Source organism: Phascolarctos cinereus, unplaced genomic scaffold (assembly GCF_003287225.1).
Source record: "Phascolarctos cinereus isolate Bilbo 61053 unplaced genomic scaffold, phaCin_HiC Scaffold_2;HRSCAF=192, whole genome shotgun sequence".
Lineage (NCBI taxonomy): Eukaryota > Metazoa > Chordata > Mammalia > Diprotodontia > Phascolarctidae > Phascolarctos > Phascolarctos cinereus.
The window spans coordinates 293,869,362-294,013,540 of NW_027555625.1; the positions used below are offsets into that span (position 1 = coordinate 293,869,362).

General features: G+C 37.3%; 1 protein-coding gene across 3 annotated transcripts; it reads left to right on the plus strand.

Moving 5' to 3' along the window:
• Positions 1-2,294: 2,294 nt before the first annotated feature.
• Positions 2,295-119,426, plus strand: GARRE1 (granule associated Rac and RHOG effector 1). Of its 3 annotated transcripts, none has more exons than XM_020985016.2 (15): positions 2,295-2,398; positions 45,496-45,747; positions 46,108-46,802; positions 85,662-85,868; positions 88,797-88,937; positions 89,152-89,247; positions 89,369-89,530; positions 92,631-92,789; positions 100,348-100,445; positions 104,556-104,681; positions 105,891-106,903; positions 108,860-109,025; positions 110,213-110,350; positions 114,297-114,375; positions 116,719-119,426. In XM_020985016.2, the coding sequence occupies exons 3-15, from the start codon at positions 46,308-46,310 to the stop codon at positions 117,052-117,054; spliced, it is 3,216 nt and encodes a 1,071-aa protein (XP_020840675.1). In that variant the 5' UTR covers positions 2,295-2,398; positions 45,496-45,747; positions 46,108-46,307; the 3' UTR covers positions 117,055-119,426. The 3 variants fall into 3 exon arrangements, with proteins under 3 accessions (XP_020840675.1, XP_020840673.1, XP_020840674.1); XM_020985015.2 differs by adding an exon at positions 22,821-22,917 and having other exon boundaries at positions 2,337-2,398; positions 45,496-46,802; XM_020985014.2 differs by having other exon boundaries at positions 45,496-46,802.
• Positions 119,427-144,179: the final 24,753 nt, after the last annotated feature.

The window sequence follows — 144,179 nt, forward strand, 5'->3', positions numbered from 1 at the left end:
CTCCAAGCTGGGAATATCTTGCCATCTGAAACTCTGAGGCTTCTCTTCCTTCTCCTCCCTGCTTCTTCAGAAATGACACAAGTTTTAGAGCTTATCCTTCCCTCCCAGCTCATTACCTTTGTTTAAATTATATACCCCTGCATTCACCACTGTTATCCTGTTTGCCCTTCAGCTAGGTGGTGCGGTGAATAGAGTGCTGGGGAGTCGGGAAGATCTGAATTCAAATCCTGCCCCAGCCATTTCCTTAGCTATGTGGCAAGTCACTTTCAGCCTCAGTTTCCTTATCTATAAAATGGAGGTAATGATAGCACCTGTTTCACAGGGTTGTTTTGGTGAACAAAGGAGGCACCTAAGTGGTTTAATGGATAAAGTACTGGGCCAGATGTGAGGAAGACCTGAGTTCAAATCCAGCCTCAGATACTCACTAGATGTGTGACCCTGGGCAAGTCACTTAACCTCTGTTTGCCTAATTCACTGGAGAAAGAAATGGCAAACCATATCCTTGCCAAGAAAAACCCTATATGGGGTCATGAAAAGTTAGATATGACTGAACAAAAGAGCACTGTGCAAACCTTAAAGTGCTATTTAAATGCTATTATTTTTCAACTGATTTTCATATATTATAGTCTGCATTCCTTTGCACATCTTAGTTGTTCTCTATTGAATGAGTTCTAGATTCTCATTGTTCTTTCTCAAACGTGATGCCCAGAATTGGATTGAATACTCCATAGTGTCTGACTCCATATGTGACTCCATACGTGGCATCCATAGGAAAATAGGTAATATTTTGGGCATTCTGCTCTGATTTCAGTTCTTCCTCTGGACAGTGATGAAATCAATAATATCACTGCTTCAGGAAAGATTGTCAGTTGACCATTCTAAACATAAATCTACTATCCCTGTGATTCCCCAGACTAAAACTTTCTTCCCTAGATGCTATGCCCTCTCTATATGTTGCCTTTTACTATTAGAATGCAAGCTCTCCTTTTGTATTTGTATCACTAGCACTAGACACTAGCACAGTGTCTGATACACAGTAAGGGGTTAATAAATGTTCATTCATTCATTGTAACTATCTCTCATCCTATATATCTAATGTGTTAGCAAATCTTGTCACCTCTACAGTCACAACACCTTGCATTCTGTCCCCCTTTTGCTTAGCCACCACTAGTTCAGGCCCTCATCATCGCTATTGCTTGTTGCAATAGGTTCTTAATTGGTTTCCCTGACTCATCTCTCCCCACTCCAATCCAACCTCTTTATACAGCTGCCAAAATGATTTTACTAAAACACAGCTCTGATCATGTCACCTACTCAGTAAACTCCAGCGGCACCCTATTGTCTCTAGAATAAAATATAAATCCCCTTCTTTGGCATTTAAAACCTTTTCACAACCTGGTCCAAACTTATTTTTCCAGCCTTATCACACATTACTGCCTTTGGTGTACATTATGATACAACCAAATTGGCCTCCTACACAGTTATCTCCTCTCTCCATTGCCTTGGCACGGGCTGTTCCCCATGCTTGGAATACACTTTCCCCTCCCTGTTGCCTCTTAGAATACCTATTTTCCTTCAAGGGTCATAACAAACACCACCTTCTACATAAAGTCTTTTCTGTTTTCCCCAGCCTTTCCTCCTTTCTCCCAGATTACCTTGTATGTTTTGTGTATACCTATTTATGTACAGGTTGTGTATCTACTTATACGTATGTACATGTCTCCTCGGAATCGATTTTACGCTCCTCGAAAGCTGAGATTTTTCCACTTTTTTCTTAGTAGCCTCTTTTAAAAGAATGTTCATTTATTGATTGAGTGTTCGCATGTATGTAACTTGCAGTGTGCTACTGCATATTGAGCCCAGGGCTGGGAATCAGGCTCCGGCCCTGGCTTCCCGGTGTGAATCCTTCCTTTTCCTAAGGCTCAGTTTCCTCTTCTGTAAAATGGAGGGAGGGAGGAGGTTTGATTTATTTAATCCCAGGCTCCAGAATCTGACAGCTCCTGATTCCAGCATTTCGAGTCAGGTACAGCTGAGGGGAGAAGGGAATCCCCCAGGCTGACCCGGGGGGAGGGGGTCTCGCTCTCACTGGACCAGTCCATAATGTGCAGTTCCAGCCTGATACCCCAGAGGCACCCTCCTCGCGCGCCCCTCCCACCTCCGGGCACCGCCTCCGGGCAACTCGCTCCTCCTCGCCATCCCCCTCCAGGTCCTGGCTCCCCCTCCCCCGCGGCCCTGGCCTCAGTCCCGCCCCTTCTCGCGCTTCGTTCAGCCAGCCAGTCTGTCAGTCAGCCTCAGGGCCGCCAGCAGCCGCAAGGTGGGGCGGGGCTGGACGCGTGACGTCATTTCCGGTGTACACAGACTGGCCGTCGCGGGCGCGGGGGGCGAGGACGCGTCGCAGGTGAGGAGCTGAACCTCTGGGCTGGGTTGGGAGCCGGGTAGGGAGCCGGGTAGGGGTCAGGCCTTGGGTTTCGGTAGGGCAGGGCGTCTTCCCCTCGGTCGGTCGGTCCCTGTCTTCGGGAAGGAGAGGCCCGGGGCGGCGGTAGGCGCTACGCTGCGCTCTTGTGTCCTCCGCGGGGCTGGGGCCGCGGGGGGCGGCGGGAAAGGACGGAAGCCGGGAGGGGCTGTGCTGCCCGGGCTGTGGGCCATCTCGGGGCTGCTGTGAGCCCCCCCTCCCCCCCTCCCGAGGAGCTGGGGTCGGGAAGCCGGGAGCTGCAGCGCCGGGCCGAGGCGGACCCGAAGCGAGCGAGCCGCCCGCTGACACCTGTCATTGCACTCGACGGGCGGGCGGAGGGACAGGGGTGGGGGCCCGCGGCAACCAGGCGCCCCAGGAACCTGGGTGTGGAGGATACTTCGGGAAGGGGGGTGGGCCTGGGGTAAGGGGCACAGGAGTTATTCGCCCAGTTTTTTGCTGAGAGCTTCTCTAAGGAAGAAAGATAGGATTCGGCCCTCTTGGTCTTGTGCTGCCTCCCAATCTCCCATCTCTTCTTTGGCTTGGTCTGTCCCCAGACCCCCTCCTGTCTACCAGGGGCCAGGTCGATTTAGGGTTGTTGGGTGGCGGGTTTATCCCTTCCATGCTGGGTTACTATATAAACATTGTGTATCACCAGGGTACTGGGTCAGTAATGTGTGTATAGCTTGCTTATGCAGCGTGACTCATACCTGCTCAAATCTGAGTTTCACAAAAGTTCCTTCCCCTCCCCCCTCAAGAGAAGTCCCTAATCTTTCTAGTACTCCCTGGAATACCCGAGTCAGAGCTTTCAGAGCTGCCTGTTACTCAGTATTCTTTTACACGAACTAGTTAAAGTGCATATTTCCCAGGGAATCCCATAGAACTGTGCTGTGCCTGTTTGATCGGTGGTTTGGAGAATTCCAAGTACCCAAAGGAGAAAAACTGTTTTTCTTCCATTTTGTGGTTTTTCACCCCCCCCAAAAAAAAACACAACAAAGAAAACAAAGCAAAACAAAAAGAACTGTCTATTTGAGTAGTGGCCTTCTTTTAGATGGTTTCGCTGGTCCAAATATGAATGATGCCCTTTGGGGGATGGGTAGGGTTTTAAGTACCCTCCTGCCCTGTTTCCCTCCCTACTCTTTCTGCAATATTTAGTTTGTTTCCTTAAACTTTCAGCTTTTTTTTCACTTTGCCACCTGTACGTCTCAATTTATTTCTCCTTTCTATTTATCCTTTTCTTGTCCACATCCTGACACTTTTCCCTTTGCATAGCAAAGGGAACATGCTTTTCCTGTTCCAGTTAGGCGTGTTCAGACGTGTCATGTGCTGGTCCAAGTAGTGATTGCATTTTTCTATACTGCCCTTTTTTTTTGGTGGCTGAGAGCACCAACATGCACTGTAGGAGGTCTGGCCTGCCAGTGTTTAAGTATGTGCTAGGATATCGTTCCTTGCCCGTGTATGAAACAGAAAGCTTGAGTATAACATTCATAGTTTAATTAGTGAGGAGTCTTTAAAAAGGCACCGGCTGTGCAATGAATGACTATCCTAAGAAAAGGGTAATTGAATCAGTTCGTCTTTTCCCTGCTCCTAATACTGCCTGCTTGAAGTACTCTCTGAGTAAACTAAACATTTCTGCTTGGCATGATAAGAATTTTGTTTGTACCCACTCTAGAATTTGCCAGATGCAGACTTAAAGTTCCGAAGCTGTTACTAATTCTGTGTCTGTGGGTGTATGTGTGAGATAATGCCTTTGTATTTTGTTGCTTTCATATATATTAAGATAGTTCAAGATTTAACTGGATATAGTCTGCACTTCCTCTTTATGGTTTTTCTAAGAGAAGTTACTCAAAATATCCAGGGGAATCTTTAAACAAATGTTTCTAGAGATACTTTTTTTATTTGCTTAGGTCATTTATTGATATTTTCGTTGGTTGATTTTATTTTCTTGCAGACTTCATGAGCAACTGCCTTTCCATGTGAGGTGTTCAGGTTTTCGGTAGTCACTTTTCACTGTAGCATTTGAGATACTAATCTACCTCTATTTTTGCACACAAATACGTAGGTTAACATTGGAGACAAAGATAGAAAAGTCTTCTCAGATTCCCTTGGCAGGCTTAGAGTTTTTCAATCTAAAATTATCTCCATATTTGTGGAAGACGGACCATGTTTCAACCATTATCCTCTTTAACTAGTTAAATGTTTAAGCTGAATAATTTTGGAAGTGGTTATTCTGCTAAAGCATGATTTAAGTCAAGGTTAGTATACTGGAGCTTCTGAGTCCCTGGGAAAATAGCTTTGGTTTGAATGGGCGATTGATTTGTCTTGCTCTGCCAAAGTACACTTTTTTTTCTGATTAAAATTTTTTTGGTAGATGTGAACACAGAGAGCCTGATCTCCTTTATCAAATTTGACAACATAGACTAAATGACTTATCTAGGGGTAATGTAACAAGTCAGTGGTAGAGCCAGTATTAGAACTCAGATTGGCTGTACTTTGCTCTTGCCACAGTACCCTGCTTCTTCTGTTTGTTGACTTCAATTCAAAATCATTTGTCATTTTACATTTCATTTAAGGTTCACAGGGCATTTTATGCACTTTTTAAAAAAGTGGATTCTCATAACGGTTTTGTGATATAAGTATTCCCCATTTTATAAAGAAGGAAAATGAAGGTCAGGGATTGTGGTTTGTCCAAGATCAAACAGCATTTCTTTATGGTGAGGTAAAATGTGATAGATGTATGAGTGGTATAAACAAAGTACTGCCAACATTCAGAGGAAGCAGAGATCATTTCAGCTTGGAGTGATCTAGGAAGGCTTCCTAGAAGAGGTGATTGTTGAGCTAGGCCTTGAATGACAGGGTTTCAGAAGCCAGAGATTGAGATTTGAAATGACAGACCAAGGGCATAGGGGCTTGAGCAAAGGCATAAGAAAAGGAAAGAGGAAGTATCTTCAGGGAACAGTGAGTAATCTGTTTGACCTAAAGTGGAAGAATTTGAGAACCATCTGGAAAGGTAGTTTGGAGCCAAATTGTAGAGGGTCTTGAATAAGAATAGAGAGCCTTTGAAGGTTTTCTGAGTGACTGAAGAGATGACTTCTCCTGGGACTAGTTGGAAGAAGAAAAAGCTGATCTTGAGGGTGTGGAACAGCACAAAATATTTTGTGATTATAATTATAAGTAGCACCTCAGTTGGAGTCACACAGATTTTTTGGTTTCCCAGTGCATATAAAAGTTATGTTTACTCTATACTGTAGTCTATTAAGTGTGCAATAATGTCTTTAAAAAAACAGTGTGCATACCTTAATTAAAAAATACTTCATTGCTAAAAAAATGTTAATCATCATCTGAGCCTTCTGGGAGTGGTAATGTTTTTGCTGGTGGAGGGTCTTGCCTCAGTGTCGAAGGCTGCTTACTGATCAGGGTGGTAGTTGTTGAAGGTTGGGTGGTTGTGGCCATTTTAAAATAAGACAGCAATAAGGTTTGCTTTATCTGTTGACTCTTCTTTTTACTCAAACACTTAGGGGCTATTTTTTTTTAAAGTTTTAGGCAATTGGGGTTAAGTGACCTGCCCAGGGTCACACACCTAGTAAGTGTCAAGTGTTTGGTTTGAGGTCGCATTTGAACTCAGGTCCTCCTGATTTCAGGGCTGGTGCTCTATCCACTGCGCCACCTAGCTGCCCCAACTGAGGGGCTATTGTTAATTGGCCTAATTTAAATATTGTGTCTCAGGGAAGGGGGAGGCCCAAGGAGATTCAATGACCAGTCAATGACACACACAGTAGTTATCAGTAAAGTCCACTATCATAGATGGACACCATTTGAGGCACCCCAAAACAATTACAGTAGTAACATACAAGATCACTGATCACAGATCACCATAACAGATATAATAATGAAAAAGTTTGAAATATTGCGAGAATTGCCAAATGTGACATACATATACAGTTGATGCATGGTTGCCACAAACCTTAAATTTGTAAAACAAAAACAAAAAACCTCAGTATCTGTGAAGAGCAGTGAAATGAGGTATGTCTGTACATTCTGTCAATGGTAAGCATGAATAGTGAAAGTCTGCTTTTTTGGGTACCCAGTTGCATTGTTTTATTGTTAAGGTGATTTAACTGCTCCTTATTGATAAGAAGACAGGACTATGTAGATTGGGGTTTTTTTTGGTCTTGGGACCTAAATCATCAGTATATGAAATATATATATGTATATATGTGTATATATATATATATATATATATATATATATATATATGTATATATATATATATATATATATATATATATATATATATATATACACACACACACACATACTTTGACTGGAAATGGGGAGAACACATATTTCTTTGATCACTTGACAATGGTTAATTGCAATGAAGAATAATAATTTTCATATTATACAATAATTTTCATATTATACAGTGAATTCATTTGAACAAACATTTATTAAGTTTCTTTATGCCATGCACTGTTCTATGTACTGAGGATATAAATATAAAAATAAAAACAGTTCTTTGAGGAGCTTACATTCATTGTTTATAAGCTTTATGCATTATTTCCTAAACTCTGAAATTTATTTAAATATTTAATCTCTTGGCTAAAAGACTAGAGAAAGGTTATAGAAAATGAATGTTTGAGTCTGGGAAAACTATCTTGGGTTTCTTAAAGGGTCTAGCTATTATGATTGCATGTAACTTTTTACATCTGATCTTTAAAAAAAATTGAGTATGGGTAAGGTGGTACACACCTATAATCTCTGCTGTTGGGGGCACTGATGTTTTTGGGAGGCTGATGGATCACTTGAGTACAAGAGTTCTGAGCTTTGATAGGGTTAAAAGGCAATGGGGGGGACCCCCTCTAAGACCAACTCTGATATGGTAAAGGGTGGGAGCAGCCTATGGAGAGATAAATAAGTCCAGGTTAGAAATAGAGGAGGTCAGGGCAGCTAGGTGGCACAGTGGATAGAGCACCAGCCCTGAAGTCAGGAGGACCTGAGTTCGAATCCAGCCTCAGACCAGACACTTGACACTTACTAGCTGTGTGACCTTGGGCAAGTCACTTAACCCCAATTGCCTAAAAAAGAAAAGAAATGGAGGAGGTCAAAACTTACCTACTGGTCAGCACTGGTAATTGAGCCGGTGGGTGGCTGCTGCATCTCCAGCCTGGGAAGAGCCAGTTTCAAGAAAGAAAAGAAAAATTGAGGTAAAACTTGTATATTTTACAAACTTTTGGATCCCTGTGGTCATAGTAGCCTCAATTCATTTTCTAAAAGTGATTTTCTTCAAATGAAGTTTTTAAAAAATTTTTAAATTTTTTTCCAATTATATGTGTAAATAATTTTAAATATTTGTTTTCTTAAATGTTGAGTTTCAAATTCTCTCCCTCTCTCCCCTCTTGCCTCCTTAAGAAGGTAAGCAATTCCTCGAATGAAATTGTGACCATATTGGTTCCGTACTCAGGAAACTTCAGTGGCTCCCTGTTGCCTCCTAGATAAAAGACAAACGTCTCTATTTGGCAAAGTCCTTTACTACCTGGCTCCAGTGTATTTTTACAGCCTCATTATATGTACTCAATCAGTACTTCCCTTCCAACATTATATAGTTTAGACAAACTGTTCCTTACACATTGAACTCATCTCCAGTTTCTGACTTTGCACTGGCCATAGTCCATATCCCTCACTTCCTTCAAGACTCAGTTTAAGCACTAAATTGGACATGAAACTTTTTTGCATCCCCACCCTTTCTAGCTGCCTTGAATTTATTTTATATTCTTGTATATACTTACATATATACCTTTTATCGCCTCTTATAGAATGTAAGTTTCTTGAGAGAAGGGGTTGTTTCATTTTTTTGTTTTTGTATACCAATCAATTAGCCTCTGCATAATAGGCATTTAATAATTGCTTATTGATTGTTTAAATGCTTGTTGATTGATTACATTACTACTTATCAAGCCTTAAGGGTTTAAGTTGATTGGCTGGCCTTCCTCAGCTTTAGATTTTGCTAAAGCTAGATACCATTCCTTCCCCCCCAATTCCTAATTCTGTCTGTTTTCCTGTGGCCTAATAGGAGGACAAAGGAAGTGGGTAAATGATTCTAATGCTTAGAAACCAGGAACCTCACACAGATCCTCAAATAGGCAAAGAATAACAAACTCTCAGTACATTGCACATGTCTGAGCATTGTACATTGTGTTCTTACCTAAGATGTCCAAGCCATCTTCAACGTAGTCTGGATTGATGTTCGCATATACTTGTATATAGATGAATAATGGTAAGAGATATTTTTGTCTGCATTTATAAAAGATGCTGAGAAAGGAAAGGTTATGTTTAAACTGGGCTGTAGCCTGGTCTGTGCTAGTGGATATGGATGGACATCTTCAGTGGGTTTTTAATAAGCATATGAAATTGTTATTGGAAATCTTTTAATCTGACCCAGTTACCACTATCCTAGAAAATATTTAGTATGATATTGAATCAAAAAATTTGCTTTGCAGTTTCAGATGAAATAAATGATCAAATATGCTTTCAGAGAGCAGTTTAAAATCTAACTATATTGAAATAGAAATCTTTTCCTATAAATGGACATATTTCTTATAGGCTAAAGTATTTCTGGTGGATGGATGGCTTTTAGTAATGGTTTTTACTGGTTTGGCAGTGAGAAGGTTTTTGGATTTGGAACTGGTGATAATATTATCTTGAAAAATTATCTTGTGCTACTTGAGAATGAAATAGATTAGAAGAAATATATTGTAATGAAAGGAGCACTGGAATTGGACGCAGAGAGACTTAGGTTCAAATTCTGCCTCTGATGTTTCTTAGCTGTGTAATCATGAAAAAAGCATAGCCTCTCTGAGCCTTAATTTTCCTGTCTGTAAAATGGGGGTAATTTTGCTTTTAGTATCTAGCTCATAAGCTGTTAAACTTTTGTAAAGTTTAAAGAAGTTACAAATTATGTATATAAAGTACCATAAAAATTTTAAAGCTATATAATCAGTCATCAGCTGTGGTCATTCTGTTATGTCTAGACTGGTTTGTTGTGGTCTGGTTTTTTGTTTGTTTGTTTATTTTTTGCTTTGCAAATATAGGATTGAAGGAGGGACTAAAAACGCTTAATAAAAAGAAAAAAGTCTCTGTCTAGTACTATGTTGGAATAAAGAATTTCAAAAGTATTTAGATAGTATCCTGTAGGGAGATGACCTGAACTTTCTTTGCCTCTTCCATCCAGAAAGACTTAAGCTAACATACAGCTGTTATATTGCAGGAATTTAAACAGGTCTTTAGGATTAAGGAGCATTCTTATGTAATTGGATGCATAGATTCATCTTTATTGTTAGTGTGCCTATGTCAATTTCTGAGCTTTTTATAGACTTTAAAATGTTTAATTATTTAATTTGTAATGCCTTATGTTGATTGTTACCGTGGTATTTAATCCTAGATTTTCTACTATGGAAAATTCTACTACTGCTACTATCATTAGTTAATATTGCTCTGGAAGCAGCTAGGTGGCTCAGTGGATAAAGGGCAGCCTGGAGTCAGGAAGACCTGAGTTAAAATATGGACTCAAACATTAACTGTGTGTGTTCCTGCTCAAGTCACTTAACTTCTATTTGCCTTAATCCACTGGAGAAGGAAATAGCAAACCACTCCTGTTATCTTTGCCAAGAAAACCCCATGGAGAGTATTGGTATGCTGTGGTACAGGGGATCACAAAGAATCAGACAGGACTAAAGGACTGAACAACAAATATTGTTGTAGAGAGGCCCTATGGGGTAATGGATAGAGAGCAGGCTTAGAAGCTGAGAAGACTGGAGATTCTAATTCATACTGGTTGTACCTGGGACAAGTCATTTAACTCTGTGCTCTAGGCAACTCTGTGAGACTGTGAATTGCAGAGAAGTGTTGACTTAACTGGATAGAGGTATTTTTCCTTACCTGGGAATTCTGTGTACTAATGAAATCATGGGTCAGTCCCTTTGCCTATCCTAATGTTGTTCATTCAAATAAATGTAGATGCAGTTATGTGAATATTAAATCATTTCAAGCCTCTGATTAGTTCCAAGGTAGGAAATAGTTATTTTGTATAGCTCACATTTATTTGAATATTTTAAGATGAGGGATGCTTCTTTCACTCACTTTAACACTTTAAAGTGGGTGGTACAAATTTTGTTATCCCCCTTTTAGAAAGGAGGAAATTGAAGCTCAGAAAGATTACATGACTTGCCAGTGTCAAATGGCTAATAAGTGTAGGAACTAAAACTAGAATCCAGGTATTCTTACATCAGTGTTAGTGCACTTAATACTACAATATGTAGCCTTTTCACATTTGGTAAAGGTTCCTCTTTTCTTATATCATTTACAGTAATACTTTACTTATCTGTTACTATCTGGGAGCGAAGTGTTCTCCATAAATGGTTTCCAGACAATAGAAACTTATCTCTTTAAGTGCCCAAATTTTAATAATTTTTGTCAGAAATAGTTTGAAAATATGCATGCACACCTCAGCCTTCTGATGCTGTGTCCTTTGATAGATAATAATTTCATACTTGGACATCCTCACCTGGTCCATAATGTGACTCATACATTTTTTCTTATTGTTATGATTTTTTTCCTACATAATTCCATAAATATTCTCAAGAGGAGTTACCCAATTCATTGGAAGCCTTAATTTCTTTTAACATTTAATGGATCTATATGGTCATATGAAAAAATGATCTAAATCATTATTTATTAGAGAAATGCAAATTAAAATAATTTTGATATCTCATCTCACACCTATCAGATTGGCTAAAATGATAGAAGGGGAAAGTGACAAATGTTGGAGGGGATGTGGAAAAATTGGAACACTAATATTGGTGGAACTGTCAACTGATCCAACAATTTTGGAGAGCAGTTTGGGACCAAAGAGTTATAAAACTGTGTATACCCTTTGACACAGTAATACCACTATTAGGTCTCTTTCCCAAGGTGATTAGGGAAAAAGGAAAAGAACCTATATGGTCTAAAATATTTATAGCAGCTCTCGTTATGGTGGCAAAGAATTGGAAATTGAGGGGGTTCCTATCAATTGGGGAATGGCTAAACAAGTTGTGGTATATGATTGTGATGGAACGCTGCTGTGCTGTAAGAAATGATCAGCTGGTTGATTTTAGAAAATATGGAAAGGCTTGCATGAAATAATGAAAAGTGAAGTGAGCAGAACCAAGGGAACATTGTATACAGTAACAACAATATTGTTCAAAGAACAACTGTGAAGGACCATGTTATTCTGAGTATTGAAAATACTCAAATCAACCATGAAGGAAGATGCTATCCATCTCCAGAGAAAAGAACTGATAGATAGAAGTAAGTATGGGGGGGGGAGAGAGAGAGAGAGAGAGAGAGAGAGAGAGAGAGAGAGAGAGAGAGTGAGAGAGTGAGTATGTGTGTATGTAAGAGAGAGAGACAGAAATGGTGGCCTTGTCTAGTGCAGGGCAGGGAGAGAAGGAGATGGTTGGGAACTAAAATGTAACCAAAAAAAAAATTCCATGGATACTAGTGGCCCAGCATTGTGCTATCCATCTGTTAGCTCTCACTTGGTAACCAGCCCGCTTCTTTTTCTGATAATTTTTATAGTACATATGTGGCATAGAGTCTGGCTGATGGCAAGTGGATAGAGTGGTGGGCCTAGAGTCAGGAAGGCCTGAGTTCAAATATGGCCTTGTGACCCTGAGCAAGTCACCCTCTGTTTGTCTTAGTTTCCTCAACTGTAAAATGGGGATAATAATAGCATCTATCTTGCAGGGAATTTGTGAGGCTCAAATGAGATAATATTTGTAAAAAGCTCTTAGCAGTGCCTGGCACATAATAGGCACTGCATAAATGCTGATTTTCTTCAGTTCTGTGTGCAAATCATCATTGCTGTAGCTAACTTAAACACGTTATTTCCGTTGCCTTTTGAATTACCCACAATTTTGGTTCTTCTGAATTGTAGTTGTTGTTTTTTTTAATTTATGGGCTATATAACATCACTGAGAACGTTATTGTTAAAAAATGTGTGTCTGGGAGCAGCTAGTTGGTGCAGTGGATAGAGTTCTGGCCTTGGAGTCAGGAGGACCTGAATTCAAATCCAGCCTCAGACACGTGACACTTACTAGCTATGTGACCCTAGGCAAGTCACTTAACCCCGATTGCCTCACCAAAAAGTAAAAACAAACAAACAAACCCAGCATGTTAAAAATTGTTTGAAAAAAAAATGTGTTTCTGCATCAGGGAGCAGCTTAAAATCATTGAGAATGCTGCAAAGTGTCCCAAATGGCCAGACAGCAAAATATTCTCCTTTTATTCAATTCTTGGCCCCATGTCATTGCAACTATATGGTGCCTGCCCAAGATATTTATACTGATATGCTAATTCAGTAGGCTGCACAACCAACTGTATGTCTTAATCTGAGTGATGTACATTCTTCATTTGCTTAGTTTATAACTTTGTGGGTTGCTAGATAAATTTCTTTTCAGTGGCTTTGACTTTAATTGAGGAGGCCTGGTGGTATTCTGGGACTCTATGTAATGAGCGCAATGACATTTGAAAATAGAGGCATCCGGAGAACCTCACCATTTAATAGAGAATCTTCTCTTTATTTAGACTGTAAGCAGGTCATTCTCCAAGATACACACACACACACACACACACACACACACACACACACACACACACACTCTCTCTCTCTCTCTCTCTCTCTCTCTCTCTCTCTCTCTCTTGTGCTTTTCAGTCTTTAAAAATCAAGCAACAAATAGTGAATATTACTTGTACCTTTGTCAGTTGTGTAGTCATAATAGTAAGGATGTGGTCTGTAGAAGAAAATTGACTGTGAAAGTCATCCAATTTTAACAACCATATAAAAGATTGCTCCAAATAATAATAAGAGAAATGCAGATCAGAACAACTCTTAGGTTGCATTTCACATTCAGAAAATTGTCAAAGATGACCAAAAATGGGAATAGTTAATGTTGTAAGGACTATGGAAAAATCAGCATTCTTATACATTATTGGCGGAAACTTGAATTAATACAGTTGTTCTGGAAAGCATCTTGGAATTATACAAAGAAAATGGTTAAAATGCTCAGGACCATAAATCCACTGTTAGTCATATACCCCAAAGAAAGAGAAAAAGATCTTATATGTGCCAAAATATTCATAGCACTTTTATACAGTAGCGAAGGATGGGAAGCAAAGTAAATGTTGCTAGTAGATTGGGGATGGTTCAACAAATTGAGGTACATGAATATCATGACAAATTACTGTACCTTAGGAAAAGACATACAGAAAAGCGTGGGAAGACTTATATAAACTGATGCAAAGTAGAGTAAGCAGAACAGGGAAAATAATATGTATAATATAAATAGAGATAACAAAAAAAGAAACTGAACGCTGTATAATTATGCAGACTTGGCTTTGGAGAAAGAAAAGAGAAAATACTTCTCGCACTTTTTTGAAGAGGTGGGAGACTATGGATGTACTACATATATATATCTTCAGACTCAGTTGATGAGTTGGTTAGTATTAATTAACTGCTTTTTTTTCCTCTATCTTTCTTGTTACAAGGCATGGTCCTCTGGGTGAGGGGAGAGAGATATTTGAAAATAAAGGTGTTGTAAAAAGAAGATAGAAATGAGAGTCTACCTGTTTTCTTCTTATATCTTCATCATGTGTACCTGTGATGTGTAATAATAACACCAATAAATAAATAAATAAATGTTTTATACTTAAGAGAAGTTAAGCATATGAGTTAATCGTATCTGATATCTTCTCACTTATCTTTTTTTGCTAGAGGTACCTACATCTGTGATTTTTTTCTGTTCCTCTGGATTTTTCTCTTTGAGATACAGTTCTGGGCTAGGACTGCTTCAGGGAAGTCCCTTGGTAGGGGTTTGATATTGGAACAAAATCCAGTGACACTGGCCTCCTTTGCATTTTCTTGCACAAAATACTCCATGTCCTGACTCCATTCCTTTTCATTGGATGTCCTTCATGCCTGGAATTCTCCTAGAGGAAATGTATCCTGATCTGCTTAAATGTTAGTACTCCTGTCTGTTTTGTATCTCTAACTTCTTCTGTATACATCTTGTCTGTACATAGATTTTTGCCTATCTTTGTATCCTCAGTGCTTAGGTGCTTGTTGTTCAGTTGTGTCCAGCTCTTTGTGATCCTGTGGACCATACTGTCCATGGGGTTTTCTTAGCAAAGATTCTGCGATGGTTTGCGATTTTCTTCTCTAGTAGATTAAGGCAAACAGAGGTTAATTGACTTACCCAAAGTTACCCAGCTGGTAAGTATCTGAGGCCAGATTTTAGCTCAGGTCTTTTTGATTCCAGGCCCAGTAGTCTATGCACTGAGCCACCTGGCTGCCCAGCTTAGGTGCTTAAAGCATGCTTATTGACTGACTAACTGAATTGCTTGGAGGTCCTTCAACAATTAACAAAAGATTTACTTAGTCACGGCTGTAGGAAGATATTCAAGGAGGATAGACATTGAGTACACCCTTATTTGATTCAGCTGATTTAAATTCTTTTTGATGAGTTTCCCATTGTGAAAATAAAATTGAACTTTTTTTCACCTGAAGGGAAATTTCCCTTGGTCCTCATTGAGAAAGCAAGAAAAGAAAATATCCCCTGCTACAAACATGTATAGTACAGTCAAGCAAAACAAATACCACCATTGTCTATGTCCCCCCCCCAAAAAAAAAGTTCCAGTCTGTACTCTATCATCTCTCTTATTAGGAGATGGGTAACCTCTTTCATCAAGAAGAGCTTTTTGGAATCATGGTTGGTCATGGTGTTGATCCGAGTTCCTAATACTTTTAAAAGTAGATTATCTTTACAAAAAATTTATTTTGGTATAATTTTTTCTTCTGTTCTGCACACTTCACTGTGCAGCAGTATATACAAGTCTTCCCAAGTTTCTCTAAAACCATGTCTTTCATAATTTCTTATAGCACAGTACTGTTTGATCAAATTCATATACCATAACTTGTTCAGCTATTCCACAATTAATGGGCATTTCTTCAGTTTCCAATTCTTTGCCACCACAAAAAAGCTGCTGTAAATATTTTTATATACCTATGGGTTCTTTTCTTTGTTCTTTGATCCCTTTGGGATATAGACTTAATAGTAGTATTGCTGATTCAAAAGGTATTGCACAGTTTAATATCTTTCTGGGCATAGTTCAAAATTGCTTTCCAGAATGGTTAGATTAATTCACAGCTTCACCAACAGTGCATTAGTGTGCTTGTTTTCCAGCATCCTCTCTAGCATTTGTCATTTTCCATTTTTGTCATTTTAACCAATTTAATGGGTGTGAAGTGGTGCCTCAGAATTGCCTTATTTTGCATTTCTTTTATTATTAGTAATTCAGAGAATTTTATGTGGCTATTGATAGCTTTGATTTCTTCCTCTGAAATCTCCCTGTTCATGTCCTTTGACCATTTGTCAATTGGGAAATGGCTTTCATTCTTATAAACTTGAATCAGTTACCTATGTATCTTACCATTATCAGACAAATGTACTGCAAAGATTTTTTCTGTTTACCTTCTTCTCTGCTATAGAATTTTAGCTAAATTGTTTTTATTTGTGCAAAATCTTTTTAATTTTCATAATCAGAATTTTCCATTTCACCATCCATGACCTGCCTGTCTTTTTTTTGGTCATGAACTCTTCTTTTGTCCATAGGTCTGACAGGCAATTTCTACCATGCTTCTCTAATTTGTTTGTGATGTCACCTTTATGTCTAAATCATGTACCTATGTATCAGATGTACCCATTTGGAGCTGATCTTGATATGTGGTATGAGGTGTTGATTTATATTTAGTTTTTGCCACACTGCTTTCCAGTTTTACCAGCAGTTTTTGTTGACTAGTGAGTTCTTGTTCCAAGAACTGTGATCTTTGGGTTTTTGTTGAACACTAGGCTACTGTGCTTATTTGCTTCTGTATGTTGTATACCTAACATGTTCAACTGTTCCACTATTCAACCACTGCTCTTTCTTCTTTCTTTCTTTCTTTCTTTCTTTCTTTCTTTCTTTCTTTCTGTCTGTCTGTCTGTCTGTCTGTCTGTCTGTCTAGGCAATGGGATTAAGTGCCTTACCCAGGGTCACACAACTAGTAAGTGTCAAGTGTCTGAGGCTGGATTTGAACTCAGGTCTTCCTGACTCCAGGGCTGGTGCCCTATCCACTGTACAACCTTACTACCCTTACCACTCTGTTTCTTAACTACTACCAAATTGTTTTTAATGATTATGGCTTTGTAATATAGTTAAGATGTGGTTCTATCCCACTTTTTTCACTGATTCTTATCAGATTCTTGACCTTTCGTTCCTCCAGATGAATTATTACATTTTTTTCTAGCTCCTAATACTTTTTGAGGAAAAAATAGTCTAATTTGCATGGGGGCAGGATTTAGTATATTATTCTTATTACAGATTATCTTATTTTTAAATTAATTTATTTTGATATATCAGCAATCACTTCCATAAGCTTTTGCGTTTTAAATTTTTCTCCCCCTTTCTCCCTACCTCCCCCCCCAGACAGCATGCAATCTGATATAGGCTATACATATACATTCTGATTAAACATATTTTCACATTAGTGATGTTGTAAGTAAGAATTAGAACCAGTAGGAGGAACCAGCAGAAAGAGGAAACAAAACACAACAGAAGGAAAAAAAATAGCAAATAGCATGCTTTGATCTGCATTCAAACTCCATAGTTCTTTCTTTGGATGTGGATAGCACTTTCCATCATGTGACCTTTGGAGAGGTCTTAGATCCTTGTATTGCTGAGAAGGGTTAAGTCTATCAGTGTTAGTCATTGCACAACATGGCTGTTACTGTGCACAACATTCTCCTGGTTCTGCTCGCTTCACTCAGCATCAGACCATACAAGTCTTTCCAGGTTTTCTGGAAAATTCCAGATTATCTTTAATTTTTTTCTGAATCAGGAAAACCTAGGTTTGAATCTAGCCTTTGCCACTTACTAGCTGTATGACTCTGGGCAAGACCCCTCAGCTTCAGTTTCCTCATCTGTAAAATAAGAATAATAACACCTCATAGGCTTATTGTAAGAATCAAATGAGATAATATATGCAGAATACTTTGCAAACCCTTAAAGAGATATGTCAAGGTTAGTTATTATTAATTAATTATATTAATATATATACTATATATAATTATATTAATAATTAATAATAATTGACCTCATTTTCATAAGAACAGTGTGATATCACCTTGATTTTCTTAGTTAAGTAGGAAGCAAGGACATCTGTAGGAGAAGGAGTGAAGGTTGAGGGGGATAAAAGAGGTCTGAAATAGTTACTGAGGGTAGTAAGGTGAAAAATCAATAAGGTGGCAAAAAGTTGGAAAAAATTATGGTGTATGAATACAATGAAATATTACTGTGATGTAAGAAATGACAATTATGGTGAATTCTGAGAAGCGTGGAAAGATCTATATGAAATTGATGCAGAATGAAGTAGGCAGAGCCAAAAAAAAAGTATGAAAGGTAATTACAACAATGCAAGTGGAAAGAATCGCAAAAAAAAACCCAACCCACATCAAAAGTGAATGCTACAAAGTTATAAGAAACAAGCAGGACTTAAAAGAGGACTTTTGAGAAGACACTTCCATCCTATCCTTTTGCAAAGTTTGTTATATGGGATCTTCTCTGGGAGGTGGAGAGGGCTACTGAGGAAATTATGATGATATAAAAAAAAGACAGCAATAAAAAGTTATTTTTAAAAAAGAATCAATTAAGGAATAAAAGGTTTGTTAAATGCAAACAATGAGGGCATAATTGAGATTACATAAAATGATTTATAATGTACCAAGTTGTCATAATACTGTGACTTCTTCCTTCAGTGTTTAGTATTTGAGTACAAATAGATAAGGCAAATACACAATAGGAGTGATCTAGGTAGGACAAATTGCAACAGGACAAAAGAATAATAGAAGTGACAATATATAACTAAATTGATTACAGTGTCAAAGCTCAAAGGGGTGGTGGGAAGTGAAGCCAGAGCAGGAGTGATAGACTAAGAAAACAGGGAAAGATAAAATGACTAGAGGCTGTGGTGAGGATGAATATCAGGTTTAGGGGGAATGAGGTAGAGGGTGAAATAGCACAGTGTCAATTATGATGAGTGAAGGGAATTTCACAGTTCAAAATGAAAGAAGTGGTAATTATGGGCAATAATGAAATCTTAGTTATTACCATCCTTGTAAGTGGCTATGATAGAGTAATGCTGTAGAGGTCATGGGGGTTGAAGCAGTTCAAGTGGAATGCCACAGTCTTTGAGGGGATTTATATGTCTGTGTATGTGTGTGTGTGTATTCATGTAGTTTTTAAGTATGAGGTCACAAGTGGATAGAGTGGTAAACTTGGAGTCTGGAAGCCATGAGTTTAAATCTTACCTCAAAAATTTACTAGGTATGTGATGATAGGCAAATCACTTAATCCCTCTTAGCCTTAGTTTCTTCTTTGGTAAAATGGGAATAATAATAGTACCTGCCTCACAGGGTTGTTGTGAGATTAAAATGAGATAATATATATAAAGTGCTTTATAGACTTTATAGTACTGTATAAATGTCATGCATTCTTATAGGTGGTATTTTTCATGCTGACAATAGGATTCATTCAGGGATTATGCATTATCCAAAGTGTCTTAATAAATGTTTTTTGAAGTTTGAAGTTGAACAAGGCAAAAAATTATTAGTGATGCTATATTGCTTCTTCAAATTATTTTTAAACAGAAAAATTGGTATATACACCCCCAAAATAATTTATAAAATTGAAAAATGTATAGCTTTCATGCTGCTGGGTAATTTCATGGGAAAGCCACCAGTTTTTCAGATAGGTACACTTGTGCTCAATTTGAACTGTGGTGATCTTTAAAGATATAAAACCTTTCCATTTTTGTTAGTTCCAAAAAATCAATTTTTTTAGGAGGGGGGTAATGGGGTTAAGTGACTTGCCCAGGGTCACACAGCTAGTAAATGTTATGTGTCTGAGGCCAGATTTGAACTTAGGTGCTCCTGACTCCAGGGCCGGTGCTCTATCTACTGCCCTACCTAGCTGTCCCTCAAAATCACTTTTTAAAAGAAAGTATGTTGAAGTAAGTTGAGTTGACTCTTTAGTGCATTAGACAGTTTGTTTTGAGAAGAATTTTTCCTTGGTAAATCATTTTCTGTATTCTCCTTGCTTTTGTTTAACATATGCATTTAAAAGTACTTTCTTCTCCCTTAGATAAAACTCTATTGGATATATAGTCCTTTTACAAAGATATTGTAGCAGATAGTGAGGGCACCACCATTCTTCTACTTACTCCACTTCACCCCCTCAGAATCATTTTCTGTTCTGTATTCTCTTGGACTCCCTGTATCTAATCTATTTTTGCTCAGTCTTTTCAGTTACCCCTCTACAGCATCTTTCAGAACATCTGTTCCCTTCTCTCTAGTTACATGGCCTTCACCTTCGTTTGTCCCTCTAGCCGCCTGGACTTTTTTTTGGGGGGGGAGGAATTTTTTTAATATCTTTTATCTATTTACCCTCACTTACCTTTCCCAATATATAGCCCTTTCTCAGGTAACTATCCTTTATAACAAATAATAACAAAGGGAGGAAAAAAGCAGTTAATGAAAATTAACCAATATATTGAACAAGTCTGATCCTCTCCCTTGACCTTAGCAAAGAATTGGGGAAAGGACAGTGCCTTCTCATTGCTTTTCTTTGGAGCCAAGATTGGTCATAGCATTCAGTTTCAATTGTTTTGTTATTGTGGTTTTTTCAATTTGCATTGTTGCATTCATTTTTTCTGGTTTTGTCTACTTCTCTTTGCATCAGTTCATATACGTCTTTCTATATTTCTCTGTATTCATTACACTCATTGCTTCTTAAAACTATAGTAATATTCCATTACATTCATATACCATAGCTTTTTTAGCCATTTCTGAATTATAGCCATCTACTTTGTTTCCAATTCTTTGTTACTACAAAAAGTGTTGCTGTAAATATTTTCATTTATATAGGACCTTTCTTTTTGTCAGTGACCTCCTTGTAATCTCTGGGTTAAAGGGTATTGAAATTTTTGATCACTTTGCATAATTCCATAATTGTTTTTCACAATTTGCCTGGACTTTATTGCAACAGCTTCCTAATTGTCCTACTGTCTTCTAGCCTTTCCACTCTCCATCCATCTTCCATATACAGTTGCTAAAATGATCTTCCTAAAGCACAAGACTTGACAGTGTCACTCCTTTGCTTTAGAAGCGTCAGTGCCTTTTTGTTTAGCCTTTAGGATAAAATACTAACTCTTCTTGGCATTTAAATTCCTTTGTAGTCTGGCTTCAGCTGATCTTTCCTGATTTTATACACGTTCTCCCCCCTCACTCGACATTCCAGCCAAATTGAGAAACTTGTTTTCTGAACTGGGCACTCCATCTCCGGTTTTTGGATCTTTGCCTGGAATGTATTTTCTCCCCACCTCCATACTTCTACCTCATCAGTCATGTACTGTCTCTTACTGGAAGCCTTTTCTGTTCTTTGTAGTTGATAGTGCTGTCTCCATTCACCTAAAATGATCATATGTATGTATATTTGTTGACTTGTTGGATACCTCTTATACAGTATAAACTCCCTGAAGGCAAGGATGCAAAATGAAAAGTAGTCCTTGTCAGTGTAAAGCTGTAGAGGTGATCACAGGATGTCCTAAAAATCTTGATACAGTTTTAAGCCTAATTAGCTTTTCAAGGCTTAAAACTGCACCAAGACTTTGGGACATCCTGTGAAATAATCTTGTCTACAGTTTTTGTAGATGTACTTTTGGTAAATCTGTAAAGGAAATGGTGATTTCAGTTTAACCAGATGATGAATATTCTTGACCACAGAACCAACTAAACTAATGCGTACATTCAAAACATCTCTGGGCCTGGTATGCTAAGTAGTCACTCCAATCCTTCCTTCCTTCCTTCCTTCCTTCCTTCCTTCCTTCCTTCCTTCCTTCCTTCCTTCCTTCCTGCCTTCCTTCCTTCCTGCCTTCCTGCCTTCCTGCCTTCCTGCCTTCCTGCCTTCCTGCCTTCCTGCCTTCCTTCTTGCCTTCCTGCCTTCCTGCCTTCCTTCACTTTTCCTTTCCTGTCTTTCCTTTCTCTTCTCTTTTCTTTTCTGTTTGTTTTTACAGCAAAGGGTCTCTGCACAAATACTAGAGGTAGAAGTCAAATTCACAGTGATGCAGTTTTAAGCCTTAGTAGCTTTTTAAAAAAGCAAACAAACTTTTGGTTCAAACAGCTTGCTAATAGCTTTTTAAAAAGCTATTGAGCTTTAACATTTTTTTCATGTGACTAGTTAGCATATTTGGCTCAGAGATGTTTTGAAAGTATGCATTAGTTTAGTTGGTTTTGTGGTCAAAAAGAATTTTTATCTGGTTAAGTCGAAATCACCATTTCCTTTGTGGATATACCAGATGTAAAATCTGTCCTAAACCACTAATGATAGGTGCTTTGTTTTTGTAGAGGAATGTCACATTTATGTGGTGGCAGGTCTAAATAGAAAAGTAAATAAATCATCACTATAAAGATTTGGTGAATTATTTAGGGTAGAGGCAGTGTATGTTTCCTTAGAATATGAACAAAATTAACTTGTTCAGCTTGGGTTTTTTTTTTAATCTTCAACTTAATTGCAAGAGATGCTATCGTTAATCAAAATGTTTGACTACAACGTTTTTGTGTCCCCTTTCCCTCTTCTCCCCAACCCGTTTTTCCACTACTGACAAAACGATAAAATTGATATTGTATTGTTACTGTATTTTAGTTCATTGTTGTGTGACACTGATTTAAGGTATTTCAATCAGTAAAATTCAAAGCTTTAAACAAATGTCATTAGTTTTGCTGCTTTTTTCTTAAATAACTTTGTTTATTGTCATTATTGCATTCCTAGGTGTATTGTCTGGTTGTTTTTTCAGAACTTCAAAAAAATAAATTGAATTTCATCCTAGTCAACTTGTTTTCTTTATGAGACTTTTGAACAGCTTTGTCTGGGTCCTACAATCAGCACACTTTCTGAATCTTAGGAAACCAGTCTTGTATAACAGAATGGTGGAAAATGTTATTAGAGCTTTTCTTTGGTGGTAATCTATGCAGGAGCAGCACAGCTTATCTACAGTTCAGACTAGGCCTATTCTACTTACAGATGTGACTTCCTTTTCCATTGTCTTCTCTCCACCCTAGCCTTTCCTTTTTGATCTTTTTAAAAGATATACTGCTTAGTGATTTGTACTATGGAGGCTGGGAAATGGTTATTTTTATTGCCATAGAGCCAACTTCCTCTTCTACTTCCTTTTCTTGCATAGCAACTGCAGGAAAATGTGAAGCTATCTGGCTACAGCTGGCTACATTGTGAAGGAGTCTGCAAAGGAGAGCACCACGCAGCTATGGCTCTTTATAAAGGTGGGAAGGGGTTCTTCTAAATGTACATTTTTACGACACTCCTAAAGACTAGTTATATGGGGAGCAGAAGAATAAAAATATTTGTGGTGGTGATAGCATTCAGCCCATCAATAAATAACAAAAATTTATCAAGTACCTATAATTTACAAGATATTTTGCTAGAGAGATAGCATGGCGTAATGGAATAAATATGCTGTATTTGGAATCAAGAGAAAACTGATTTTGGATCTTGGTTCATACACTTAACTATTTCTGAGGTTGAGCAGGCCACGTAATCCGTCTGAGCCTCAGTTTCCTCATTCTAAAATGGGTATAATAACAATTGCAATATCTGCTTCACAGGATTGTTAGGAAAGCATGAGAGGCTCATCAGATCAGAGATCTAGAGTTGGAAGGGGCCTAAGAGGCTATTTAGTCTAAGCCCCTCATTTTACAGTGGAGGAAATTGAGGCCTAGGGAAAGTTAAATAGCTGCTTATGCTAAACTTTTTTTTTGGGGTATTTTTAGGCAGTTGGGTTAAGTGACTTGCCCAGGGTCACTCAGCTAGTAAGTATCAAGTTTGGTCTGAGGTCAGATTTGAATTCAGGTCCTCCTGACTTCAGGGCCAGTGCTCTATCCACTGTGCCACCTAGCTGCCCCTCAGTAGCTGCTTATAGTAATATAGGTAGTAAACATCAGAGGCAGTAATTTGAACTTTGGTCCTCTGACTCCAAAGCCAATTTTCTTTGCGCTTTAAAGCACTGTGAATTATTATTAGAAGCTGAAGGAGATACAGAGATGAATAAGATCTCTCGGCTCTAAAGGAGTTTACATTATTATTGGGAAGATAAGTTATGCATGCTCACGTGAAAATTAACTATAGAAGACAATAAAAGATGACCAAGGCAGCCAGAAGAGTGGGAGGGGGGAGGAGATGTGCTTAAAAAGATTGCCCTAATTAAAAACTTTGTCTTCTTTTTAAGAAAACCTTTTTTTTTAAATTAGGTTTTTGATTAAGGATTTATTTTTCTTTCTCCAGCTCCCCTCTCACTCTTCTGGAAAGGGAAAAAAAGCTATTTTGAACAAGTATAGTTAAGTTAAAACTAACTCCTTCATTGGCCATGTCCCAAAAATACATATCTCATTCTGTACCCAGAGTGTGTCACCTTTCTGTCAGGAGTAGCATGCTTCATCATCAGTTCTCAGGAATCATGATTGAGCATTGCATTGATTAGAGTTCCTGAGTCTTTCAAAGTTGTTTTTGTAGTATTGTTATTGTATCAGTTCTTTCCCTTGTTACTGAATCTATACCTTCCATCATTTGTTATGGCACAGTTGTATTTCATTATACTAATATACCATAATTTGTTCAGCCATTTTCCACTTGATGGACTCCTTAATTTTTCAGTTATTTGCTATTATAAAAAGAGCCACTTAATATTTTTGTTCATATAGGTCCTTTTTTCTTTCTTTGATCTCTTTTGTGTATAGAAATGGTGTCATTGATCAAAAGGTGTACACAGCTTAATAACATTTGGGGCATAGGTCCAAACTGCTTTCCAGGATGACAATACCAATTCAGGAAAACAGGCATATAAATGTGAGAGAAATACTCTGGAATCAACATCTGAGTCTCCTCATTTTAAGGTTCTGATTTCTGCCCTATTATATGGAATTCAATTCTTCAAATCTGGTTTTAGTATTCTGATACTGCTGAACTCTATTAGGAGAAGTCACAGAATCATGCTGACAGGGTATACTACACATTTCTATTAGTTAATATCAATCCTTTTACTCTTCCTTCTGACTCTTTATCAGATTAATCTCTGTTCTAAACCTTTTCTCAAGCCACCTAAACCACCTGAACCTTCCTCCGTAGAGGATCTCACTTCATACTTTACCAGGAAAATTGAGACAATTTGTTATGTGTTCTGTCATCTTCCCATTTGTGTACTCAAAATTCCCCTCAATATCATTTCCCATTTTTGCTCTTTTGTTCCAGTCTTGAACAGAAGGAGCCCATCTTCTCTCTAAGGTCAGCCTTTCTGCTTGGGCCCTTGATTTCATCCCCTGCCATCTCCTCTGGGAGCCTGTATCTTTCATCATCTTCTCTTTACCTGTAATCTTCAATCTTTATTCATTGACTTCTTACAAACGTCCATATCTATATCCTTAAAAAAAAAAAGCTTTCACTTGACCCTACTGTTATTTCAGGCTGTTACTAGTCCTATATCTTTTCTCTGTTTCTTAACCAAGGGATAGAGAAATAGTGACTAGAATTGGATTGTATTAGTAGAAGGAGCTCTTAGATAAAGAAATTCCCTCTGTCCATGATGCTCAGCATCTTTGCTGTAGCTTTTTTGGGTTTTTTTGTTTTGTTTTGTTTTTAGGCAGTTGGGGTTAAGTGGCTTTCCCAGGGTCACAGAGCTAGTAAGTGTCAAGTGTTTGGTCTGAGGCTGGATTTAAATTCAGGTCCTCCTGATTTCAGGGCCAGTGCTGTATCCACTGTACTACCTAGCTGCCCCAGTAGCTTAGAGTTTTTAAGAGAAGCCTAAGAGCCCTGGGAGGTTGAGTGACTTGCCCATTGTGACACAGCCAGTATGTGTCAGAGGAAGGCCTAGAACCCAGATCTTCCTGAATTCAGGCCAGCCTTTTACACCATGCTGCCTTTATAACCAAGCTCCTAAAAAAATCTGCTTATAGTAATTACCTCTTTTTTTTTTAAAGCCTTCCATTTCATAACTCTGTATAATGTGGCTTCTGATCTTCTCATTTGACTGATACAGCTCTCTCCAAGCTTATGGACAATCTCAAATTTGCTAAATCCAAGGATCTTTTCTTTGTTCTCATACTTTTTTTCTTAAGCCTCTCTATGGCATTTGATTCAACCCTCCTCTCCCCTTGCCCCTCCACCATTTGACAGTGATTTTGCCTTGTTTTTCTGTTTGTTTGATCACTATGTTTTTTGAGATTATCAGCCCATTTGAGACCAGTTTACCCCTTATCATGTGTGTACCCTTTCTTTTCTTTTCTTTTTTTTTTTTACCCTTTCTTTTCTCAAGATTTCACCAGCCTACTTGAGTTTAACTATCATCTTTTTGCATATGACCCAGAAATCTGCTGCATATTTAGCCCTCCTCTCTTTACTGATTACCAGTTTTGGACCTCTGTTATATGCCTCCACTTGGATGTCTTTCACCAAGATGTCTTAAACTCAGCATGTCCAAAATATGACTTCTCATCATTCCTCTTAAATCATTCCTGGCTTCTGAGTCCCTCATTTCTGTTGAGAATACCATCATTCTTCCTGATACTTAGGTCTGCGACCTTGGTCATTCTCAACTCTTGACACTCCTTCATCTCCCATGTCTGATCTTTTGCCAAGTCTCCTCAATTTTGTCTCTACAACACAATTCCTATAAATGTTCTCTTCTTTCCACTCAAACCATGATTACCCTAATTCAGATCCTCATGACCTCTCACCTAGACTTTTGTAATAATCACCTGTTGCTGCCAGAATAATATTTTTTTTTTTTGGCTAGGCAGTGGCATTAAGTGACTTGCCCAGGGTCACACAGCTAGTAAGTATTATGTGTCTGAGGCCAGATTTCAACTCAGGTCCCCCTGAATCCAGGGCTGGTGCTCTATCCACTGTGCCACTTACCTGCCCCCAGAATAATGTTCTTTACTATAGTCATTGACTACTGTGTCTTGCATATTTAACCTATTCCACTGATCCACCTCCCTATTTCTTAGCCAGTACCAAGCTGTTTTGATGATTGCTGCTTTATAATACAATTTAAGATCTGGAATTGCTAGGCCACCTTCCTCTGCATTTCTTTTCATTAGTTCCTTTGATATTCTGTACCTTTTCTTTTTCCAAATGAATCTTGTTATTATTTTTTCTAACTCTATAAAATAATTTTTTGGTGGTTTGATTGGTATGGCACTGAATAAGTAAATTAGCTTAGGTAGGATTGTCATTTTTATTATATTAGCTTGGCCTACCCATGAGCAACTGATGTTTTTCCAGTTATTTAGATCTGGTTTTATTTGTGTGAAAAGTGTTTTGTAATTGTGTTCATAGAGTTTCTGGGTTTGTTTTGGGAGGTAGACTCCTAAATATTTTATAATGTCTACAGTAAGTTTAAATGGGATTTCTCTTTCTATCTCTTGCTGTTGGGCTTTGTTGGTAATATATAGAAATGCTGATGATTTATGTGGGTTTATTTTATAGCCTGCAACTTTGCTAAAGTTGTTTATTATTTCAAGTAGTTTTTTACTTGATTCTTCAGCATTCTCTAAGTATATCATCATGTCATCTGCAAAGAGTGTTGTCTATTTTAATGCCTTCAATTTCTTTTTCTTCTCTTATTGCTAAAGCTAAGGTTTCCAGTACAATATTGAATAACAGTGGTGATAATGGACATCCTTGTTTCACCCCTGATCTTATTGGAAATGCTTCTAGCCTGTCCCCATTACATATAATGCTTGCCGAAGGTTTTAGATAGATGCTATTTATTATTTTAAGGAAGACTCCATTTATACCTATGCTTTCTAGTGTTTTTAATAGGAATGGGTGTTGTATTTTATCAAAAGCTTTTTCTGCATCTATTGAGATGATCATGTGGTTTCTCAGAATAATGTTCTTAAAAGTACAGTTAAGGCTGTGTCATTCCCCTCCTCGAGTAGCCTCAGTGGCTACCCATTGTTTTTGAGATGAAATAAACAACCTCTTGTTTAACATTTAATAATACAATTTGGCTCCAACTTCTCAAATTTATTTTATGTTATTCTCCCTCACACACTGTATGTTCCAGCTAGCCTATTTGATGTTTCTACTACATGGTATTCTGTTGCCTGTTTGGCAGTAGGGACAGCCTTCATTTGAGATTTGCCTCTGTGTCCATGGGCAAATCACTTAACTTCTTAGTGCTCGGGGGAACTTCCTAAGACTGAGTCACAGAGGGAATTATATATTTTCATTGGTAGAAGACATTTTCACGCTGGAAGTTCTCTACACGGGTCTGGACAAAAATTTAAAAAACACTTTTAAAAGTGTACTTATCTCTACAAATGTTGTTTCTGCCTATAGTAGAATGTAAGTTTGAGGGTAGATACTTTAAAAGGAAAATTTTTTTTGTCTTTGTATCCTCAGTGCCTTAGCTGTGTGGCACAGGTATGGGACTGACCTTGGAGTTAGGAAGGCTAGGTTCAAGTCCTATTCAGGCTCATGCTGGTTGTTTGACCGTGGATGGACAAGTCTGTTCACCTTTTAGCACTCCAGGCAGCTCTCATAGTGTAAGCTGAAGACTAGTTGCATATCTGTATTATTGAAGAGAGTTTCAATACTGGGAAGTTACAGGTCTGGAACACATTTTCCCATTACTTTCCTACCTAAACAGATTCCCTAGCATTCTGCACAGTGCCTAGTACAAAACATATTTAATAATTGCTTGCTGAGTATATGATTCATTGCCAAATTAATGGTTTACATGGTAAGTGTTACAAGTTTAGAATTACTGTATCAGCCATTTACCATGTGACTTTGTGACTTTTGTTGTACTGTTATTTGACTTTTCTTGAGTGTATTTTTTTTTTTGGTCTCTTTGGCTAATTTATATGGTCTTTGAATTTGGGAACTATGTGTATCGGTTTCCTCATCTGTAAAATAAGGGTTTTGAATTAGATGAACACTAAAGTCCCTTCCATTGCTAAATATATGATCCTTTTACAAAACTGTAAACTTGTATACCCAGGGCCTAGCACAATACCTGACACAAAGTAAAAACTTAACTTTTTGACTGACTGATAGCAATGAATTTTTTCTCCACAATCAGGGGACCTTTTAGGAGGATATGAACATGTATAGGATGGGCAGGCATGAATAAGTTGTGATTTACATGTTGAAGGGAATTCTTGAAATAATGATTGCAGATCAGTTTGAATACATATAAAAGAATGTTTTAAAAATGGGATGTACATATTTCAATACTCCAATAACTAACATTTTATAGAGCATTGTAAGTTTACAAAGTACTTTAAATACGACTTATATCTTATTTATCCTCGCAGCAACCCAGGGAGTTAGGTGCTATTGTTATTCTCATTTTACAATTAAGAAAACTAAGGCAAAGAGGTTAAGTGACTTGCCCAAGGTCACACAAGTAATATATGAAACCGAATTCGAATTCAGGTCTTACTGACTCCAAGGCCAGCACTCTATCCATTGTGTCTCTGGGCAGCTGAAAAAATATTTCAGAAAATTCTTTTATTTTTTTATTTTTGCTTAGGCAGTCAGGGTTAAGTGACTTGCCCAGCGTCACACAGCTAGTAATTGTCAAGTGTCTGAGGCTGGATTTGAACTCAGGTCCTCCTGACTCCAAGGCCAGAGCTCTATCTGTTGCGTCACCTAGCTGCCCCCTTGAAAAAATATTTTAAAAACATCAGGAAAAAAACATTTTTTAAAGTCTAGATCTGTGATTTCATCAGAGTAGGGAATTTCTGGTGAGGAAATTCACTCTACCAATGCAGGTAACAAATGTTTTACAATTTAAGAATCTTAGACAGTTGCCTAAATTAGTGGCAGAATTTTATTTTCCATACAGTAGTTTATTTAAATACTTCATTACTTTGTGATCTCCTTAATATGGTTATTTATAACATGGTACCTATTGCAAACCATTCATACCTTCTTGTCCTGTGCAACATATTTACATACTCATGTGTATACTCTACCAGAGGCCCATCAAAAGCAGTTTCGAGACATTCTTCTAGATCTCTTGACATCTTGTGGGTTTCAGTGGAGTACTGGGCTGTCTTATTAGTTATTCCTTTTTCTGCTGTGTGATGAGGCTGCTTCATATATATCCTTGATAATACCCCAAGGGAAGAAAATTGGTTTTTTTTTTGTAGGCAGTGGGGTTAAGTGACTTGCCCAAGGTCATACAGCTAGTAAGTGTCAAGTGTCTGAGGTCGGATTTGAACTCAGGTCCTCCTGACTTCAGGGCCAGTGCTCTATCCACTGCACCACCTAGCTGCTTCATCAGAAAACTGATATTTTAGGGGGGGAAATGAGTCTTTGTTTCAGGGAGAAGCTTGAAATCATTAATGGTATTCAGTTTCCCAAATGTAATCCAACCAACTTTCTTCTTCCTATTCAAATCTAGGCCCTTTTCATTGTGAATTTTCAATACCTGTCCCAGATAACGGAATTGTGGCTCTGTGACCTATCCATCTAGTTGCATGTTAGATAAAATCTAGACAGTAGTCAATTTGAAGCTATATGAAATTTACTATTTTTCCTGCCAAATAATATACACTTAGTTCACGTATAAGTTTATGCTATTTTGGTCAAGTTATTAAAAAAAAAGATGCATTCAGATGAGTGCATAGCATGAATTTATTCCTGTATTTAGGAAGGATCAGAGAATTATAGCTCTAAAGCTGAAGGGAGGCCATCTAGTTCAACTTACTTGTTTATAGATTAAGAAACTGAGGCCCAGGGAGTTTGAGACTTGTACAAGGGTACACAGATAATGTTGGGTGAGATCTGAGCCCAGGTTCTCAGAGTCCAGGGCCAGTACTGCTGTTTATTTCCAAGTAGTAGTTTGAAAGTCATAGTTTATTTTAATAATCAAAGTGAAAATGAGCTTTGAAGATGTAAGGTAAAAAAAAATTCCATATACATAACTAACCTGATGTTTATGAAATAATCACTCAATTAGCAAATGTTTATTATTATAATTATACATTTTATTTTTGCATAGCTCTCAGGAAGGATATGGAAAGGTCTTTTTGAAGCATACTCATATGATTATTACTGTATCCAGACAACACTAGGCAAAGCTGGTTGGTAAGCTATCTAAATTTGTCTTATGAAGTTTTAAGTTCGGTACCTTCAAGGCTTTTCCTTTATTATCCAGATCACCCAGTTGTGATGAGCTCCCTCCTCCACAGATCAAAACTTTTAACAAATAGAGTCTAGCTGGTTCTTTAGAGGCATTTCTGATACTAATCCGTAGTGATATGATCATTGGTATGGGTATCTGGCTCTTTCCTTAGTAATATTTCATTATTATTTCATTGAAGCCTTATTCTTAATGAATACACTAATAGAATTTCTAACACTCTGGTAGACCCCCTTCGGGGTATATTTTGGGAGGCTCCCATGCAGTCCTAAAATCGTTCCTCAAAGCTAGGCCTTCATTATCATTGGCCACCAGGCAAAATGCCTTTTTTTCTCCCACTGCAACTCAGGAAATGGTCTAAGACTTGGAAAAATTGTGATCTAAAAAAGTACAAGATGTGCCTACACCTAGAAAATTATAAATTTTTGAAGTGAAGGCAACAAAGTGATGGGGAAAAGATAAAAATAATTTATATACAGTGTTTTATCCACTCTTAAAAAACAACAAAAGGAAAATGGCCATGGCTTTTCCTTAGTAGTTTGTCTAGCAGCCTTTTTCATATTTCCTGCAAATAAAGTAGAGCTTAATAATTTGTTAAAACTTTTTTGTTTTATATGATCCTTAAGGTAAAATCAGTTTTGAACTAACGATGTTAAAATAACTTAAAATATCAGTATCCTGTCTTCTGCTCTTGAATTGCTTTTTACTGCCCTGTTCTTTCTCTGTTTCAGTCCTGTGTCACTTCTCTTTCTACCTTTTCTATTACCAAACTATTGAGCTCTGCTAGAAGAATGCAGGGAACTGTGGTGACTGAGTTTTATATTTCATAAGGATCTATAGATTTAGAGTTGGAAGGAACTTCAGGGGCTTTCTAGACCAACTCCCTTGTTTTGCAGATGAGGAAACTGAAGGGAGGGAACAAACATTTATTAAGTGCATGTTCTGTGCCAGACGCTGTGCTGTACTGAGGGCCTTAAATTATTTCATTTGATCCTCATAACAACTATGTGTGATAGATGTTATTATTATCCACATTTTACAGTTGAGAAAATTAAGGTAGGCAGCAGTTAGATGACTTCCCCAAAGTCACACAGCCAGTAAGAATCTGAGACTTGATTTGAACTCAGAACATCCTTACTCCAGGCCCAGTGCTCTATCCATTGTGTCACCAGAGCCATGTTGTTTCCACTGTACCATTATCTCTCCATAATATGCTGTCTCCCGTTTCTGTCTTTGCTCAGGCCATCCTATATGCCTGGAATATTCTTCCTCCTCTTTTCTACCTCTTAGACTCCCTAGTTTCCTTTAAGGGTCTGCTCAAGTGAAATTACTTTGTATTTAACTTTCTCTGTACATGTTGTATTTCTTCAGCAGAACATGAGCTCCTTGAGGGCAGAGACTGTTTTGTTTAGGATTTTGTATCTCCAGCTGTTAGGACAGGTAACAACACAGGAGGCAGTGGAGTTTTTTAGACTCCATCCTCTAACGGGTTCACTCTTGATCTGGGCAGCCAAAAGGACAGGAAGACAGCTTTGGAGAGGTTAAATAAGCTTAACTTAAGTCAAGTCTTCCCAAAAGAGTTAGTGATGATGGGAGCTCCAACTCCTACAGCGTTCCCTAATCAGTCTTCTTGAGGGGCAGGTGAGAATGGTAGGAACTACAACTCCTTCTGGTCCCCTAAGCCTCAGTGGGGGCCGGTTGAGGCAATCACACATATTCCCCCCAAACCTTGTTGGGGACTGATCAAGGCAGGTACATATATTCCTCTATGCATTACCCAAATCCCAAAATGGGTTTCCCACTCACTGACCGGTGCTCACTTGATTTATAGGGCAACAGACAAAGAAGACATCTTGCCAACATTAAGCTCATAGGTTAACTTTAGCAATATCGTCATGACCTCGCACAGCGCAGCGTACATTATGTCATCCTTATAGCTCACTGTGACTGCAGTAGAAGTTGTTTTCAACCATAATTTGTGGATATCTTCTGGATGTTTTGGTCATTACTTTAAACTTAACTGTTCAAAACTGGACTCAGTCATTTGTCTTTCAAACTTGCTCTTCTTCCTAGCTACCCTCTTTTTTATTAAGGCCTTAAAGCCACCTTTGACTCCTTCCTTTCCTTTTACCTCCCCTTCCCCCACCCCCTGAACCAAGCCAAGTGCTGTCTCTTCTACCTAAAAAAACAAACCCACAGATTAACATTATCTATGTTCTATTGTATTTTGATTTATTTTGTTAAATATTTCCCGATTACATTTTAATCTGGTTTGTACATGTAGCTGGTGTTTTTGATACTTCTGCTCCATGCTACTGCTCAAATGATCTTTCTGATGTGCCACTTGGCTCATGACGCTCCTTTATTTAAAAATCTTTTACCAGTTTTCCTTTGTATGATGAATAACAGATAAACTCCTTTTTCTAGCATTTAAGTTTGCCTACATTCTAGCTTTAGCCTACACGACCATTGTTGTGGCAGAAGATTCTTTTTAACATATTCATGAATTCTGCGTTACAGTGGTACTGGGCCTCTCAGTCTTGGAGTTTCATCTTGCCCTCTTCTGTCTCTGTGCCTTTGCCCACGCAGTACTACCTCACCTGTGAAGCTATCTTCCCTGATTTTTCATCTTTTGGATGAAAATCTTCTTTCTCTGCACAAATTTCTGATAACACTTTCCTTGGATCTTTCTTTTCAATTTGGTTCTCAGCCCTGTTTGAAACTGGCCAAGTTACCTCTCTGAGCTTCAGTTTCCTAATTTGTAAAATGGGGATAAAGTTGTAGTGAAGCTCAAATAAGAAAATATGTTAAATGCTTTGTACATGAAATGTTTTATATGAATATTAGTTATTTTTATTATTGTTACTACTACACATACTCAATAATTTATAATTTAGTGCCTCATGGACAAGGCTCTATGCAAAATGTTGGAAATACTTGGATACCTGTAAGTAGACATTTTTCCCACTGGTATAGATCGCAAAACATCCATGCCCTCTTGTGCTATGTAGTTTTTATCTTTGACCTTTCAAAAATTGAACTTCTACCAAAAGTGCTTGAAGGACTTTTAGGTCTTTTAATTATTTTGTGGGTGCCAGTGCTCCCTTGGGCTAGCATTCTATTTTCCCTCTTTGTTCCTTCTAATATATAACCTGCCCTCCTTTTTTGATTCTTGTTTCTTTTTTTTCTTTTTGTTTATTTTTGCCTTGATTTTTTAAAAATTTTGACTTTTTTTTTTAAAGGCAAGTATGGTAAGTGACTTGCCCAGGGTCACATAGATAGTAAGTGTCACATGTTTGGTCTGAGGTCAGATTTGAACTCAGGTCCTGCTGACTTCAGGGCCGTTGCTCTATCCACTGTGCCACCTAAGCTGCCTCTTTTGCCTTTATTTTTAAAAAAGTTTTGAATTTCAGATTTTCTCTTTCCCTCCTGGCCTTCCCTTTCCCATTGAGAAGGCAAGCAGTATAATATCAATTGTATTTGTGAAGTCATGCAAAACATATTTTTGTATTAGCCATGTTTGCCTATTTCTTTGGCTATGCCTTTTACACCACCTCTTGCACACAAATTATGTTTCTCGGTTTTGTTGTTGTTTTCGTCATTTTCAGTCACATCTGACTCCGTGACCCCTTTTGGGGTTTTCTTGGCAAAGATGCTGAAGTGGTTTGCCATTTCCTTCTCCAGCTTGCTGCATCCTAATTATGAGTGCTTTGCATTTTTCCAGCACCACTTACTTAAACTCTAATTTTGATTCCTTTGAGATTGTGGTATTCCATGATTTTTATTCTTATGCTAAGGGAGAGTATTGATGTTCAAAATATGGTTGCCTTTTTTGTGTATATGGGAAATAGCTTGTAATCGTTGAGAAGTGCTATGCAGTTTATTGGAAATAATCCAGATAGCTCTCTTCCTCTTAATTCTGGATCCTGATCATTATCTTTTGGTTGTGCCTGTCCAAAATATATTTATTGATGGATTAACTTAAAGGCTTTTTCTACTCTAAGTCATGCCATCCTTTGATGCCTTCATCTACTTGATTTTTTTTCAATGCATATTGCCAGGTCAAACTATTTAAGCATTGTAGTACAATGATAATGAATGGCAGGATTACTGAGCTCTTGTTTTACTTGTACTATTTTCTTTATCAAGAAGATCTCTGGATTAGAAATGCCAGAGCAAAAATATCTGGTGGGGAGTTGAAACCAAAGGTAAGTAGGATGAGAGCAAAAGAGCTCCTACTTGTTGGAGAGTTTCAGTCACCAGGCCCAGACAAACTACATTCCAGAGTACTGAAGGAACTAGCAGATGTGATTGTTGAACTACTGTCAGTGATCTTGAAGGATGATGGAGAATGGTAGTGGTACCATAGGTCTGTAGAAGGGAGACATCCCAGTTGAGAAAATATGAAAGAGAGACAGGCTGGTAGACATGACTTTGATTAGGGTCAGAATTCTGGATTGCATTATTAAAGGGATAATGGTCACAAAGAGCTTGCATGACTTCATCAAGTACAGGTCATGGCACACTAACCTCAGTTCCTTTTTTCTTTTCCTCTCTCAATTCCTTTTTGACAGGGTTTATTAAACTAGGAGGTCAGGGGAATGCTGTAGCTGTAGTTTACCTGGATTTTAGCAAAGCATTTCATAGAATAGTTCAGGCTTTTCTTGTTGACCAGACAGAGAGACGAGGGTTAGATAATGGTATTGTTAGATGAAATTCAAACTAATGGAGTGACTGAAGGTATAGAGTAATTGCTAATGTCGTGTCAGCTTGCAAGTTGATTTAGTGGAATGCTCTAGAAATCTTTTCTCTGGCCATGTGCTATCTCAAATTTTTATCAATGGGAGACATAATCACAATGGCAGAGTATCAGAAAGAAGTATAATTTACCCTTCCCTCCCACACAACCAAACCTCCTCTGTGAAGATCTAGAAAAATCTACCAGACTGAATTCAGATTGGGAAATCCAAGAAAAAGTCAAAGTGAATCACTTTTCCAGTGGCTTAAGAATACAGACTTATCTGAGAACACTGGGGATGTGATTTGGCCAGGAGTGCGCTGTACATAGAGCATTATAGCACCCAAGAACTGCTGCAGAGTAAAGTGGGAAGAACCAGGAGAACAATTAATACAATAGCAACAATATTCTAAAGACAGACAACTTTGAAAGACTTAGGGATTCTGATCAACACAATGACTAACCACAGTTTCAGAGATGTCTGCCTCTTTGTCCATAGGATGTGATTAATGCAGGAATTTGCTTTGCTCGACTACATATTTTTTAACAGGTTTTGTATTTCTTGCTTTCTCAAATGATTGGAGTAGAGTGGAGTGGAGGAGAAGTGGTAGGGGAGAGAATTTGTAACTGAAATAAATATCAAATTGAAAAAAAAGAAAATCAAATTTTTTATCAGTGACTTCTCAAAAAAGCCCAGATGGCATATGTAGAAACAGTATTTGCTCTGTAGGCTAAGCTAGTTTTTCCTTAAAAGAAACTGAAATTTTCTTTGAGACTTAAATGTTTTAAAGCACCAAGGTTCTGCCCACTGATATAGTTCCTTATGGCCTAAATACTGAAACCAGACCAGAAGGAGGCAGGAGTATCTCTCCCATAGGCTGATCCATGATTCATTAGCATGGCCAGTACAGAGGCAAGAAAGCTGTGCTCAACTGAAGCAATGTTTCATCCTTGTTCAGTATACTTTCTATGCCATGGTTAAAGAAATCTCTTTTTGTTAACTGTTGGGTGTTCTATATGTATCTCATTTTGTTTTCAGTTCCAATCCTGAAACACCAGTCATGAATCAAGCCCATCCCACAACAGCATGTTTATTAAAATTTCATATGACATAGAACTGGAGGAATAGTTAACAAATACATCGTGTGAGAGTTAGGATCGAAATAAATTTCAACAGGCTAAAACATTGGACAAAATCTAATAATAGATACATTGTATTTAAAATGCAGTTTAACCAGAGAGGAAGAGTTGATACTTATTCTTTCCAAGGCCAGTCCTTCTAGTTATCTCCTTTATCCCACCCCTTCCTGCCTCCTCCAGATTTCCCCTATCATTATATCAACTGTCTGCTCTCTAATTTTCAAATTTTCTTTATCTGCTGGTTCCTTCTTTGGCAGCATACTTCTTTACAAGCACACTCAGACTTCTCTTTTCCTTTAAAAACCTTTACTTGACTGTGGTTGTTTAGTCTTATGTCTCTCTCCCTTTTCACAGCCAAATTCTCTGCAGTAGGGGTAAAAAGAGCCAGATATGGAGTCAGAGAATCTGAATTCAAAACATGCCTCTTTCACTTATTAGATGTGGACACTTGAGAGCAAGTCACATCATCTCTGTGGGACCTCAGTTTTGTAATCTGTAAAATGTGGGGATTGGACTGGATGTTTTATAAGGCCCCTTCTAGCTCTACGTCAGTGATCTATGATCGTAGAAAAAGCTGTTTACACTTCTTGCCTCCATTTTCTCCTCTCCCATTTACTTTTCCAGCCACTTTAAAATGTCTGTCTTCTGACCTTACTACTACTCAACCTTACTCTCTTCAAGCATACCAGTGATCTCTGAATTGCTAAGTACAATCATCTTTTCTCAGTACTCCTCTTTTTTGATCTCTGTGCTGCATTTGATACTTTACTGTTGACCATCCCTTCTTTCTGGATAGTCTCTCCTTTATGGGTTTTCATAACACTGTTCTTATTGGTATGGTATTCTTTTTGTCTAATTGTTCCTTTGCAGAGTTGTCATGATCCTTTGCAGGATTGTCATGATCCCGTGGCCTACCCTCTATTTGTGAATGTACTTCAAGGCTCTGTCCTGAGCCATCTTATTGTCTTGCTGTACAATTTCACTTTTAGTAATCTTTGTAGCTCCCATGGGTGCAGCTATCATCTTTATCCTTATGGTTCCCAAATATACGTGTTTAGCCCTCATCTCTTTATTATATTCCAGTTCTACATCACCAGCTGCCTGCTGTTCCTCTGCACTTGCATGCCCCATCATAATCTCAAACTCAACATGTCTAAAACAGAATTCCTCATCTTTTCCTCCTAACTTTCCTATTTTGAGGATACTAGCATCTTTGTAGTCTCTCAGGTTTGTATTTTATCCTTGACTTAAAAGCTCTTCACTGTCTCTCTACCTCCAACCTTCTCACCAGCTCCATGTCTAATCAGTTACCAAGTCTTGGCAATTCTCACTTCACAGCATGTCCTTTCTCTATTCGCAACGCAGCCACCTTACTTTGGATTTATCACCTCTCTCCTAACCCACAGCAATAGCCTCCTGATTGTTAGTTGTCTCTCTGTCAAGTCTGCCCTCCACCAAGTTTTATTCTGGAAATACAGGTCTGGTCATGTCGCTTTCCTGTTCAGGAGTCTTCTTTGGCTTCCTCTATTGCCTGTTGGATAAAATTCTGTTTGGCATTTAAAACCCATCACAATCTTGACTCCAGCCCATTTTCCTGGATTGATTTCACCTCCCCCTCCCTTTTCTTTTCTTTTTTTTTTAAAGGCAATTGGGGTTAAGTGACTTGCCCAGGGTCACACAGCTAGTAAGTGTCAAGTGTTTGGTCTGAGGCCGGATTTGAGCTCAGGTGCTCCTGACTTCAGGGCTGGTGGTCTATCCACTGCGTCACCTAGCTTGTTCTCCCCCCCCCCCAAGTTTCAGCCACTCTGATCTTCAGGCTTCTTTTTACATCTCTGCTCCTGTGAGTTTGTGTAGACTGCCCCTCATGCCTGGAACTCTCTCCCTCTCCACATTTACCTCTTGGAATGCCTGAGCCCTTTCAAGCCTCAGTTCAACTATTACCTCCTACAAAATACTTTTCCCCCACTCCAAAATTACTTTTTTTGTCTTTGTGTACCTAGAACCTGACATAGTACGTGGCATATAGAGGGGGGTCACTTAATAAATGCTTATTGCTTTTAATTGAAAGGCCTTCACTTGACTTAATACAGTTCTTCTAAAAAAGATCTAGGATTTGAGTGACAACTAGATTGGAGTGAGTCAACAGTGTGATATAGCAGCCTGAAAAGCTAATGAGATCTAGCTGCATTAAAAGAGAGCTAGAGAGGTCATAGCACCGCTGTGCCCTGCCTGGCCAGGCCACATGTGTAGTATTGTGTTTAGTTCTGGGAGCTGCATTGTAGGAAGGACATTGTTAAACAAGAGTCACATCCAGAGAATGGCAAGTAGGACTGTGAAGGGCCTCAAAGTCATGCCATTTGCAATTCTAGTGAAGAAACTGGAGATGTTTAGATTGGCAAATAGAACAGTTAGGGGAGTAATGGTAGCTGTGTTAAAATATTTGAAAGTCTGTCATCTAGAGGAGGAGTTAGACTTATTCTGTTTGGCCCTAGAGGACAGAGCTAGAAGCCATGAATTAAAGATGTAAAAGCAGATTTTGGTTGTATTTTAGGGAAAAACTTCATAACTTTTATAGCTACACAAAAGTGAAATAATCTGATTTGGGAGGTAATGTGTACCCCTCATCATTTGAGGTCTTCAAGCAAAGTTTGAATAATCACTCGTCAGTTTTGTTATTGATGAGATTCTCACTCGGTCATGGATTGAACTGGACGGCCTCTGAGGGCCTTTGCAAATGTAAGATTCAATGAATCTATGATATGATATTCAGTATTAAAATAAACAGAGCAAGATCGCATATTCTTTGTACCTCTTAGTCAATTATAATTGTACAAATGTAGCCTGCTTGGGAAAATTTTTTTTTCTATGAACTCCCCGTTCTCTTCTCATAGTTTTTCTAAGGATATATTCAATATATGCATAGATTACATGTGTGTAGCTTTAGAGCTGAGTGCAGGATACTTCCTGGCTGGATTCCACTATTGCTTTCCTAGGTAGTTTTCCTCTGCCACCAGCCAGGACAGAAGGATTTCTTCTCCAAAGACTGTGCACTTAGGTTTCAGAGCCTTCTCTTTTTGATATCTCCTTTCATACCCATTTCCTATAATGTCCATTTTATCACAGCACAGATAGTCTGTAATTTTAAAGTTCATAAATTATCTTATTACTGTGCTGTGAAATCTTAGGATATGGATTGTATACAGAATAACTAAACTCTAAAGGATGTATTCTTTCCCCCTATTATCATCTGAATTGACTTAAAAGCTTATTACCTCCTTATTACCCTTCCTATTTCACTTAGTACAACTCAGCAAACATTTATTAAACATCTACCTTGTGCAAGGCATTGCGCTAAATTGTAGTGGTAATGGTACCAATAAGTAGTAATGATGACTTATCTATAGCACCTTGAGGTTCAGAAAGTGCTTCCCTCACAACAGCCCCATGAGGGAGCGCTTGGTAATATCTTTATGCCTGTTTTACAGCTGAATCAACCAAGCAACTTGCCTGTTAACACACATTAGAGTCTGGGTCAGTGCTTTTTCAGCTATATCTCATTGCATTTATGATAAAGATAGTTTAAAATTTTTCCTTCTTAAAAAAAAATTTCAAGTGATAATCCTAATACCAGAGGATTTATGAAGTATCTAGTTCAAAGTCTGTACAAATTCTATTTGATATAAAATTATTTTGGCTTAAAATAAGAAAAATATAATTATTTTAGATCACTCTCAGAATATTAAGCTAAAATGCAAATGAAATATTTATTTGGGAAAATAAGAGTACCTCTTTATGAAACTAAGATACTCTTCCTACTGTAGTAAGATTTTATATCTATATCTCTCTATATTTTTTTTACTGCTAAGAGCAACAAGAATTAGTTTTAAGGCTTTTGTTAGTAACGAAAGACTGACATTTTATCTTAAATATTCTCAGGGGCATTGTTATTTGTCTAGAGACCAAAATGCCTTCCAGCCAAATATGTGACATTTCAAATATCTTAAAGCTACATTGCATTTTTTTATGTTGCTCATTAGTGATATGAATACATTCTTGGGGAGGAAGGGCCAAACAAGAAACTTGGTAGGAACAGATTTGGGAGCAGAGTATATGGATACCTGTGCTGTTAAAGCTTTTTGTTTTGGGGGGTGTATTATATCCTGTGAAAGGGAGATGTGTGCTAGATGAGATTTTCCAGCTCACAGATCCACAAATTATTACATAATTTATAGAAAAAAGCCAGAAGTTAAGCAGTAGCAATTTTCTGTTATAGCGCACATCCATAGACACTGGGTCAGCCTTCTCTTTGTGTAAATTGGCCTTTTTCATTTCTGCATGGAACTATATAGGTTCATGTTATTGCAGTCGAAGAATGTACAAGTTTGGAGCTATTGAATTCTGAATTTTCATCTGAGCTGAGAAAGGAAAGGTAAAATAAGCAAAAGAGAAGATAACCATAAAACAATTTGGGATTGGTTAAACCAAGTTCCAAGTAGTATAAACAAATAAACCATCTGACTGTTAAATTTAATAGAAGAGGAAAATGTAAACATATACATGTTTATTTAAAGGTTGAAAACAACCATTCTAAACATAAATGTGATTGAATTAAATTCCCTAATAAAAAGAGAGTGGAAGGGTAGAAGAATAGTTTTGGGTTTTTTTGGGTTTTTTTTTTTTTTGCTTTTTGGTGAGGCAGTCGGGGTTAAAGTGATGTGCCCAGGGTCACACAGCTGGAAGTGTCAACAGTGTCTGAAGCCAGATTTGAACTCAGATCCTCCTGACTCCAAGGCCGGAGCTCTGTCTGCTGTGCCACCTAGCTGCCCCCTGGAAGAATAGATTTTTAAAAGTTTCTGCATCTAAGAAACACATCTAAAACATACAGAGTGAAAATTCCAGAATAGATCATTAAGGACATGGTTGGTAAACACTTGTAAAAGGAAGGGGTTATTACAGAGAATGACCATAACTTCACCAAGAACAAATCACTCCTGATCAACCTAATTCTTTTTCTTTATTCTCTTCTCTCTCTCTCTCTCTGGCTCTCTTTTCTTCTCCTTCTCCTCCCTCTCCTCTCCTTTCTTCTCCTTTCCTCTGTTTTTACTTTTTTTTCCTAAACTGAATCATTTACATGGTACTCTTAAGGTCTTCAAAGTGCTTTTACATATATTATTTCATTTAGCCCTCACAAAATTATTCACATTTTTTTATAGGTGAAGAAATTTAGCCTGACATAAAGTTAAGTAGCGGGTCACGCAGCTAAAAAGTTTCAGAGGAAGGATTCCAATTCTGGTCTTCCTGTCTCCAAGTTTATCAGTTGTGTCAATTAATAGAGGAGAATGCTATTAACATAATTTATGTAGATTTTAGCAAAGCTTTTGATAAAATGTCTCTTATTTTTGTGGAGAAGATGGAGAAATGTAGACTAGCTGATAGAATTTGGTGGATCCAAAACTAGTTGTATTGATGTGTACTAAAAGTAGGTGTTAAGGTTCAATGTCAATGTGACAAGAGATCTATGATGTGAGTATCTCAGGAGGCTGTGCTTGGCTCTCTGTAACAGTTTTTATTAGTGGTAGACAGAGATTCATCAAATTTGTAGATGACTCTAAGCTGGAGTAATAGCACAATGGATGATAGGATGAGAAAGGATCTTGACAGATTTAGAGCATGAGGCTGAATCTAATAAAATGAAATTCAATAAAGGTAAATGTAAAGTCTTAATTTAAGTATAAAAATTAACTTTATAAGTATAAGATGGTAGAAGCATGGATAGACAGCAAATATTCTAAAAAAACATTGGGGGTTTTAGTGAACTACAAGTACAATATGAGTTAGTCATATAATTTTCCAGCCAAAAAAGGTTATACAATGTTGGGTTACATTAAGATAGGCATACCTTCCAGGAATAGGGAGGTGATAGTCCCATCGTATTCCATTCTGAACACCACTGTTCAAGAAGAACGTTAATAAGCTGGGTAGTGTTCCACAGAGGACAACTAGGATAATGAAGGACTTTGAGTCTATGTCTTATAAAGATCAGTTGAAGGAAATAGGGAAGTTTAGCTCAATGAAAAGAAGACTTGGGAGGAAACTTGGTAGTTGGATTCCAGTGCTTAAAGGGCTGTCATGTGGATGTGGGGTTAGACTTGTTCTGTTTGGCCCTAGAGTGCAGAACCAGGAGCAATGAGGAACATTTAGTCTTGATGGCAAACTTGTGAACAATTAGAGTCATTGAAAAATGTAATGGGCTGCTTTCGGGGGTAGTGGGTTTCCTCCCCTTGGAGGTCTTCAGGGAAAGAGTGAATGACCAGTTGGGTGTTTTATATAGTAGGATTTCCTTGAATGTCTGAATTGAGCTAGATGTCTGCTGAGGTCCCTTCAATCTTTCAAATTTTGTGAATTCTGTGAAAATGAAGAAATAGAACAAAATCTCTTTCCAGTGACTCTGAATGCATGATTTGCAATTGTAATCTGAGGTTATATAATAATAAAAACATGATAATATCAAGAGAGACAAACAAAAACTACATTTGCCTAAAGAATGTATGGACAATGAAAAATAACAGTATTGAATGTATATGTGCCAAAGGACTAGAAAATAATTGCATACTGCCCAAGTTAAAAGAAAAAATTATCACAGTGCTTGGCACATAATAGACACTTAATAAATATTGATTGATTGAAAAACCTAGGAAAATTACAAAAAGACATTGATAGTAACACAGAAATAGTAGGAGACATTAATATCTGTCTCTTACAAACCCAACACAAAAGTAAATAAGGAAAATATAGAGAGGAATAAATTACTAGAAAAACTAGATTTGGCTGCCCTGTATCAATTTCTGAATGGGAATATTAGCAATATACATTTCCTAGCATTTGATCATACATTTATAAAAATTATTCATGTGCTAGAGCATAAAGGAATCAAATACCAAGAAAGGCTTAAAAATAAATATCCTTTAACAACTGTAATGTTGATAAAAAATAGTAACAAATCAAGGAAATAAGAACATGCTGAATTGTGAGAGCAAATTATAGAAGCAATAAATAATTATGTTAAAGATAATGATGGCCATATCAAAACCACAAAACTTATGGGGTGCAGCTAAAGTAGCTGTTGGGGAAAATTTTATAGTTCAGAAACATTAGCAAAATAGAGAGAGGGAATTGAGCATGCAGTTAATTAGATGAGAAAATAATTCAGCAGTTCTGAATCAAGTACAAAAGTAGACATACTAAAACAAAAAAGGCTAGAAAAACTTAAAGCAAAGAACCTCATAATGCTTAAGAGCTGGTGTTTTTGAAAAGACTGACAAAATCAAAAAAAGACATACAAATCAACTTATGAAAAAAGGGCACAAAATGAATTCACAACAGAGGAAAAATAAAATTATCAGCAACTGCTATAACAGTTACATGCCAGCAAAACTGGAAATTCAAAAGAAATTGATAAATACTTAAATATAAAATACCCAAACTAATAAAACACAAAGAGAGATCTTAACCAAATCTCAGGGGGAAAAAAAATCAAACATATAGAATTATAGAACCATAATGTTCTGACCCTGAGGTCATAGGATCATAGACTTTACAGCAGGAAGGGACTTTAGTTCATCCTCTTATTTTACAGATGAAGAAACAGGTGCAGAATTGGTCAGGTGACTGCTTTAATTAAGGTCCTTTAGGTATAGTAAGTAGCAGAGGTGGAATTTTAACCCATGTTAACGGTGGTTTGATGTTGTACATCATTTGATGTTGACATCAAATGCAGCACACTTTCTACTGTGCCTAGTCGTCTTTTTGTTGTTTAGTATTTGTTGTTGATGAGTAGTTTCTCAGCTGTGTCTGACGTTTTATAACTCCATTGTTTAGTATAGTTGTTCATAATTAAAATGCAGCACATTTCAAACCAGCTTTCATTTGCCCTCAGAAAAATACAGTTCAGTCCTTTTCCAACTTAGTACAATTTCAGATCATATGGGTTAATGTAGTTATTCATTAAAGATAGGTTTAACCGTATTTTGACTAAATCAGCCAAGTGGTATTAAAGCAATATCTGAGTTAAAGCATTAAAGCATTGAGTTGATAAGCTGTATTTTCTCTATTCTGTATTATAGACATTGTAGTGTTGCTTGAGTTTCGCTTAAAAATTTTTTCTCACTTATCTTTGTGGTGTTCCTAAGTCAGTTCTTTTTTTTGGGGGGGAAAGGGTAGGATGCAAGGGGAGAGACTTTTGCAGAATCACATAGCTACTAAGTATCTGAGGCCAAATATGAACTCAGACCCTCCTGACTCCAGGGCTGGTGCTAAGTCAGTTCTTTGGAGGGAAAATAAGTTTAACTTGTTATGTGCTTCTTGAAGGAAATAAAAGGGTAGTTAATGGAATTTTTTTGCTCTTAAACCAGTGCTATTTAACATGTAGTTACAGTAAGAGTAAGCTGAAAGACAGGTCTGCAGCATCTTTCTGGTACACAGAACTTAATATGTTCGTGTATATTTTTCAAGTAATCACACTAGCATTCTTTGGAATGCTTCTTTCAAATGGTTCTTGTTAATTTCAGTTTTGGATTTAGTGGTATAAGCTGCTATCATGTTAATATCCTGTTTTTGGACTAGAACCTGGAAAACTTTAATATTTGCAGATTTGTAGATTCTGCTTTGCCAAATTAGTTGTAGGGCAATCTTTGTATCTCATTTTTGTTGACAGATTGACTCTAAATAGAAAAAACAGCACAGCAGGAGTTAAAATCTGAACAGAAACTACTCATTGTTCTATAACCTTCTTAACTTTTTTTCCCCTTGCAGGAAATGACCTAAAGGCCTTACAAATACATTTGTGCATTCTTGCCTCAGACTTTACAATTAAGCATAAACTCAATCTGGAAGCAACACTTATTAATGTTACAAAGGAAACAACTACCTCAGAAAACAGAAGGAAAGGAAGAGGCAGCGTGGCAACTTGAAATAACAAATACTCCAATTTTTAATAACTTGACTTAAGAAAAAAGAAGACATTTTATTTTGTTTTTCCTGCAGCATTAAGAAGAAACACTACAGGTAAATGGATTTGGCAGACAGGCTCTGTCAAAATAATGCAGAGATTTGATCTGTTAGAAGGACTTAGTTTAAAATAAAGATTCTCTGCACTGCTTTTATAGTTGCTGTTGATCAGTGTATGGGTTTTTTTTGTTTTTGTTTTACTTTTCTGGTATACTAATGGAAAATATTAAGATACTACATTTTAAAAATTAAAGTAATTTTCTGCCAGTATAAAAAGTATCAGGTGTCAAAATATTCTGGCAAAATAATTATAAGTACAAGATTTTCTCTTTTTGACAACTGCATCTTCTTATGGAGAGAGTAGAATACTAAACAGGAAAGACTTTTAGTTTTCATTTTTGTGAATTGTACCCGCAGCGGGACTGCATTGGAAACAGACTCTGCAAACCTGCCACTCTCCTTGTTGCTGAGACACACTGTGGAGGTGCCTGCCTGTTGGAAATGCCTTTTATGGAACTTTTGTTTGCAGTCCTATACTATTATTATACATAACCACGATTCTCAAGGAAGAGAATTGGAAAACTGAAATTCAAGGACTTTTGGACAATTTCTTACTTATGTATTGTTGTAGTGCCCAGGAAAGTAAAATGGACTACAAGCGGCGCTTTTTGCTTGGCGGGTCCAAGCAGAAAGTGCAGCAACACCAGCAGTATCCAATGCCTGACCTAGGCAGGACCCTGAGTGCCCCCCTGGCATCAGCTGCCTCAGCATCCCCTTTGGTCTCTGCAGCAGCTGCAAATAGCTGCAACCATGCTGTAGCCCACACTACTCCAATTGCAGACATCCAGCAGGGAATCTCCAAATATCTGGATGCACTCAATGTGTTTTGCCGTGCAAGTACTTTTCTTACAGACCTTTTCAGCAGTGTATTTAGGAACTCCCCCTATTCAAAGGCAGCTATGCAACTGAAGGATGTGCAGGAACATGTCATGGAAGCCGCCAGTAGACTAACAGCAGCGATAAAACCAGAAATAGCAAAAATGCTGATGGAATTGAGCTCTGGAGCTGCTAACTTTAAAGATCAAAAGGAATTCAGTCTCCAGGATATTGAGGTAGAGTATCCTTTTATGTGCTAAATTAATAGTTAAATTTATTTGGTAAGACTAATTATAAAGACAAGTAAATGAATGCTCGTGTTTTGCTAAATAAACACTCCCTGCTTTGCTAGATCAATGTAATAGTCTTTATATTTGTTTAATAATATGAAGTGCTGTCTTAGTATGTTGATTGTTATTTAATCTTTCATCAGGTTTCATGTTAAGTGCAAGATTTATGTCTACTAGGTGAATGTTTTTATTTTGAATTGAGTAGGTTGGTCAAGGTTTAAAAAAGTTACAGTTCTACAGTGTTACCTTTTGCCTTATCAAATTCTAAATCAGTTTCTAAAAGAAAACTTACCCAATTTATTTGCATTCTGAGAGGTATCCTGGAATAATGAGTAGGGAAATGGTCATGGAAGCAGAAAGAACTGAATTCATATCCTGTCTCTGATATATGTTAGCTGTGTGGCCATAGACAAGTTACCCAATTTCTCAGTGCCCGAAGCAGCTCTATAAGACTGTAAGAGTTGCTACAAAGGAGTTGTCTGTGATCAGTGAAGAGAGTTTCGACACCAAGATTTTTCCTGAAATCACTGTCTGAAAGCAGAAAAAACATTTTGCATTGTATTTTTGTAGCTAGAGCAGTAATTGTTATATTGTAGGTACTCAGTAAATATTTTTTGCTTATGTGTCTCACTTGTGAATTGTGAGGCTGTTTTGAATGAATAAGACTAATAATTAACAGTAGACACTTAAATAACAACTTGAAGAGCTTTTCGTAAATTCTTTCATTTGATCTTCAGAGAAATAATGTAACATAAGTATGTAGTTATTATTTTATGTCTTCATTTTACTTTCCCACCAAAATGTGTAGAAAAATCATCAGACAACCAACAAAGTTCAGCCAAGAATAGCTAGAAAGAGAAATTTCATTCAAAATAGTTGTAGAAGCTCTAAAATATTAACAGAATTCATATGGAGTTATAGAAGGTCAAGAATCTAAGGGCTAATAATGAAAAAAAATGTGGGAAGGGGGTCTGTCAGTACTAGATCTCATATTGTACTACAAAGCAGTAATCATAAGAACAGTTTGATACTGTTTGATCAGTGAAAGAGATTGATCAGTGAAGCAGATAAGTCACACTATATAGTAGCAAATAAATATAGTAGCATAGTGTTTGATAAACTCAGAGACCCCACTTATTGAGGGAAAGATTCACTATTTGACAAAATTTCTTAGAAAACTGGACAATAATCTGATAGAAATTGATTTCAATGGACACCTCACACCATATACCAAGATAAATTCCAAAAGGATACATAACAAGTATAAGACATCATACCATAGACAAATTAGACGAGTAAGGAAGAAATTACCTTTTGGATCTATGGGTAGAGTTTATGACTAGAAAATAATAGGATGACAAAAGATAAGAAAGACAGTTTTGATTATATAATATTAAAAAGTTTTTGCACAAACAATTCTAATATAAAAATAGAAGGGAAAATGATAGGATCACAAAAGATAAAAAGGACAATTTAAATTATATAAAGTTAAAAAATGTTTACACAGATAATTCTAATGTAAAAATAGAAGGGCAACAGGTAACTGGGAAAAATCAATTTCAGAGAAAACTAGGTAAATCTTTATGAACTGACACACAGCAAAGTGGCAGAACTCAAAGAACAATTTATATAGTGATGTAGAGAAAATCAACTTTGAAAGACTTTAGAACTCTGATTAATGTAGTGATAAACCATGAGTCCAAAAGAATGAAGATAAAACGCATCAGTTAACCTGAATAATTCTTAACTTGATAGCTTTCATGAATACAGGCAGCACAGAGAAATGGATAAAATGCTGGGCTTTGGAATTAGGAAGACCTCTGACACTTGGTAACTCTGTTACCATAGCCAAGTAACTTAACCTCTTTCTGCTTCAAGCCGCTGGGGTTTATAAACTATTGGTGGAAGAATTTCTTACACCTGGGGTTACCCACTGAGGCAATCAGAGGTCTTTTCTCTATTTAGTAGTTTGCCTGAGGGCTAAAAAGGTTTTGAGCTCAGAGGGCGCAGGATGGGCTTTGTACCTGTGTTCCACATTGTAGGAGTAGCTGACTTTTAAGTGGCTTATCACTGGAAGGTTGATTACTAGGTGTTTTGTTTTTTGGCCATAACAACTCAGTGAAGTAGTCTAGTATAGTAGCTAACAGGCTTCCATGAGTCAGGTGATCTGGATGGATTTAAGAGCCACTACTGACACATCCTGGCTTCATGTCCTTGGGCAGATCTGTTTAACCTCTTAAATTTCCTGGTTACTCTCTGTGACTGTAAGTGAAAAAACAGTTACTAATCTTCACTGATAAAGGGAGTTTTCCTCACTGGGACTTGTACATACCCATGAAATCACAGATATGGTAAAAAAAAACAACTTATAAAGACTATTTGGCAAGACATTGGAACTGTGTTATAGAAATTATAAAGCTATCAGTAAAGGAAATGGGGTACCTAGTTTACTCAGTGTGTAGAATGCCGGGCCTGGAGTCAGGAAGACTCCTCTTTCTGAGCAAATCTGGCCTCATACACTTGTTAGCTTTGTGTTTCTGGGCAAGTCACTTAACCCTATTTTGCTTCAGTTTCTCATCTGTAAAATAATCTGGAGAAGGAAATGGCCAAGTACTCTAGTATCTTTGCCAGGAGAACTCCAAATGGGGTTATTAAGAGTCAGACACAACTGAAACATGACCAGACAACAAAAGGGAGTGCCCATGTTGCTGAAATCATAAGATTTTATTATGTCTTAATTTTTTGAAAACCTATAAAAATAAAATGTAAGACAATAGGTTTCAGATGGAAGAACCTTACAAGGGTGAAGAAGATATTTTTATATAAACTACCATTGTATTTTCTAATAAAAATCTTGAATTTTAGAAATATTAGTGATCCTTAACTATTGCTAAAATAATTCTTAAATGAATTGAGTATTAATTTCCAAGGAGACTATTTATCTGAATAGGGTATGTTTCTAAAATATATGAATTCGCTTATCTATTATATCTTGCTTAGTTTCCTGTTAAATTAATTTTTAAAAACTATAAGCCTAGATTATAGAAATCGATATAGTTACTGGCTGCATGACATCATTTGAAAGAATGTTTTTGGTTCAGTACACATGTGACAGGTAGTATGACATGATAGGAGTGCCAACCTTGAAGTCAGAAAGACTTGGGTTCAAGTCCTGCCTATGATACATAGGAGCTGTGTGATCCTGGTCAGGCCTTAGCAGCCTAAGTAATTAACTGCAAGACTCTGAAGTTTCAGAGCAGTTGTACATGTGCCTTGGTAGAGGGAACTTTCCCACTGGAAGTTGTCTGTCTCAAGACAGGCAAAAAAACCAAAGCAAAACATTTATACAGAGCTGTTATTCTTAGGTGCAATTGAATATAAAAATGTAGTGAAGAAAGGGGAATGTACAATTTTTGTAGAAAGTATTACAGATTTTTGAAACCTTTTTAAAAACTGATTTTTAAAAATGAATCAGTGAAAACTCGAACGTTGTCAGTCAACCAGTAAACATTTATATGTGCTAGGCACTGTGCTAAGTTCTAGAGATACAAAGAAAGGCAGAAGACAATCCCTGCTCTCAAAGAGCTCACAGCCTAATGGGGGAGAAAACATGTAAACAACTATAGACAAGCAAGCTTTATAAAGAATAACCTGGAAATAATCAATAGAAGGAAGGCATTACAATTAAGAGGGACCTTCCTGAGGAAGGTAGGATTTTAGTCAGAACTTGAAAAGAGCTATGATGCAGAGATGAGGAAGGAGCTCATTAACAGGCATTGATGATATCTAGGGAAAATGCCCAGTCAGGAGATGGAGTGTCTTGTATGAGTAACATTAAGGAATCCAGTATCACTGAATGGCAGAGTATGTGATGGGTTGTAAAGTATAAGATGATTGGAAGGGGGGGGTGGGAGGTGGGAGTGGGAGGAAAACAGGTTTTTATGTTACTAAGTACATAGTACTTTCTAGCTTGGTAGAGCCTGCCAGAATTTGCATTTTCTCACCTAGTCATTAAGACCTTAGGGTCACTTCCCTCTCTTGGACAAGTGTCAGAGAAGAACTTGGTACTAAATAATAATAGCTAGCATCTGTAGCACTTTAGAAAACATTTTACATATTTTCTCAGTCCTTCCTCATTAACAACCCTGTGAAGAAGGTGCTATTATTATCCTCATTTTATATATGGATGATGAAACTGAGGCTGAGACTTTCCCAGGGTTACAGAGGTACTAAATATCTGAGGCAAGAGTTGAACGCAAGCTTCTACATTAAAGGACCAGAGGGCTTGGAATATAATATTCCAGAGGTCAAAGGAGATAGGATTAGAGCCAAGAATCACCTGCCCAGCAAAACTGAGTATAATACTTCAGGGGAAAAAAATAGGTATTCAGTAAAATAGAGGACTTTCAAGCATTCTTGATGAAAATTTGACTTTCAAATACAAGACTCAAGAAAAGCATGAAAAGCTAAACAGAAAAGAGAAATCATAAGGGATTTATTAAGGTTGAATTGTTTAAATTCCTACATGGAAAGATGATATTTGTAACTCATGAAACCTTCATCAGTATTAGAGTAGTTGGAGGGGAAAAAAATTATGTATACATATACAGATACATAAGAGGGCACAGGGTGAGCTGAAGATGAAGGGGTAATATCTGGAGAATAAAATTAATGGGTGAGAGAGGATTATACTGGGAGAAGGAGAAAAGGAGAGGTAGAATGGGGTAAATTATCTCACATAAAACAGACCAGAAAAAGCTTTTACAGTGGAGGAGAAGTGGGGGAAGGTGAGAAGGAATGAGTGTATCTTAATCTCATTGGATTTGGCTTAAGAAGGGAATACCATACACACTCAGTTGGGTATGGAAATCTATCTTACCCTACAGGAAAAAAGGGGGAAAGGGGATAAGAGAGAGAGGGGATGATAAAGGGGAGGGCAGATTGGGGGAGAGGGGGTAATCAGAAGCAAACACTTTTGAGGAGGGACAGGGTCACACGAGAGAATAGAATAAATGGGGGGGCAGAATAGGCTGAAGGAAAATATAGTTAGTTTTTCACAACGTGACTACTATGGAAGTGTTTTGCATGACTACACATGTATAGCCTGTATTGAGCTGCTTTGCCTTCTTGGTGAGGGTGTGTGGGGAGGGAGGAAGGGAGAAAATTTGGAACCCAAAGTTTTAAAAACAAATGTTAAAAATTGTTTTCACATGCAACTGGGAAATAAGATATACAGGCAATGGGGTATAGAAATCTGTCCTGTCATACAGGAAAATTGAAGGGGAAGGGGATAAGAGAAGGGGGAGGAGGGAGATCAAAGGGAGGGTAGACTAGGGGAAGGGGTATTTGGAATGTACACCTTCTTGGGGTGGGGAAAGGGATGAGATGGGGAGAAAATTTGGAACTCACAATCTTAGAGAAGTGAATGTTAAAAACTAAAAATAAAAAAATTAATAGGATAAAAATTAAAAAAAAAAGATTTGAACACGGGTCTTCCTAACACAAAGTCCAGCACTGTGCATTCTTCCACTCAGCTGTGTGACTAATGATCCAGTTACTTAGAGCCATGGTAGAGGGAAAAGAATGCTTAATGTGGCGTAATGTGAGATCTGGGTTCGAATGCAGAGTCCAGTACTTGTTGGCTATTTGGTCACGGACAGGTCCTACGATAGTAGTGAGTCAAGCATTTTTAAGCACTTAGTATGTGTCAGGCACAGTGCTAAGCACTAGGGATAAAGAAAGGCAAAAACATAGCCCTCTGCCCTCAAGGAGCTCGTATTTACATAAGGAAGACAACAGTGAAATACCAGCCTTATAAAGTTATTGTAAATAAAGTACTTTATAAACATTATTGCTTATTTTTTCCTTTTATATTTACCTTTCTAGCTTTCATTGTTTCCCTTCACTTACTCAATGTGGTAGCCAAAAGGAGCTACCAGTGTTTTTCCAGCTCATATAATGCTTCTCTGCCTCATTTTCCCCTTATACTTCCTCCAGTCAGAAGTATCTTTTGGTAGAACTCTCACAACACTTTTCTTTGTATCTCTCTTATGTGTTTATAATATTCTACCTTGTATTAGAGCTCTTTGTCTACATGGTTTATCTTCTCTACTACATTATAAATTCTCCAAGAACAAAAGCTGTCTTATTTATCTTCATATCCCTTAACAGGGGATATGCTTGAACGTAGCGGGTACTTTCTTAATGTCTGTTGCATTGAATTTATCAAATGACTAAAAATGCCAGACTGACACATTGGATTTTGTCTCATAAATCCTCAAGTTAAATTTCTTTATTGTCAATGAGTATTATGCTGAATGAACTTGAAATATCGGGTCACTTCAGCCACCGTGGGGAGCAGATAGTGGCTCAAGGCAGCAGTGGTGGCAGCAGCCTAGCTCAGATTTTCTCCCAAAGATTTATGTGGACCACATTTCTCACATGCAATCCTAAACTATAATCAACTGTAATTAAAACAGCTACTGTATATTTAAGGTTATAGTATAAAATGACCCTCTAGAACTCACTAATCTCTTTCAGTTTATAAAGCTTGGCATAACTAGTAACCTCCTCTTCTCACCAGTCTGTTTAACTGTCTTAAAGAAGATAACTCTTTAAGTACAAACTTATATGGTTTGATCAAGAGTTAGCATACTCTTGATACTAGTGTGTTATACTTGGAATTTAGAAAAACCTGAATGTGAATCCTGCCCCTGACACTTAACTGGCTTTGTGACCATGGCTGAGCAAGTTACTTTACCTCTTTAAGTCTCAGTTTCCTCATCTGTAAAATGAAGATAACACCTGTAGTATTTTCCTCACAAAGTTGTTGTGAGACTCGATTTGAGCTAATACAGTGTATGAAAATTCTTAGGGCAACTTTAAGCTATTAAAACTTAAAACTGTGCTAAGACTTTTGGGAAAGTATATATATAAATGTCAGGTCAAGCTAGATCTGTGGCAAAGACAAATATCTTTCTGCAGTTGCATAGAGAAACATCTCACCTTGCCCTTTGCTCAATGGTGCCATATCATTCTAACACTGCAGTTTAAAAAAATGAAGTAATTTGGATCCCAGAGCTGAGGGTAAACTTTGGACTGCATGCCATTCTGGTCTTTCCCTGCTCCCAAGCCTCCTAGGACTTACAAAAACAAACAAAAAATCCTGGCCACCTGCCTGCTCCTGAACTTCTGTTTAGATTATTTTTATCTTTGAGAGATGGGAGCAGAGTTAGTCAGGCCCCTTGGGTAGAATTCACCTTTGCCAGACCTCCAACTCCTTCCAATCTATAAATAGTTCCTTACTGTCTCAGAACTGGCCTCCTGCCAAGGGAAGGCAACTAGATGGATTTTTAGTCCTGGAAAAGATGTAATAGAAGAGAAGAGGAAGAGTAAGGGTATTCACTTGTGCCCTTTCCTATTCTTTTACTATGCTCATCATAAATGCTGACTCTTTTTTCACATGTGATATGTTAGTCTTCGGAGTGTACTTATGAATAGTTTATGGGGATCCTTGCAATGAGAATAGTTGGCCTTTGACCTTGCTTTGTTTTTCTGTATGTGGCCAGTCTAGGTAGGCTGCCAAGCGAATCAGTGCTAGTAAATTTATGTTTGCTCCTTCTTAAATAGAGGAATTTTATGTTCCTATGGTAATGCATTTGCTATCTTCCAGTGATTTTAGTAACTCACTCTCTACTATGTATCTACTATTATCTCTACTGTGTGAACAAACTGGCAGACACATTTTTTAAAAAGTCTTGTTAATTTAATTTTGATTTTCATTTTGGTGGTAATTAATTTTTTTTAATATATTGAATGTTTTATTTGTACTCCAATAACATGTAAAAAAATCTTTAATATTCGTTATTTAAAATTTTGAATTCAAAATTCTCTCCTCCTCCTCCCTCATTGGGAAGGCAGTTTGATGTAAGTTATCCATGTGCAGTCATGCAAAACGTTTTTCCATATGAGTCATGTTGTGAAAGAAAACAGACAAAAAACCCTTAAGAAATATAAAAGAAGTTTTTTAAAAATGCTTTCATCTGCACTTAGACTCTGTTAGTGCTCTTTCTGGAAATGGAAAACATTTTTCATTGTAAGTTCTTCAAAATTGTCTTGAATCATTGTGTTGCTGAGAATAGCCAAGTTATTCATAGTTGATCATTGTACAACATTGCTGTTACTGTGTATAATGTTCTCCTGGTTTTGCTCATTTCACTTTACATCAGTTCATGTAACTCCTTACAGGTTTTTCTCAGAGCATGTTGCGCATCATTTCTTATAGCACAATAGTATTCTGTCACAATCATACACCATAACTTTTTTGTCCCTTACTGCCTCAGAACTGGCCTCCTGCCAAGGGAAGGCAACTAGATGGATTTTTAGTCCTGGAAAAGACATAATAGAAGAGGAGAGGGAAGAGTAAGGGTATTCACTTGTGCCCTTTCCTATTCTCTTTTACTATGCTTATCATAAATGCTGACTCTTTTTTCACATGTGATAGTTGGTGGGCATCCCCTCAATTTCCAATTCTTTGCCACCATAAAAAGAACTGCTATAAATATTTTTGTGTAAATAAGTCCTTTTCCTTTTTTTTTTTAAATCTCTTTGTAATACAGACCCAGTGATGGTGTCAAAGGATATGCATCATTTTATGGCCCTTCCAAATTGCTCTCCAGAATGGTTGAATCAATTCACAACTCCACCAACAGTGCATTAGTGTCTCAATTTTCCAAAATCCCCTCCAACGTTTGTTATTTTCCTTTTCTGTCATATTAGCTGATATGATAATTGTGAGGTGGTACCTCAGAGTTGTTTAAATTTTCATTTCTCTAATCAGTAGTGATTTAGAGCATTTTTTCATATGACTACAGATCGCTTTAATTACTTTGTCTGAAAACTGATTGTTCATATGCTTTGACCATTTATCAATTGGGTAATGGCTCTTGTTTTTATAAATTTAACCCAGTTCTCTATATATTTTATTGCTCTTATTTTTTTTCCTAATTTTTCTCAGTCTCTTTTATTTGATTTTTAAAGTCCTTATTAAGTTCTTCTAAGAACTCTTTTTGTGCTTGGGACCATTTGATGTTTCTCATTGAAAAAGGAATGGGTTTTTCTTCTTTTTTTAGCTCTATTATCTTCCTTTGAATATGAACCCAGATCTTCTCTATCCCCATAGTAGCTGTCTGTGGTTGGGTTCTTTCTCCTTGCTTATTTATTTTTTGTTTTATTTTGTTTTTAGCAGCTTTTAGTGTAATCAAGTTCTAGTCTCCAAATATGAGGAATAATGCCCCAAGCCTCAGGTCCTTCTTACTGTTATTTTCTGAGGTCCGTCCCAGGGCTCAACCTTGGGCTCTCTTCTTCACTCCTAAGCCAGCTGTCCCTCCAGTGGCTACAACATAGCTGTCCTCTCTGTCCTGGAACTGAAACCAGGCATTCTCCTCTCCTGCAAGTGCCCACAGCCAGCAGGGTCCCTGCCCATCTATCTGCTACTGCACTCGCCAGGTGTGTGTTAGCCTCTCCTCTGCAGTGGCAACCTACCCAGGATGTGTCTGGTCAGCACAGCTATGCTTGGCATCCATCAGTAGTGGAATGTCCTTCATTCTTCTCCTACTCAGCAGTCAGACCCTAACAATGTCCGTGAGATGACAGTTTCTAAGTGAGGCAGTCTCCCAACCCAGCTGCCCCCAAGGCTGTTTGTTGATTCCACAGAGTTGGCCTTGAAGGTGTTTGCACTTCATGCAGGCTGAACCTCTGCCTGTAGAGGTTAGATCTTTCCCCGAGGTCTTCTTAAGTTGTCTTAGAAGAACAACTGCTTTACCCTGAATTTTGTTTGTTGCTGCTGCTCTATATTCCCTCTGGGGAGGAAATTTGGAGAGCCGAAAGTTTTCTGACCTCCACCATCTTTCCAGAATTCTCTCCCTATATGTTTAAGAAATGAGAGAAACTTCTTGTAAATTTTTTTCACAGTTATGATTACTGTGTATTTCCCTTCATCCTACTTACCTCCCTGTGTGTCCTACTCTTTCTCTCTCCTTCACCGTGTCTATCCTCAGAAGTGTTTTGCTTCTGAACACCACCTCTCCCAATTTCCCCCCCCTTCTATCAGCTCGCCTCTTCTCTTATACCCTCCCCCTCCTACCTTCCTGTAGAGTAAGATAGATTTCATGCCAGACCGAGTGTGTATGTTAATTCCTCTTTGAGTCAGTGCCAATGAGTGCTTCCCCTCCTCCTCCATCTTCCCCTCCACATAAAAGTTTTTTTGCACATCTTTTATGTGAGATAATTTACCACATTCTACCTATCCCTTTCTTCTTCTCCCAGTGCATTTCTCTTTCTCACCCCTTAATTTTGTTTTTTTAGATATCATGCGATCCATATTCAACTTATAGCTGTGCCTCTTTCTATGTATATTCCTTCTAACTGCCCTAATGAGAAAGTTCTTAAGAGTTGCAAGTATCATTTTTCCGTGTAGGAATGTAAACAGTTTAATCTTAATTGAATGTCTTGTGATTTTTCTTTCCTGTTTACCTTTTTATGCTTCTTTTGAGTCTTGTATTTGAAAGTCACATTTTCTATTCAGCTCTGGTCTTTTCATCATAAATGCTTGAAATTCCTCTATTTCATTGAATGTCCATTTTTCTTCTGAAGGATTATGCTCACTTTTGCTGTGTAGGTGATTCTCAGTTGTAATCCTAACTCTTTTGCCCTCTGGAATATCATATTCTAAGCCCTCTGATCCTTTGATATGGAAGCTTCTAAATCTTGTGTTATTCCTACTATGGCTCCATGATATTTGAATTGTTTCTTTCTGGCTGCCTATAATATTTTCTTCTTGACCTGGGAGCTCTGGAATTTGGCAATAATATTCCTGGGAGTTTTCATGTGGGGATTTCTTTCAGGAGATGATCAGTAGGTTCTTTTAATTTCCATTTTACCCTCTGATTCTAGGATATCAGGGCAGTTTTCCTTGATAATTTCTTGAAAGATGATGTCTAGGCTCTTGTTTTGCTCATGACTTTCAGGTAGTCCAAAAATTCTTAAATTATCTCTCCTTGATCTGTTTTCTAGGTCTGTCATAGGTTTTTGTAATGAGATATTTCAGATTTTCTTATTTTTTTCATTCTTTTGATTTTGTTTTATTGTTTGTTGATGTCTCAAGCTTCCACTTGGCCAATTCTACTTTTAAGGAGTTCTTTTCTGTAGTGAATTTTTGTACATCTTTTTCCATGTGGCTCATTCTGGTTTTAAGTTCTTTTCTGTGATGAATTTTTGTGCCCCCTTTACCATTTGTCCTATTTTGTTTTTTACAGTGTCATTCTCTTCAGTATTTTTTGCTCCTCCTTTACCAAGCTGTTGTCTCTTCTTTCATGATTTTCTTGCATCACTCATTTATTTTCCACATTTTTCTTCTACCACTCTTTGGTTTTTTGTTTGTTTGTTTGTTTTTGTGAGACAGTCAGGGTTAAGTGACTTGCCCAGGGTCACACAGCTAGTATGTGTCAAGTGTCTGAGGTCAGATTTGAACTCAGGTGCTCCTGACTCCAAGGCCAGAGCTTTCTCCACTGTGCCACCTAGCTTCCACACTTTTCTTTCTTTTTTGATTTTTAAAGTCATAATTCTTCTTGGGCCTGAGACCAATTCACATTTTTCTTTGAGGGTTTGGATGTAGCCATTTTGATTTTGTTTTCTCCTTCTCAGTTTGTCTTTTGATCTTCCCTGTCATCATAGTAACTTTCTGTGGTCAGATTCTTTTTTGGTTGTTTACTCATTTTTCCAGCCTATTTCTTGACTTTTAACTTGATGTTAAAGTTGGCCTTTGTTCCTGGGGTGGTGGAGGTACTGTCTCAAGCTTCAGGGTTTTCTGTGCAGCTGTTTCCAGAGCTAATTCTGAGAGTCTATAAGCTTTCAGTTCTTCCAAAGTGGTATGATCTAAGGAGAGGTATGTTTACTACTCTCCTGACCTGTGTTCTGGTCTGTGAGAGACCACTAGCACTCTTTTATGCCCTGGAACTGTGATTATCATCCCTTCTCCACTGTGGCCACTAGCTTTGGTATGCCATTGCTCTCCTCACTCTGGTACTAATACTCAAATTCTCTTATGCAACAGAGTCCTGCCCCCAGTGCCCACAAAGGGACTCCTGTAGTCTTCTTCTGACCCCTTTACTGTCTGTGGGCTTGAGAACTCTATAAGCTGGAAGCAGTTGCTACTGTCCCTGCTGATTTAGTCACTGCTAAGGCTTACTGCTGGTTTGCTGGGGTGCAGCCTGTGCTGGGCTACCCTCCATTCTTACCGCAACAGACTTTTCCTGCCAACCTTCTAAGTTATCTTGGGCTAGAATATTATTTCACCTTGTCTTTTTGTGGATTTTGCACTTCAGAATTCATTTTGAGGCCTTATTTAAAGTTTGGAGGGGAATTGGGAAGAGCTCAGAAGAGCCCTTGCCTTTTCTCCTGTCTTGGCTCCGCCCCCTGGTAACTAACATTTCTATATTATACAGTTAATAAGTACCAGAGATTCAGTTGGAACTAAGGTCCCCTGAATTCAGGACTAGGTTTTTTCCTCTTACACTTTTGTGTCATGTTTTATTGCTCTGGGGACTTTTGAAATCAGTTTTTAAAAGCTCTGCGAAGCTCACTTAAAGAGCTTATTACAGTTTGAATAGCTGTTTGTTTTGGAATAGTATGTGCTCCAAATATTATAGACTAGTAGTAGTGGAAAATAATAGAAACTACTTTTTGAAGATATGATTTTCATTACTTACATGAAGCTGTATCATCAGATTATTATTTGAAATAGTCTTTAATTCTCCAAGAATCTGTGATTTTATTGGTGTGAATGTCCCCTGGTGATGAGCCTCCACAAATTTATCTAGGCTGATTCTCAGATAGCTGATAGAGTGTTCATTGTTGGGCTGATGTTAGAAGCCTTCCTAATTTGATGTAGAAATTGCCAGAACTTGTGCTATGCAGTGTGACATCTCACAGTGTGATGAATGAGGTAAGAACTTGAGTTGGTGTCATTCTTTGAAATGAATGACATTTTTTTTCTGCTAGAGAAAATGGTGTAAATATTCCTAGTCTGTATATTACACGTAATATTCTGAAACCTCAGAGTTCCTTCCTTTTTCTCCTTATTAGTTCCCCATCCTATTAATATTTCACATGGGGTCTTTTCTTGGCAATATCTTGGCATTGTATTTTGACTACCTGATATATGTAGATGACTTCCGAATCTACCCTGACCTTCCATATAATGTCTATAAAGTCCTTTGTAAATTTTAAAATGTTATAATAGTAATAACAGCTAACATTTATATAGCACTTACTATATGCTAGGCATCGTGTTAAGCACTTTACAATTAGTATCTTATTTCATCCTCACGACAACCTTGAGAGGTAGGTGCTGTTATTTTCTGCATTTTCATACACAAGGAAACTGAGGCAAAGAGGGATTAAGTGACTTGTCCACGTTGACACAGCTATGTAAGATACTATTAAAATTATTAATAATATTAGAATTATCCTGAACTCTAGACTGGCATCTCAAATTACCTGAGAAAACATCATCTGATTTTGACTAGCACCACATATGTACCATGTCCAAACATAAGCTTTTCCCCTAAACCTGTTCTTTTTCTGAACTTTGTTGTTTCTCTGCGTTGACATGATTCATTCAGACTCCTTATTTATAATCTTGGAGTAACCTACAATGCTTCCCTTCTCTTGCATCTGTCATATTCTTTAGTTATTAGTTCTCTAGGTTCCACCTTCACAACATTTCTCACATCATCTTCATCTATTTCCACCACCTTTACCCTCTTACTGGAAATTCCTGAACAGTACTTTGCACGTAGTAGACAATAAATGTTTATTTCAAAGTGAGTTGGCCAGATCTATGCTAGCATTTAACAGCTGTTGCAGTTGCCTGATTGTGGACCTTCCTGCTTTTATTTGGCAGTTAATTGGCACAGTGGATGAAGTATTGGATTTGTAGACAGGAAAACCCATCCACAGGAGTTTGTCATTTCAAAAAATCTGAATGGAAAGTATAAGAGTATAAAGGGGAGATCCCTTATTTGAGGTACTTTTTTTTCCCTTTAAATAAATGATACATAATAAACTTACTGTAAAATTGTTTCTAATTGAACAAATGAATTGTATTAAATGTCTTAAGAAAGAACACTTAGTAGCTCTTCAACCCTGGATAAATGGCTTTACTTCTCTCTCAGCTTCAATTTCTTCTACTATAAAATAGGGCTATTAATAGCACAGAAGCCTTGTGAAAATCAAATCAGATGATTATACACACACACACACACACACACACACACACACACACACACACCCTTTTACCTTAAAGTACTATATAAATAAATAATAACTAATATTATTTTAACTTTTTCCTATAATCTTTTTTTTATATCACTGAAAAATCTTCTGAATGCATAGGCACAAGGTGAAGCAGTGAGTAAGAAGGCAAGACTTGCAGTTAGGAAGATGTGAGATCAAATCCTGCTTTACTTATGTGAGATCAAATCCTTTACTTACTAGCTGTGTGACCCTGGGCAAGTCACTTGAAGTCTCTCAGCCTATTTCTTTAAGGGTAAAATGAGAATAATAAAAGCAGTTATTTTACAGAGTTGTTGTGGGGAACAAATGAGAGTAACATATATGTAGTGGTTTGCAAACCTGAAAGCACTATATAAATGCTAACTGTTAAATGGTGACATAAATCATCCCAGTTCACTTTAAAACAAGCATTTATTGTCCACTGTGTGCAAAGTACTGTTCTGGGTGTTTGGAATACAGGGTTAAAATATTATATGGTCTGTATACTTAGAAGCTTATAGTCTATAGGTAGAGGTAGGGGCCAGGGTTACACACACACACACACACACACACACACACACACACACACACATAATCCATAGTATAGTGTCATAAGGACAAAAGAGAAATCAAAATGGTCTAGGGAAATTTGAGGAGGAAAAAAAATTCCAGCTGAGAAACACTCATGCTCTTAAATCTTAAGTTACTTTCTGTTGTTTCACAGCTAAAGTTCACTTTCTTTCTGGGATTCATGGCCCTTCTTAATCAGATACCACTGTGATTTTAGGGCCTTGTAATATTACTTCCCTTCTTGTATTTGTTGTTCTCTTTCTATCAAAGTCTTCCCTCACTCCCCTCTCCTGCCTCTATGTCTTTGCTCAAGCTGTTCATTTTGGCTAGAGTCCCATTCCCCCACCTTCAACTTCTGAATTCCTAGACCCATCCTTTAAAGTCCATGCCACATCTTCATTGCCCTGAATCCTCTCCCCGCTTCATAATGACCTTCCATTCTTCTCATACATCACGTAGCACTTTGTTTTGTAATTCTATAATGTGTTTGTATGGTAAAATTGTATAACTATATGTTTTTCTTCCCTACTAGATTGTAAGCTCCATGTCAGCAAGGACCGTATCTTATCAGACTTTATATTTCAGCATTCAGCACAGAATTCTGTACATAATTGCTTACTAGATGTTTATCCTTTTTATTTCTTACATCTGTTGACAGGTAGAAGGCCTGTTTTAATATTAAATATATAGAATAAATCTAAAAGTAGATTACTACCCAATTCTAGTCATATCTAGACCTGTATTCTTTTACTGTGAAGTTACTCTTGCACAGATTAAGTGCCTAGTAAGTGTTTTTTGAATTAAATTGTCTAACTGGCACTATATATGTACCTTTTGAATAGATTTCCAGACATGTTAGATGACCTCTAAAGACCCTTCCAACTTTGATTTCTTATTTGTGGATTAGTGTTCTACCAAGGATAGAAATTGTTGACTAAGAAACTGTAAGAGTGGGCTAAAAACTGTCCTTTCTGTATGTGAGGAAGAGGCTAACCTCTTTTTCCTTTGATTAATCAAAAAATTTTCATGTGGATGTTAGGAATAGTACTCTCAGAACACTTCATTAAATTTGTAAATTTAAAAAGGATATGGAGAAAGGTGACAGGTGGAGGTAGGGGAAAGGGGGAAGGGAAAGGCTATTGGAAAGAAGCATAAGAAGTAAGATGAAGAAAATAAAATGCATTTTGCCGGTCAGTAAATGAAATAAAATAGAAGATTTGGAGAAAATGATACCTAACAAAAGGAAACACTTTTCAGAGCTTTGGAACCAAGGGCAGTGTGAATTTGATCCCAATAATAAGAGGAAAATTAAGTAAGAAGAGGAAAAAGAAGCTTTTCCTTTAGTTTCTGTTGATTTTCAACATGACAACAGATGATTAAACTTCCTTGGGCCTTTTATGATTTTAATTTTCACTTGTAAGTCTGAGTGATGTTCTCTGAGTATGGTTAGCATTTTTCATCATGAGTCTTTGAAATTGTATTGCTGAGAAGAACTAAGTCTATCATAGTTGATCATCACACGATGTTGTTGTTATTGTGTACAATATTTTCCTGGTTCTGCTCACTTCACTCAGCATCAGTTCATGTAAGTCTTCCAGGTTTTTCTGAAATATGCCTGCCCATTATTTTTTATAGAACAATAGTATTCCATTACATTTATATACCACAACTTGTTCAGCCATTCCCCAGTTAATGGGCATTCCCTCAATTTCCAATTCTTGGCCACCACGAAAAGAGCTGCTATAAATATTTTTGTACATGTGGATCCTTTTCTCTTTTTTATGATCTCTTTGGGATACAGACCTAGAAGTGGTATTGCTGGATCAAAGGGTATGTGCAGTTTTATAGTTCTTTGGGCATAGTTCCAAATTGCTCTCCAGAATGGTTGGATCAATTCACAACTCCACCAATATGCATTGACATTTCTGAAGACCGTTTAGGTGGTAAAAGAGATTCTAGAGTCAGGAGACGGGGTTCTGACATAGGACCTCTTCTCTTTTCCCTCTGTACCAGAGGTTCCCAAACTTATTTGGCCTACTGCCACCTTTTAAAAAAAAATTACTCAGTGCCCCCCTGGAAATCTACTTTCTTTAAACCTTTAATGTTTTTTTTAATATACATAATTTCAAAAATATATAAATATTTTAAAAATGATGCATCTTTAACAATTTATTGTAAATGTGTGGGGTTTTTCCTGCATTGAAATTTTGATGACACAGTATTGCATCATGTAACTGTATAGTATTGTAATGTAAACAAGTCATTACATGCAGTTATTCCTGTCAATGCATCCTGGACTTCCTGACAACTCGCTACATAATTGCCTGCCAACACTGGCTTGTTAAGACCTGTTAGCGGACTTGACCACTGATCAATTATAATTTGCATTTTGTGTTTATTTAGAAAATAATGTCATCACTATGACTTTAACTCTGTTACACAACAGATGAAACATGTGCAAATGGTTTTCTAAAATTTTCTTCTCTTTTCTTCCTCCCTTATGCTTCTATCACCCCCTTATTTTTATTCAGTCCCCTCTCTCCCCCCAGTTGCACCCAAGGCTACTACCGCCTCTTGGATAGTTCTGTTGCCTTCCAGGGAGAGGTATTACCCATTCTGGGAACCTCTGCAAATGTATACTACTTACTTGGTGATCTCATCAGTTCTCATGGATTTAATTACCACCTCTATCCTGATGATTCTCAAATCTTCCTGTCTTGCCCCAATCTCTCTGCTGATCTCCAGGCTCACATTTCCACCTGTCTTTCAGACATCTAGAACTGAATGCCCAGTAGACGTTTTAAAAATTCAGCATGTCTAAAATGGAACCCCTCAGCTTTCCTCAAGTACTGCCACCCACCTACCCAATTTCTCTGTTACTGTCGAATGTACCACTATTCTCTCAGTCCCTCAAGCTCTCTACGTGTTCCCCTTGATTCTTCACTATCTCTCTCTCTCTCTTTTTGGTGAGGCAGTTGGGGTTAAGTTACTTGCCCAGGGTCACACAGCTAGTGAGTGTCAAATGTCTGAGGCCAGATTTGAGCTCAAGTCCTCCTGACTTCAGGGCTGGTGCTCTATCCACTTCACCACCTAGCTGCCCCTCCTCACTGTCTCTTAACATCCCTCCCCCAATGTCCAGTCTGTTGTAATGTTGTCAAGGTCTGTTGATTTCATCTTTGTGATATCTTTCCTGTGTATAACCTGCTGTCCTCTGATATTGCCTCCACCCTGGTGTAAGCCCACATAACCTCACATTTCGACTGTTGCTTAGTGATGAATCTTGTTCCCTCAACTTTTTCCCCACAACAATATCTCCATTCAAAGACCAGAGTGATTTTTCTAAAGCTCAGGTCTAACTCCACCCGCTACTCGTTAAACTCCATTGGTTCCCTCTTGCCTCCAATATCAAATAAAAAATCCTCTGCTTAACATTCAAAGCTCTTCATAACGTCCTCCAACAACTCTATTGTTCTAGTCTTCTTATACCTCACTCCCTTATGATAACCCCTTTTATGTCTAAATCATACCTATTTTAAATTTATCTTTATATTTGGCGTGAGATATTGGTCTATATCTAGTTTCTGCCAGACTACTTTTCAGGTTTTTCCAACATTTTTGTCAAACGCTGAATTCTTGCCGCAGTTGCTGAGATCTTCAGATTTTTCAGATACTTCTTACTATACTCATTAGCTTCTGTATGTACTATATGTACTTAATCTGTTTCACTAATCAACCTCTCTATTTCTTACCTAATACCAAACTGTTTTGGTAAATACAGCTTTGTAGTATAGTTTGAGATCTGATACTGCCAGTTCACCTTCTCTTTTTTTTTCATTGATTCCCTTGATATTCTTGACCAGATTGCTCCAGATGAATTTTATGACTTTTTTCTAGCTCTAGAAAGTCATTGTTTGGTAGTTTGGAATGGCATTGAATATATAAATTAATTTAGGTAATATTGTCATTTTTATTATATTGACTCAGTCTGCCTATGAGCAATTAATATTTCTGCAGTTATTTAGATCTGACTTTATTTGTGTAAAGAATGTTTTGTAATTGTGTTCATAGAGTTCCTTTCTATCTCTTCCTACTGAATTGTGTTGGTAATATACAGAAATGCTGATGATTTCTGTGGGTATATTTTATATCGTACAACTTTACTTAAGTTGTTTCAGTTAATTTTTTAATTTTAATCAACTCTCTAGGGCTAAGTAAACCATCATATCATCTGCAGAGAGAGGTGGTTTTATTTCCTCATTGACTAAGCTTATTCCTTAATTTTCTTTTTTCCTTTTTTAAACTTTATTATTTATTTATTTTAAAAAAATAATTAATTTATTTTTAGTTTTCAACAATCACTTCCATAGGCCTTTGAGTTTCAAATTTTTTTCTCCTTCCCCACCTCCCTCCTCAAGACAGCATGCAATCTGATATAGGCTCTATATATACATTCCTATTAAACATATTTTCACATTAGTCATGTTGTAAAGAAGAATTAGAACCAATAGGAGGAACCACAAGAAAGAGGAAAGGAAACAACACAGAGGGAAAAAAAGAGCAAATAATATGCTTCGATGTGCATTCAAACTCCATAGTTCTTTCTCTGGATGTGTATAACATTTTCCATCATGAGACTTTTAGAGATGTCTTAGATCCTTGCAGTGCTGACAAGAGCTGTCTAATAAAGTTAACCATCACATAATATGGCTGTTACTGTGCACAGTGTTCTTCTGGTTTTGCTCACTTCACTCAGCATCAGTCCATGCAAATCTTTCCAGGTTTTTCTGAAATCTGCTTGCTCATCATTTCTTATGGAACAATAGTATTCCATTACATTCATATACCACAACTTGTTCAGCCATTCCCCAGTTGATGGGCATCCCCTCAATTTCCAATTCTTTGCCACCACAGAAATAGCTGCTGTAAATGTTTTTGTACATGTGGGTCCTTTCATTTTCTTTTTTCTTGTCTTATTTCTATAGCTAGTATTTCTAGCACAGTATTAAATAGTAATGATAATAATGGACATCCTTGCTTTCTCCCTGATTTTATTGGAAAAGCTTGTAGGTTACTCCTATTATAGACAATGCTTGCTAATGATTTAGGTATATACTGCTTACCTCATTTTAAGGAAAGCTCTATTTATTCCTGTGCTTTACAATATTGTTGTTGTTGTTCTTGTTTTAATAGGAATGGGTGTTCTAGTTTGTCAGAAGCTTTGTCTGCATCTAATGAATAATCATGTGATTTTTGTTGGTTTTGTTATTAGTATGACCAATTATATTTATAGTTTTCCTAATGTTGAAGCAGCCCTGCATTCTAGCTACAAATCTAGTCTGGTCACAATGTGTGGTCTTTATGACATATTACTATAATCTCTTTGCGAGCATTTTATTTAAAATATTATATAAATATTCATTAGGGAAATTGGCCTACAGTTTTCTTTTTCTGTTTTGACTCTCTCAGGTTTAAGTATCAAGATCCTATTTGTGTCATAGGAGAAATTTGGAAGGATTCTGTCTATATCATTTTTTCGGAAGCAGACTATGTAGTATTAGAATTAATTATTCTTTAACTGATTAGTAGAATTCACTTATAAATCCAACTGTTCATGGTGGGTTTTTTTTTCCTTAGGGAGTTCAGTTATGACTTGTTCAACCTCTTTTTTTAAGATAGGATTATTTAAATATTTTATTTCCTTTTTCATTAATTTGGGCAATTAATATTTTTGAAAATATTCATCCATTTCATTAAGATTGTCAGTTTTATTGGCATGTAGTTGGGCAAAGTAGCTTCTAAAATTGCTCTTATTTCTTCTTCATTGGTTGTGAATTCACCTAGTTTATTTTTGACATTGGTAATTTAGTTTTCTTTTTTTTTTTCCATCAAATTAGTCAATGATTTATCTGTTATCGTTTCCCCCCCCAAAAAAAGAAACCAGGTCCTAGATTTATTTATTAATTCCGTTTTTTAAAACTTTCAATTTTGCTAATATCTCCTTTGATTTTCAGGATTTCTATTTTGGTGTTTAAGGGTTTTAAATTTGTTGTTTTTCTGTTTGCCCAATTTTTAAAAAATTTTTTCATTTTTAATTTTTAGCATTCACTTCCATACGATTTTGAGTTCCAATTTCTCCCCTGCTCTGACCCCAAGACAGTGTGCAGTTTAATGTAGGCTCTGCGTATGTTATTCAACATAAGTGTATATGTTGAAAAGAAGAATTAGAACCAATGGGAGAAATCACGAGAAAGAAAAACAAGCAAAAAAAGAGAGAGAAAACAAATAATATGCTTCAGTCAGCATTCAGACTCCATAGTTCTTTTTGTGGATGTGGATAGCATTTTCCATCATGAGTCTTTTGGAGTTGTCTTGGATTCTTGCATTGCTAAGAAGAAGGATTTAAGTCTGATAAAGTTAGTCATCACTCATTGTGGCTGTTACTGTGTACAATGTTCTCCTGATTCTGCTCACTTCACTCAGCATCAGTTCATTCAAGTCTTTCTAGGTTTTTCTGAATCCTGCCTGTTCATCATTTCTTATAGCACAATAGTTTTCCATTACAGTAATATACCACAACTTGTTCAACCATTTCCCAACTGATGGGCATCCTCTCAATTTCCAATTCTTTGCCGCCACAAAAAGAGCTCCTACAAATATTTTTGTATGCGTGGGTCCTTTGCCCAATTTTTTGATCTGCTCTTTTCTCTTTTTTTTTATTTAAGTGTATAGAAATGTTCTTTCCCCTAAGTCCTGCTTTAGCTGTGTCCCACAAATTTAAGTACGTTATCTTATTGTTGTCATTATCTTGCATGAAATTATTAATTATTTATTATTTGTTCTTCAACACACCCATTTAATCTTCAGAATTAAGTTATTTCATTTACAATTAATTTTTAATTTATCCTTCAAAGGCTCTTTATTGAATGTACTTTTTATTGCATTAAACTTGGTAAACTATGCATTGGGCAGCTAGGTGGCACAGTGAATAGAGTACTGGCCTGAAGTCAGGAAGACTCCTCTTCCTGAATTCAAATCTGGCTTCAGACACTAACTAGCTCTGTGACCCTGGGCAAGTTACTTAACCCTGTTTGCCTTATGTAAAATGGTGTGGAGAAGGAAATGGCAAACCACTTAACAGCCTTTGCCAAGAAAACCCCAAATGGAGTCATGAAAGTCAGACATGACTGAAAAATGACTCAACAGCAACAAAAAAGATGCATTTGATAATCTGCTTTTTTGCATTTGTTTGTGAGGTCTGTTTTTCTAGTCGTTTTTTTTCCCCCCATGATATATTTCATATTTTCCAGGATTTTTTCAATCTTTTGATTTTATTTTACTATTTTTTGATGCCTTATGTTGTCATTAACTTCCATTTGGCCGATTCTAATTTTTATGGCGTTATTTTCTTCAGTAGTTTTTGTACCTTTTTTACCAAGCTGTTAATTCTATTTTCATAACTTTCTTGGATAGCTCTCATTTTTTTTTTCCATTTTCTGCTTTACTACTCTTACTCAGTTTTTAAAATCTCTTTGTTTTTTTTTAATCCTTTTTTTAGCCCTTGCTTTACTACTTATAGCAACTCTTGTTGGGATTGTTCAGTCTGCATTTTTCTTTGAAACTTTCCTTCTAGATCTTTTCAAGTAATTGTCTTCTGTGTTTGTGTCTTGAGTTTTCTGTCACCATAGTAGCTGTTTATTGTTGGGTTCTTTTTTTGTTGTTTGTTTGCTAATTCTTCTAGCCTGCATCTTGACTTTGGACTTTATATTAGTATTGGGCTCTATTCACTTCTGAGGATATGTCTAGCCTGAGTTTCTGCTTAATTTGGGGTCCTACAAGTTTTCAGTCCTTCCAGAGTAGAGTGATCTGGGGTAAGATCTGCTTACTGCCCTGATATGAGCTAATTTCTGACCCAAATTTGGTTCTTTTGGCTTGCGCGTGATTGAGTTTCAGTGGATTCTGGATGAACTCAGTCACCGTTCATCCACTGGGAAGTTCTGCATATTCAGAGCAACTAAATTGTTGGTTTCCCTTTGGTCTTAATCTCATGCCCTGGTTTTTTCACTGCAGACTTATGGTCTAAAGGTTAGAACTGACTTGCTGATCAGCATCTGGGCTTAGAGTCACACAGCTAAGTTTCTGGACTTTGTTTTATCTTTAGTACACAGCTATTGCCCTCTTCTGCATTAGGTTTGCTCGTCTTCATTCTGAATCTATGACCTTAAACTGGGTAACGGGTGGCAGAGCTACCAGAGGGTCTTTTCCTTCTCCCAGTGCTTGTCCAGGGGTCCCCAGGACCTATTTCTGCACCAGAGCTGTCCTGGTGCTCTGTCTTGCTTCCCTTTCCATCTCTTGGTGCTGGAATGCTTCCAGCTCTGCCACTGCCACTGTCAGTGCTTCTGACTAGCCCCTACCCCATTGTCTGTAGACTTCTCTCTGCTTTCCCGAGCTGCCCTGGGCTGGAAAAATGGCTGTAACTTTTTCTTGCCTTTCTTAATCAGGGTTTGGTCTGTCACGTTTTTGGGGTTGTTGTGGAAGTGATGTGTTAAGAGACCTGGACAAAACCATCTTGACTCCTCCTCCTTATACTTTCCTCCCCATCACATAGTCTTCAGTCCAGAGACACTGGCCTCCTTGTTGTACCTCAAACAAGACACTCCATCTCTCAGGTCCAGGCATTTTCTCTGTTTCCTATTCCTGGAATGCTTTCCCTCCTCAACTGCCTGCTGGCTTCTTCAGTTTCTTTTAAGTCCCAACTAAAATCCTGTCTTCTATAAGAAGTCTTTCCCAATCCCTCTTAATTCTAGTGCTCCTCATTTAATTATTTTCTATTTTTCCTATATATAGCTTTTTTGTACACATTTATCTCCCCACTAAATAGAAAGTTCCCTGAAAGCAGAACCTTTTATTTCTTTTTATATCCCCAGTTCTTAGCATGTTGTTTGGCACACAGTAGGCACTTAATAAATGTTCATTGATTATTCTCCTAGTTGTTCCCTGTGCCTGGAAGGTACTTCATTACCTCCTGCCTTAATAAATATTTGCTGACTTAACTGATCGGAGTTCAAGTTCTGGCTCTGACGCTCAGTGAGTTGCTGAACTTCATTTTCTTCATCTGTAAAAAGCAAATAATTGTTCTTATACAATCCATTTCACAGAGCTGTTCAATTAACAAGCATTTATTAAGCGTCCATTGTGTATCAGGTGCAGTGCCAGGTGCTCAAAATATGAAGACAAAAATAAGAATCTGTGCCCTCAGGAGCATAGTGTAGGCATATTAGTAAATGTAAATCTATACAAAGTAAATAAAAAGTAATGTTGGGGTAACATTAGCAGCTAGGAGATCAGTGAAGGCCTTATATAGAAGCAGGCATTTCAGCTGAGCTTTACAGGAATTAGTATTCTAAGGTCTAGAATTAAGTAGGGTGTGTGTGCATTCTAGCCTCGTGGGGTTCAGTGGAGATAAGGTGTTGACTATGACAAGAGATGGTATGGGATATGTAAGGAACAGCACATGGACGAGTTTGGCTAGAACACAGAGTCCTTAAAAGGGAATAATATATTACTCCTAGAAAGGTAACTTTTCAGTCACAATGTAGATGGTTTTAAATACAAACATAGGAATTTGAATTTTACTCTAGAGACATTAGGGAATCTCTGGAAATTTTATTTGTCTTTTTAGTAGAGGAGAAATGTGGTTAAGACCTGGACTTTTGGAATAGCACTTTGTTGTGAGGAAAACATTTTGCTTTCTTTTGAATTAAGACTTGTGGAAATGTGAACTGCAATTATTATTATTTATGTTTATTAAAGGAACATAAAGATCACACATATCAAAGATGTTTAATCTGATTATTTCTAAAGTAAGCAAATTAATTTTGAAAGAAAATTTCAGTATGGAAATCAGTCCAATCTAAATATTTGAGTTGATGATTTAGAACTGTGGGTTTCTATTAAAGAAAAAAGAGTCTTAGAGATTTAAGATCTTCATTTTTTTGGGCAAAGTGAATGAAAGGGAACAAGCTTACTGTGAGTGAGGGAATGGAAAAAAAAACAGAAGGATAGAAACTTTTGCTTAATGAATGGAACTTCTGAGTTCAGTATTTTGGAGGTAATGCAGTTCCTTCGTGAATGGTAAGGGCTAAAAGTGTGGTGTGTGGCTGTAATGGGATGGAAGTTGAGGTTAAGAAATTGTACACTGAGAATATTTGAGGAGTCAAAGTTGTCTCTCTGTGAATTCCATTCTTGCATCTGCAACTGCCTAGTGGACAGACACCTCAAACTGTATGCCCGGTAGACATCTTAAATTCAACATGTCCTAAAATGAACACATTATCTTTACCTCCCAAACCTCCCCTCCTCCTGACTTGCCTATTACTGTTGAAGGCACTACCATCCTCCCAGTTACCCAGGCTCCCATCATAGATGTCATGATCAACTCCAGTGATTAACTCTGCATTCTGTCTCTCACCTATTGCCAAGGGCTATCGATTTCCCCTTTGTAACATCTCTTACATATGCCCTTCTGTCCTCTGACACTGTGATCCAGTGACACTAGCCTCTTTACTGTTCCTCACATGAGGTACTCCTTATCCTGTTGTTTTTCAGTCATTTTCAGTTTGTGTCTGATTCTTTATAATCCCATTTGGAGGTATTCTTGACACCTAGTTGCCCCTATCTTGAGTATTCTGAGTGTTTCTGTGGCTAGTCATTTTTGTGACTCTCTTTCAGTAGACATATTTATTTTATTTTTTGGGTGAGGTGATTAGGGTTAAGTGACTTGCCCAGGGTCACACAGCTAGTAAGTGTTAAGTGTCTGAGGCTGGATTTGAACTCAGGTCCTCCTGACTCCAAGGCCAGAGCTCTATTCACGGTAGACATATAATATACATGTTTATTTTATTGAGAAAACTTTATTTGTGTGTGTATGTTGGGAAGAAAAATGTAATTCAGTGGATGACAACTTTTTCCTACAGTAGTAAATACAGATGTAAGTATCCTGGTGACTTTTTAACCTTATTGGATGACATTTTATAGGTCTGATTCTTGAAAAAGAAGCTAAGATTTATAACAGAAAATCTAGTTTAAAAACAAAATCTCTGCACTTTTGTTCATCTTAGTACCTTGAATTGGAGGTAGGCTGCCCAGTTCTCACATACCTACTTTAGTGAAACCCTTAAAATTCTGCCAGACCAAATAATGATCAACAAATTCAGTGAAAAATTATGGTAACTTATTTCCAGAAACTGCACAAAAAGTCAACCAAGCTTCCAGCCCCACCCCTTATAAAGCTAGTGCTAGTACTACCCTGCAAAAGCAAAGACTTTCAGGAACCATGTGCTGAAGCAGCAAGAGTAGAGAACTCCCCTAAGAAAGGCCTGAATTTTGGGAACCTTGAAAGCACAAAGGGAGTAGTAGCAGCAAGTAACCTATATGATACCAACCCTCAAAGCCACAGTACTCAGATTGGAATACATCATGTGGAGGGCCACTGGGGTCCCCCAAACTCTCTTTTGAGGAACCACAAGGGGGTCCTAAAGATCTAAACCATAGAGGTAGAGGTCAGGACAAGAATTCAGAAGATTCAGTGCTAGACCACTCTACCTAAGAATGCAGCAAGGGTGGACCCTTCACTTGGCACAAAACTCCAGTTCAGGAACTAAAGATGAAGAAATGAGTAAATCAAATAAAACAGTACCCAGCATCAAAAATTATTGAAAATCTGTAACAACTACAAGCACAGACTCAAAGGAAAAATAGATTTTCTACAAGGACTATAGTGAATACCTAGCATAAATGAAACAAGAGATACATGAAATAAAAGTTCTTGAGAAAAGAATTGGAAGGAGAATAAATAGCTTAGAAGAAATAAATAGTTGTAAGCCTTACTTAGAAAATGGAATCACTGAAAATTTGAATATACCAAATAGGAATTACTGATTTTGCAAATCAGATCCAAATCAAAAGATTGAAAAAAACTAGAAGAAAATATAAAACATCTGGTATCAAAAACAACTGACATGGAATACAAGTCAAGGAGAGATTTTTAGAATCCCTGAAAATAATAATTTTTTTTAAGCCTGTATACTCTTTTTCAAGAAATCATAAGTAAAAAGTACCCAGGTTTATTAAACCCAATGTGCGAAGTAAAGATAGAAAAAAAGCAACAGTCACTTCCTAAAAGGAGATGTCCCAGGAATATCATAGCCAAAATTCAGAACTTCCATGTCAAAGAAAAAATATTGTTAAGCATCCAAAAAGGAGTTTGTGTACTTTAGGCATTACAGTCAGGATCACAGAAGACCTAGAGGTTCTCCTAAAAACCAGATACTTGGCAGTAGGTAGGGGTCAAAATTAAAATAGGCTAAACTTCTTTGGGCCTCAAATAGGTTAGACTAGATACAGGCTGATGATAGTTGGTTGCCGTGGGTCATGTGACAAACAGGAGGAAGTGTGCAGTGGCAACCCTACATTTTTTGCTGGCCACCTGAAATTCTTTGGCAGGGCTATAAGCAGTCCATGGGCCATATGTTGTGCAGGCCTAGACTACACTATACCAAAAGGTTTACAACCAAGAATAACTTACCCTGCATAGATGAGTGTAATCCTGTAGGGAGGAAGATGTATTTTTGATGGACTTCCAAGTATTTTTGATGAAAAGATTGGATCTGAATAGGAATTTTTAAAAAATTTTTAGATTTAGTTATTTTTAGTTTTCAACATTCACTTCCATAAGCTTTTGAGTTTTAAATTTTCTCTGCCCCCCCGAAGATGGCGTGCAGTCTGATAAAGGCTGTACATATACACTCTTATTAAACATGTTTTCACATTAGTCATATTGTAAAAAAGAATTAGAATGAATGGGAGGAGCCATGAGAAAGAAGAAACAAAACAAAAAGAGAGAGCAAATAGTATGTGTTGATCTACATTCAGATTCCATAGTTCTTTCTCTGGATGTGGATAGCATCTTCCATCATGAGTCTTTTGGAGTTGTCTTAGATCCTTGTAATGCTGAGATCTGTCAAAGCCAGTCATCATTCATGGCTGTTACTGTGTACAATGTTCTCTTGGTTCTGCTCACTTCACTCACAGCATCAGTTCATATAAGTCTTTCCAGGTTTTTCTGAAGTCTGCCGGCTCATCATTTCTTATAGCATAATAGTATTTCATTACATTCATATACCACAACTTGTCTAGCCATTCCCCAATTGATAGGCATCCCTTCAGTGTCTAATTCTTGGCCACCACAAAAAGAACTACTGTAAATATTTTTGTATATATAGGTCTTTTTTCCAGTTTTTTTATCTTCTTGGGATACAGCCCTAGAAGTGGTATTTCTGGGTCAAAGGGTATGCACATTTTTATAGCCCTTTGGACACAGTTCCAAATTGCTCTCCAGAATCATTGGATCAGTTCACAACTCCACTGACAATGCATTACTGTTTCAGTTTTCCCACATCTTCTCCAGCATTTATAATTTTCCTGTTTTGTCACATTAGCCAATCTGATAGGTGTGATGTGGTATGAGTAAGAATTTTGAAACGCAAATACAGAAGTCTAGAGAAACCTTGAAAGGTAAATTTATTTGAGGGACAGTATGATGATGTAGTGCTAACATTCTAGTAGCGGGGAAAGAAACAAATTCCTCTTCAGAAACTTTATATCATCAGAAGGTATTAGGTGAGTAAAAAAAAAAAGAAAGAAAAACAGATTCTAGGAGTGGATTGATTTTGTTCTGATGATCAGAAGAGGACAAAGAGAATGAAGAGTAAAAGGAGTAGATTTTAGTGTAGAAAGTAGGAAGATGAGAGGGGAACTTACTACTTCTCATAACTGATGTACATGAAAGGAATATACAAACGTGAAAGGGCTGGGAGCATTGGACAGCAGATGAACCTCACTGTTATCTGAAACAAAGGAGGTTTGAACATTCACACACACACACACACACACACACACACACACACACACACAGAGGTATGGACATATATCAAACTATTCAGGGAAGCAAGTGGGAATAGGGAAGGAATATTAAGAGGAACTTCCTAATCCTGAAGAGAAATTAAAAGGGGCCTGGGGAGAACTGAATTAAAATCTAAGAGATGGCATTAGGTTTCCTCTTAGACAATTGGGGAATAACTGAACAAATTGTCAGACATGAGTATAATGGATTATTGTGCCATAAGAAATAGTGAATGAGGCTGTTATAGAGACTCCTGGGTAATATGAACTGAATGAAGCTAAATAAAGTAAGCAGTGAGAATCCATTTATACAAGGACGATAATGTTATAAAGAAAAACTTGGAAAGACTGAAGAAATTTGATCAAAGCATTGACCAACTAGGTCTTCAGAGGATCCTCTGATGAATCATGTTACTCACTTCCTGACAAAGCAGTGACTCAAGGTACAGAAAGAGACATACATTTTTGGACATTAGCCCTGTATGGATTCATTTTGCTCGAATATGCTTATTGATTATGAGAATCCCCCCACCCTGAGGGCAGCTAGGTGGCGCAGTGGGTAGAAGATCAGCCCTGGAGTCAGGAGGACCTGAATTCAAATTTGGGCGCAGATACATGATATTCACTAGCTGTGTGACCCTGGACAAGTCACTTAACCCCAATTGCCTCACCAAAAAAAAAAGTCCCCCTACTCCTTATTTTTTATTTTGGGGAGGCAAAGGGGGAAGGAAGAAGAGTTAGCAATAATGTTGCAGAAAAAGGGGGAGCATTCTAATTTTTTATAAGTTCACAGAAGAAAACATAAAGTTTAGTAGGAAGTACAGATAAGAACAATTGTGAAACATGTAGAACTTATTACATACTTTTTTTGAGGGAGGCTGAGGCAATCAAGGTTAAGTGACTTGCCCAGGGTCACACAGCTAGTAAGTATCAAGTGTCTGAGGCCAGATTTGAACTCAGGTCCTCCTGACTTCAAGACTGGAGCTCTGTCCACTGCACCACCTAGTTGCTTCTTCTTATATGCTTTTAAAACAGCAAGCAGTGTATATGGAAGTGCTCATTTTTTGGTGTTTTAAGTTTAAAAAAAACTTAAAAAGAAATCACTACAGAAATGCTGCCAAAAAACAACCCATTAACCAAAGGCTGATCTAATTGTTGTACTTAAACCCCCCCCCACAGTAAATTAGCATTGTTTGGATAAGGAAAAAATAAAATAAAATTTCCTTAGACTACTTTCATTAGCAGGAAGTCAAATTGTTCTACTGTAAAGTATGCAAATATTTGAAATGTTAGTTTAGGACATTAGAGTAGCCTTAACCAGTGCTTACTCTTTGTAATCTAATTTTCATAAAGCATTTCCTTAATGCAGAAAGAAATTATATTCATCATTTGTCTAGGGAAAATATTCAAGTATTTTTATAAGCCATCTTGTCAAAAAGAGCTATAATGTGTTAGTAAGACACAGACAATTATATAAACTGGAGTAATAAATAATTTTCATGAGGTTTTAATGAAAAATCTTTCACTGGTGCAAAGTTTGAGTAGATATTGTGGGGAAACCCAGTTTTGAAGTTTGTAAGCAAAGATTGAAGAGAAGGAAATGATTTAATTACATTGGAATTTTTGGTGAAAGCAGCCAGTCTGAATTTGTATCATTCCAGTGGCTTAACCCTTTAGAATGCTCCCCTCCTCAACAAAACAAAACAAAACAAAACAAAACGGGGTATCCAAAGAGTTTTCTAAAATGTTTGGTAAATGCTGTATGCAAAACTGTTTACTTACTTGAAAAAATCTTCACAAAGGAATGCCTACATCTTGTGAAAAGTAAAGAACAAATACTGTATTTACGGTTTCAAATATATTTGAAGCTAACAATAAAAATAATAACTGACACATGAGTTTTAAGGGTTGCAAAACATAATTATCTCTTTTGAGCCTCACAAACCACCTTATGAGGTGGGTTCTATTCCTTGTATGCCCGTGTAATTTTAAGAGAAGATTTCATTTTAGGTATTATGTTGTGTTTTTTTTTTCCTAGGAGGTATTTTGGATTTATTTCATTTTTATGATTGTTCCCTCCACTGAGTCAGATCAGACTCCTTCCTTTGAAAATGTATTCTCAAATGTTCAAATGGATCTATGATCTATTATTAATGTAGATGTTTCCACAGCTCAGATCCCAATCTAGCCATGCCTATTCAATGTATGTGATTCATCTTATGCTACTCTTCTTTGTTCCTTTTCATAAATTCTCCGTAAGGGCAACCCAGCATATTAGAGGAATGTTCCTAGCTTTCTTTTGACATCATAAAGATACCAGTGTAATACATGGACTGTCCTTCTGTTATCCCTTGCTCTCTCCTTGTCACCAGCTCAATTCTATTATTCACTTAAAATTTTCTTTAGTGACATCTTTTAATGATATATTTCTCCTTCATAGTTCCTGCTCTGCGGTGTATTGCAACTTACTCACATCTACCATGTTTCTATCCGTTGTTCTTTGAGCAAGTTACATATCTTTGGAAAATACAGTTTTTTTCTTTAAAAATTTTTTACATGTCAGTTTTATTTTCATTCCCAAATTCTCTCCTTCACCCATTGAGAAGGTGTGATAACAAAACTCTTTACAAATGTAAGTATTTATACATATGCAAAACAAATTACAAATATATGTATATCTGTGTATAGTCACATAAAACAGATTTCTTTATTAGCCATATCCAAAAAATAATAAAGAAAGAAGGAAATATGTATCAATTTGTACTCTTGAGTCAATTTGCTCTCTATCAGGAGGTATTTCAATGTTAATCCTTTGGAATTATGGTTGGTCATTGTGTTGATCAGTTATTGCTGTTACTACATAATTCGTTCTCTTGGTTCTACTCATTTCACTTTGTTTTAGTTATACAAGTCTTCCTAGGCTTTTTTTTTTTAAGGCACTTGGAGTTAAGTGACTTGCACAAAGTCATACAGCTAATTAGTGTCAAGTATTTGGTCTGAGGCTGCATTTGAACTCAGGTCCTCCTGACTTGAGAGCTAGTGTTCTATCCACTGTGCCACCTAGCTGCTCCTCCTAGGCTTTTTTGAAACCCTTCCCTTCATCATTTCTTACAGCATGGTATTCTATCATATTCATATACTAGTTTCCAATTCTTTGCCACTACAAAAAGGGCTGCTGTTAATATTTTTGTATATAGGGTCCTTTTCCTTTTTCTTTTATCCCTTTACGAGATAGGCCTAGTAGCAGTATTGCCTGGCCAAAAGGTATGCACAATTTAATAACTTTTTTTGGCATAGTTTCAGTTACTTTCCAGAAAGGCTGGTTGGATTAACTCATAGCTCCATCTGTTGTGCATTATTGTACCTGTTTTCCCATATCCTCCTCAGCATTTGTTATTTTCCTTTTTTCTTTTATTTTAGTCAATCTAATGGGTATGAGGTGGAACCTTAAAATTGTTTTAATTTGCATTTCTCTAATTGTTAGTAATTTAGAGCATTTTTTCATATGGCTTTTGATAGCTTTGATTTCTTCCTCTAAAAACTGCCTCCTTATCTGTCAATTGGAGGCTGGTTTTATTGTAAATTTGACTATATATACTATTTAATTATATATTTTAAAAATAAAATCTTTATCAGAGAACCCTGCTGCAACTCCTCTCCTCTGTTTCTTGTTTTTTTATAATTTTAACTGTATTAGTTTTTGTTTGTCTAAAAACTTTTTAGTTTTATGTAATCAAAATTATCTGTTTTACTTTGTAGGAACACCTCTGTCTCTTGTTTGGTCATGAACTTTTCCCCATCTGACTGGTTATTTCTTCCATGCCCCTATGTTACTTATGATGTCTAAATCATATAACCATTTTGAGCTTATCTTGCCATGTGGTGTGAGATGTTAGTCTATCCCTTGTAACTCTTGATACTCTTGACCTTTTGTTCCTCAAGATGAATTTTAGTATTATTTTTCTATAAAGAAAAAAAGGTCTATAACATAATCATTTGGTAGTTTGATTGATATGGCATTAGCTACATAAATTAAGTAGTATTATCATTTTTATTGTCTTGGCCTACCTATAAGCAATTAATATTTCTCCAATTATTTAGACCTTTATTTGTGTGAAGAATGTTTTGTATTATGTTCATATAGTTTCTGTATGTCTTGGCAGATAGATTCCCAAGTATTTTATACTGTCTGTAGTTATTTAAAATGGAATTTCTTTCTTGATCTCTTCCTGCTGGATTTCATTGGTAATATACAGAAATGCTGATGATTTATTTGTGTGGGTTAATTTTATATTATAATCTCATTGTGAAGTTAATTATTTCAATTAGTTTTTTTAGTTATAACCCTATAGTTCTCTAAGTAAACCATCATATCATTTGCATGGAGTAATGGTTTTGTTTCCTTAGTGCCTGTGCTTATTCCTTCTGTTAAGCTCCCTTCACACTTCCATTTTCTTTTTCTTGTATAATTGTTATAGCTAGTATATCTAATACAGTATTGAATAGTAATGATGATAATGGACATCCTTGCTTTTCCCCTGATCGTATTGGAAAAGCTTCTAGTTTATCCCCATTACAGAGGATGCTTACTGTTGATTTTAGATATATGCTACTTATCCCATTTTAAGGAAAGCTCTGTTTATTTCTGTGTTTTCCAGTGTTGTTATTATTGTTTTAATAGGAATGGGTATTATATTTTGTCAAAAGTTTTTTCTGCACCTATTGAAATAATCATATGATTTTTGTTGGTTTTGTTATTAATATGGCCAGTTATGCTGATAGTTTTCCAACTCTGCATTCTAGGTAAATAAATCTGGGCTGGTCATGTCATATGTCCTTTGTGATATGTTGCTGCAGTTTCTTTGCTAGCATTTTATTTAAGATTTTTGGATCAGTATCCATTAGGGAAATTAATTTACAATTTTATTTTTCTGCTTAGCTTCTCCCTGGTTTAGGTCCAGACAAATATTTATGACAGAAATAATTTGATAAGATTCCTTCAATATCATTTTTTCAAGCAGTTTATATAGTATTGGAATGAATTATTCTTTAAATATTTGTTAAAAAATTTATTTCTAAGTCTATCTGGCTCAGAGTATTTTTCCTTAGGAAGTTTGTTAAATTTCTTTTTCTAAAATAAGATTATTGAAGTATTTATTTCCTTTTCTGTTAATCTTGGCAATTTATATTTTTGAAAATATAAATTTTGCTTAGACTTTCAGCCTTATTGGTATATAATTAGAAGAAATAGCTCCTAATAGTTGCTTTTATTTTACCTTCTTTAGTTATGAATTCGCCTTTTGCATTTTTGATATTATTAATTTGTTTTTTTTCTTTTTTCTAAAATCAGATTAGCTAATGGTTTATCTGTGGGGGTTTTTTTTCCTTAAAAAATCCGCTTCCAGTTTTATTTGTTAATTCAGTGCAGTTTTTCTTTCACTTTTGTTAGTCTCTCCTTTTATTTTTTAAGATTTTTATTTTGAGGGTTAGCTAGGTGGCGCAGTGAATAGAGCTCTGGCCTTGGAGTCAGGAGGACCTGAGCTCAAATCCAGCCTCAGACACTTCGCACTAGGTATGGGACCCTGGGCAACTCACTTAACCCCAGTCGCCTAACTAAAAAGAAAAAGAAAAAAAAAAGATTTTTATTTTGATATTTAATTGGGACTTTTTAATCTGTTGGCTTTCTAATTTTTTTAATTGTATGCCCGGCAGTTGATCTTATCTTTCTCTCTTTTATTGGCGAAAAAATTTAGGTATGTAAATTTCCCCAACTACTGCTTTAGCTATATCCTACACTAATTTTGTTACAATGTCTCATTTTTGTTACTTCTCCAGTGAAAGTATGGATTGTTTCAGTGATTTGTTCTTTAACCCACCAATTCTTTAGTATTAAGTTATTTAGTTTCCAATTAATTTTAATCAATATTTCAAAGGCCCTTTATGGAATATAATTTTATTATATTATCTTTGGTAAAGATACATTTACTCTTTCTCCTTTTCTTTTTTATGTTCTAAGATGTGGTCAGTTTTTGTGAATTTGGCATACAGAAATGAGAAATTTCTATATTCTTTTCTAATCCCATTCGCTATTCTCTAAAGGTCCGTCATAGCTAACTTTTCTTAAATTTTATTCACTTCTTTAACTTTTTCTTGGTTTATTTTTTGATTTGATGTACCTAGGTTCAACAGAGATAAATTGAGGTCCCTCACTGTTATAGTTTTACTGTCTGTTTCTTCCTGTAACTCACTTAATTTTTCCTTTAAGAATTTAGATGCTTTGCCATTTGATCTGCATTATGTTTAGTATTGCTATCCATTCATGGTCTATGATACCTTTTAGCAAAATGCATTTTTCCTGTTTATCTCTCTTAATTATATCTGTTTTTGCCATTGCTATGTTTAGGATCATAATTACTATCTCCATCTTTTTTTTACTTTAGCTAAAGTATAATAGATTCTATTCTAGCCCTTTATTTTAACTGTGTACACCTTTTTGTTTCAAATGTGTTTCTTACATACAGCATATTCTTGGATTCTTGTTTTTAATCTATTCTAGTGTCTTCTTCTATTTTATGGGTGAGTTCATCTCATTCACATTTATGATTGCTAACTGTCTTTTGCTCTCTATCCTGTTTTCTTAGCTATTCTCCTCTTTTTTCCTTTGCCGTTTCTTTTTAAAAGTCTGTTTTGCTTAATTAATTAACTTCCTTTAATTTACCTTCTCTCTTATTCCACCTTTTTCCTTTAACCTATTTCCTTCTTATTTGCCTATTGGATGAGATATATTTCTCTGTGTGTATGTGTATTTTTCCTCCTTTTAACCATTTCAGATGAGAATGAGGTTCAGGTGTCATCTGGTCTCTCCCCACTGCCCCCTCCCTGTTGTATAAATTCCTTTTTATTCACTCTGTTTATGGGAGAAAATTTTTGCCCCATTCTTCCCCTCCCTTTCTTTATCTTCCAGTACATTCCTGTTTCCCACCCATTTCATTCTTTTGCAGTCATCCCAGCAAAACAGAATCACACCCAGGCGCTCTATCTAATTAAGACTCCCTTTGTGATAATAGTTGATGTTAAAGTTCTTAGGGCCTACATGTAATCATCTCCCTGTATAAGAATATAAACAGTTTTTCTTACTCATGTTAAAATTTTTATGCTTCTCTTGAATTCTGTGCTTTGTGGTATGTTACACTTTCTGCTTAGCTTTGGCCTTTTTATCAGGACTGCCTAGAAGGCCTCTATTTTGTTAAAGGTTCATTTTCTGCTCCCCATAGAGATGGGTTATTTTTGGTTGTAACCTGGATCCTTTGCCTCTGCAATATCGTTCTAAGCCTACTCTGCTTCTTTGTGGTGGTGGCTCCTAAATCTTCTGTGATCCTGATTGTGGCTCTTTGGTATTTGAATTCTTTCCTTATGATTACTTTCTTTTTGTTGTTGTTGTTAATATTTATTTTGTTTCTTCATTCATTCATTCATTTAGTTATATTTTGATTTCCAAGCTGTCTTCCTTCCTTCCTTCTAACCACACACTAGAGAAGGCCAACATTTGACATAAATATATATGTGAAACCATGCAATAGATCCTTCCATATATCATTTCTTCTCTGGAGGTGGATAGCATCTTCCTTCATAGGATCTTTGTAGTTGATATGAATATTCGTGTACCTCCATCTTTTAGCCTGAACTTCTTCCTGCTAGGCTTTTTTCCCTCTTATTTCCCTTTATAATTAGCATCCAAAGGTGCCCATCAAATGTAGAATGACTGAACAGTTATGATATATAAATGTAATGGAATGTTGTTGCATAACAAAAAATTATAAAAGGGATGAATTAAGAGAGACCTGGGAGGACCTGTATGAACTGAGTGAGAGTGAAATGAGCAGAACAAGGAAAATAACTTATACAATGACTGCATTGTTAAGGAAAACAACTGTGAAAGACTTATTAGGAACTATGATCAATGCCCTGATCAGTCATGATTCACGAGTCTCACTTCTTGACAGAGAAGTGCTGTACCAGAATCGCAGAAGGTGACATATGTTTTCAGACACAGCCAGTGTGTGGATTTGTTTTGTTTAACTATATACTTATTTGTTTTAAGAAGGGGCCTTATTGGGAGGTAGGGAGTGTGGGAGATATAGATGGTATAGTGATAATGATCCAAAAATAAAGTAAAAAAAGAAAAGAACAGCTATGAAATATTTATTTATTATGCTTTAAAATTACACAGAGTACAGAGGCAATTATAAAGATATAATAAATTATTTTGATTATATGAAAGGATTAGGGAAGGAGAAGTGAATAAAAAGTGTATAGCATCTATCATGTGCCAGACACAAATCTACAAAAAAAAAAAAATCTCATTTAATCCTCCCAACAACCCTGTGAGGTATGTGCTGTTATTACAATACCCCATTTTATAATTGAGGAAATTTAGGCAGTTAGAGGTTAAATTACTTGTCCAGGGTCGCACATCTAGTAAGTGTTAAAAGATAGATTTGAACTCGGGTCAGCCTGATTCCAGGCCCAATGCTGTATTCACTGGGCCACCTAGCTGTCTGTGAAATTAAAAATTGAAAAGCTTTTACACAAACAAAATTAATGCATCTAGTGTAAGAGCTGAAGCAGTAGACTGGGGAAATACTTTGTATTAGATTAAAATAAGGGTTTGGGATCCAAGATATGTAGACAACTAACAGAAATATGTAAGATTAAAAGTCATTCCCTAATAGATACATGGTCAAAGGACTTGTACAAACAATTCTCAAAAGAATTGCAAATTATTAGCAACCGTATGAAAGAATTCTCTGAGTCACTATTAATGGAATCAAAACAACCTCAAAGCTTACCTTATATTCACCAAATTGGCAAAATAGAACAAAAGATGGAAATGGTCACTATTAGGTTGTTGCAAGACAGGTACACTAATGCATTGTCGGTAGTTATACAATAATAACGACCGTTTTGAAAAGCAGTTTGCAGTTATGCAAATAAAGTAGCTAAAATCTCCATATCCTTTGACCCAAAGATTGTACTGCTAGGCATATACCTCAGGAAGTTCCATACACATCAAAATATTCATAACAGCACTTTTGTGATAACAAAGAACTGGGGAAAAAGTAGTTCCTCGTCAGTTGGGGAATGGCTAGATGAATTGTGGAACATAAATAGAATGGAATTTTGCTGTGCTGTAAGAAACAATGCATATGATGAATAAAGAGAAACATGGAAAGATTTTCATGAATTGATGCACAATAAAATAATCAGAGCCAAGAAAACAATGTACACAATGTTTACAACAGTGTAAGTAGAAAGAGAAGCCACAAAATTATTGAAAATGAATGTTGTAAAATTAGGCAGTCAAGAAATATTTATTAAGTACCCACCATGTTCCAAATACTGGAGGAGGAAATGAAAAACCGCTCTAGTATCTTTGCCAAGAAAACCCCATGAACAGAAGTCCACAGGGTCACGAAGAGTCAGACGCAACCGAAATGACTGAACAACAAATGTGCCAAGTACCATTCTAAGCACTGGGAATGCAAATATGAATAGGGCAGTCCCAGTCCTAAAGAAGCTTACAATCTAATGGGGGAAAACAACACACAAAAGGAATCTGAAAAGTGTGTCAAAGAGGAGAAGTGGAGCTGAGGAAGAAGTACCTAGAGGGTTTGGGGGCTTAGTGCTATTTATTAGTTATATGATCTTGATCATGACACTTCCTCCCCACCCCCAAAAATTGGTTTTGTCTCGGGTGAAAATATTCTTAAGTATGAAAATATTTTCTAAAATCAGAAACAGGTATTTTCTGAGCATGTGTCAGTTTGGTTATCTAGTCCGCTAATATCCCCTGTTTGTGTGAGAATAAGTAAAAATGAACTATACTGATTCAGAAACCAAGAACTCCAAAATCCCTGAAATGCACTTTTCCTTTTTTCATAGGTACTGGGCCGATGTTTCTTGACAGTGATGCAAGTTCATTTCCAGTTTTTGTCCCAGGCATTACAGAAGGTGCAGCCAGTGGCTCACTCCTGCTTTGCTGAAACAGTCGTGCAAGAAAGAAAGAATGTTAGTGGCAATGGGAAAGCTTGCTTAAGTCCTACAACTGAACTGGATGATGCATTAAGATCTTGGAGAGGGGCTGCAGAGGTAAAGCTGCCATTTAGAGGGAATTTTTTTACTTCTTATTGCCCGACTACTAAACATGAATTGTTCTGGTGCTCTGGGATATTTATCAATTTACCTTCCGAAAGAGCTTTTACAAGTCACCACTCCAAGAAAGAACTATTTAATTTGTTTGGACCTCATTTTTTCGGCATTTAAATTGTGATCTCCAGTAACTTCAATCTCGGGTTTCTGGATGAGTTCTTATATTGGAATAAAAAGTACTCATTAGGAAATCAGTTGTAACTACAAGGTGAATAGATGGATTTTTCTGCACATACCTCCTTTCAGTGTAGTTAAATCACATACACTTTCTATTTAGGTCTTTAGCTATGTTTTTTCAATCAAGAAAGTCTGCAGACACTGACTGAACTCTAATTCCTGGAATTCTAATTCCAAGTATTATTCATCTTGACATCTACACACTGTGACTTATGAATAAGAGGCAGACTAGAAAAAAATATATAGGGAAATGAGGTCAAAGCCCATGACCTAATATGATCCCTTATCTGAGGGCTCCCATGACCTTCAGCCTCAGCAGTGCTTAGTGTAAAGAATATTCACTGAACTGAGTCAGAAGACCAAATTCCAGTTCTGCTACTAAGTAGTTTTATGACCTTGACTTAAATTACTTCTTTTCTTTGGGCCTTAGTTTCCTCATCTGGAAAATGAGAGGGGTATGCTAGATGATCTTTAAAGTCCTTTCAAATCCTGACTTTCTTTGGTTCTATAATTTTTATGACTGTATAGAATGTGGACTTCTTTATTTAACTATGCTTCTGTTACCTACAATAAACCTCACCTAATTTGAGGTAGTAGCAGTTGATTCTCATTTGGCTATGGGGTTTCTAATATCCTTCTCAAAGGATCCTTATCAAATACTCATTAAACAAACTTAAGGGAGAAAGTGAGGGGATCATAATACATCTGCCCCTTTGATAATAAGTACTTCATAATCATTTGCTGCCTGGGTATGGAAATAAGAGGGCACAAAAAGAATGAACATTTTTCAACTACAAGTAAAATATTCTATTCTCTGTGGATAAGATTTTCAGTCATAGGCCTGAAAATATGATATGTGATGGAGAAAGCTCTGAGTTTACTCAGGGACCCCCAAGTACTAGTCCTCTGGCTCAGCCAGTAAATTAACAGGACTCTTGGCAGATCACTGGACCTCTAACGCTTCAGTTTGCTCTTTGTAAAATGAAGGGGTTGTTCTAGGTAATGAGGCCCCTTTTTTGTTTAACATTCTGCCTCTTTATTATAGCACATTAGCTCCACCACACTATACTGTACTCAGGGACAAACAAGGAAAAACCCCACAAGAAGTGTACACATATTATGGTGACTATCATTGTGTGACTTTGGACTAGAGTTTCCTCTTTTGTAAAATGAGGTTGTAGTAGATACACTAAAGTTGTTAAACATTTGCTCAGTGCACAAAGACTGGAGCTCTTTTTGGTGCTAATTCCACAGGAAGTTTACTTGTCCTTTACACTGCATATGCTTCTAACATCTAGCATCCATACAGAATTTCCTCTTAAATGACTCTTAAGCTTATTTGATTTTATGATATTCTTTTCTTTCCTGTATGGAGAAAATAATCTTTCCAAGGCAAGTTTACGTTCCTAGGATTTGCTGCTGCTTATTTTCCTAGTACACATTTGACAGTTTCATATAATATTATATATCTTGAGTTGTACACTATTGAACTTGCAGCAAATAATTTGTTTATATATAGAATAATCACCTTTAATCATTTTGTAACATACAATCCCTAACATTTCATAATTGACTGAGAAACCTTTTATCTGCTACTTTGGTACTTTTGTTTGCCAGCATGTTCGTCATTTAACAGGAAATCCTGTCTGGATGCTAGCTGATAACAGCATCTGTAGTGTGTAGGACAATAAGTAAACTTCCTGTAGAATTAAAGTTCAAGAAGAAACTCCTGGCTTTATTTGTTGAGTTAGTATTTTATAAAAGGAAAGTAAGCACTAAACCTTTGCCATATTGTCCTTCCTTAGGTCCATTCTATGAGATCACTGTCTGTGACTTCTATGTAAACATTCCTATGCAAAGCACCTTTGAGTACTTCCTAACTTGCATGATTACCCTTATGGTCAATAGTAATTAATTTCTTTGAGTATTTTGTTCTGAGTTTAGAATTCATTATAAATATCTTTAACAGAAATTGATTTTTTTTTCAGAAATTGATTTTTTTCATTAAAACTGCTTGTTTTTTTCTCTCCAAACTTCCATTTTAAATGGTATTCTATGATTTCCAGTAATAGTAAAACAACTTGAGATTACTAGGTTATTGATGTCCAGGAAATTGTTTAGATCACCAAGTTACTAAAGATTAGCTAAATAAAAATCAACTAATTTCAGTGTGTTTAATCTCTAGTTATATTTCTTAAGGAGTCTCTGGAATATGAGTGGGTTTTTTAACTCCCACTGATTTCTTAGAGAAATGGGAATTAACTTTTGATGAAGATCTCTATATGAAATCTTCTATTTTTGCCTTAATATGCATTCTTTCCTGTTTCTGTGGTAGGGTGATTAGAATTTTAGGTTACTCTGCAGTAGTACCCAACCCTTGTATCTTTAAAGCAGGGGGGGGAGGAAGAAAAGATTCCTTGCTTAAGCCATGCTGCATATAAGCCTACATTTACATGAAGAACTAGCATTTCAACAGTGACTCTAAAAGGTGTTTCATTCTCTTCAAGATGTTTCATTGATGCAGAGGTCTAAAAGTTTAGCTGGGGACATATTAGCAAATAAAAAAGTCACTCCCTACAACTTTGTATTACTGCTTCTTTCAGTATTTCTTGCTTAATTTTAGTTTGATTGTTGATATTCGTTGGTAATTAAAAACCATATTTTGCTTACCACTTGTTATTTTTGTTTAAGGCAACATCTAGACTGAGAGAAAGAGGCTGTGATGGCTGCTTGGCGGGAATTGAAGTTCAACAGCTCTTCTGTTCACAGAGTGTGGCAATACCTGAACACCAGCTTAAAGAACTGAACATGAAAATTGACAGTGCTTTGCAAGTTAGTTGTTTGTTTTCTTTTTTGAGGACTTAAAATATGGTTATCTCAAGGGAAGTTGTTATCCATAACCAGCTGAACTGTCTTAATATGAAATTGTAATAGAATATAGCTCAAATCTATAACTATATACCTATTAATATCTATATTTATTGGACTGTGTTATATCATTGTAATTTGCTATCAAATCATGATACGTGAAAAAATCTTTTTTTAGGCATATAAAATAGCTCTGGAGAGCTTAGGCCACTGTGAATATGCAATGAAAGCTGGTTTCCACTTGAACCCAAAGGCAATTGAAGCAAGTTTGCAGGTAACCATTTTTTCTTCATATAACTTCTTAACTCTGCAGTGAAACGGTTCCTGTTGACTGTGGTGTCTTGCCTGGTCCATGTTGTATTGACTACATCTCATTGCTTTATATCTCTTTGAAGGGCTGCTGCAGTGAAGCTGAAGCTCAGCAGACGGGGCGGAGGCAAACTCCACCACAGCCAATGCAGTGTGAGCTCCCCACAGTCCCTGTCCAGATAGGATCACACTTTTTGAGAGGCATATCTTTTAATGAATCTGCAGCTGACAACCTGAAGTTAAAAACGGTAACTTTAGTTTAAATCCAAACAGCTTGAGTGTAAGTTTTTAAATATATTTGATAGGAGTTTTTATTCAGGAAACAAATAGAGGTTTAAGAAAGAAAAAATATGGGTAGAAAGTCCAAGTTTCACTAAGCATAGTTAAATCTTATCGTATGTAACACTAGGTTAGCTTTAAATAAATGTCATTAATAAATGTAATAAATATAGGCATGCCCTGTGACCTAGCCATGCCACTACTAGGCTTATAACCAGAAAAGAACCCCCAAAATAGAAAAATAGCCTATATGTACAAAAGCATTTACAGCAGCTCTCTTTGTGATGGCAAAAAAACCTGGAAACTAGCGGGATGCCCATCAGTTAAGGAATGACTAAATAAACTTTGGTGTATGGATGTGATGAAATCCTATTTTTCTGTAGGAAAGGGTGAAAATGATTATTTCAAGGAGACATGGAAAGACTTGCATGGACTAATGCGGAGTGAAGTGAGCAGATTTATACAATAATATATAATACGTATACATATATAATATAGAATAATTATACTATGATACTAATAATATAGACATGAATAATTTGGAAGTCTTTTAGTGATGAAAAATGAGATGAGCAAAACCAGGAGAACAATTTGTATGATAATACCTGTGTAGACAAACAACTTTAAAGGCTATGCAAACTATAATTGATGCAGTGATTGTCCATGATTACAGAGGACCAATGAAAAAACATACTGTCCACCTCCTTATAGAAAGGTGATGGATTTAGGATACATATAGTTTTGTATACAACCAGTCAAAGAATTTGTTTTGCTTAACTATGCATATTTCAGATTTTTTATTAATTTATTTTATTAATTAGCAATCACTTCCATAAACTTTTGAGTTTTAAATTTTTCTCCCCCTCCCTCCCCACCTCCCTCCTCAAGATGGCACACAATCTTGATATAGGCTATACATGTACATTCCTATTAAACATATTTTCACATTAGTGATGTTGTAAGGAAGAATTAGAACCAATAGGAGGAACTACCAGAAAGAGGAAACAAACAGAAGAAAAAAATAGCAAATAGTATGCTCTGATTTGCATTTAAACTCCATAGTTCTTTCTTTGGATATGGATAGCATTTTCCATCATGAGACCTTTGGAGATGTCTTAGATTCTTGCATTGCTGAGGAGGGCTAAGTCTATCAGTGTTGGTCATCGCATGATGTGGCTGTTAACTGTGTACAACATTCTTCTGGTTTTGCTCACTTCACTCAGCATCAGATCATACAAGTCTTTCTAGGTTTTTCTGAAGTCAGCCTGCTCATCATTTCTTACAGCACAATGGTATTCCATTACATTCATATACCACAACTTGTTTAACCATTCCCCAATTGATGGGCATCCCCTTAGTTTCCAATTCTTTGCCACCACAAAAAGAGCTGCTATAAATATTTTTGTACCTGTGGGTCCTTTTCCCATTTGTTTGATCTCTTTGGGATATAGCCCTAGAAGTGCTATTGCTGGATCAAAGGGTATGCACATTTTTGTAGCCCTTTGGGCATAGTTCCAAATTGCTCTCCAAAATGGTTGGATCTTTTCACAGCTCCACCAACAGTGCATTAGTGTTCCAATTTTCCCATATCTTCTCCAACATTTATCATTTTCATGTTTTGTCATATTGGCCAATCTGATAGGTGTGATGTGGTACCTCAGAGTTGTTTTGATTTGCATTTCTCTAATCGGTAGAGATTTAGAGCATTTTTTCATGATTCTATAGATGGCTTTAATTTCTTAACTGAGAACTGTCTGTTCATATCCTTTGACCATTTGTCAATTGGGGAATGACTTGTATTCTTATAAATTTGATTTAGTCAGTAAAATTTTTTAAAAATATAACTATGCACACATTTTAATTACTTCATAAATTTAACATAACACTATTATTACAAACTTCCATTTAAGTCTTCCCCTAATTGCCTCATCAGAATTTCTAGGTAACTTTGGATTCTTGCAGGCTTTTCCAGTGAAGTATAAACTCTGGCAAGTTCAACCAAGCTGGAAAGTCTTCAAACTGGGAATGTGTAATAGAATTTGTATCTGTCATGCAAGGACCAACTTATCAGAGAGGGACTTTACTAAGTAATGAATTTTTGGAGTCAGGGGACAGGGGGAATGAGGAGGGAGAAAAAGCAACACAAGTAGTCACAAAATAATTACAATGTCTTTCTTGCTTTCCTTCTTTCTTTCTCTTTTTCTGTCTCTCTTTCTCTCTCTCTTTCTCTCTTTCCCTCCCTCCCTCCCTGTCTCACTTCCTTCCTCCCTTTCTCCCTTTCTCTCCTTCCTTCCTTCCTTCCTTCCTTCCTTCCTTCCTTCCTTCCTTCCTTCCTTCCTTCCTCCTCCTCCCTCCCTCCCTCCCTCCCTCCCTCCCCCTCCTTCCTTCCCCTTCCCTCCCTCCCTCCCTCCCTCCCTTCCTTCCTTCCTTCCTTGTCTATAACTCCTTAAATGTCAGTGGCTCAAAGGGGGAGGAAAATTTAGTTCTCATCTAAAAAATTGGCTTTCATCTTTCCCAACAAACTTTACTTTTCTTTTTTAGTAAAATTAAGTATTTCAAAGTATCTCACCAAAGTGAGGATTATTGAGTAGGTGATATGACAGATCTCTAGGAATCAGATTTTTTGTAAATCTGCAATTTTAGATCACTAATGAGTAAGACATCCAGTAGATCTAAATAAATAATTGAATAGAGTAATGATGAACTGAATATATCTTCCTTAAGAAATTAAAAGCATGGGGGCAGCTAGGTGGCGCAGTGGATAGAGCACCCGCCCTGAAGTCAGGAGGACCTGAGTTCAAATCCGGCCTCTGACCAAACACTTGACATGTACTAGCTGTGTGACCTTGGGCAAGTCACGTAACCCCGATTGCCTCACTAAAAAAACCCCAAAAACAAAAAACAAAACCAAAAGAAATTGAAAGCATAAGAGAAAACAATCTTAACAAAATCTGTTGCTTCTAATAATGATTATACAAATAAACACAAAAAATTCCTTCTGCAAATTTTCACTCATAGCGTAATTTTTGTTGTTATGTATTACATGATTTTCTTCTTATCAATATACAGCACACGATGCTACAATTGATTAAAGAAGCAGGCTGTCATAATGGAATTGCCACAAGGGATGATTCTCCCGTAACTGAAGTTTTGAACCAGGTTTGCCCTTCTACTTGGCGAGGCGCCTGTAAGACCGCTGTGCAGCTACTATTTGGCCAAGCTGGACTGGTACGTAAATTTGGTCACAGGATGTGATCTTGAGTCAGTTAACTTCTCAAAGCCTCATTTTCCACATATGTAAAATGAAAGAGTTGGACTAGAAGAGTTCTGATATCCCTTCCATCTCAATGAATACTGTATGTGTAACTGCATGTGTGAATATATATCCTGATTTCAGAAACTAACAAAACTATCACAGTTTAAAGAATTTCAAATGTTAAAGTTTACTTAAAAGAAAAGATCAGAAATATTTTATGTATAGGTGTTTTTTCTCTATATGGATTAGCTAATACTAAAAATGTTATCTTGAATTTGCGAACTTACATCATCTCTTAAGTTCAGCTCTTATTGCTTAATTTTCTCAAGTTTTCAGAATACTGTAAATTCAGTTCTGTGGAGCTGCATGGAACAGAAAGATTATAAGTACATTGCAATTATTACTGTTATCTGTTTTGTTGTTGTTGTTGAATCAGTTGTGTCTGACACTGTTACCATTTGAGTTTTCTTGGCAAAGATACTAGAGTGGTTTGCTATTGCCATCTCCCAACACATTTTACAGATGAAGAAACTGAGGCAGACAGGGTTAAGTGACTTACCCAGGGTCATACAGCTGGTAAATCTGAAGCTATATTTGAACTGAGAAAAGATGAGTCTTCCTGACTCTGGGTGTGGGACTCTGTCCACTGTGCCATTTAGCTGCCCAGATTATTGTTACTAATGATAACAATTATAAACACCTCACAATTACATAATACTTTAAGGCTTACAAAGTATTTTCTTAATTATCTATAAGGTAGATAATGCAAAGATTTTTCAGATGAAGAAACTGAGTCTCAGAGAAGTTAAGTCAATTAATTAACATTTATTAAGCTGTTACTACGTGTCAGCACTATGCTGAACAAAAACAACTCCTGCCCTCAAGTTGTTTAGTGTTAATCCAGAGCTCAAACTTATTTCTTTTGACTATATGCTTTGTGCCCTTTACTACCCTTTATAGCAATTGGAGAGCACATTTTTCCCATCTTGTTAATGAAAACACTGCTCTGTGTACGCCACTAGGAAGTCATGCTTTTTTTTGAATCTGCTTCACAATACAGGCAGTCACTGAAGAAACTATAAATAAAATGTAAATTCTAACTAAATTATTAAATAACATACAATTTGGTATTAGAGATTAACATGGATTTCTAAAGACCATTTTAGATTAAATCAGGAGGTAATAATGAGATCAAAACTGTACCTGTGACTTTGTTTAGATAAGAATTGTGAAAATTAGGAGAAAGAAAGGCTTAATGTTAAGGAAACAAGTGGTTCTACAAAAAATTGTTTAATATTACTTGAATAGTATAACATGCATCCAAGCTGAAATATTATATTCTTCACATATGAGGTTTTGTGTGATGACATATCGTGTTTTTAAGATTATTGTTCAATGGGCGGGGTTAAAGAGGAAACACCTGTACAACATGAACAATAGTTGCTCATGGTACAGGAAGCCATTTCCCAAGGACCCATCAGACTGGGTGGAGGAATGTGTTAATCATATTTTACATTTATGATACTCAGAGGTTGGATTTCTAAATCATGAAAAAATACACAATTATATACCTTTTGTCCTACTGCTTTAAAAAATATTTTTTCATTATAAGTGGTATGATAGTTTAGTTAAATTGCCATATAGATGGTCAAAAAAAGTACACTGAACATTTAATAAAAGACATGATGATGATAAAAGAAAGCGGGACAGAAAACATGTTCAGAACTTAGATTTGTTCTTTCCTTTTCTTCCAAAATTATCTAAATTATGAGTTAGGAAACTTGTATTTGTGGTTTTAAGCCAAACAGGTTAATATGGCACATTATTTGTTTATGTTGTGCCTACAAATACACATCTTGTTATGTTACAGTTTCATAAATGATAAATATTGAACAAATAGGCATTTATTAAGCAACCACTGTGTGCCAGGCACTGTGGTAAGTTAAAATCCTGACTAAACTATACTTACACTGGTCTGCTTTATTTTGACTGTTGGAGATGCTTTATGATTGTATTTACTGCTGATTTGGTCAGTTGTTCAAAATGGGTTGTTTTTGGGCAGTGGTTTGAGATGAAGTGTGTGTACAGAAAATAATGTTATAAAAATTGAGTGACTAGTGTAAATTTTTGTCAAGTAGGGCAAACAAAGATGTACAAAGTGATTTGTTTCCAGGGAAGTTTGAGACATGGAAGGAGTCATTTGAAAGTGTCTACAAAGTTTTTATTTTAAAGTTTATAATAAAAATATATTATAGATTGAAATATCAGAGTACAACCTTGCTTGACAGAGTGAAATTTGCATCTCTGGACAATTTCAGAATTGCTTCTTTACTTTTTCAAGTACAAGTAGTAAAGTTGCTTATGGAAAGAAAGCTAAATCATTATTTGATTGAACAAACACTTAATAAGTTCTTTCCGTATTAAAAAAAAATTGACCCTTTTAGCTGAGGGTAATCATGAAAAGATTCATGGAGCATAGTAGAATTTAGGGCAGGAGCTATCCCTTTTAAAAAATATTTTTAGTTCTGTTAGTACAGTGTAAACATTTACATGTTTGTTGATCGAATGGATATATTAGAGATTTTAAAAATTTGGATGCTAACACTGAAGAGGGATTTGAACAGTCTGTTAGCCTGCCCTTTTAAGAATGCTTTTCTTATTTTCACTATTAATGTACTTAATAAACCATTTTTTCCACAAATAATGTAAAATGTAAGCTCAGTGTGTTAGTGTCATTACAGATAAAAAATTAGCGGAGTTTAAATTAATGATATTTTCCAATGTGTCTCCAACTGCTCTTCTTATAGAAGAGGCATAAAAAATGCTTAAAATGTATTTGTTTTGTTTTCCTAAAGTTATAAACAAAGGATTTCATTTCAGTCCTATTAAACAAATATTAAGCAGGTACTTCACCCCATGCAAGGCGTTGTGCTGGGTATTAGGGACACAAAGATGTTTGGTTACAACACCAACCCTTCTGTTAAACTTCCTGTCAGTCCATTGTGGAGGAGAAGGGGTTTGAGATAAGGCATGTACACAGGCAGATATGATCATTGTAAAGAGAAGTTCACCCAAAAGTGCTTCATTATATTTACCAGAAGGGAGCAACCACTTTCGGAAGAAAAGAAGACTTAGCGACTTTTCAAAATCATTATTTATTTATTTTTAGTGTTCTTTTCTTCTTAAATTTTGAGTTGCAAATTCCTTCCTTCTCACCCACCTCCTTCCCCCACCAAAGTGCACAAGCAGTATAAGAAAAGAAGACTCAAAGCAAGACAATAGCACCTGAAATTTGATTTGTTTTCTAAGTAGTTGGGTTCCGAGAGCCTCACGCGTCTCTTAAATCCCTGTTTCCCTGGATTAAAGTTGTGCCAGTAGCAGTGTATCTTTTTTGGATAGAGAACTTTCGAAATAAAGTAAATTTGATGAGTTTGGATCATGACAGCTAATGAAAGCATGATAAATTTCTGGCATTGTGTACCTCTGCTGACTTTGAAAAGGATTCAGAAACGAATTGACCAGTACTATTTGATCAGTAATTGATTTAGTTGTCTTTATTATACATCTCTAATTATTTTCACAATTAATTTTTGTAAGTAAGCAAATATCATAGTAGAAATTTTTTTCATAGAATTTTGGAGTTAAATATACCTCAGAGACTATCTAGTCCAATCCATACTTGACTAAGGATCCTCCCTACCATATAACCCAACAAATGGTTATCCACCTTTGTCTAAAACACCTCTAGTGAGGGAAGATCCACTGCCTCGTAGGACAGCACATTCTCCTTTGGCATTGCTCTGATTGTTGGGAAGATTTTCCTTTCATCAAGACTACATTTGCTTCTATGGAACTTCCATCCCTTGCTTCTAGTTCTTTTCTGTGGAGTCAAGCGTGCAGATCTAATCCTTCTTTCATGTGACAGCTTTCTAGACATCTGAACATATCTTTTGTGCCTACTGTGCCTTCTATTCTCCATGCTATCAGTATCACTAGTTCCTTCAACTAGTACTCATATAATAAGAACTCATAGCCTTTCACCATCCTACTTGTCTTTCTCTGGACACTGAAGGTAGTGTCCTAGAACTGAAATGCCTAGAATGCAACAGAGAATTCCAGGATGACATCTCACCAGAGCAGAGGACTGCCTTTCACCTCCCTAGTCCTAGACACCATATGCAATGTAGCTTGAGATTGCATTAGCTTTCTTGGGTGTTATACTACGCTGTTTACCCATATTGAACTTGCAGTACTCTAAGACTATCAGACCCTTTTGGATGAATTGCTCTCTAGCCAGTTCTCCAAGTCTTAAACTTGTGAAGTTGATGTTTTGAGCCCAAATATAATACTTTAAGTTTATCCCTATTACATCTTATTTGATCCCTCCCAAGTGCCTGCCAAGATTTTTTTGAATCCAGAGGGCATTATCTTGCTGTGTGTTAGATTTGTCCCTCCTAATTTTGTATTATCTTCTCATTTGATGAGTATGCTATCTATGACTTTATGCATTCAAGTTGTTGATAAAAATGTTAAGCAGTATAGGACCAAGCACAGCTAATGGGGACCCTTTCCTCCAGACTTTCCAGGTTACTACTGGAACATTAGGGACTTCTCTTTGGGCCTGGTCATTCAATCAGTTTCCAGTCTACCTGATTACCTTGTTGGCTAGCCCATATCCCTCCAGCTTCTCCACAAGACTTTATCAGATTCTTTGTTGAAATCTAAGTAAGCTTTATTTGTAGCATTCCTCTGATGTATCAGTTTAGTAATTCTCTTTTAAAGAAGGAACTGAGATTAATGTGATGTGATCTGTCTTTGACATGGCCGTTTTGGCTCATTGTTATCACTACTCTCTTTTCTGTATGTTCACTGATGATTCCTTTAATAGTAGGTTCTAGATTTTTCCCACAAATCAGAGTCAAGTCCACTAGCCTGTAGTTTACACATCTCATCTTGCTTTAGAAAGTCAGGACAACTTTCATTGCATACCTTGAGTAGCAACTCACTGATAACTTTTTTTGTTATGTCTTTGCTAGTCCAAAGATCATTTTCTTTGGCAGAATCCACTTCCAAGTCGTATGGAAAGAGTGTGGATTTGAAAGTCTGAGAACCTGTGCTTGACCTAACTCTTCCTCTTACTTACTTCTGCCCAGCTTATCTTTAGGATGAAGATGTTGGACTAGATGGATAACCTCTAAAGTAACTTGCAGTTTTCAGTCATTAAATATTCAAACTTATGGAGATAGAGGCAAAATAAAACTAGAACAGGTCTATCTTTTTGCTGTCACTAGTTAGCATCCAGTCTATACTGAGCTGTGGTCTTATTCCCTCATTGAGCTGCTTTTCCTTCCCAATATAATTTTAAAATAACAGACTCTTCTTACTGTCTTCAGCTCTCTCTTCTAATCTTAGAGTCTTTTGTATTTTAGCACTTCTGATGCTGTAGGATTGAGCCGTTCATTTCTGTTCATCCTCTTTTACTTGCCTCCAATTTCTATATGTCTTTTAAAAATCTAAGTTGGGTGGAGATTTCTTCCTGAATACATATTGTACATTTTAGGCAACTCTCCTTTTTCCTTATCAGTTTTGTTTCTCTTTGTGCCTTCAAAATGTCATTCTTAGAACCTCTCATCTCATCTCTCTTGTGCAGAATTCCTCTGTAGAATTTTAGACTTTTGGATACTTTCATTCTTTTTTCTGAATGTTTTGAAATATGTTCTCCCCATATCTGAGATGTATGTCAGATTGTTACCAGCTTTCTTCTTCTATATCACGAATTCTAAGATTGAGTGGTTACTTCCTCCCAAGGCTCCCAAAATTTTGACTCCCAACACCTAGTTCCTCCTTTTAGTGAAAATCTAATCCAGAATAGTATTTCCTTTTATTGATTCCTCTAAATTTTGTGAAATTATCATTAAAGCAAGTCAAGAAGTTATTAATCACTTTGCTTTTGGAAAAGAAGAGTTCCTTTACTTTCTCCCTTCCCCCAAGCATCTGGGCTTAGAATCAGGAAGAACATGAATTCAAATCTTGCTCCAGTTTCTTCAGCCAAAGAATGGAGATAATAGTAGTACCTAATATGCATAGTTTTTGTGAGGATCAAAGGAGTTAATATTTGTACAAAGTACTTAGCACAGTACCTGGCACATAGTAGGCCCTGTATAAATGTTTGTTTCCCCCCCCTCCCAATTTCCAGATTAATTGAAAGCACTCCCTGTCATTACTTCATAATGTGTCTGTGCTAAACTTGTTTTGGAAACAGAGAACCCAGTTTTAAATCTGCATCTCTGTGACCTTGAATAAGTCCCTTAACCTCTCTGGGTCTCTGTCTCCTCATATATAAAATGAAGGATTTGGACTAGATAGCTCCCCCCCCAGTGTAATTTGTGGCATAAAACAAGGAGGCATGTCTGTCAAAAATTTCCCTTATGTCAAGACTAAATTTCCTCCTTATGACTCCTACCCATTGCTTTTCCTTTTGTGCTCTGGAGTCAAGCAGAACAAGTCTAATATTTCCATTTCATGACCCATCAGATATCTGAACATAGATCTCAAATCCCCTCCCCCCTCCAGTCTTCTCTTAGTGGGTAAATCACTTCATATATTCAAGCCTCAGGTTCATTATCTATAAAATGAGGATAATAATGCCTGTAGAAGGGAAATGAGTCTAAAACTGTGAACCTAGCTAACTGTTACTAGTTTCTGAATAATTACAACTCCTATAATTTGTTGAGTAATCACAATTTATAACAATGTGTAGCTGAAGGAGCATCCTGTACCTTTTATCCTCCCACTGATACTCTCTTTCAACTGTTTATCCTTTTCCAATTGATACTTATTTGTTACAGTTAACTGGCTATAAGTTACATCATATAGATCCTGTTTTTGCAGATGTCTTGTTAACTATAGTTAATTGTTTCTACTGTATATCATTTATATATCATCTTTTAAAGCAGATATTTTTAAGTTATGGATTTGCTTTTCTATAATATTATGTATTCTCTACTTTGCTAATTTAGTAAATCAGAATAGACTAAGCTTTTTCTTTTATTGTGTTGTTTTTTCAGTATAAAAGAAGCTGGCGTAAAAATCTAGTTGAATTAGTACCAAGAGCTATTATCTCTGTAGTTGTTACTCTTTAGAAAAAAAAGTATCCCAACTTAGCCACAGTGTCTCAGAGTTTTCTTCTGGGGCTCACTACAGTAGCTAGTTTATAGGCAGTCATGGCTATCAAATGAGACAATGTATGTGTAGTGCTTTGTGAACACTGAAATGCTATAATAAAATACATAGTAGTGATGGCAGACCATAGTACTTGTACCGTTCCCACTGCTGCTGCTGGTGTTCCTGCGGCACCTCCCCCTCTCCCCCCCACCCCTGCCCTGACCTCTTGGATGATTTCAATGGTAACAGGCCTAACATTCTCTTTTTCAGGTCTTTAAGTTAGTGTCCCCCTGGCCGCCTCAGTGTGTATGTAGAAGTAGACCTTTTATTTCCTAGAAAATAAATGTCTTCATTTTGTTTTGATAGGTGGTGGTCGATACAGCACAAATTGAAAATAAAGAAGCTTATGCTCCCCAGATTAGTTTAGAAGGTTCCAGGATTGTGGTTCAAGTCCCATCAACATGGTAATGTTACATATAATTTAATATCTTGATTTTAGGAGAGTTTTATTATCTGTGTTCCCATCATCAAAACGATTGTTCTAGATGCACCTTTGTCACATTGTGCCTATGAATCTGAGGCATAGGAAATGCAGACTACACTCCACATTATATGGATGTAGTCACAGTGCTATAATGTTTGCAAAGCACTTTCACTGGCTTTCAGAATAGTTAGAAGTTTATATCTCTTTTCATCCAAATGCCTTAAGTATGTTTTTAGCTTTTGAATTTAAGGGACACAGCATCTGGGTACTAACTCATCCTTCGTTTGTAATAGTGATATTATTCCCCTTCTCTTGTTTTATTATGTTATGATCCCAATTCTCCTTTCTTTTGTTCAAGAAATATGGAGAATTTTTCAGAATGTTTTATTTTATAATTTTTTTTAAATAAAAAGGGTTCATTTGCTATGCTAAGTTACAAGGCACAATTAATGCAAATGATAACTTTTCTTTAGCCTTTAAAACTGAAAATGAGCTGAGGCTCATGCACATAGATTATGTTAAACTGTTTTGAAAATTTTTAATTAAAATGTGAATGTGTAATAGGAAATTCTACCAGGCAGTGATGCTGAGGAGTGTTTATAGATTACTAATAAGTTACCGTCTTTCCCATGTCCAAAAGCTCCCCATCTCAAAAAAATTTGTACAGGAAGGAATCAAAAAAGAAAATAAAGGAATACCTTTTGGTTGAATTAATTTTTAAAATTATAATATTCACTGACTTGTTCTACCAGATATTAAAAGTTCTTCATTTTGTCTTAAGCTATTTGTGTTCCTTAATCTTCAGAATTTGTCTTTCTGATCTCTCCCATTTATTGGAAAGTCAATGAACTTACCTCACAATCTCCACTTTGAAGAGAATAACTAATCTGTATCTTATGAGGGAAAGATTTATTTGGTTGCCTAACTACCATTTCTAGCCTGCAAAAAAAACCATCTGAATAAGATGTTTTTGGAGATGCTCCCCCTACTGATTGTTTTTGGTAAAGCAGAGTTCTGTCTGTTAATGATCAATGTATTTCTATGATCTATACATTATGACTTAGTTTAAAAGGTGCATTCTCTTAATTCCCTGAGCTTTGTGGTAAGCTAAAGACAGTATAGATTAAATGGATAGTCAGCATATAGTAGTGTTTGGTGGAAGTCCAATCATGTTTACAGATTTTACTCAAACCATCAATTCTTTAAACAAGAAGTAAAGTTTTTAAATGTTCTTCTCTTTGACTTTGTAGAAACTAGTTAATTCCTGTACTTTCTCTGTATTTAAATGATTTCTGCTTAGTCTGTCATGATACTTAGAGGAAACAAGTTGCCGTTTCTTTTAAGATAACTGACAATTAAAGGCTAGCATTCAATTAAATTCAACTCAGCAAGCATTTATTAAACATCTGGTGCATACAAGATACTGGCTTAGGTGTTGAGGATACAAAAACAGAAACAAAATTCTTTTAGTTTGCATTTTGTGGTGTACTATTGTACCATGCTGGGATTACCACGGGAGCAGAATCAATCAGTCTCTTAACCCTGCAGGTCAGGAACATTGTGTTAAAATAGAAATTAAAATTACCCCCCACACACACCATAGAGTACTCATAGAAAAAATTCATCTTGGTCTACTGTATATCTTGTTAACCTGGGACTGTTATTGGATGCTAGACAATAATACTTTTCTCCCCATTTCACATATCTTTAGGCTGCATGTTAACTTTTGGTGACAGCTATTTTCTGTCAGCCTACTCTCTCTATATGTCCACTTTAACTTTCCAAGTGCAAATATAAAGGACTAAGTTGCTTAGCTCTGAGTACCCCAAGTCCCATATTTCCTTGAGGGTGGCCTTGCTACTCAGTATACCATATTATAAATCAGAAGGTTGCTTATCTAATATAAAATCAGAGCAAGGAGAATGGGGTGTTTTTAAGGCATATTTCTGTCAACTATCATAGCATAATGAATTGCTTCTGTTCTAGTATTAGTTGTCCAGAATTAGAATACCTTAAACCTAAGCAATGTTGGGAGTACACTGATAGGACGTTTCATAACATCTACTATTTTTCTGATTACACTTATCATAATTCCAGCATCCTTTAATACTGTTTTTTAGTTTCTAAATTTACAGTTCAGTTTATATCATGTATGATAAGTGAAGTTACTTTCTGTTATTTACTAGTGATTAGGGGACATCTTTGATGTTGTGTTTCTAATGTGTATGCAACTGTAGTTACAAAAGATAGACTTTTCCTGGCTTGATACCTTGTAATTATCCTTAATTTGCCTTTCAATCCATCTTACTTTGGGTCTTGTAGCCTTGTTTACTAATAGCCTTTTTGGTGGAAGGAAGCCTAAGTTAAGATCATTTTCTGTAATATGTATTCTCTAACACAGGTACTTAGCTGAGACTTAGCAGCTATTGGTCATAGAGGTATAGGCTTATTGGGTAGTATAATATTTCATCTCTTTATTTAGACCTCATGGATCTCTTTGTTCCTTTGTGAACTTTGTTTTCATGCATTAAAGTAAAATCCTGTCACAGCCATGAGATATCTTTTTTCTTTTATACTTTGTTGCTATTGCCAGTACTTTCTTTAGAAGAATTAGAATATGGAATTTCTTGCCTTCTCAAGGGTGGGGTGGGATAGGGAGGGCGATAATTTGGAATTCAGAGTTTTTTGGGTTTTTTTTTTTAATTTTTTTTTGGCTAGGCAATGGGGGTAGGTGACTTGCCCAGGGTCACACAGCTAGTAAGTATTGTGTGTCTGAGGTCAGATTTCAACTCAGGTCCTCCTGAATCCAGGGCTGGTGCTCTGTCCACTGTGCCACCTAGCTGCCCCCAGGAATTCAAAGTTTTAAAAATGAATGTTAAAAAATGTTTTTAGGGGGCAGCTAGGTGGCGCAGTGATAGAGCACCAGCCCTGGATTCAGGAGGGCCTAAGTTCAAACCTGGCCGCAGACACATAACACTTACTAGCTGTGTGGCCTTGGGCAAGTCACTTAATCCCATTGCCTATCCAAAAAAAACAAACAAACAAACAAAAAATGTTTTTATATGTAACTGGGGAAAAATAAAATACTAAATAAGAATTTTAAAAAAGCAAAAAAAAAGTTGAGTATTAGCCTATATGGCGTTTCTTTTTATTATTTTTTTATTATATTAGTGTAGTTTAGGGGTGGGGAACCTGTGGCCTTGAGACCACATGTGGCCCTCTGGGTCCTGAAGCATGGTCCTTTGACTGAATCCAAACTTATAAAAGGATTTGTTTTATGAAATTTGGAGTAGTCAAAGTCTGCACTTGAGGACCAGAGGGCCACATGTGGCCTTGAGACCTTAAGTTCCCCATCCCTGGTGTAGTTTCTTCTTATGATGTATTTTATTACTAGCATATTTTAATTTTTAATCTAAACCTATGATTCTGATGGTAGAAATTCTCCCTTCATGGATGTAAAATTTATCTGTGATCTGAGATCCTGGAGAATAGCTTGGGGCACTAAAAGGTTAAGTGACTTAGCTGTGATCACATATCTGGCTTGTGTCAGAGGCAGGACTTGAACCCAGCTCTTCCTGACTATATCCATCACACCATACTGCCTCTGTTGATATTATTATTAAATCTTTGTTAAATGCTAATAGTTCCTAAAAGTAATGTCTCTTTTGATGAGAGAACTTAAGAATAAGGAAGGCAAACAGATACACTTTTTTTTTAAAAAATCATCTTTTGTTTGTACAGTGGATAATTGCTGATGACAAATTATTAAAATTTAATTGTATTTTTTTCCTGATAACAAATGATAGAATATAAAAGTGTAATATGTCCTGTAGTATCTGTATTGATATCTACATTTGGAGGTTTTGCTTGATGTTTGAGGGGGGGATTGGGGTTAGAGTTGGGATATATATATATATATATATATATATATATATATATATATATATACACATATATGGAGGTTAATTACACTCCCACTGTGTCAATACAGAACATCAGTAAAAAGTTTTTATTTGCCATTAAGCAGAAGTTATAAATACTTGCAGTCTTAAAATAATATGATAATGATATAAGTCCTTTTTGTTAATAGGTGCCTGAAGGAAGACCCTGCAACCATGTCTTTGCTCCAGAGAAGTCTGGACCCAGAGAAGACTTTGGGCTTAGTAGATGTACTTTATACAGCTGTGTGGGACTTAAATCGGTGGAAGGAAGGAAGGTATATATGCCCAGAGACTAAAGCACAAGAGTCTATTTACTTCTTTCCTTTAAAACTATCTAGAATTATTTAGATGTCCACATACATATTTATCACAGTGTTACAAAAGTTCCTGTCTCCTCCAGAACAAAGGATTTGAGAAAGACTGGTGTTGAAATAACATATCCCATTTATTGGTAAGAAAGAGTAGTCTTAGGTGGCCCATATGCCCAAGTAATGCAGGTACAAATATGACAGCATGTCTTAGTTATGGATTTCTTATCAGGAGTTAGGTGATCTAACACTTCTGTACTTTAAGGACTTAAGACTTCATTGTTGTGGACACTCCCTCCACAACTGCCAAGTATGACTTCTCTGTGACTTGGTTTATATATTTGAGAGTGACTGAGGCTAGAAAAATCTCTCACTCTGCACCATATCTGGAGATGCACCTTGCTTTACTTAGCGAGGGCAGTCCATAGACATCAAACACATTCTGTTACTAGGTCTACACAGAAGACTTTCTAGCTTGGTAGGACTTACACTCTTACTGGTATAGTCTTTAAGAATCCAGGATCACCTCCATACCTTAATTAGGCTTTAGTGGCTTTAGATGGCTTTATCTAAATGCTATTTAAGTGAATTTAGAATAAAGTAGGGGAAAAAACTATATATTCAAAGTCCATTTGTAAATCATACTAAAGAACATCAGACTTAATTATACGTTGTGCTCTCATGTCACCTTCCAGTTCTTTCTCTTTCCCATATCTATCTCCTTTATTCATTTTGCATTCATTTAGATTTGATTAGCTTTTATTTTTGGAATAATCTCTGGTTTCTGATGCCTCTATATTTTCTCCCTTTCTTTATGGCCTCATTTAATGTCCCCTTCTCTGGAAATTTTTATTAGTTCCATTTCTTGTCCTTTGATGAGACATTTTACTTGGCAGAGTGGAAATCTATTCATGTCATTTTTTGAAGTTCTTTTTATGGACAATAGATCTTTTAAGAATATTGAATATAGATTGTTATTTAAATAGTGTGTACTTTAGATCTGTGATCATTTGTTCATTTGTAAAAAAAATTGTAAACTGTGGAATGCACTTGGGAAAAGCTAGTATTTCCTAAAAAATTTTTTTCAAACTTTTTTAGAAGGAAAATTTTATTTCATTGTTGAAATATAATGTTATTTTTCAGCTTTAAAAAATTGATACATTTCCATTTAAACAGGGAGCAAGCTTTGCCTTCTATTCAGATTCAACTTCAACGTGAGATCTCTGACTTTGGGAATCAAGTTGATATGCCTCCTGGAAATGGAAATAAATCATCAGGAGGCTTGCAAAAGACATTCTCAAAATTGACTTCACGGTTTACAAAGAAAACTTCATGTGCCAGTTCCAGCAACAGTGCAAGTTATTCTATCCCAAACACCCCTTCTAAAAATGTTTTCATATCTGGAAGTTCTGAAGAGAAGGCTAAAATGCCCAGTAATATTGATACAAGATTACAAAGCATTTTGAATATTGGTAATTTTCCAAGGACTGCAGACCCATCAGCCCAATGTGCCAGTAATCAGATAGTTAATGGCTTTTTAATTGAACATAGGGAAAATTTCTTCAAAGGAGATGATGGTAACGATGACAAAGGTATGAATCTCCCAAGTGATCAGGAAATGCAGGAGGTTATCGATTTTCTGTCTGGCTTTAATATGGGCAAATCCCAGCAGGCTTCCCCAATGGTGAAAAGGCGTAACTCTGTTGCTTCTGCCACAACAGCTGAGACGAAATCAGGGACACTGCAGCCCCCACAGCCTCCGCCACAATCGGTGTCACATGTAACCTTGCATGCTTCTCAGCGAGGGTTAGCACAGCAACAGCCACCGTCCCCTAAACAGCAGCAGCCACAGATGCAATATTACCAACATCTGCTTCAGCCTCTAGGGCCACAGCAGCCACAGCCGCAGGCACGGACAACTGGAAAGTGGCTTAGTAACTCTTCACAACAGCCTGCTCAGGCAGTTGGAACTGGATTGTCTCCTCTTGGCCAGTGGAATAGCCCTGGCCTTTCAGATCTGAGTCCTGATTTGTATAGCTTGGGTCTTGTGAGTACCTACATGGACAACATGGTGACTGAGGTGTTAGGACAGAAGCCACAAGGACCTAGAAATAACACATGGCCGAATCGTGACCAAAGTGAAGGAGTCTTTGGGATGCTGGGAGAAATTCTGCCTTTTGATCCTGCAGGTATGTATGACATTTTAGGTGGTTTAATGCTCTAATTGAAGACTTAGTTGGAATAACAGCTACTCTTAACAAAATACTACTCTCTTATAGGAATCCCAGAACCTCAGGTAAATGGGGCTTGGGAGCTACTGCTGTTCACCAAGAGGCTTCATTTATAGGCTCTAAAAATCCTCCCCACACTCTTGCTGTTTGAGGATTATGCTGCCCAGTCAGTTCCAGAACATTTATTGGTAGATGCTTCTAGCTTTTGCTTCCCCCTCTTCCTTTCCCCTCTTTCACTGTCCTAATATTTTAAGTGGAGAAACAAGGCAAGGGTAGATGTGAAGTAAGGAGCTGGCTGAGTGGGTAAAGTATACTTAATAGTGATTTTCTAAGCAGTTCTTCCAAAACAGGACATTCTTTTTGTATATAAGCATTTAGAAATTGTTTCTCACTTTGCTGTAAAACTATTAACTGTTATCTTTTTCATTTTTTAGAATATCAAATTTAAAAACATTACTGTTTATTTGACTGCATAGTTTCATCCTAATCTCTATGACCATTTTTTTTTGCACTTAATAGTACTTTGTTTTTTTTCCAATTACATGTAAAGATAGTTTTCAACATTCATTTTTGTAAGATTTTGAGTTCCAAATTTTTTTCCTTCCCTCTCCCCTCCCCAAGACAGGAAGCAGTCTGATATAGGTTATCCATATACAGTCATATTAAACATATTTCCACATTAGTCATGTTATGAATGAAGAAACAGAATAAGAGGGAAAAACCACAAGAAAGAAAAGACAAAGTGAAATTAGTATGCTTCAATCTGCATTCAGACTCCATAGTTCTTTCTCTGGATGCAGATAGAATTTTCTATCATGAGCATGACCAGTATTTTTGTTTAGTTTTATATATTACAACATAATGAGTAAAAATAATTTATCAAGTGCTTATTATATGCTAAGTACTAGGCATACAAAAAAAAAAGTGAGACAGTCCTAGCCCTTGGGTAGCTTACGTTCTAGTAGGAGGAGGCAATATAGAGGAATGATGACCAGGAAGAGGTATTTTTACTTAGGAAATCACAACAATGGTGAAGGGAACCTTTAAGCGAGTTAATTGGTAAATTACCTGCCTATAAAAAGGAAAGTGATTAATGATGTCACTATTACTTATTGTAAATTCACAAAAATTAACTAAACTTGTTTATTGAATTGTTGAAATTATAATAAATACACTTTAAGATTAATTTCCTTCATTGAGTGTCCGAGATTTAATTTAAGTCCCTGGATTCACCTGCATTTGGTAACTCATTTTGACTATATATCCACAGAAGAAATTACTTTCAGGAAAGTGAGAAAGAACTTCTATGATCAACAGTCCCATAAGGACACCAGAGCAAGGAATAATTTCATTTCATGTACCTAGGGAGCCACATTTCCATTCTCTGGTGACTGGGCTAGATATCTCATACAATGTGTTAATAAAATATTCAGGCATGTGGGATACCAAGCTACTGAGGTGGGAGTTAGTGCTGGTTGCATTTTTGTTGTGGTCATTTTCCAGCTATTTGGTTCTTTAATATAGTTTGCTGTTGATATTTTAAAGAACCTTGAGGTGAAAAGGTATGTGTAATGATAAACACTGGATAATAAAGAAATTTATATTGACATTGGGAAACCATCATAGTAAAAGAACGTTCTTTCTTTCCTCTTCCTCCCATTTCCACATAGAGTTGAGTGTATGCTCACATTGATTATGTACTGCATCTCTAATATCTGGCTAGGCAGTGGTGAATAATCCGCTCAGAAGATAATGGAGAATTGATTCCACTGAATGTCGCTCCTTTGAGGGTTAATATCTCCTGAATGCTTTTTGTTTGTTTTGTGCTAGGGTAGACCACCAAGCTTAAGAGCTTAAAAGACCATGATTAATTATAGTGGATCTATAACAATCGGCTGTTCTTTTTGTGTCCAGTTGGCTCAGACCCAGAGTTTGTCCGGTATGTAGCTGGGGTAAGCCAGGCTTTGCAGCAGAAACGGCAAGCCCAGCATGTCCGTCGCCCAGGCAACGCACGGAACAACTGGCCTCTTCCGGACGATGCCCATCGTACCTGGCCCTTTCCTGAGTATTTCACAGAAGGGTGAGTGCTGACAAACTTAGGTAGTACCGCTGCAAAACCCATGGAGTAAGAATTGTATGTTCCTAGGGCAAGCCAGAGATCATCGTTCTCAAAGCATGACTAGAGGAGGCAGTTTTTTGGAGGGATATCCCTTAACTGATCTTTGGATTTTTTTTCTTTTTCGTTTTGAGAGAAATAGAGAATTTCTTTTGTTTATAAATCCAAGTGTTATAGATTTTGCCCATTTCATGATGTTCAGTGTTGTGATGTATCCCTTATATACACATGTTAAATATGAATTAATGACTTTAAAACAGAGCAGGTTTTGGTTTTTTTTTTTGAGTTTGATTGCTTAGGGTAAGGACTGCATTTGATTCAGTTTCTTAAATGTGTAGGTGCTTCACATTACAAGGTGATTATGTTATGAATTAGATGTGTGAAATGTAGTAATTACCAGTTTTACCTGCTAAGAACAAAGATATGAATTTACCTGCATCATCTTCAAAGAATTATATCTCACGTTTAACCTTAGGCTAAGATTACAAAGTATTTCTTTTGAGCCTCACTGTGATCCTGCAAGTTGGCAGTTCAAGCAGTATCACTCCCAATTCAAGTTCAAAGTGGTTGTGACTTGCCCATTGCCACTTTTAGTGAGCATATGATTGACTTTAACTTCCTTTTTTTTTTTTGGAGGCAGTGGGGGTTAAGTGACTTGCCCAGGGTCACACAGCTAGCTAGTGTCTGAGGTCAGATTTGAACTCAGGTCCTCCTGGCTCCAGAGCCAGTGCTTTATCCACTGTGCCATCTAGCTGCCCCCTGACTTTAACTTCTTTGATCTGATGAATAGTTGTCCCCAACACCTCAACATTATTTTTAGAGAAACCAGAATGCCTTCGGATATTTCCTAGCACTTCTGAGTTTGAAAATGTATATTATATATAGATCTATAGATTTTGGGGAGTGTTAGAAAGTACAGCACCAAAGAGACATGTTATTCAAGAATGTAATTGAAAAAATATGTTTTGCTGCATGGTAACATGAGGCTTCCGAGCATTTAATGGAATATGAAATGTATCCAGGCGAGAATCTTGTGTTTTCCTTCACTGTAAAACAGAAGATAAGGAAAGGAATCTTGCTACTATTATATATATTTAGTCTTCAGACCTGAAATGAGGGTTTTGACTAATTTCTTCTTATTTGGCTTTCAGTGACATGATAAATAATAGCTGGTCAGGCACTCAGGGAGACTCTGCCAGCTCAAGTGATGAGACATCCTCTGCTAACGGCGACAGTTTGTTTTCCATGTTTTCGGGGCCAGATCTTGTTGCTGCTGTTAAGCAGAGAAGGTAAGAATAGATTTAGAAAACTAATAAGAGGACAGAAAAACATTTGAATTTGTTAATTCATTCTTGATAAAGCTCAAAAGGCAGGAAGCTAATAGTAAAATTGATTTCCTGTGGTGGTGGTTATTCCTGTTTATCCTATAGAAGTAACTATGGCTCTGCTGTGCTCACTCTTTTTATTCAAGCTAGAAGATTTATTTTGTGAAGGGCTCTTTCCCTAGTTCCTTCTCCAGCTAAAGCAGCCACATCTTTATTGTAAATTCTGCACAGACAGCTTTTGTAGAGCAGAGGTTCTCAGTCTATATGGCATGGCTATGGGACATGTTGAGGGGCTCATCATATAACTGCATGCTCTATTATGTAGGGAACCTGACTTGAAATGGAGTGGAAGCAAATACATATAGTGTCATTATTACTGAGTACCTAACTCCACATGATGATAAAGTAGTAATGGCATTGACAAAAAAGACTTTAGATGAGTATCTTTGAAGATATTAAGTCCCCTCCAGGAAAATATCAGAAGGAGCCAGCGACCTATTGAGGTAGTTAGGTTTCAACTTTAGATGGCATCATATTATCTTGCAAAGCTAGTGTTCTCACTAATTGATTGGGTGACTTTGGGCAAATTACTTAAAGTCTTAGGGTTTCATTTTCCTAATTTGTAAAATGAATTGGTTAGACTAGGTGATCTGTAAGCTGTCTTCATCTCTAATATTCTATTGTTATGTGACTGATATTCAATAGTCATCTATCACATACATACTGCATACAATACACTGTGCTTGGTACTGGGGGAGATTGAAAGATAAATAAGGTTTTATCCCTGCCCTTCAGGAACTAATATTTTAACAGGGAGAGATATGATACATTCACAGATAAATAAACAAATTACATTATAGTTGAGTTAGTGTATTAAAGGAACATGAAGTGCAGTGAGATAGGATGAGGGAGAAATCACATATGGTTTGAGGGGATCAAAGAAAGCTTCATTTTAACTGGATCTTAAAAGATGAATGGGTGGAATGTCAAACAAGGTGGAGATATGGGGGCATGTATTTGTTATGGAAAACAGTGTAAAAAAAGTGTAGTGGTGGTAAGGTGCAGAGGATGTTCAGGGTACAGCGAGTAATATCAATACCTAAAGAAGGAATAGTGTGAGTTTAGGATGGAAAAGTAGGATGGAGGCAGATTGTTAAGGGCCTTGAACAGTAGCATAAGGAGTTTAGAATTTATTCAATTAGCATTAAGGAGCTACTGAAGATTCTTGAGTTGCGGAGTGGTCTTTATGAGAAAGAGCAGTCGGAAAACAATGGGAGAGGTGTATTGGCATATCTTAGAATCATAGATCCATAATTGGAAGAGACCTCAGAGGTCACCTAGCCCAACCCCCCCATTTTGCAGATAAGCATATTGAGGCCCAGGGATACTATGACTTGCCTAGGTCATACATAAGTAGTAAACATTAGAGGCAGTATTTGAACCCAGGTCCTTTGATTCCAGAGACTGCCTCTAACACATAGACTGGAAGGGGGAAGAGAGTAAAAGCAGGGAGGAAGTTATGAAGCTAGAAGGCAGTAGAAAGCATTCTGGATTTGGAGTCAGAAACTTTATATTGGAATTCTAGCTGTGCCTCTTACTACGCACAACCAGTGTGTCCACGGGCAAATCATTTTAACTTCTTTGGGCCTCAGTTTCCTCTTCTGAAAAATGAGGATTTCAGACCAAGTGACCTCTAAGGCCCTTTCCAGCTTCAGATCTATGATTTCTATGATAAATAATGAAATACAGTCTTAGATTTGAACAAGGCTGTTAAAGTTCTCAGCTGTATATTCCAACACAGAGTGCCAGAAACTTGTATATTTGATTGTCTCTTCCCACAACATTACCATGTTGGCTTATGAATCAGGAAGAAATCTCCCTCCTCACTCAACCAGGAGCCTCAATTTTGAGTGTTCTAAAGCATAGACTGTAATAAGCATATCAAAGCATCCTCAGCTTCCCAGATCTCCACATGATAGACTTACTTCAGCAAACTGCCTGTGATCCAGACTAGCATGGTACAGTAAAAAGATGACTAGATTCAGAGACCTTGGGTGTGAATTCTGACTCTGCCACTTATTAGCTATGTGATCTCAAACAAATCACTTAATCTTTCTTGTCCTTAGCTACCTCATTAGTTAAAAAAAAGGAGGGGGAGGGGGCCCAAACTAAGAAGTCCTTTGCAGCTCTAAATCTCTGATCCTATAGGTATAGCTTTGGTATATAGAATTTGGAAGAGACTCAAGTATTTGTAGGTCAGTTATTAAAATTTGATTTTGAAAATAGACACTAAGTACATCTTTCAGGTAAAACTGGCACTCCTTAATGTTATATTGAAATATATTACGTTTTGTTTTTTGAAAACTTAAATCTCAAACAGTCTATTTATTTGGTAGAAGGGAGATGATTATTTTTATGCATGTATAGCTTAGATGTAAAATGCTCATATTTCTACATTGCAAGGAAGTTATTGTAGAAAGTGTAATTCATCATTTAAATGTGAACTATTATCATTATATTGTCTTTTGCAATCAAAAAAGCCCTCTGAATGGCAGGAGGCCTTTTTTGTTGCTTGAGTCTTAGACCATTTGGTACAGCCTGCAGAATTTATTGCCTACTTTCCTAATTGAATAAGCTTTGACAAAATTATAATACCCATTCCTATTTAAAAAGACAAAAAAACTAGAAAGCATAGTAGTAAATGGAATTTTTCTTAAAATGCTAAGCAGTATGTTTCTAAAACCAGAAGCAAGCATTATCTATAATGGGGATAAACCAAAAGCCTTTCCAGTAAGATCAGGGGTGAAGCAAGAATGTCCATTATCAACATTATTATTCAACATTGTATTAGAAATGCTAGCTATAGCAATAATACAAGAAAAAGAAATTGAAGGAATAAGTATAGACAGTGAGGAAAGAAAACTATCACTTTTTGCAGATGATAAGATGGCATATACTTAGAAAACCCTAGGGAATCAACTAAAATACTAGTTGAAACAATTAGAAGTGTTAGCTAACTTGTAGGATATAAAAGAAACTCACATAAATCATCAGTATTTCTATATAGCACCAACAAAACCAAGTAGAAAGAGATAGAAACAGAAATTTCATTTAAAATAACCACAGGCAATATGAAATACTTGGGAGTCTGCCTGCCAAGACACACACAAGAACTGTATAAACACAATTACTAATTGAATCAGCTTTGATTAGGCAAAGCTTGTAGGTGAAAAATGTATTATGGCCCTTGGGGAAAAAATTGCCTTTATGTGCATAATCTAATGGTGACCAAATAGCATTAAAATCATGAGGGTAAAGTTTACAGTATTTGCAAATAAGGTTAGCGTACAGCTTTTTTATTTTTGTAATGAGAGTCAATTAAAAATGTTTTAAGGCTTTTCTTTCATGAGGATCGAAATGCTCTACATGCTATACAAGTTGTGAGTCTCTAGATTCAATCATCTATCATTATTCAAGGGGGTAGAAATGGAGTACCAAGTCACTACCACAAGCACTTTCTCCCCTTTTAAACAATATAATTGAATTCTTAAAATTCAGAATGTTCTGGTACTAATGATTATTCTCTCTGAAATGTTATCTTTATAGAACATCCAGACCACATGCGCACTGCTCAGCTAAAAAGTCTCAGAGATACAGCTTAGTGTACTCCATTTCTGTGATAGGCCTTTGATTGGATGTAAAGTAATGATAGAGTTGAGTTTTCTTGGAAGATCTGTGTACAAATGACTCCTTCAGTCTTATTTAAGATAAACAAAATTTGAGGACCTCACAATAGCTGCTTGAAGATGTCACCCTTGAGCAGATAGGAATGGATACATGGAAACAGCCTAACCCCTAAAAGTAAGTAATAAATAATAGAATAATTGCAAAATGCCTTTTGTTCTTTCAGGAAACACAGTAGTGGTGAACGGGAGACTACCACACTACCTTCACCACCTCTCCTTTCCACAGTGGATGACCTTAATCAGGTATGGACTGTGACAATTCCTTCTCAGTTATTCAGTAACAGTCACTGACTTATGAAGATGGGATGGGCGAGGATCTGAATGTAGATTTAAGTGCACTTGGGTGTCTCTAAATATATTAAAATATCTATTAAACATACTCTAAGATAGTATTGATATCTGGTAAATTATGTTACCAGCCCAGAAATTATAGCCTCATGTTCCTATCAGACATAATGAAAAGTGAAACTTAGTTATAGGCAAGTTGTACAAACTTTAGAAATCATATTGAAAGGGAAACATTTAGAGTTTCAATATAAGCATTTAAATTAGTTTTCTTTTATCTTTTTTCTTTAAACAAGCAAGAAGCATTTATTAAACTCCTACTGTATACCAGGTATTATGCTAGGAACTGGGGAGGTGGGGTATAAACAGAAATTAAATGGTCCCTATCCTTAGGAACTTACATTCTAACAGGGAAGATAGCATGCACACATGGAAGTATATACACAAATATACCAAGTAATGGAGATTGGGAGGGAAGCATTGGTCCTAGTAGTAAAGAGGATCAGGAAAAACTTCATAGAGAAGGTGGTTCTTGAGAGAACTTGGAAGGTAACTAAGGATTCCCAGAGGTAGAAGGAGGTATGGAATGAGTGCATTCCAGGCATGTGGGGCAGCTGAGAGATGAGAGATGGAATGTCGTGTTTGCAGAACAGTAGGAAGGACATTTTGACTGTTCTGTGGAGAGTGTGAAGGAGAATAGTGTATAACCAGCAGGAGTAAATAGGGTCTAGTTGTTAAGAACTTTAAATGTTAATCAAGAGTTTATATGGTTTCCTACAGGTAATAAAAGGCCATTGATGTTTGTTGAGTGGGAGAGTAACATGATCAGAACTGTGCTTTAGACAATACACTTTGGCAGGAGTGTGGAGAATGAATTGGAGAGAAGAGAGACTTGAGGCAGGAAAGCCAGCTAGGCGTTTTTGTGATAGATAATGGAAGGCGACTAGACGGCGCAGCGGATAAGAGCACCCACCTCCCAGGGTTGTTGTGAGGATCAAATGAGATAAAAATTGTAAAGTACTTAGCACAGTGTCTGGCACTTAGTAAGCACTATGGGTTGTTGTTATTATTCGCCGTTAGGCCAGGCAAGATTATAGCAGCCTGAACTAGTGTGGAGGCCGTGTGAGAAGGGCGAATGGCACAGATGGGAGAGACTTGGAACAGGAAGAATAGACAGGATTCGGCAAAATGAGTGATGTGTGGAGCAAGGGAGTGAGTCAGTGAGGAAGACTCTTGAGGTTGAGAACTCGAGTGAATGAAAAGACTCACAGAAGTTGATTTACACGATCTGAATAGAGATGGAAAAGTTCAGAAGAGGCCTCAGTGCAAAGCTCAAAGCAAGGAGTTTTGTTTTGGATGTGCTGGGTTTAAGGCACTTTTGGAAAATCCAGTAAGCGATAGAACCAGACATATGGATCCAGGAATCATTGCTTAGATAGAAGTGAACCGCGGGACTAGATGACGCTGAAAGAGAGTGTTGAGAGAGAGAATGAATGTGTGTGTGTGTGTGTGTCTGTATGTATGTATGCATATTCTTTCTATTTTACCATTTTATATTTTTCTAAAATTTACAAGAGTCATAGCTGATATCACTTGAAGTTTTGGGAGGCATTTGCCAGATAGATCATGATAGTGTGATCATTCTGATCCATTTATTAAGCTATCACAGTATACTGGAAATGCCTCGTTCGTAAGAAATAGGAGAAACATGGTTCACATGGGTAAGAGAAAAGACTTGCATCAGGAAGAATAAGATAGAGAGGGGTGACATGAGTGCTGTTACTTTTTTTTTAATGTGTTTTATTTACATAGCCAGGACCAAACATTTCCAAATTGGTGATGAGTCTGTTGGCCATTGTAGAGGGAGGAAACATAAGTGGAGCCATATTCTTGTTTTGCACTTAGCAAGTTATACTCAGCCAGACACTTTAGAATTTCCATTTTTTCTGCTGCACAAAATGGCATCCAAATGCTGGCTTAAGTAGCTGTCACTGATTATAGCCAGAAGAAGGTAATGGTTCTTGAAATTCCTTTACTTTCCTACTCCCACTTCCCCAAATGTTATCAAGAGAGCCTTTTTTTAGAATCAAAAGGATGCAGGGGTTCTGAGACATGAGAGCATGTAAATAGATGGAAGTTTGAGTAGCTTAAAAAAAAATCACCCAGAGAACAACTTAGGGAATGAATTCTGCTGGGCCTTGACTAGCATTAGCCTGATTAGTTTCCCCTCGATTGACAGTTGACCTTTTTGGAAAAATTTGTTCTGAAAACCAAATTTTTAATTTGCTTTTTTCTTGGCAGGATAATAAAACCAAAACGTGGCCTCCAAAGGCCCCCTGGCAGCATCCTTCACCTCTAACCAACACACTGCCCAGTCAAAGCCCGTCTTTGTATCATATTACCAATCCTGTCAGCCAGTGGAATGACACGATGCAAATTTTACAGTCACCAGTTTGGTCTACAGCTGGTGACTGTGCTCCGTCAACAGGGATTTCCTCTACATTTGCCTATGGGCAGCAAGCCCAGGCCCAGGCGCAGGCGCAACAGGCAGCAGCCCAGCACAAACCCATGAACAAGGGCTTTAAGTCTTTTCCAGTGAAGCAAGAGCGCAGACCGTCCTACCTACATCAGTACTAATGACTTCACACGTCAGAAGGATACTGGTTGTCTCATCAGTAGAGACGGGTAGCCGTGAATGGGCCTTCACAGTTCTATGAAAAGATAAAGCTATTTTGTGGACATTCTGTTTGATAAAACATGGCATTATGTCTGGTTACTTCTATAAAGGAAGATCCCATTGAAATTGACATACATAGGCTCAGCTGTTGAGCAAATAAGGCCACTATTTTTGTTAGGCACACAAAGCAGTTCAGACTGTAACATAGAAGAGCTTTTAAAATGTGTATATGACTTTTACTTTCTAAACCTTTTTTTAAAAATATTGCTAAAAAATACTACCATACCAAACACTATTTTATAGCTATTTTTTCATATAGATTTATAGTTAAAACATCTCTTGCCTAAAATGCATTTAATATTTTAAAATAACAAATGTAGTGGTCAGAGTTTTGCTCAACATTGTCCTTATTTAAGTTTATATATAAAATGAGCAAATGATAAAACATACTTTATACCCTAAGGTGAGCAACTTGGGCCCTGTGGGTTTTCTATGGGAGTGACAACCTGCAGCTTTTCAGAGTACAGCCCTGAAAGTAGGTAGCTTAAGCTCTGTTTGCAAAGCATCATCAGTCTGAAGATTGCAGTATTGCCCTACTGTAAGCGTAGATCATCAAGGACCTCTAAATGAGGATCACAAATGGCAGTAGCTTATCTACCCAAGGTAGGCATGTTTTCACTTGGTAAGAGGGGAGGTTGATCTTGATTCATAATTGGATACTTCGCCATTTGGCCAAAGGCCTCGTCACCTTTATCTTCCTTTGACGTGAGAAAGTGTAGCAGTTAAAAGACAACTTCACTATTTAATTAAATCTTTTTTCAGATACTGTATTTACAGTAACATTTGTGAGCTGGCTCAGAAAAAAAAATTAAAATTTGGGAATAAATTAGTTGAAGACAGTGCTGCTTCCAAAGTAAGAGAAAAAAGAGAACTCAGTTCAGTTAATATGTGCCATTAAATAGATATTACCTGTGGAATTAGAAATATTTTCCAACCAAAGTGGATTTAGAAGAGTTGAATGGTGCTTACATTGAGAAACAATGATAAATGTATGTATAGTTACCTTGTACATTAATTGAGGTTACAGAAGATTCTTTATATAAAGCTTATTTAAATTTTCATATTTCATTTTTGAAAGAGTCTAACTGATTAAAATCCACAATATTTTCTGGTATGAAAGTTTTGACAGTATTAATCTTATTTTTATATTTTCTTAAATCATTATACCATTCTAATATGTGTTAACTACCAGTAAGTGGGATATTAGTTTTAATGCCATATAAACTTTTTTCAGCAAAAATAGTAATAGCACATTTATGTTCTCATTTTTATAGACATAAATGAATCTTATATTTAAAGATACCAAAAAAAGGATATACAAAACACTAATATAGAGAGATTCAGGGTGTCTCAGCCCAACCTCCACCTTTTCTGTTGTATGATGCTGGGTCAAATTTTTAGCCCCAGAATGTGATTTTGTGTGTTGTTCGAAGATGCCAATGTTGCCTGTATTTATGATATTGTCACCATGTTTTCTGAAAATTCACATTCACCATGTTTACAGAGTATGGTTTGCTGTACATAGACTTTTTACAGGAATGTGCTTCGCACAGTCATTGTGTGGCTTTTGTCTGTGTAAATTGTCACAGTGTCTGCATTCATTTTATTTTGGATGTCCTCCTGCTGCAGTTGTTTGTGACTGTTTTGCTTGACAGATGGTGTTTGGTTTCCCAAAGTAACATGTCCACAGTGCCCTGAATCCAAAGTTCTATTACGCTGAAATACTATGATTCATCAATGTCTGCCCAAAGATCTTACTCCTGGAAGGGTAGTTCTTTCTGCTCTGACATATTGCTCAGCACAGGTGCCATCCCTATCTTCCTTTTTCCAATTTGTTCATGTTTTGAATTAAGGCATTTCTACCTGGAGTCAGAGTGGGCTGTGGAGACTGTGAGGTGAAACCATTGGTGTGTCTTTGCATGGGTGCTCTGTCCCTGGAGCCCGAGTGAGCTGTGCAGGCTGTGTGAGGTGAAGCTGTCTGTGTGTGTGTCTCTGCATCGGTGCTATGTCCCCAGCTTCCAGTCCTTCTGAGCCCTGGTGCTTCCAGGTGTTATGTGTGGCAGACGAGTCCTGCCACACAGGGGCTTTTTCATCTACTGCTGAGTACAAAGGCTCGGTGCTTTCTGATGTCACGTTAACCTGCCCTTACTGCAGTGCTTCATGTGAATCGTTCAGTGCTTCTGAACTGGAACTGTATATTTTGTATTTTACTTCTAATGCTCCTGTGAGTAAAATAACTATTTGCTTTATTAAAGATATACATTTAATAATATGCTATAGCTTGCTTTAACGTGAATTCTGACTCTCCAACTAGCAAGCCTTATGTTTGTTTATTTGTTCCTTGCTTTGAAAGTCAAGTCCAGACCTTTAACTTAACATTATTTGAATTTTTACTCTGAAGTCAAACCTTGCTCTTCAGATGACTGTTTTAAATCATATTAAACAAAAATTTATTTATAAACCAAAATCAGAAGCTTAATGTGAACTACAGGTTGCTCTCTTCATCTCAGAAAGAACCCTGGTAAAGAGACTTCCTTAGCAACCTTGCAGGATTTGTGAAGTCCATGATCTCACCATGCTGTGCATTTTATTGAAGAAGGGAAGGAGATCAGAAATCTCCAGCACCAGACCAATTACCCTCTCAGGGCTTTGATTATATCTTCGATCACTTTTTCCTTCCTTCTAACTTCGGTGATGCTCTCTAAATGTCTGATCAGATTTCAAGTTCTCATTATCTGAGAATCCTCAAGAAAATTGGGGATATTTATGCCTTTGATCCTATCATTCCACCTTCCTAGCTAGTGTCTCCTCCCCCACAGTGAGAAACCTGCCTGCCTTATGTAGAGAATTCTAAGAAATAAAATTCCCCATATAGCTAGAACAACTCTGGGCGTTGTTGTCCTGAGAAACAAAATAATGAATTCCACTAGTTGAATGATATATTCCAAAGTGTATGTTTTCAGCAATACTATTTGCTTCCATTTAAAGGTGGGAAGTAATAAGATGTGAAAATGGGCATATTAGCTAGAACTTGATCCATAGTACAGGGGAAATAGCACTGGCTTTGGAGATAGAAGAAATGGATTCTATCAAGTCCCATTTCTTTGAAGAAGTATTCGTGTGACTTTGCCATTTAACTTCCCCGAGCCTAACTTTCTTCACCTATAAAATGATGGGTTGGGCTACATGTTCTTTAAGTTCCTTCCCAATTTCAATTTTTCCAATTGTAATACTTTATTTAAGCAGTAAATATAGTACTAAAAGTTTCTAAAGAAACTTAATATTTGAACAGAAAGGAAAATCAAAGAGTTTGGCTATCAGGAGGATATTCCTAAGGGCCGTCCCAGAATGCAATAAATTACCTTGTAAGGTAAGTGAATTCCTCTTCATTGGAAAATTTCTGGCAGAGGCCAGATGTTGTAGAAAGGGTTCATGTATCAAGTATGGAGTCAGACTATATGGAGTCCTTAAAACCCCTTCAGCTCTAAGCACTTAGCACAGTGCCTGCACATAGTAGGTGCTTAATAAATGTTTATTGACTGGTTTATTGATAAGAACTCCGGATAAAATACCTTCATCTGACATGGCAGTGTTAGAATACTGGGAAGTTTAAAATTTGTTAATCTTGTTTCCCATTCGTATTCCTAAAATTGCACAGCATAGGGGGTAGAGAGCTGACCTCAAATTCAGGAAAACCTAGGTTCAAGTCCTTTATTTGACATACTTTGTGATCCTTTACAAGTTACTTAACCTAGAAAATTCTTTTAAGACCATAGGTTACAGAGCAGTTAATTTGCATTGCATTTGTAAAGGGTGCTAAGCACAGGTCCAGTTTAAAAAATGTCATCTCCTAAATCACTTTGAGACCCTGGTCAAATACAGGCTTCAGTTTTCCTATGTGGGGGCAGCTAAGTGGCACAATGGATAGAGTGCTGGACCTGTAGTCAGGAACACTCATCTGACAAAGTTCAAATATGGCCTCAGACACGTAGCAGATGAGTGACCATGGGTAAGTCACTTAACTCAATTTCCTCATCTATAAAATGAGCTGGAGAAGGAAAAGGCACACTACTCCAATATCTTTCCAAAAAAAAAAAAACCCAAATGGGATCATGAAGAGTTGGACACAGCTGAACAGATTTCCTATCTGATAAAATTCAGGAGTTGGTCTCGATTTCTAAGATTCCTTCCACCTCTGACAGTTTGTGATTTTAATTTGTATTTTCCTAAGTCTCAGTTTTAATGGTATTTCATGTGAAGAAATACTATTTCCAGTTCTACTCAGTGCTTTTTAAACCTTACTAATTTCTTGTGCCTTACAGTCACTGAAGACAGGTGTCACACAAGTAGTATGGCAACACATTAGTTATGGCCGCATTTTATTATAATGCTGCTCCTATCACCTCCTCCCTCCCCTGCCTCTGCCCCTGCCTGTAACTTGTGCCAAATTCCAAAACTAGAATGTACAGTCACTTAATCTTTGTGTGCTTTGACAGAACATAAATACCCCATCAGGGTATCCAAATGTTTTTATCTTCATTAGAGATTCGCATTTAAATACTTAACATTTTTATTGAATACAACAGAGGTTATGATTAAGAAGAAGGAAAAATCTCTACAGCTGCTCCAGATGATATTAAAGGCCTTAAACTGCTCTGGACTCACTGGAATGGAGGGCAAGGGCAGAAATCAAATCATATATTCTGGGGCTTTGACACCAAAAAGATTGTGCAGTTCACTAGTGTAAGGCATCTGATAAATCTCCCATATTTTATATTTTTTGGCACCGTCAATTGATAACTACTTAGTTGGGGTTTTGTCTGTTTTGTTTTAAGTAATCCCAGAATTCAGAGTTGGAAAGAACCTTAGGTGTCAATCCGAACATTGCCCAAATTATGGAAATTCTTCTACAACAGACCTCACTGTTTATTTTCCAACCTACACCAACAGTGGAGACTCACTGCCTATCAAGGCAGCAGTTCTGGATTGCTGTAACTGGGGAGAAGTTCTTCTCTATATTTATCTCTATGGAGATGATGCCCAAATCCATGTATTCCATCTTAAGCTCTCCTGAGCTCTGATCCTGTATCACCAACTGTCTTCTAAACATTTCCACTTGGTTGTCCTCTGAGCATTTCAAACTCAACATGTCCAAAACAGAATTTTATTTTCTCCCCCTTCTCCCAACCTGTCCCTTCTACAAAATCCTATATTTCTATTAAGTGCTTCAACATCCAGTCATCCAGGTTTTATCCAGGATATTGGAGTCATTTTTCACTGTTCCCTCTCCTTCACCTTCCACATCCAGTCAGTGCCAAATCTTCTTAGTTCTACCTGTGCAGCATCTTTCAAATTAGTTTTTTTCTCTCCACTCATGGGCTCATTACCTGAGTTAAGGCTTTTATCTCTGATCTGGACAATGCAATGGTTGTCTAATTATTTTCTCACATCCAGTTTCCCTTCCAATCTATTTTCTATATAGCTTTCAAAATAACCCTAAAGCACAGGTCTGATCATGTCACTTCCTTACTGAGGAATTTTCAGTGGCTCCCTATTGCATACAGGATAAAATACAAATTCCCTAGCTTGAAATGTAAAGTCTTTGTGGTTTGTTTACAACCTGCTTTTCCATATTGACTACACGTTGGTTTTCTTCACTCACGCTGTTTCAGCCAAACTGGTCTACTTATTGTTCCCTGAATTCATTATTTCATCTTCCATCTCCTTGTCTGGAATATATATTCTCATTTCTACTTTTTAGAATCCTTAGCTTCCTTTAAAACTCAGTTCAGGTGCTACCTTCTAGCTGGGGCCTTTCCTCATCCCTCCCTAGTTCAGGAGTTCTTAACCTAGGCTCTTAACCTAGAAATTGAATTTGTTTTATTAATTAGTAACATAATTGGTTTTCTTTTGTAATCCTATGTATTTTATTTTATGCATATAAAAACATTATTCTGATCAGGGGTCCAGGCTTCCACAGAAAGAGGTCTATCCCAGAAAAAAAGATTAAGAATCCTTGCCCTAATTAGTGTTCTTAACTATCCTCAAATTTTCCTGTATTTACTTTTGTGTATAAATGTATCCCTCTAGGTACAGAAGAGACTGTGATATTTTTCATTTTGTTTTTGTATCCCCAGGGCCAACACAGTGGCTTGCTCATATACTTAGGTGTTTGATAAATGCTTGTTGAATTCAATGTTATTGACCCTAAATAGCTTATTGTAACTTTCCATATTTATCCTAGCTCTGCCTTCTGAGACTGCACAAATAAGTCTAACCCTTCCCCTATGTGAAACTTTGTAAGTAATTGAAGACAGGGATCATGCCCCTGTTCTCTTGTTTTCACTTCCATAGGCTAAATTTTATCAGTAGCTTCAATTGATCTTTGCCTTACAGAGTTTCAAGCCTTCTCATAATCCTGGTCACCCTCCTCTGGACCCACACGTTAACTTGAAAACGTCCTAGAATGTCATGTCTTAAATGAAGTGCAGTGCTCTTCACAGAGTATGATGGAGGTAGGACTCATACCTCCTGTGCTTTGAACCTTACGCTTTTATTCATGCCATATAAGACATTTTTTGGCTGTCATATTACACTGTTGATATATTGAGCTTGAAATCAACTAAAATTTCTGTGTTTTTAAAAATTTGAACTGCTTTCTTGCCATGTATGTTCCATATGATTCTTATGTCATTATCTTGCTTAAATATAAATTTTTAATTTGTCCTTATCAAATTTCAGTTTACCATCCTGTCAGAATTTTTTAAATTCCTAGTTCTATCATCCAGTTCATTTATTGCTCCTCCTATCTCTCATTCTGCAATATGGTAAACATGCCATCTATGCTGTATTCAAGTCTTTGTTAAAAATATAGAGGAACAGGGGGCAGCTAGGTGGCACAGTGGATAGAGCACTGGCCCTGAAGTCAGGAGGGCCTGAGTTCAAATCTGGCCCCAGACCAAACACTTGACACTTACTAGCTGTGTGACCCTGGGCAAGTCACTTAACCCCAATTGCCTAAAAAAATAAATAAATAAAAATAATAAATAAAAAATATAGAGGAATGTAGAACCAAGAACAATATCCTGTAGCACACTATGAGAGGCTTCTTTCAAGGTTGATACCAATCATTAATCATCCTTTTTTTGGTCCATTTGGTCCATTGGACTATCCTTACAGAGTTTTAATGGTCCAAGAGGTCCAATAGTCCAAATTGTTCAATGGTCCAATCATAAAATTAGTCTTTAATACACCTAGTTACCCTAGCTACTTCACATCTCAATTTTTTTTCTATAACAAAATTGTAAGAGATTTTGTTAAAATTCCTTATAAAAATTTAGATAATACCTCTGTTAAGAAACTATTGATTGATTACAAAGCATTCTTAACTATTCACTGTAAAACATCTCCTACTTTTGGGAAGTTATACTCTCTTAAGTAGCACTTTATCCAGTTATCCTCGGATCCTTAGCCTGTGTATGCTTGAAAGCAATAAAGTTGTACATATTTTTAAAAATTTTAATAAAACTTTTCATTTTCATATTGCTGTAATTTCTGAATATTGAGCTGTTATTGACCTCTCCCTTATAAAGGAAAAAAAAATTAAAACCAACCAGCACTGTAAATGTGTTGTTCATTTGTTTCAGTCATGTGTGACTCTCCATGACCCCATTTGGGATTTTCTTGGCAAAGATACTAGAGTGGTTTGCCATTTCCTTCTCCAGCTCATCTTACAGATGAAAAAACCGAGGCAAACAGGATTTAATGACTTGTCCAGGGTCACATAGGTAGTAAATATCTGAGGCCAGATTTAAACTCATGAAGGTGTGTCTTCCTGACTCCATGCCCAACACTCTATCCATCACATCACTGAACTGCCCAAAATGTTATGACTCTTCTTCAGTCATTTCAGATTCTTCATAACCCCAATTGGGGTTTTCTTGGCAAAGATACTAGAATGATTTGCCATTTTCTTCTCCAGCTCATTTTATAGATGAGGAAACTGAGGAAGAGTTAAGTGACTAGCCCAGGGTGACACAATAAGTGTCTGAGGCCAGATTTGAACTCAGTAAGATGAGTCATCCCAACTATAGACCAGGTAGTGTATCCACTGTGCCACCTAGCTACCCGCACCATAAATGCACCTAACAGTATGTGCAGCACCCCTTCTTACCTATCTACTAAAAGGAGGGGTGTTTATAAAAATCCTTGCCCTTAAAAATAGCTCAAGCTTCATAAATTTACATTTGTCTCCATCTATTGGTATGAATTAAAGGTGTAACTATACTAACCATATTTGGGATTTTTATTTATCAGGGGACAGTTGGACTTTAAGGAATTAAGAGCTCAGTACTATCCCCCATGTATAGGCTATGAATGAATAAATGAAGCATTTATTAAGTACTTACTGTGGGCAGCACACTGTGCTAACCTCTGGGAATATAAATAGAAAAGTAAGACAGTCCCTGCTTTCAAGGAGCTCACATTCTAACCAGGGAGATGATACATCAGGGAGATTTCAGCTGCGAGTCAGCTGGAAAGATCCAATATTCCGTAGGGTGTAGGATCAAAACCAATTTTCAAGCTTCTTTAATGTGATTTCCACTGAGAGGAACATAGTTCCTGATGATGAACTATTTGACCATAGCAAGTGGTAAGGTGGTATGGTCAAAGTGGTAAGATCTTTCTTACAGTGTCTTCAGTAGCTGTGGTTGTAGCACCTGCAAGAATAATTGCCAAGCTGCATATTTTGCATAAAGGCAAAAAAGGTCCTCCAAAGCAACTTACCCTTTCAGATTTAGGGATATCTTTTGCTAGTACTGAACATATACATGGATATGTGAAAGTGGCATTGAACATGTACACAGATATGTTGAGAGTAGAGGCACAAATGTTTCAATAATGAAAATTCTTATGTGGTTTTTTTCCCCATTTATAGCAGTATAGGGATGTATCTGTTTATGAGATCGTTGTGTTTTTGAAAGAAAGAAAGAGAAGGGCTGAGCTCAGCCTGGAGTTGATGCATGGGAGGCGACATACAAATTCCCACCCCAGGGATAATCTCCACTGTGGTTTGGGGAGCAGCTAGGTGGTGCAGTGGATAGAGCACCAGCCCTAAAGTCAGGAGGACCTGAGTTCAAATATGGCCTCAGAGCAGACACTTGACACTTAATAGCTGTGTGACGCTGGGCAAGTCACTTAACTCCAATTGCCTCAAACAAACGAACAAAAAAATCCACGGTGGTTTGATTTAGTTAATTCACCTTCAACATAATGTGGCTCTTACCTTTCCCTCCCCATGATGCCAAGCACAGAACCCTGCAGTAATGTTCAGTAAATGTTTTTTGAGTGACTGAATGCTGAATAAAGTCCAATGCTGACACTGTGCTCTTCCATCCTTCCTTTTCAGGATCTGGACTAGTCTGGTTGAGTCCAGGGAATGGGTTTGGAGAAGGGCCTAATCACAGAAGGTTCTGTCCTCAGGGCTGTCCCATTCAGTCCTTATGTACGAATGTCATACTTTGGTTTCAATCATATTCTCTCTCCCTCATTAATTTATTCTCTACCTTTTTGCCCCAACTTCCATAATAGCCTCAGAAAGATCTTCCTTGCCCTTCTCTCTACCACCTTACCCTTACCCTTCCTCTCACTTGTAGAATCTGTGCTGTCCTAGTTTGGACTGGTTCCTGAACCAAGAGGAAGTCTGGGAGCTCCCAGCTCTTATTCTCAGGTACAAAGATATCCTTGTTGATAGTACTTCAGTACTTTCTGACCCTTTCCTCATAGTATCTTTTGACTCCTATGAACCTCCTGCCACATATCTGACTACCCATCAGGCATCTAGCTATCTGACCATGCCCTGGTATAATTGATAGAGACCTGGACTTGGAGTCAGGAACTCCAGGTTTTAAATCTTTCCTCAGATATTCACTAGCTGTGTGACCTTGGGCAAAATACAACTTTCCAGGACTTTTGTTTCCTCATCTTTAAAATTAGGGGTTTGGACTCAATCTCTTTGGTCCTTTTCATCTCTAAATCTATGATCTTATGATCTTCCTTTTGATTCTCTGATTGGTACCTGTCCAGTTCTGAACTATCACTATGGTTCCCACCTTTCAGAGTCTGGCTAATGTCTATTCCTGTCCCCTATGTATCACTTCAACCCTACCTGATTCCTTTGTCCCATTTCCAAATTCCTTAAGACTTAATGACTGCTTGCTTTCTTCCACTCTTGGCCTGCTTCACCTGCGTCCTGAGGACACCATGAGCAACCAGCTTGTTTGAGAAGACTATAACCAGTCCTGTCCTTGGAGACCAAGACCTAACCCCCAAGAAAAAGGCCCTCGGCAATTACTGGTCAAGGCTTGGCTTGTGGGGGTTCTCATAGGGATGAAAGGATTGAGGATTTGAGCAATGGAGACACTTTCAGGAGCTCAGATTAAAATAGATCTATTCAATCAAGAGGAAGACAGTGAAAGGCCCGAAAAAGCAGGGGTACAAGTTTGTGGAAGCAACCACTGTATAATTAGAGCAAAAGAACTGGTTGAATGTGTCATCAGATGGTATCCACCAGCCTCCCCTGATGAAGCAGATGAAGCATGGAAGGCTGTTGCCCAGATGTCCATTCAGGAAAAGAAGTAACATGTAACCCAGTTGGTTTTTGTTAATTTTATACAAATAAATAATGTTTCTATTTTTTTTCCTAAAAAAAAGAAAAAAAAAGTTATGACTGCTTGTTGTTTCCCCCACATGTGTGCCCTAGCTTTACAGTGATATAATGAAGCCAAAGGACAAAGCTTCTATCTATAGACCCATTTTTAAAAGATTATTAGGAAATTATTTTAGTGAAATTTAATGTTTTAGTTTTCCCAATTACATGTAAAAGCCATTTTTAACACTCATTTTATAAAATTTTGAGTTCCAAATTCTCCCTCCCTTTCCTCTCCCCTCCTTGAGAAGGCAAGAAATTTGATATGAGTTATACATGTGCAATCATGCAAAACATTTCCATATTAGTCATGTTATGGGGGTAAAAATAAACTAAAAAACGAAAAATAAAGTAAAAATGTATACTTTAATCCTACAGACCAATTTAAGTTATTCCTTAATAAAGGTTCTGATTATAGTTTTCTTATAATCACAGTGTTTTGTTTAACTGTGAACTTGGTACCAAAGTCCTGAAATGTGTGGTCTTGTCTCAAAGGAATGATTATGTTGTTCAGGGCAGTGATACCCCAAGAAAAGCACTTGTATGCATGCCCTGGCAAGTGAGAACTGATTTGGGGGCTCCTCTGTTGATCAGGTATTCCACATGTCATTATCTGGGCCACATAATCTTGTTACATGTTTTGCACCAAGGAACTAGCTTCCAGTCCATCACTCAAAAAGCATTTATTAAGCACCTTTTATGTGCCAAGCATTGCACTAAGCACTGGGGATACAAAGAAAGGCAAAAAGACAAGTCTGCCTTCAAGGAGCTTACAGTCTGAAGATGGAGACGACATGAATGAGAGAGAGAGACACACACACACACACACACACACACACACACACAGAGAAAATGGATCGGAGATAAGGGGCATCAGGAATGACTTCTCCCAGAAGATGGATTTGTAGCTGGGACTTGAAGGAAGCCAGGAGGTGAAGATGAGGAAGAGCATTCTAGGCATGGGGGACAACCAGTGAAAATACATGGAGTCAGGAGATGGAAGTGTCTTGTCGAGGAACCCCAAGGAGGCCAATATTGCTGGATCAATGATTATGTGGAAAGGGTAAGGTTGCTAAGGTGGAAGAAGACTGGAAAGGTAGGAGGAGGCTAAGTTAGAAAGGACTTTGAACACCAGAGGATTTTATTATTGATCCTGAAGTTAACAGGGAGCCACTGGAGTTTATTTGATTGGATAGTTTGGAAATGGAGCCAAGTACCCAGGCCAAAAACCTCAGCATGCCTTTGACTTCCTTCCCTCTCAATATCCACAACCAATCATCAAGTCCTAACTCCTTAGTCTTGTATTCAAGATTATCCACACTCTGACCCCAGTCTACCTTTCCAGTGCTGTTCCCTAACCCCTTTCTGCTTCAGGCAGGCTTAGGGCAGTATTAAGGCTGGTGGTGGAGTGGCCCTGGTGCAATCTTTTGTGATGCTAAGGGCTTCCTGAACCTATAGTCACTTGGTGGGGGCTGAGGATTGACCCACAGCACCCCTCACCACCTCTCTGAAATAAACATGATCATTCAATGCCACGTGATGGAACTATGTGTGTCAGAGAAACAAGATTTAGATTTAAATCTGGAAGGGAACTTGGAGCAAAATGCAGATTATTTGATTCTTTTTCCATCGTGCCACACTGCCTTCTAATGGGTGAGAAAACAAGCAAAACACTATGTACCTAAAAGATATATGCAGCATAAATGGGAAGTAATCTCCAAGGGAAATGCAACGAAGATTAGAAGGAAGGTAGAAAATTGGGAAAGAATTTTTACAACCAGTCTCTCTGATAAAGGCCTCATTCCTAAAATATATAGAGAATTATGACAAATTTATAAGAACACAAGCCATTCCCCAATTAATAAATGGTCAAAGGATATGAACAGACAGTTCTCAGATGAAGAAATTAAAGCCATCTATAGTCATATGAAAAAAAATGCTCTAAATCATTATTGATTAGAGAAATGCAAATCAAAACAACTCTGAGGTACCACATCACACCTATCAGATTGGCCAACATGACAAAACAGGAAAATGATAAATGTTGGAGAAGATGTGGGAAAATTGGAACACTAATACATTGTTGGTGGAGTTGTGAAATGATCCAACCATTTTGGAGAACAATTTGGAACTATGCCCAAAGGGCTACAAAAATGTGCATACCCTTTGATCCAGCAATAGCACTTCTAGGGCTATATCCCAAAGAGATCAAACAAATGGGAAAAGGACCCACATGTACAAAAATATTCATAGCAGCTCTTTTTGTGGTGGCAAAGAATTGGAAATTGAGAGGATGCCCATCAATTGGGGAATGGCTGAGCAAGTTGTGGTATATGAATGTAATGGAATACTATTGTGCTATAAGAAATGATGAACAGGCTGACTTCAGAAAACCTGGAAAGACTTATATGGTCTGATGCTGAGTGAAGTGAGCAGAACCAAGAGGACTTTGTACACAATAACAGCCACATTATGCAATGACTAAGATTGTTAAACTGAACCCTTCTCAGCATTACAAGGATCTAAGACACTTCCAGAGGCCTCAGGATGGAAAATGCTGTCCACATCCAAAGAAAGAACTATGGAAGTCGAATCATTATCACTTATTTTTACCTTCTGTTGAGTTTTGTTTCATCTTTCTGATGGTTCCTCCTATTGGTTTTAATTTTACTTACTACTTCACTAATGTGAAAATATGTTTAATGGACATGTAAATGTAAAGCCTACATCAGATTGTGCACCGTCTTGGGAGGGTGGGGGGGAAGGAAGGGGGAGAAGAATTTTCAACTCAAAAGCATATGGAAGTGATTGTTAATAAATCAAAATCAAAATAAAATTTTTTAAAAAAAGTAATCTCCAAGAAAAGGTACCTAACAGTGGAAGGGACCAGGAAAGCCTCCTGCAGAAGATAGGGTTTGAACTGAGTCTTGAAGGAAGTCAGTTCAGCCAAGAGGTGGAAGGTGAGGAGGGGGAACATTCCAGGCATAGTGCTGGGAGACAGAGTGTCCTGTTCAAAGAACAGTGAGGAGATCAGATGGAAAAGATCCTAAAGGTTATAAGTGCCCTTTGTGAATTTTGAGTTAACCTATATGTCAGGTTAAATTATTCTGATCATGAGGAGACTACACTTACATGTTTCTATTTCTTTGTCCCTTGATAGGAGTTAATGAAATTATCTGCTTGGTAAAAGAATTATGTAATACATAAGGAGGAGATTCCACTCAAATCCTTTGATGACTTATCCTTTTGTTGAAGTGACCTGGGGTTCTTGAAGGCTATCGAAAGCATACCAGAAGCTATGGCAAGCTCTACCAAGCTGGGAAGTTTACTGGGACAGACATGATAATGGCCATGTCATCAAAGGCCCAAGGCCCTGAAGACTTCACCCTGAAGCCAAACTCCTGTGGACAATGAAATTCTACCTACACTCATTCCTCAATCATTAACAAAGTCCCTGCTTTTCATACTCTTCCCATCCCTGTGATTCTAACCCCTTACCCATCATCCTTCAAACATCATTCAAACCTTACGACCTGCTCCCAATTGCCTAATCCCCTTATTCCCTTTATCCTCAACTAAACCCTTTCCTCCATCCAGTATCCCACTCTAAAGCTACTCATTCCTTCTCCTGTTCTCTCTGGAATGCCTTCTCCATAGACAACAATCTTAATTCTTTTCCTTCCCACTCCTATCTTTTGGCTTTCATTGAAACCTAGCTCCCTCCTAATGACACAACCTCCCTGGCTGCCTTTTCCAGCATTGGCTGAATGTTCACTCATTCCCTGACCTACTGATCAAGGTAGAGGAGTTGGAATACTCCTTGCTGTCCATTTCCACTTCCAGGTTCTCCCTGTACCACCATCACTCAAGTTACCTCTCCTTTGAGGTTCTCTCAATTGATATATACTACCCAATCAAAATTCTAGTTTTTTTTGTTGTTGTTGTTGTTGTTTTTACCAAGTTCCAGGACATCTTTTTCTTTTTCCAATGACTTCAATGCCTGGCTCACAGTCTTTCTGCCTCAACACCTGTGCTAATACTAAGGGACATCAACAGGCATGCTCTCTTAAATAATCTAACCTCACAGTTCCTCATCTTACTCATTTCCCAAGACCTACTACTTCATATCCACCTAAGGTACACACAAAGCTGGTTATATCCTTGATCTTGTCATCACCCACTAATGTACTACTGACATATTCATGAACTCTGAAATTCCCATATATATCCACAATCTATTCTCATTCCACTTCTACCTTGGCCTTGCAAGCCTAAACCACATTTCCTGTCTACTCCAAGACCTCCAATCAATTCCTTCATTCTTTCCCAAGCCATCACTCCTGCAATGGCTACCTTCTCCTTCCTTCCCCATCTTGACCCCTTGGTTAACCAATTCAACTCTACATTGTCCTCTTCTTGAGTCTCTTACCCTTTTATCATATCACCAAAATTCCTCTGCAAAGCCTCAACTTTAGATTACTTCCACCATTTGCTGCTTTTCCTCTTACCTATGTGCTGCTGAATGAAGGTAAGAGAAAATCATTAAACCACGCTGCCTGGGGGCACTACAGATTTCTGTTACATAACCTCAATTGGGCCTTCACTGCTAAAAGACAATCTTTTTACGTCTCCCTAATTAATGTCCTACTTCTACTCACTACAGTAGCTCTTCCAAACCTTTTTATCCCTCCTCAAACTTCTCAAGACTATCTCTCCCTCCACCCTCTCAACTGAGAACTGTGCCTCATATTTCATTGGAAAAAATGAAGCTATTCTCCACGAGCTCCTTCTCCCCTCCTCCATGTGATCCAGATGCCTTCTGCCATTATCTCCTCCTTCACCCCTATTTTACATAATGAGGTGGCCCTTATTGCCAAGGCAAACTCTTCTACATACACAAATGATCTCATTCCATCCTGTCTTCTCCAGTAGTTGCCTCCTCTATCATCCCCACTCTCACAACTTCAATTTCTCTGTGTGTACTGGCTGCTTCCCTACTGCCTATAAACATTCCCACCCTTACTTGATCCCTCCATCCCCACTAGCTATCATGCCATATCTATCCTGGTTTGTAGCTTGAATTCCTTAAGAAAATCATCTGCAATAGATGCCTCCACTTCCTTTCCTCTCACTTTCTTCTTATCTCTCTATAGTCTAGCTTCTGACCTTACCATTCAACTGAAACTACTCTCTTCAAAGTTACTGAATATGTAAGTGGCAAATTTAACAGCTTTTTCTCAATCCTAATCCTGCTTGATCTCTCTGTAGCCTTTGACACCACTGATTAACCTCTCCTCCTTGATGCTGTCTTCTCTCTAGGTTTTTGTGACATTAATTTCTCTTGGTTCTTCTCCTCCCTATCTGACCACTCCTCCTTAGGTTTTTTTGGGTGGGTGCTAATCCAGATCAGGTTCTCTAACCTTGGAGGTCCCCCTTAAGGGCTCTGACCTGGGCTCTCTTCTCTTTTCCCTCTATACTATTTCACTTGATTACTCATCACCTCCCATGGACTTAGTTATTATCTTTATGCTGATGATTCTCAAATTTATTTATCCAGCTCTAATCTCTTTGCTGCTGACTTCCAGACTCATGTTCCCAACTGCCTACGGGACATCTTGAACTGGATGTCCTGTAGACAGCTTAAACTGGACATATCCAAAACTGAATTTATCTTCCTCCTCCCCCACCCACTAGCCCTCCCCTTTTCCTAATTTCCCTAGTTCTGTTGAGGATAGTACCATCAACAGTCACCAAGGCTCACAACCTAGGTGTCATCCTTAACTCTTCACACTCTGACACTGCCCCCCACCGCATATCCAATCTGTTGCCAAGGATTATTGATTTTACCTTTGTGGCATCTCTTGCTTATGCCTTCTTCTGTCCTCTGACACTGCCACCACCTGTAAATTTCAACTAAAATCCCACCTCCAAAAAGTCTTCCCTGTGCTTTGTTGATTATTTCCAATTTATCCTGTATATAGCTTGTTTCTACATAGTTGTTTGCATATTGTCTCCCTCATTAGACTGTGAGCCAATCAGTAACTGTCTCTTACCTTTCTTTGTATCCCTAGCACATAACATAATGGCACACAGTAGGAGCCTAATGCATGCTCATTGATTGACAATATGTGAAATTATAGATGCTTGAATTATTGAGGAGTGAGGACCTCTTGTGGTAACAAGCTGGCCATGCCATCAGAAGGTATTCTAATTTGCTGAGAGAGCCTGGAATTGGAAGACTCAGAGGTTCATAGATTTAGAGTTGAATAGTATTTAATGATTATGTAAAACAACCTACTATTTTTTAAATCTTTTTTTTCAGTCAACAAGAGTTTCTCTCCCATGCCCCCCCAATGAAAAGAAGAAAAACAAAACCTTTGTAACAAATATGCAAAGGCAAGCAAAATAGATTCTTACATTAACTGTGTTCTAAAACATATATCTCATTCTGCACACTAAGTTCATCACCTCAATTTCAGAAGATGGGTAACATGCTTTATCATTGATTCTCTGGAATCATGAATAACCATTGCATTGATCAGAGTTCTAAGTTTTTCAAAATTGTTTGTCTTTACAATGTGGTTATTGTATAAATTGTTCTGGTTCTGCTCACTTCACTACAAATCTTCCCAGGTTCTCTGAAACCATCTCTTTCATCATTTCTATGGCACAATAGTATTACAGTACAATCATATACCATACATTCTTATAATATTACATTCACATACCATAATTTATTTAGCCATTCCCCTTCTGATTGGCACCTCCAGTTCTTTGCCACCACAAAAAGAGTTGCTATAAATATTTTGTTTAAGTGGGCCCTTCCCTTTCTTTGATATTTTTGGGACATAGACCTAGTAGTTATATCACTGGGTCAAAGGGTATGCACAGTTTAGTAAGTTTTGAGGAATAGTTTCAAATTGCATTCCAAAATTGCTAGACCAATTAATTCACAGCTCCACCAACAATGAGCTAGTGTACGTGTTTTCCCTCAATCCCTCCAACTTATTATTTTCACTTTTTGTCCAACTCTGTCATTTTACAGAGGAGGAGAATATAGCCGAGATAGGGGAAGTGAGTTGTCCAAAATCAAGTGGTGGCAGAAATCAAGATTTGAACCCAAGTCCTCAGATGCTAAATCTAACTCTATACCATAGAGTAACTCTATACCACACTGCCTCCCAGTGGATCTGAGAACTTGGTCTAGGACAATAGTTCTCAGGCTTTTTGGTCTCAGGACTCCTTTACATTCTTAAAAATTATTGAGAACTCTCCAGAAGGCTTTTGATTATATGTGTTATATCCATCTATTTGTTATTCAGTGACTTTTCATGACAACCTCATTTGGGGTTTTCTTGGCAAAGATACTGGAGTAGTTTGCCATTTCCTTCTCCAGTTCATTTTACAGATGAGGAAACCGAGGCAAAAAGGTTAAGTGACTTGCCCAGGGTCATATAGCTAGTAAGTGTCTGAAGCAAGATTTGAACTTAGGAAGCTAAGCCTGTAGGCCCGGCACTCTATTCACTGTACTACCTAGCTGCCCATCTATCTGTTTACCCTGTTAGAAATTAAAATGCCTTAGTAATATTATAAAGATATTTTTGCCTTACCCACTTAAAAGGTCTCAAGGAGGGGCAGCTAGGTGGTGCAGTAGATAGCGCACTGGCCCTGAAGTCAGGAAGACCTGAGTTCAAATCCGGCCTCAGACCAAACACTTGACACTTACTAGCTGTGTGACCCTGGGCAAATCACTTAACCCCAATTGCCTAAAAAAAAAAAAAAGGTCTCAAGGACCCACAGGGGTCCCTGGATCATACTTTGAGAATCCCAGGTCTAGAGAACCCAGGTTAGGCAAATCCCAAATTCAGCTTATGGATATTCTGAAGAACAAATGCCATTTTCATCTGAGGCCCTATGGGGAGAATGGAGTGGAGGCAATGTTGCCTTCCCCAGCCTAGTAGGAATCTAGATGTCCAGACTAAGGCTATGAGGAACACCTTAGAAAGTATAGGGTGGGGCAGCCAGGTGGTGCAGTGGATAGATCTCTGGTCTTAAGGTCACGAGGACCTGAGTTCAAATCCAACCTCAGACACTTGACACTAGCTGTGTGACCCTGGGCAAGTCACTTAACCCCAATTGCCTCACCAAAAAAAGAAAAGAAAGTGTAGGGCCAGTTAATCTAAGACTAGCCAGTTTTGTGGCTTTTTTTTTTACATCCTTGCTTCTGTTTACCTCAATCAGTTGTATTTTTTTTTTAATTTGAAAAATCTCTTCCACTTGTGAATAAGTCCTGGAAAATGTACTTTTGTGGGCTAGAGTAAAATGAGACAGGTTAGGGGTTGGATACCAAAGAATTTTTATGGTTGGAGACTCCAGTAGAAGACAAACAACGATACCCTCTGCAGCCATCTATAATTACTAATTACACAAAAGGCATTCAGATTTTTTTTTGAGGCTGATTATCTTTTGGGGTGGTAGGTGACTAGTTCTGAGGTATATATGTGATGGTGTTGAGAATGTGGAGCAGTTTGAGTGAGTCAAGCAGAAGAAAGAGCCTGAAGCACAGAGAAGTTCCTGAGCGCCTATGACAAATGGGAGTATGTACTAGAGACTTGGAAGGAAGGAAGGGCACCCATATATGGATACCCAGCAGATTCTTGAGTGAGTCCTGAGTTGTGAGGTAGTAAGGAGACAAGAATACCAGGGTATCTCCTGCTTGAGTCATTGCTTGAAGAGGTTATGAAGATTTAGGTCCTAGTTCCTTATTGTCACAGAATGACATCAATATTCTATGAGCTATGAAGACAAGCCCTGGAATATGTTATATCTGAATGGGACAGTTCTGAGCCCTAGTGATTTCCACATTGGGAAAGAAAATGCTCAGGGAAGTTCCAGTGAACCCAGATTTTGGATTAATAGAAGATAATGAAGTGCTTGGGAGTATGTGTAAGTGATTTTGTGAAAAAGAAGGAAATAGATTTGAAAAAAAGACATCCAGCAGTCATAGGGGAAGGCATCCACTTGTAATTAAAGTTTGGGCATTACAAATCTCTGAAATCAAGGAGCCAAATCACTTAGGGAACCAGGAAGGGCCATGAACCTCATGACCTCAAATTGTGGTTCTGGAATCAAGGAAATTTAGTAAGGAATGAAAAATGAGAAAAAGGGCACTGATAAACTGACAAAGGGTGGCTGAGACCTAAGGCCCAGGTCAAGATCAGAGAGCTCAAGATTAGGTATTCTTTTATTAAAATTACATTTTATTCTTTTTCATTTATTGAGCATTTTTTTCTTCCTCTTCTGTTAGGAAAAAAAATTAAACACTTGTAACAAGCATGCATAGTCAAAACAAATTCCCATATTGGACTTGTCCATATATCTATCTCTCTCTATATCTATCTATCTATCTATCTATCTATCTATCTATCTATCTATCTATCTATCTCATTCTGCATATTAGTCTATACCTCTCTGTCAGGAGGTGGGTAGCATTCTTCATCATTAGTCCTCTGGAATCATGGTTGATAAAGCAGAATTCTGAAATCTTGGGCACTCTTCAAAAAGGTAATCTAGTCCAACCTTGGGCAAACTTGTACCTAACACAAAGATCCCCTCTTCAGATCTTAGAAGAATGGTTTTTTCAATTTTATCTTGGGTATGACCAATGATAGGCATCTCAGTATCTGTCAAGGCATTCTAATACATTGTTCAACAATTCTATTTGCTACTAAATGCATTACAGCTAGTGAGGTGCGCTCTGCTTTTCTATTCTTCTTCCCCTCCCTAACCTTTGTATTGCTAGTTCAACCCTCTATGGACAAAACAAGTCTAATCTCTCTTCCCTATGACCACCCTTTAGATAGATGACAGTAGCTATCTTGTATATTCCCTCAGTTTTCTTGTGGCTAAGGAGGGGATCATAGATTTAGAGCTGGAAGTAACCTCAGAGAACATATAGGTCAGCACCCTGGGACGTTTTACAGCTGAGGAAACTGAGGCCCAAACAGATTAAGTGATTTTCCAGAGGTCAGACAGGTGAAGCTGGAATTTGAACCCAGATCTCCTCTGATTCCAGATCTAGTGGATCTTTCCACTATGACCTGATGTCTCTCTCAGTTCCTTCGACTAATACTCAATTAACAGAGATGCATGTATAGTCTCCTAGGACCACTTCCTATTACTTGCAAAGGTCTTTTTGGGCTAGGTTCATTAAACTCAACTTTGGCTCAGGGCTCACTCACTAAAATCTACTTTACAGATACAGCCATAATTTTAAAAAATCGCTTCCACCTCATATGGCAAAAGCAAAATATTTTCCTTAAGTAAACAAAAGCAACACATAGCAGTATAAAAAATGTGGCAGAAACAGGTAGCATAAAATGAAGTAGTCACAATCGAGTGTATCAAGAGTCTAGGACTAAGTTGTCTGTTCAAGCTACTCTCTCAAAGAATTTCTTGCTCCCAGTGAAAGAAATAAAGCACAGGTAGGACTTGCCATATATAGCTATCAGCCATCGGCACTCCATTTCAAACGTGGATTGCCAATGCCTTTTATTTTTTTTTGCTAAAGCACTGGGTGGTCTAGTAGCTGCTGTGTTTGTGTATGAGCTGGCAAGGAACAAGGCATGGCTGGATATGTGAGATGTTCTCCCTAGCTTCTCCCTGCCTGTCCTGTCACAGCCCCAGAGGTGAAGTTGCTGCTCTGTACACTTGGTGGCAGCTACATTTTTCTTTTGTCTTTCTCTGTCCACTCTTTTCTCTCTCCCTGAGTCTCTCTCATTACTTTCTGTTCTCAGCTCAATTGACCAATCTGGTCCCTGACCCCTGGACACCAAACATCCTGGGAAGAAGGGGCAAGCAAGGCTATACTAGAGCATAAAGATCCTGGCAAATGACCAGAAAATGTTCTTTTATTCTTGCTCAATAAAAAAAATTGTAGTTGCTGCAAACCACACCGAGCACAAAGCGATGTCTATAAATATGCACTGTAATCATGTTAGCAAATAGTTACATCTATTACGCATCTAATCATATCTAATCGTAAGTAGCATTTAGTGTAATCATAACCAAACAGGCAATGATCACCCAATAGTTATGTGAGGATTGTGTGCAGCATGTATAAGCATATGCAGAAACCGTATAACTGGTACATACAACAAAAGTACATACAGTAGGTCTCATAAACACATAACATAAAACAAAGTGCCACATAACAGGGTGGTGTAAATAGGTATACACAAAGGTCACATTCAGAAGCATATGTAGCAATAGAATATATAATGAAGAAGCATAGCGTAGACCAAACTCATAAGCCACGTGTAAAACATATAAGGGAAGTTTTACACTGTCCAACAATGACATCATATGGCTACAGGCATAAACTCTTTAGCCATTGCCCCTTGAACTTCATAAGGTCACTTAGTCACCTACGGTCAAGTGCTGGGCCTTGAATCAGTGAAGACTTGAGTTCAAATTCTGTGTCAGGCACTTGGTAGCTGTGTGACCCTGGCAAATCACTTAACCTGTTTGCCCCATCTGTAAATTGGGGATAATAGCACCTACCTCTCAGGTTTGTTGTAAGGATCAAATGAGATAATAATTGTAAAGCACCAAGCGCAATGCCTGTCACAACAGTAAGCACTATATAAATGTTTATTATTATTATTATTGCTAACTGGACAGTACTTGCACTTCTAGTGTGATCTGTTCAGGCAGTTTTAGACTGTTGCCTTCCTCAGATATAGTGGTCTGTTTTTCTACACCTGAGCTCATGGGTAGCCTACGGCTGACTCTGTATCCTCAGGCCATCCAGCCTATCGTCCTGCCCCTGAGGTTACAGATGACTCAGATATACTATCATTGTCTTTAACTTTTCCAGGTGACCTCTGTTCCCTCCCAAACTCCACAAGCTAGAGTATCAGGCAGGAAAGGGGTATCTCCTCCTCTCCCTGCCCCACCCTCCCGCTATCTAGGCAGAGGTACTCTTTGGATCAAGACCATCGTGTCCAACTTCCCTCATCCCTCAGAGCAGTGGTGTCAAACACGTGGCCTGCAGAGGTGAACTGCATGAACTATTTTCCTGTACCTTGGGTTGGATCAATTGTTGTCTGGCATAGTACTTATGGGATCATAGACATAGAGCTGGCAGGGACCTTACAGGTCATCTAGTCCAACTCCATTATTTTGCAGATGAGAAAACTGAGGCCCAAAAGGTTAAAATGACTTGTCCAAGGGTACACAGTGGCCAAACTGGGATTCAAACTAAGGTTCTACAATTCTTTCCACTGCGCCATGTTGCTACCCCTATTGCATAGCTCTTACTTCTGCCATTCTCTCAGAAGCAGATGCCCTCTGAGGAATGAAGCTTGAATACCCAATGGTCACATCCTCACTTCTTGGCCTGTATCACTTCTAATTAATTCTCATTATGCAGTTACCCCCATTGCCAGTCATTCAAAGAGGTTTGGTTCATTGCAACAACACTGACCTCTACTCATGGCACAGTCTCCAATTGAAATGTCAAACTCTCAGCTCCCTGAATGTAACAGATTGCCTTAATGCTTTCAATGGATATCAACCTGGCCTTAAGCATACAAGCTATAGGATCCAGGTTATTTCTGTTCTATTCCATCTCTGGCAGCACACATCTAGCTGGTCAAGATACTTGAAAGTGAGCCTCACAGCACAATCTCAGAACTTACCAGTGACATGAAATATAGAGAAGAATACATGAACTGATTGGAAGTAAGCTAGCAGAACTAGGAAAACAATATGTACAATGACTATAACAATGCAATATAAATGGAAAGAACTACAGCCAAATAATTGAAACTGAATGCTATTAAGTTATAATGACCAAGCTTGGCCCCAAAGAAGAAATATGAAAAGGTACTTCTTGCTTATTTGTAAAGATTTGGGGCAGGAAGTATGGGAGTGGTCATAGGTGTGGAGTACTGCATGTAACATCAGGTTTTTTTGATATATTGGTTAGCTTTGTGAAACTTTAGTTTTCCTTCTCTGTCTCTTTTTTACCATAGGAGATGACTCGATAAGAAGGAGTAGAGGAAAAGATTCAGTGGGAAATGTAGGTGACACAAAACCAAAATATATTAATAAAATTTACTTTTTAAAAGAACTTATCAGTGAAGTCGATTTTAAATCCAAAACCAATTTACCTGTGGGATAATAAGTCTCATCTATTGGAATATTCTCTATTGGCAAATATGGTAAATTTCTGGTGATTATTGATCTCCTAGAGTATGAGTTCTTCCAAGTCAAAATCCTGTAAACTACCATTAGTGCAAAACATGAAGGACTTGTTTAATCTGCATGAAACAACTCTGGTAGATGCATGAGGCAATAGACCACTTTTCATTCCAAAAGTCTCCAAACTGTGGCTTAGGGTTCACAACAGATTGCCCTTTCTTGCCCTTCTGCTTACAGTTCTTCTCAAACTTATATTTATAGATGAGATCATTACTTAGTGAAAACAGCATAGTTCTTCAGAAATTTTTGGAAGCATCCTCAAATACTAAAAAAGGTATTGGCTTTCACTGATTCTTCAGATATGGCCACTTGACAAGTACCACTATCTTCTCTGGGGAAGTATTTACTTCACTGATGGGATGCTATGTCTCTTGAGAGAGGTCATACAGAATTGGCACTCATCCACTGACAGCTTCACACCCACATCTTCCAGCTGATATGACACTTTCATCAGTTTTTTTTCCTTATTTTTTTCCCATTGTGTTTCCAAAAATGATGAGCTCATCCAAATATACCAGCACCTCAAAGCAGCAAATGCTAACCAAATGACAAAAACAATAAGTTATTGGAAGTCATTGTAGGTGCCCCTGAAATTTCTTTTTTTTCCTAAATTTCCACAAAATTTTTATTGATTAAATTCAAGATATAATACTTTAGTATGATTTTATAATAATGTAGGTCTACTAATAAGAATGGGAGCCTTTTATAAGGGGATAATATCACATTTAATTGGGGTTCAAAGTTTGTGTTTCTTGTCATCAAAATCAGCCACAAAAGTTCCTTTGTTAATATTGATTTATAATGAGATTTTATGTATTTTATTTCATTGTTGAAAATGTCATTTCACACAGATAGCTACTACCAAATACTGATATCAATCCACAAGCATATGATTTTAATTTGAGTATATTCATTGCTTGGAAGGCATCTATTGTTCAGTTGTTTCAGTCATGTCCTACTCTTAGTGACCCCATCTGGAGTTTTTTGTTTTTTTTTTGGCAAAGATACTGGAGGGTTTGCCATTTCCTTCTCCAGCTCATTTTACAGATGAGGAACTGAGACAAACGAGGTTAAGTGATGTGCCCATGGTCACACTGCTAGTAAGTGTCTGAGGTTGGATTTAAACTTAGGAAGGTGAGTCATCCTGACTTCAGGGCCAGCTCTCTATCCATTGGGCCACCTAGCAAGGCATTTATAGAATTATATTAAATTCTTCTCTTGATATTTGTCTTTTAGCATGTTATTAAACTGCAGATTAAACAATTCCAATTGAAGGCTCAGTGGAAGCTGCTCAACTGGACAGCTAAACTGATTTAGAAATGTAGAAATTTCTTTTGCACCTGCATCAATGTCCAAAACATTCTGCTGGAACTTTGAAGTTTGAACTCAGAAAATATGTCTGCTGAACACTGGTGTGGGAATTCGGATCTTGCTTCTTGTTTTAACTTTAGACACCATGGAAAGTATATATAGAAGCTTGACCTTACTTGTGATTCAAATTGCTAGCAGGACTTTGCTGCAGTGTATAATCAATGTTTTTCCTTAACAAAATTATCAGGAATCAATCTCCCATCTTCCATTTAGTTCTCCTTCTAACCATCCTTCCTCTTCTAGTTTTTTTCACATTTCTGATGATATCCCCAACTCGAATGGTCAATTCATCATCATGTACTGTATCATAGTCATACTCCACAACATAGTCAACCTTGCTGGGGACTCTGGTGAGGGAGAAGCCCAATGTGGCGGCCCCTTCTCTTCTTTGGGTAGCGGCTTCGTGTGGCAGGAGCCAGGCTTCAGCCCCAGCAGGCTCTCGATGTGCTGGGGGGCTTAGGCCCCCCGGCGAGTCCATCTGTCCGCACCTCCCTGCGCTGGTCCAGTCAGTTAAAGAATCTGAGGAGGAAGAGGAGGCGGCGGCAGCGGTGGAGGTGGAAGTGGCGGTGGTGATGGTGGACGTGGTGGCGGTAGTTGTGGTGTGATGGGGTGGTGGTGGTGGTGTGTTGGACGTGGTGGTGTGGTGGTGGATCCTGCTATTCCACACCCTGAGCCCCGGCAGTGGCAGGGCAACCAAACGCTGTGCTGTTCCTCCTCCTCCCCAGCCCCCACTGAGGGTAGGTGCGGAGGTAGTGGGTCCCAAGCCCGCTGGTGTCAGCCAACTCCTCCCCACTCCAGCTGCGGTGGAAAGGAGAGTGCCTTCGAGCTCTACTTGAGAGCCAAGACCTGAAATTTCCTTGTGTATGTTTAAACTGGTAAGATCATTTGGTAAGATGAAGGTTATCCATTCTTAATCTTCCTTTGCTATAAGGATTTGATAGTGTTCACTAGACAAATCTAATAGTGAAAACACATTGAGTTGCCTTGCAAAGAGTCAAAGGCATCCTGAACTCATAGCATGGTCCAAGTTCTTTGTTTAAATCCTTAGAATCTACAAAGATCCCAATATTTCCAATCTTCTTCTGTATTACAACTGTGGATGAAGCAAATGGACTGTGGGCCTTTATGGCGAAGTCATGGACTGAGAGTTCTTTAGCTAGTCCCTGAGGTCTTCCACCTCAGAGACCACTTCCACAAAGGTTGAAAGTTACTAGAGGTTAGATGTCATGCATTGCTCTTCCAGCTTACTCCACAGCCCATGCCTGTAATAAGGTCATATCAGTCCTTTCACTGTGTCTAGGAATGTCTTCTCTTTCTTGTACTAGTCAGTTTGATTTTTAAGGAATTTAGCTATAGCGTATATTTATTGAGTTTCATTCAACAAACCTTTTTTTCAGGCACCTGGTAGCAAGCCTATGTGCTAAGTGCTAGGGATATAAAAGAAAAAATGAAAAATAGTTTCTGCCCTCAAGGAGTATGCATTCTACTGGGGAACATCTTAAGTACAGATAGCTGAAAAATAATTTGGAGGAGAAAATATTAAAAACTGAGGGGATTAGGCGAGGGTTTCTAGAAGAAGTGGCACCTGAGCTCAGTCTTAAATGAAGAAAGATTCTCACAACAACCTGGTAAGATAGCCAACAAACCTACTATGTGCTAGGCTCTGTGCTAAGGTGGCAT

Bases quoted from the DNA above. Each gene is read 5' to 3' on its own strand.
- GARRE1 (XM_020985014.2), top strand. From the start codon at position 46,308: ATGTATTGTTGTAGTGCCCAGGAAAGTAAAATGGACTACAAGCGGCGC. The intron at 46,803-85,661 runs GTAGAGTATCCT...CTTTTTTCATAG, and splicing joins TCAGTCTCCAGGATATTGAG to GTACTGGGCCGATGTTTCTT. The intron at 104,682-105,890 runs GTATATATGCCC...CCATTTAAACAG, and splicing joins AATCGGTGGAAGGAAGGAAG to GGAGCAAGCTTTGCCTTCTA.